General features: G+C 39.2%; 3 protein-coding genes, 1 long non-coding RNA gene and 1 other non-coding gene across 5 annotated transcripts in view; 4 read left to right on the top strand and 1 right to left on the bottom strand.

Annotated features, from left to right (window-relative positions):
- AFM (afamin) overlaps positions 1-14,905 on the top strand; it is a 22,544-nt gene extending 7,639 nt beyond the window's left edge. The window contains exons 8-15 of the mRNA XM_042982730.1: positions 2,491-2,705; positions 6,174-6,306; positions 8,992-9,089; positions 10,341-10,473; positions 11,251-11,474; positions 12,321-12,453; positions 13,619-13,680; positions 14,753-14,905. Coding sequence (XP_042838664.1) covers positions 2,491-2,705; positions 6,174-6,306; positions 8,992-9,089; positions 10,341-10,473; positions 11,251-11,474; positions 12,321-12,453; positions 13,619-13,645 — 963 coding nt within the window. The 3' untranslated portion in view covers positions 13,646-13,680; positions 14,753-14,905. The remainder of the gene's footprint in view (positions 1-2,490; positions 2,706-6,173; positions 6,307-8,991; positions 9,090-10,340; positions 10,474-11,250; positions 11,475-12,320; positions 12,454-13,618; positions 13,681-14,752) is intronic.
- An 8,527-nt stretch (positions 14,906-23,432) lies between these two features.
- Positions 23,433-75,326, top strand: LOC102966372 (alpha-fetoprotein-like). The gene is made up of 15 exons (XM_007086972.3): positions 23,433-23,517; positions 24,660-24,711; positions 24,852-24,993; positions 26,325-26,536; positions 36,507-36,639; positions 39,656-39,753; positions 41,234-41,363; positions 48,294-48,508; positions 50,073-50,205; positions 52,078-52,175; positions 54,350-54,488; positions 57,001-57,227; positions 65,157-65,289; positions 71,910-71,986; positions 74,910-75,326. The coding sequence occupies exons 1-14, from the start codon at positions 23,433-23,435 to the stop codon at positions 71,955-71,957; spliced, it is 1,845 nt and encodes a 614-aa protein (XP_007087034.2). The 3' UTR covers positions 71,958-71,986; positions 74,910-75,326.
- Positions 75,327-79,108: 3,782 nt separating this feature from the next.
- Positions 79,109-127,896, bottom strand: RASSF6 (Ras association domain family member 6). Its single transcript, XM_007086973.3, has 11 exons — positions 127,703-127,896; positions 116,674-116,772; positions 101,076-101,154; positions 96,775-96,914; positions 91,005-91,102; positions 89,496-89,680; positions 85,517-85,618; positions 85,119-85,170; positions 80,112-80,230; positions 79,903-80,000; positions 79,109-79,801 (listed from the first exon to the last, which is right to left on the bottom strand). Exons 1-11 carry the CDS (start codon positions 127,894-127,896, stop codon positions 79,726-79,728), a joined length of 1,242 nt encoding a protein of 413 aa, XP_007087035.2. The 3' UTR covers positions 79,109-79,725.
- Positions 90,015-101,597, top strand: LOC122237723. The gene is made up of 4 exons (XR_006216339.1): positions 90,015-90,203; positions 95,322-95,400; positions 96,267-96,339; positions 101,290-101,597. It is a non-coding gene; the product is annotated as an uncharacterized LOC122237723 (long non-coding RNA).
- An 8,395-nt stretch (positions 127,897-136,291) lies between the features above and the next one.
- Positions 136,292-136,394, top strand: LOC122238186. Its single transcript, XR_006217148.1, has one exon. It is a non-coding gene; the product is annotated as a U6 spliceosomal RNA (small nuclear RNA).
- The last annotated feature ends 7,785 nt before the right edge of the window (positions 136,395-144,179 follow it).

Below are 144,179 nucleotides of genomic sequence, written 5' to 3'. Positions count from 1 at the left end.
TACCACAACGAAATCAGAATGTTAATAAATTGTTAAGTAATAACAAAATAAATAAAACAAAAATGATATATCAACAAATAAGGTCAATTTTTTTTTTTTAGTACATGGGATTGATTGTTGTTAGATTACTCAGCAGATTCTATTTATATGGCTAAACATCTTTGACATAAACTTTTGGAATTTAGAATTTGTGAACATTCACTCAAGGTAGACTGAAGTGTTCTTTAATATTGTGACTCTTCTACTCTTAAATACAGAAAACAAACTAAGGGTTGATGTGGGGGGCCGGGGGGTGGGGAAGAGAGGAAAATGGATGATGGGCTTTGAGGAGGGCACTTGTTGGGATGAGCCCTGGGTGTTGTATGTAAGCAATGAACCACGGGAATCTACCCCAAAAAACCAGAGCACACTTTGCACACTGTATGTTAGCCAATTTGACAACAAATTATATATATTAAAAAAATACTTTTCAAAAAAATATTGCAACTCTTCTTTTAGAGATATTAGAAATTAAATAGTAAAACTCAGAGAATGGAAATACCATTGTATTTTTAAGAATGGCTTCCTCTGAGTTTCCTCCAGCTATTTAGGAGAAGTATTTTCAAATAAGTGGATATGTTAATTTGAAATAACTATTACACTATTCTTCAAAGTGATTTTCTAAAAGTCTGGATTTTTAGAATATATTTACTCGTAAACATATTGACTTAGTTTAAGTTGTTCAGTAAAAGTTTAAGTGCACATAAAAGTAACACAATTTTATTAAAAATAATCCTGCCTTCTTAGTTGAAATGAGACTTTTTCTCAGTGACTTTTAATTAGTTTTACTGTTTTAAACTCACAGTGAAACTGTATGTTAATTAATTAACTTGAATTTTAAAATATAAAGATATATACACTTTATTTCAAGCAGGGACAACAGATGTCCCAAAGAATTATTTTGCTCTTAATCAGACTCCAATTAAAAGCAATCTCACTCACTACTTAGTTTTGTATTGTTTGTTTATGGAAGTATGGGTTTTATAATATTAAATATTATATACTAAATTAGAGTATAATTTAAGAGTTTTCTGTGAAGTATGAAGCTGAAATGAAGAGATCATATTATGTCCTTAATATCCCTTTTTAAAATGCCTTCATGGAGAAATAAGAGGAATTAAATTGTAGTTTATTCAAAACAGAAGTGAATTCCAGACATTAAGAGATGTGCTGTCCAGAACTGTGATGGCTTTCAGTGAGATGTGTAGATGTTTGCAAAGATTGGCTTCCTGGTTCTGTATGGTTTGTTGGAGACATGGTACCAACAACCCCCATTCCATATTTCAATTCAACCCAGAGCTTCATCCCATTCCTCATCCTCAATGTTTGCCAGAAGAAGATCCTGGGCAGAAGGAGCAGCTTGAGTAAAGTCAGAGAGACCTGGAATAGCCTGGCATTTTATGGAACTCAGCCTAGTACATGTGAAGCTGGAACAGAGAGGAGGAAGAATGTGCAGGCTCACACTGGAGAGTCTGGAGAAGGGGTTAGGGACCAGATCAGTTTTAAAAAACTATCCAACTTGGCAGAGCTTGGGTGGCTCAACTCTTGATTTTGGCTTAGGTCATGATCCCAGGGTCTTGGGATTGAGCCCCATGCCTGGCTCTGTGCAAAGCATGGAACCTCCTTAAGATTCTGTCTCTCTTTCTTTTCCTCTGCCTCTCTTCCCTGCTTATGCACTCTCTTTCTCTCAAATTAAAAAATAAAAAGCGATTGTCCAACTAATGTGTAAATAAGAAAACTTCACCTTCTCTCTTATTCTCACAATTTCATGTAGGGGTCATAAATGGGATAAAGAGGAGAGACAGTAAGGTTTTCTGTTTTGTACACTATTTGATAATTTGAACAGTTTCCAATTAGTAATAACCATAGGAAAATGATAACAATGAGTAGGAAAGCTTCTTATGTTTGAGAAGTCTTTATCTGGTAGTTGCTACAGTAGTTCATTTACTTGCCATTTTTTCATTCACGTTTTAAATATTTATTGAGTTTCTACTTTGTGTTGGCAATATAGTTTCAGGCCACGAGGGAAGAAAGACATCTAGTATTATAGATATTATAGTCGCATGTCTTTGGTGGCCTTCATTGAAACACAGGTGAACTCTTATGGGAAAGAAACAACATTTAGAATTTAAAATGCCAATATATCACACGAATAAGAGTAAAGTATTTTAAAGATTAATATTTAACAATAAAATGTAAATGTATAACAGAGTTTATTTTCATAATTATCATTTAAAATCTTGAGAAATAAAACTTGCATTCATATGAAAGCTTCATGTGTGCTAAATGAATACAAAATTTAAGTAAATATTATTATCAAATTATCTGACGGAACAACTCCAGATGTCATGCTCATGGTTGGTTTTGCATGCAACCATTTCATTGTGAAGGAAAATCCGGCCCTCAAGAAATTAGTAAAATAAATTAATTTTTCACTCTTATTTTGTACAGAGCAAAGTTATGAGCCATATTTGCTTAAAACAAGATTCCATCTCCAGCAAAATCAAAGAGTGCTGTGAAAAGAAAATACCAGAGCGTGGCGAGTGCATAATTTCCTCAAATAAAGATGACAGACCAAAGGACTTATCTCTAAGAGAAGCAAAATTTACTGAAAGCGAAAATGTGTGTGAAGAACGAGATGCTAATCAAACGAGCTTCATGGCTGAGTAACATAAGTCTATACTGAAATTTATAAGGCAAACAGAAACTTATGATTTGACCTATTTCAGCTAATTTGGGTGGGAGGAATGAGAACCATTGAAATCATTGGGCATCACATAATTTTTAAAAATCCTGGCTACAGATTACAGTATTTTCACATGATTTTAAAAAGATGCAACTGTGTTATTACAGGGATGGCTAACATTTATTGAGTGCTTGATACGTGCCAGACAATGGGCTGACTACTTTATGTAGATTATCTATTTTAATTCTCGTAGCAGTCATGTAAAACCAATACGATTACCCCCATTTTTTTCAGACAAGTAAACTGAGGTACAGAGCAGTTAAATAACTTATTGAAGATTCATAGCTAAAAGCTGGCAGAGTAAGGATTTGACCTGAGGAGATCTGGTCTTAGAAGTTCCAGGCTGAACTGCCATGCTATACCTTTCCATAGCCGTCAAAGAGAAACTAGTGGACGTGGAACCAAAGGGACTAGATTTGAGTCCTGTTGAATCACTAGAACAAGTTAACTTCTTTGTGTTTTACAACATCATATATAAAATTCATGTAAGAATATTCATTCATTCATTTTAAGTTTATTGGTACTGAAATATAATTCAGGGACTATAGTACGTTAGACAGGACTTTTATCCTCGGTAAGCTTTCATCAATAGGGGATGTGATGGGGGAAGAGACAGACTTATAAATAAATGAGTGCAAGACATACTTTTATTTTCAGTAGCACTATGTAATATGTAATGTGGGCACAGAGGAGGAAGTGGTCGATTGTACCTAAGAAACCTGGGAAGGCTCAGTAGGGAGGAGGTACTTAAAGAAATTTTGGTAATCTAGACAGAAGGGGTAGATCATGGATAAAAGTATAAAACCACTTGGTGTATTTGTGGCTTTGTGTAGGGTATTTGTGGTGAGAGTCGAGGGTAGCGAGAAGTATATGGGGTCAGATCACACAGGCACGCTAAGTAACAAGATGCCACTAAAGGGCTTTCACTGAAGAATAAGGAAGGACAAAATCACTTTTGTTTTTTAGAAACTTCATCTGGAATGAATCCCAGTTTGGGGCTTAGGTGGTTGGGTAAGTAGTTTTCAGATTCAATGAGATGGGAAGTATGGGTTGAAGGTTTTGTGGGAAAGAGAATATGTTTGGATCTGACCGCACTGACTTTGAGCTATCTGTAGAGTAATTAATTAGGAAGGTCACAAGACAATTTTTTATGCATAGTTGACACACAACTTCTCATTAATTTCAAATGTACAGCATAGTGATTTGACAAGTTTATACGTTATGCTAGGTTCATCACCAAGTGTAGTTACCATCTGACCCCATATGTCACTGTTACAAGACCAGTGACTATATTCCCTATGCTGAGTCTTTTATTCCCATGACTTATTTATCCCATAACTGGAACTCTGCATCTCCCACTTCCCTTTACTTATCTTGCCCATCACCCCCCCCCCCCCAGCAGCCATCAGTTTGTCCTGTGTATTTATAGGTCTGATTCTGCTGTTTTTGTTTATTCACTTGTTTTTAGTTTTGCTTTATTTTTTTTCCACTCATACATGGAATCATACAGTATTTGTCTTTGCAGTCTGACTACTTTAGCATAATACCTTCCAGGCCCATCCATATTGTCTCAAATATCATGAGACAATTTTATATGTGAACCCAGAGCTCTGGAAGATACAGATTATGGAAAACATCAAATTTTAAGTGCTTCTCATCTACTAACCAATTTAATTTTCAGAACAACCCTTTATGGTTAGAACACTTTTACCATCCTCATCTTACAGGTAAGGAGACTGAAGCACAGAAGTGAAGTAACTTGCTCCCAAGTCACACAGGTATTACGGGGTGGAGACAGGACTCAAAGGCGAGCCGTCTGGCGCCAGACTCCTTTTCTTATAAGCACTGTGCTCTATTGCTTCTCATGAGTGTATTAACTCAAATTAAACTTAACAAAATGATAGAGGTAGTTTCACTTGTCCTGACACATGTGCTCACCAAGTGGAAGCAAGTTTTGCATCATCATCATCATCATCATCATCATCCAACATAGTGTTTGAGGAGAAATCACAGAGCAACAGTGAGCACGCTGAGCCAGAAACAGAGTTGTAAGGAGTAGTCTTTCTGGATGTAAACATTTGGCACAAGACCTCAATGGATCTGCCTCAAGGGTAGGCTTCTAGGAGTTTTTGTTTGCAGCATTTTGGTTGGGTGTTTTTTTAGGTGTGGTTTTATTCCTGGAGAAGGGTCCTGGCCTACATCAGATATTAAAAGGAAGGAGTCCTTGATTCTCTGAAGGTTAAACACTGTTGCTTTAGGATCTGGGAATATATTCCACAAATAAGGTTGAGAAGGTGGATGGAGAAGCAGGAGAGACTATGTCAGAAAGACCAAGATTAATCAAGGAAATCAAAGGCTGCAAAACAGAAAGAGATATAAGGAGTTGCCTGGAATTGAGAAACTTTTCTGAGGTGTTGCTCTCACAAAGCATAGAAAGCCATTTTAACTTACTTTGAATGAACAGATAAGATTTTTTTATGAAGAAGATTGTAAATAGCACAGCTGAGGTGCTTAAAGAAGGTACCCCTCTCCTGCAAAGAGAGTCAACTTGGTTTGGAAAAAGAATGAAGTAGGCATCCTATGAAATATAGGTTCAAATGTTGCACTTCCATTAATAGCAAGGCACTTACCCCATCTGAGACTTTTCCTCAGTTATAAAATAGTACTTATCTTGAGGACTTGGTGAAGTTAAACGAGAAAAGTGTTTCCAGCAGCTAGGAAGCGTTTCTTTATCTCTTATGCCCAGAGCTTGATCCAGTGCTAGCACCTACTAAGGGCTTAATAAGTGTTAGCCTCTTTCCTCTCGCTTTCCCATTTCTCCCCAAATCACACTGCCTATCCCCTCGGAGCCTCTCATTGGGGTCACGGAAACCATTGCCAATGACTTAGCGCTAGAGGGGTGTTTACTCCCATATTTGACAAGTGACAGGATGAAGTAATGGGCAAAGCTGTTTCCCAGTCTCTCACCGAGGCGGCCCTGGAGTGGGGAGCAAGCCATATTTCCACCATCTCAAGTTGGAGGTCTGAATGTATTTTCCAACAGAATTCTACCCCGCATGTATTTTCTAAAGTATTGGTGGCATGATACACTATTTCTGATGTTTTATGGATTAAATCATTTTATAATTAACTCTGAATAACTCTAATCCTTCTATTCTCTCAAGTGAAAACAGTTAGTGGAGAACATGCTACAGAAGAGAATTTTGCAAAATAGATCTCCCGTGGTCAAAATACCCTCTTAAATCACTGCCTGAGCAAACCTGAGGAAGAAGTTAGCATCTGAGAGCAGACTCAGTATTACAAGATCTGACTAGCTTAAAAGATGGCAGGATTTGGTATTTTGTTTTTTCTCTAAGTTCTAATGTTCAAATTATTTTACACATCACAGGTTTCTCTATGAATACTCAAGGAGACATCCGGAACTGTCTACACCAGAGCTTTTAAGAATCGCTGGCGTGTACGAGGATCTTCTGAAAGAGTGTTGTCACACAGAAAACCCTCCAGACTGTTACCGCCACGTGGTAGGTTCTACTGTTCTGGGCTCACAGAACTAAACAAAACAAAGCCAAACAACGAACACTTCAAAACTGAATCAAAGTTTTACTCTAGTTTAGGGGTAGAAATGTGCTTGACCAATCTGAGTCTACTTTAATTTTTTTTTTTAATGTTTATTTTTTTTTGAGAGACAGAGAGAAACAGAGCACAAGCAGGGGGAGGGGCAGAGAGAGGGAGACACAGAATCCAAAGCAGGCTCCAGGCTCTGAGCTGTCAGCAGAGAGCCTGTCGCAGGGCTTGAACTCATGAACTGTGAGATTATGACCTGAGTCGAAGTCAGACACTTAACCGACTGAGCCACCCAGGCGCCCCATCTGAGTCTACTTTAAATTCAGTGAAGGATGATCATTGGGAAGATTGACATCGTGTTAGGTTTCTGCACAACGCTTTGAACTACTAATTCTGGGTATTAATGCAAAAAAGATCTTCCCATTAAATATTTTACACTTATATCTTTATTTATGTATTCTCCATTTTATTAAGCCATATTGGATTTTTTTATGATTGTAAAAGTAATAAATGATTATTGACGATTATTAGGAAAATCCCCAAAGTTACAAAGACAAAATATAAAAACTGTGATACTGTCACTGAGAAATAGCTATAATTAGCATTTTCTTTCATCTTTTCTATGCAAACATGCATATATGTGTGTGCACATTTAAAAATAAGATTGGAGGGGCGCCTGGGTGGCTCAGTCGGTTAAGCTTCCGACTTCGGCTCAGGTCATGATCTCCCGGTCCGTGGGTTCGAGCCCCGCGTAGGGCTCTGTGCTGACCCTCAGAGCCTGGAGCCTGTTTGCGGATACTGTGTCTCCCTCTCTCTCTGCCCCTCCCCTGTTCACGCTCTGTCTCTCTCTGTCTTAAAAATAAACACACGCAAAAAAAAAAAAAAAAAAAAAAAAAAAAAAAAGATTGGAATAGTACTTTCTTAAGAAATGTTTGCATCTAGGGCACCTGGGTAGCTCAGTCGTTTGAGCGTCCAACTTCAGCTCAGGTCATGATCTTGGGGTTCATGAGTTCAAGCCCCACTTGGGGATCCCTGCTGTCAGCCTGTCAGCACAGACCCTACTTCGGATCCTCTGTCCTGCTCTCTCTGCCCCTCCCCCACTTGCGCTCTCCCCAAAAAATAAATACATTTTTTAAAAAAGAAAAATATTTGTGCCTATTTTTTAGTTACTATCACAGCAAATTTGTTAGGTCATTAAACGGACTTCAAAATATACTTTATTTTAAATGATGGAATTTCATCATAGTAATTTATTCAACTGTCCTCCTACCGTGTAGTGGACGTTTTAAACATTTGACTAGGTTTTAAATTTTGTAAGTGCCCCTGAAGTGAATATATCATTTCATTCATCTTTATTAATATTTATGACTCTTGTCTTAAGTTAGATTATCGGAAGGGAAATTATTAGGTCAAAGTGTATAGACTTAAAAAAAACGCATTTGATCCAAACGGTCAAGTTACTTTCTAGAAAGTTTTATCAGCATACAGTCCTACAACAGTGCTTGACAATACTCACTTCACCCCCTCCCCGCCAATCTCCCAAACCCTCATTGTCACCATCATTGCATATGGAAATTAACTTTGCTAGATTAAAAAAAAATAGTGACTGTGTTTTAAGCATTTATTTGATTTTTAAATGAAATTAAGTCTTTCCCATCTGATTTTAGCTATTGCAGTTATAAATTTCTTGTGAACAAGTTATTCGTGCCCATTATCCATTTTCCTGTTGAAATTAGTGTGTTTTAGTATCAATTCATAGTCATCCCTTATGTATTACAGAAACTAATTATTTGAAATTTCGAATTCATTTCTCATTCATTTGATATGTGCTGCTTTTTTGCCTTATTTAAAAAATTGCTTCCACCTGCCATAAAAGCCACCTTACACCCATTCATATTTGAGCCATGAAACAAGAAGGCTTGACTTCCAGTCTAGCTTTGTTCCTAATGAGAAAGTCTGTTCCTGACCTTTGAATGAATGAATCATAGTGCTAGAAAATTCTGGGTTTTTTTTCATATGGAGGCACAATTTGTCCCACAGCATCCATCCACTGGTGTGTAGTTTTCTGTCTGGCCACTCAGTAGATATCCAATTTTATGCTGCACGAGATAGAGTTTGTCAAATATTTGAAGACAATTGTTGGAGTTTTAAAGTTCCAATTCTAAATGATGAAAAGGAGGGTACAAAATAAAGATAAATGTGATGTAAAATGTTCTGTAGCCACACTCACTAGCTGGGTCATTCTAAGGCAAGTCATTTGACTTCATAAGAGGCTAATTTCCTTTATGTAAAAATGAGAGCTTGCTCTGGCCAGTTGAAAGTGATAATCAGTTACGCTCATTGTCAACATAAGATTTGAATTATACTTTGTAAACTGGGAAGCTCTAAAAAATGTACATGATGACGAAAAATTTGCAGATTTCAAATTTTAGCGTAAACCATATCTGTGTTTATAGCTGAGAAGATTTCAGTACTGACACACATGGATTAAAAAAAAACTCATCTCAATTTAGTGAGCAATGAGTGGTAATGATAGTTTGAAAATACTATGCAAATAAAAAAAGCTATTTGTCAAGTTGACATGAAGCTTGTGTTTACATTTTAGATAAAATGTTCCTGAATATGATTGTTCTTATTTTTAGGAACACAGATTCAACGAGACAACTGAGAAAAGCCTCAAGATAGTACAACGAGAATGTGAACGTTCCCAGAATTTGGGGAAAGAGGACTTGAAATACTAGTAAGTTGCTTGCTTGCAAGTAGGTTGGCACTTGTGACCAGGATAAAATAAAGAGTGCCACAAAATTTCAAAAATTCAACTCAGTCTTTCAGTTATAGCAAGTTCATAAACTGGGAAAGAATAAAAACACAAAAGTCAAGAATGCATATTGAGCTGTCATAGTAAGACTTTACCAAGAATGACGCTAGAAGTTAAAGAAATGCAGGATTCTATGGGGTGCCTGGGTGGCTCAGTCCATCAAGTGTCCAACTTTGGCTCAGGTCATGATCTCGCAGTTCACGGGTGTAAGTCCAGGGTTGGGCTCTGTGCTGACAGCTCAGAGCCTGGAGCCTGCTTGGGATTCTGTGTCTCCCTCTTTCTCTCTCTCTGTCTCTCCCCTGCTCACATTCTGTTTCTCTCTCTCTCTCTCTCAAAAATAAATAAATGTTACAAAAAATTTTTTAAAAAAATACAGGATTCTAGAAAATTGATCCTGTAATACTTTAGTTTTTGCTTGGTCTTGCTTTTCTCAATCCCAAAATAGAATCTCTGGATTCTGACCTATTTGGGAGGGCAGGAGAGACAGCGAACTTCAGATTGTTACAATTTCCCAGGCAAAGATGGTTTGCCCAGAATTTGAGGCCACCTTACCAAGTTTACAGAAATAATTCTGGTTTTGCTTAACATTTTAATATTTATTTTTTTAGAGTTCTTGTTAGTATTTGTGAGCAATACACAGTTTATTCTGGATTTTCTGAATTAATTACCAGACTAATATAGTGTGCATTTAAACCAAGCATCTTCAAATCAAAACAGTTTAAAACATACGATTTCACTGTCGCTTCAGTGAAGAGAAGTCAAACTCAGCCCATTAAAGATATTAGTTTCCTTCATCTCTGATTACCCTTTCCAACATATATCTATTAAATTCTCCCTTTAAAATGTTTACTAATCATGCAGATTTCAAGCAGTATTTTACACACTAGCCAAAGTATTTGCTTCCAGGGAGCTCCTATACCCACAGGTAAGACAGGATGGGCAAATCTGAGACTTTCTGAGAATACCATGAAATTATAAGGAAGCCAAAAATGCAGAGTGTGGGAAAAGAGGGAGTAAAGAGACAGTTACCTATCATTTTATGGGAGAGCTGTGGTTCACATTGCCCTTACATTGGTTGTCCCTAGACTTGAAGAGTTAGGGTTTCAAGTAGCTAGACAAGGGAAAATGGGTATTCGGTTTTGTTTAGAACCAATTAGACAACTGTTCTTTCAGCTACCTTATCAAACTCACAAAGATAGCCCCCCAGCTCTCCACTGAAGAACTGACCTTTCTTGGCAAGGAAATGGTGACAGCTTTGACCACCTGCTGCACACTGAGTGAAGAGTTTGCCTGCGTTGATAATTTGGTAAGCGTGGCACGTGTACCTAATTATTCCTAAAAAAGAAAAACAAAAGGAAGAAAAGAAATCTGCTGTACTAATTGATTTATAGCCATTAGGCTGTTATCTACCTTTCTTCATTGTTTCAACATTGTTAAGCAAGGAATGTCAAAGTTCTTTGGGGAGGCTCACTGCATCACAATCCTAAGAAGCAAGAGAATGTTTTAAATATTTTCTTGGGGTTCTCCAAATCATCTCTCTTACTTCTTCTTATTACTAATTTCTTATGTGTAATTTGTTAGGGCAAAAGGCAGGAATAATGACATTGTTTCAGAACAATATAAGCAGCTTTATAATTTTAAGTAAAGTTACAAATTCAGTCTTGCCCCACAGTGTCGGTAAGAGACTTGATGCTTCCTGCCCAATCACAACTTGGGTGTATCTCTTTAGGGTTGGGATGGAGACTACTCTGGGGAACATCCGAGGAAGAGAATAAATCTAAGGGCCACAGTGTTTGGCTGTCATTTTCAGTTGGCTGTTTTGCAGCTCTTTGTTCACAATTACAGATTTGTATATATGCTAACAAGAAATTAACCTATAGGCATTTGAATTACAATGGCTTGAAACTTTATCATAATGCGAGCTTCTACTTTGCTTCGTGTGTAGTGTTATGTTTATAAGTGCATGGGTTTTTCTGAGTACAGTTAATAATCATCTTAGGACAATCTAACAATTTATCTAACCATATTTCAAAACTATTTAAGTTTTAAAGTTATATTTGAATTTCATCATTCATTGGCACAGATGGATTTAGTTCTTGGAGAGTTATGTGGAATAAATGAAAATCGGAACATCAACCCTGATGTGGACCACTGTTGCAAAACCAACTTTGCCTTCAGAAGGTCCTGCTTTGAAGGCTTGGAAGCTGATAAAGCATATGTGCCTCCATCTACCTTTCAAGGTTTATTTACCTTTCACACAGACTTATGTCAGGCTCATAAGGAGGAGCTCCAGAGAAAGAAAGACAGGTATAAGCATTCTCTTCCATTCATCTTTTCTTCAGCCTGAAGGCACATAATGTATTAATGGGAAGGTGTACTATTAATGCATATATGATTTTGGTGTTATAATCCTATTCCTTGCCTCAAAATGTCCAATCTCTCCCATTCAGAAAAACACTGGAGCATATTTATTGCCATTGCTTATAAGTCAAAACCTAGCTAGTGTTTTCTTTTGCTAGACTTGGAGTGTCTAATACACTATGATTTGCAAAGGTGAGTTAGGGCAGCCAGCATAAAAGCTCATGGGCAAGTTCATAATGAACTGGACTTTCTGGAGGGAATGGCATAGATGTTTGCCTCGAGAATCTTGCTTAATGTTTGAGAAAAGGAGAGGCCCAAAAGGGACAAGAGTGTTAGTTTTGTTTTCTCGCACAATGTTATAAATGCTAAAGAATAAAGTTTTTTCGGGGAGGGGGAAGGAATTAGGTAGTGTCTCTATCAAGTTGAGTGGAAACAGCATTCAGCTACTGAGAAAGAGGGAATGGAGGTTGTTTTGAGAACGGATTTTCTAGAAAGATCAAAAGTAATCACGTAATCTACAATTCTGTGCATAATGAAGACCTAATATATGTTTAGATTTGACATCATTTTGTTTATAATTACATAACCTTCCAAAGAATGTTACCATGAAATCCATCCCATAAGTTGAGCGGGAACGTTTCAGAAAATCCCTTCAAAGTGGAATATCTTAACTTCTTATATTCATCCAAATCAAGACCCCCAAGACATGTGATACTGTGACAAGCATTTAGGAGAAGGAGAGCTTAAGAAAGAAATCTTTAATGAATTCTATTTGACATCTTTGGGTCACAGGTTTCTTGTCAATGTAGTGAAGCTAAAGCCTGAGCTTCCAGATGCGGAGCTGCGGTCATTGCTTACAGATTTCACTAATGTGGTGGTCAAGTGTTGCCAAGCAGAAGGGCCTGAAGCCTGCTTTAATGAAGAGGTAGTCCTATTTCTTTTCCATTGAAATTCAGCTGGTATTCGTGGTCAAATAAAATAAAATGGAACTCCCAATGGGACCTTGCTTCCTCTGTCTCTGAGGCCTGAGGGCACAGTTCCCGCGAGGCTAACATGCGGAGGTCTCTGTGGAAGGACTTTGGCACTGTCTCCTTGGTGACAACATGGTGTGAGAAAAGATGTCAGGAGAACCTGGGTTCTAATTCCAGTAGTCCTGGTCATGTAACTTAAACCAAACCGTAGTTCATCATCTATAAATGAGGATGGTAATAATTATCCTTGAATTTATACCATTGGCCCTTACTCTTCTGTTTTCCATCACGCATCAGCTAAACGAGACAAATAGCCAAACTGACTTGCAAAGGAAATCGTCATCAGCTCTGAAGGGAGGGGAGCAGTAAGGGTATTAGTATGTGAATTCTCTCAGGGGGTGACTGTCCCACCTTCCTGGGACCCCTTATCCCAGGGACCCCTCCACTGGCAATACATGTGTGTGAAGTGAGGAGCTGGGGGGTGAATGTAGTGAGGGGGAAGAGAGTAGAAGTGCTCCTTGCTCGTCCTCCCTCTAGTGACTGGAGTCTCTCACCAACTTGCTGTGTTCCAGGATTCTCAGGTACCTGTGAATACCAGCCCCAATGGATGGCTGCTTAGAAGTGTCTCTTCACAGATTTCCAACTTCCTTTCTCGCTATTTCTTTCTCGGCAATTCCCACTTCACCCTAGACTCACAATTCACGCGCGCACACACAACTGGCACCACTTGTGCCCTTCCTGCATCCTCACAGACACGGACTCACACGCAGCTTTCGACAGCCCTCTACTTTGTCCAAATGGGTGCTTAGTCTGTGGGAATGTTGTGTGTGTGCGCGGTTCAAATTGTTAGCTTAAAAAATACGTTTAACGTAATCAGAGGTTCTCAACAGCTGGCATTTACTTGAGTGAGTGTGTACATGGAGGCCATGGAAAGGGAGGGATGAATTCACTGGCAGTTCATAAAAGGCACTTGAAGAAACGGTGTTCATTGTCTCCCTGTATAGCATGGGACAGCTTTCGTTTTTCTTTTCAAAATTCAAGGAGACATGCTTCTCCAAATTTAAATAATAATGTCTTAAATTTTTCTATGTGTTTTTGTTTCTTTTTCCCACCTCTCAGGGCCCCAAAGTGGCAGCCAAATGCTAGGCTGCTTGAGAAATACAAAGTAAAACCCGCCAAAGGTAATACCTGCTTATTTCAGTCAAATGCCAAATGTATTTGTAGCCGGTTTGGTCCACCGGGGCTTCTCCCTTCTCATGCTTCAGTGTCTATTTCTGGTTCATCCCATGTGCCTTGGACCTCAAACCCCACCTTCATCCTCTAACGTCTCTCTGGGTGTGTTTGTGGTAGCACCTTCTCTCACTGTTCAAGCTTTCTGAGTAGCCTTTCTTTTTTCTCTTCCGCCTTTTTCCCACCGCAATCTGCTGTCTGGACCAGAACAGAGAGGTGATTGAAACTCTGAATATTGACAAGAGGAGGGGTTAGGATGGGCAGACAGGGCTCAGAGAGAGAGAGAGAGAGAGAGAGAGAGAGAGAAGGTGGGGGACGGGCAGAGAGATAGGCAGAGAGAGAGAGGATCCCAAGCAGGCTCCACACTGTCAGTGCAGGGCCTGACGTGGGGCTCAAACTCACAAACTGTGAGATCATGACCTGAGCTGAAATCAAGAGTCTGAGGCTTACCTGACTGAGCCACCCAGACGCCCCCTCAGTAAACCCGTTCTACGAGTCTTACTGCAACAGCATGTACATAGATGCAAAGCGATATATTTGTGATTTCACAAAGATATGTAAAGGATGCCCTCTCCTCCACAGTTTATGTAAGACTCATACACAAACTTCAGGAACAAAATGATGTTCAAGTGTCGGGGAAGAGAGACCTGGACCACCACCACAGAAAGTAGGTTTGGATTTACAAGAAGCACAACATAGTTACCACACACAGTTTATTTACTTATTTTAAAAAATTGTTAATGTTTGTTTATTTTTGCGAGACAGAGAGTCACAGCACGAGCAGGGTAGGGGCACAGAGAGAGGGAGACACAGACACCGAAGCAGGCCCCAGGCTCTGAGCTGTCAGCACAGAGCCCAACGCGGGGCTCGAACTCACAGACCGTGAGATCATGACCTGAGTCGAAGGTGGATGCTTAACTGCCTGAGCCACCCGGGTGCTCTACCGCGCACAGGACTTCCCATCGCCCAAGTTACACTATTTCACATTCTTGTGCCGCATAAGATGCTATTTTTTCTTCCCAGGTTGTGGGGAAAAGAGGAACACCGACTTGACCTGCTTCCTATCCGTCCTGTGGTGGATTTTACTTTCTGAGAAGAACACAGTGAAACGATTCTTCTGTAACCTTTACCTTAAATCGTGTTATTGTAGCAAGCAATAAACAACAAAATCATCAAGTTATTTCTCAAAGACTGATGTTATGTGTCAACTTGATAACAAAATTAAACAGTCAAGATTCACTCATTCCATCAGAATCTTTGGCTCAATGGTACATAGCTCCAAGGGACATGGGGCTCCAAGACAGCAATGGTGTGGACAGAATCCTCACAGATGCTGTTCTTGCTGCTACTGGGAGAGAAGTGGGGAGCTGAGGGCAGGAAGCATTGCTGTTGCTGTCGCCCATACTACCAGCTGGCACTGAATGTTTTCAGTGTAGCCAACATTGTCCTGAGTACTTTTCATGCATTATCTCATTTAATCCTAACAATTCTATGCAGGAGATATCATTTTAATTCCCACTTTACAAATAGGCAACTTGAGTCTCAGGGGGATAAACGAATCTGTTCAATGTCATACAACTGGTAACTGGCAGAACCAAGGTTTGAATCTGAGTCCTCCAATCCCAGAACTATATTTTGTACACAGTACCTCCTAGGTGTGGCCATGTTGAATGACAAAATCTGTTATTCGTAGAGAGGGAGGAGCACCCATGATCCTTGACAATGGCTCTTTTCTCCTGCTATTCCAAGCCATAATTGCTGTGAATGCTGGAGATGTAAATGCTTGTCAGTCATGTCTCAGGAGAGCGTGGTGGGAATAGAGAGGAGATGAAGGTTGGTCATGGGCTCAGGGCCTGACTGTTCTTTAAACTTTTAATGTTAGTGTTTCAGTGTCTGAAATTGAAGATGATGACCATTTAGTAGGTAATACATGAGAACAGTCACAGAATTTTTTTGGCATAGCGTTTGCAATGAAGTCTTGGGATTTTGATTTATTTCACCAACAAATAGTTATTAGTCTCCCACTGTGGATACAAATATGAGCCAATTAGAGATGGTTCCCCATGGCAGGGGAGACGGATAGTAAATAAGCAATCACATATGATGTCATAGGGATAGAAAAAGTCCTCTGCTGTGGGAGCACATTGCACAGGCACTCAATCTAAGTGAGAAGGGGTGGTCATCAAATGCCTTCTGCCATTAACTTGCTGTATGGCCTCAGATAAGTTCCCTACATTCCAAGACCTCCATTTCTTTGTGTCATGTGGGAGAATATTCTCCACATCACAAAGGCTTTAGAGAAATGTATTAAATTACTGTATAAAGTACCCAACACGATGGCCAGCAGATAATAGATGTTTATTTTGTAACGTTATTTTGTCCTTTTGCCATTTTCCAAACACTTCCATTTACTAATGAGGAGAGCGGGAAGAAAGTTTTACTCAGATAATGGATAATAAGTTTAGCAAACAGAAGCGAATCAGAGCACAGTTAGCTAATTCAATTTTGTACCTAACAGTGGATTCCGCTATGTGTCCAATACTGTGCTAAACACGGCAGATATGAAACCAGAGATCCAGGAGCTTGCTGTCATCACAAGACTCTATAATCACAGAGAGTATTGTCAAAGAACTCTCTACTGATACGCCAGAGAACACACTAGTAAAAAGCAGGTAAACAGTGTGATGTGAGGAAAGGAGGGAAAGGAAAGAGGATGGTTTCTTCAAAAGATATATTTTACCTAGAGAGGAGAGGATGTGGAATGAGGGCAACTCACACTTACTCTGTATTGTTCAGACAGAACTCACACCAGTGAATAGAACATACCAGCACTCAGCACATGAAGAATTTACTAGTATTAGGGATGTTGTTCCTCAGCGGGATAAGACTCACGATACAATAATTAGTGCCAAGGTTGCATGTGCATGAGCAACCCCCACCCAGGTTTCAGGTGGGATCCAGGGATCCAGTCCTGGTCTTTCTTTTTTTTTTTTTTTAATTTTTTTTTTAACGTTTATTTATTTTTGAGACAGAGAGAGACAGAGCATGAATGGGGGAGGGGCAGAGAGAGAGGGAGACACAGAATCAGAAGCAGGCTCCAGGCTCTGAGCCATCAGCCCAGAACCCGACGCGGGGCTCGAACTCACGGGCCGCGAGATCGTGACCTGAGCTGAAGTTGGACGCTTAACCGACTGAGCCACCCAGATGCCCCCCAGTCCTGGTCTTTCTAAGTTTTCTTCAAACTCTCTTTCTATGACTCAAATAAGAATTAGGTTTGTTATGGGGCACCTGGGTCGCTCAGTCTGTTGAGTACTAACTCTTGATTTTGGCTCAGGTCATGATCTCATGGTCATGAGGTTGAGCCCCACATTGGGCTCTGCACCTGGTGTGGAGCCTGCTTAAGATTCTCTCTCTCTTGGGATGCCAGGTTGGCTCAGTCAGTTAAGCGTCTGACTTCAGCTCAGGTCATGATCTCGCGATCCGTGAGTTCGAGTCCCCCCCGTCGGGCTCTGTGCTGACAGCTCAGAGCCTGGAGCCTGCTTCAGATTCTGTGTCTCCCTCTCTCTCTGCCCCTTCCCCACTCATGGCCTGTCTCTCTTTCTCTCAAAAAATAAATAAACATTAAAAAAATTTTAAAAAGGATTGTTATATCTTAAAAAAAAAAGAGATTCTTTCCCTCTCTCTCTCCCTCTCTCTCGCTCTCCCTTTATCTCTCCTCCACTTGCGTGCATGCACACCCTCTCTCTAAGAAAAAATAGAATTAGTTTTGTTGTGAAATAATATTTATTAAAAATCATCACTGTGTCTTATACTTGTATACCTTCCATTTTTTATCTGAAAAGTCAGTGTGAAGATCTCATTCTTTCAGAGAACAAATTCTGTGCTGTCTTTTGAGTATTATCACAAAACTCATCCCCTTGCCTTTGTTTAAATAATCCCCACTACTTGTTTTTCCTCTGGTCTGAAATTCCATCATTAGTCACTGACAAAGGACTTAGCATCTTTTTATGTTTTCAAGAATCTCTTGTTCTGAGAAGAAAGTTCCAATAGGATGTTAGTTTTCTCCAGTTTTTTAAAAGGAAGAATTAGTTTAGCACACATACAGGGTTTTGTTGTTGTGTTTTTTGTTTTTTTCATCAGCTCCAATCAGTTGATAGTTTCTCTCTTGTGGCATTGTGCAGTGAATAATCCTAAGGCTGAGCCAAGGTTCAAAGAGAAAGAGTGCAGTGATCAGTTAGTAACGTCTGCAGTGGGTGACAGTCTGTCAGCACTCATCCAAGGGATTTGTCACTCCTGAGTAACAGGTCCGTTTCTGATTGTTCCAGGAGGTTCAGAGTAAGATCTCAAGGGCACGGCTCTAAGAATGTACAACAGAAAAGATGCTGGGCATTAGAACTGTCTAGAGGACCCTGAAGAGTATTATAAAAACCTGCCAAGGATAATTTTTCCTTTGTTGACCCTAGTTTTCTGTCACACATCATCCATATTCTTTATCATTGGCCAATGTGTCCCAAACCTAAATAATAACAGAACTGTCATTATTTTTCAGGTAAATATATCTTTCTTACTTGTGGTATATTTTTTGCCTAGGAATCCAGAATTGAGAATATATGGGTAGTAGAATTAAGCAATGGACTGACAGTCTTAGATCTTATCTGGTCCAAATCCTCCATATATAAATGAGGAAACTAAGGACAGGAATTGTTAGGGTAGTAACCAGTGATCTCCCATTTACAAAACTTTTGGACTTTACATTTATCTTAGACTTTTTATTTAATCAGTAATTACCTATTTCTTCCTTTAGGTCCCCAAACTGGATGTTAGGTAAAGGGGACAATAGCTGAGGAATGTTGACATCTCAGTTTTCAATACTAGCTCTTGGGTGGTGTGGGCTCCAGAACCAGACAGACCTGAATTTCTACTTGTGAATCCATGAGTAAATTACATGATCCTGATTCTGTTGTTGCTACTGATCATTTTTTTAAATTAAGTTTTTAATTTTAATTCCAGTATAGTTAAGATACAATGTTATATTAGTTTCAGGTATACAGTATAGTGACTCAACAATTCTATACATTACTCTGTGCTCATCATGATAAGTGTACTCTTAATCTGCATCCACCTCCCTCTGGTAACTGTCTTTGTTCTCTAGAGTCTGTTTCTTGGTTTGTCTCGCTCTCTTTTTTTTCCCTTTGCTAGTTTTGTTTCTTAAATTCCACATGAGTGAAATCATATGGTATTTGTTTTTCTCTGATTCATTTTGCTTCTCATTATACTCTCTAGCTCCATCCATGTTGTAGGAAATGGCAAGATTTTATTCTTTTTTATGGCTGAGTGATATTCCATTACAAATATATATATATACATATACATGTATATATATATGTATATGTATATATATGTATATATACATATATATGTATATATGTATATGTAATACATATGTGTAATATATACACACACACACACACATATATATATATATACATATATATACACACACACATACCGTTTCTTCTTTATTCATTTATCTATTGATGGACACTTGGGCTGCTTCCATAATCTGGCTATTGTAAATGATGCTGCCATAAATATAAAGATGCATGTATCCCTTTGAATTCATGTTTTTGTATTTTTTGGCTAAATACCCAGTTGTGCCATTGCTGGATCCCAGGGTAGTTCTATTTTTACCTTTTTGAGGAACCTTCATACTGTTGTCCACAGTGGTTCCCCAGTTTGCATTCCCACCAACAGTCTATCAAAGTTTGTTTTTCTCCACATCCTCATCAACACCTATTGTTTCTTGTGTTTTTGATGTGAGCCATTCTGACAGGTGCAAGATAACATCTCATTGTAGTTTTGATTTGCATTTCCCTAATGATGAGTGATATTGAGTGTCTTTCCATGTGTCTGCTGGCCATCTGGATGGCTTCTTTGGAGAAATGTCTGTTTATGTCTTCTGCCCATTTTTTAATTGGACTATTTGTTTTTTGGTTGTTGAGTTGTATTGTTTCTTTATATATTTTGGATACTAACCCTTTATCAGATATGTCATTTGTACATGTCTTCTCCCCATCCAATAGGTTGCTTTTTAGTTTTGTTGATTGTTTTCTTCACTGTGCAGAAACTTTTAATTATGATGTAGTCCTAATAGTTTAGTTTTGCTTTTATTTCCCTCAGGAGACATTATCCAGAAAAATGTTGCTATGGCCTATGTCAGAGAAATTATTGCCTGTGTTTTCTTCCTGGATTTTTATGGTTTCATGTGTCATGTTTAGGTCTTTAACCCATTTTGAGTTTATTTTTGTGTATAGTGTAAGAAAGTGGTTTCATTCTTTTGGATGTAGCTGTCCAGTTTTCCCAGCACCATTTGTTGAAGAGACTGTCTTTTTCCCATTGCATATTCTTTCCTCCTTTGTAGAAGATTAATTGACCACATAATTGTGGGTTTATTCCTGGGTTTTCTATTCTGTTCCATTGATCTGGCTGTCTATATTTTTTAAATTTATTCATTTATTTTAAGAGAAAGAGAGAGAGAGAGAGAAAGTGGGGGAGGGGCAGAGAGAGAGGGAGAGAGAGAATACCAGGCAGGCCCTGCACTGTCAGTGCAGAGTCTGATATGGGGCTTGAACTCATGAACCATTAGATCATGACCTGAGCTGAAGTCAGATGCTCAACCAACTGAGCCACCTAACCATCCCAATCTGTGTCTTTTTTTTTGTGTGTGCCAGCACCATACTGTTTGGTTACTACACTTTTGTAATATAACTTGAAGTCCAGAAGTGTAATACTTCCAGTTTTGTTTTTCTTTTTCAAGATTGTCCGTTTGGGATTTTTTTTTTTTTTTTGTGGTGCCACACAGATTTTAGGATTGTTTGTTCTCGTTCCATGAAAAATGCTGTTTGACAGAGATTGCATTAAATGTATAGATTGCTTTGGGTAGTATAGACATTATAACAATATTTGCCCTTCCAATCAATCCATGGGCATGGAATGTCTTTCCGTTTCTTTGTATTGTCTTCAAGTTGTTTCATCAGTGTTTTATAGTTTTCAGAGTACAGGTCTTTTTCCTCTTTGATTAAGTTTACTCTAGGTATTTTATTATTTTTGGTGCCATTGTAAATGGGATCATTTTCTTAATTTCTCTTTCTGCTGCTTCATTATTAGTGTATGGAAATGCAGTAGATTTCTGTGCATTGATTTTGTGTCCTGTGACTACTGAATTCATTTTTTTCAGTTTTAGTAGTTTTTTGGTGGAGTCCTTAGGGTTTTCTATATTTAGTATCATGTCATCTACAAATAGTGAAAGTTTTACTTCTTCCTTACCAATTCGGATACCTTTTATTTCTTTTTGTTTTCTGATTACTGTGGCTAGGACTTCCAGTACTATACTGAATAATGATGGCGAGAATGGATATCCTTGTCCAGTTCCTGACCTTGGGGGAAAAGCTCTCAGTTTTTCCCCATTGAATATGGTGTTCACTGTGGGTGTCTCATAGATTTATTATGCTGAGGTATGTTCCCTGAAAACCTACTTTGTTGAGGGATTTTATTATGAATGGATGTTGTACTTTGTCAAATGCTTTGTCAAATGCTTTTTCTGCATCTATTGAAATGATCATATGGTTTTTGTCCTTTTTCTTATTGATGCGATGTATCACACTGATTGATTTGTGAATATTGAACCACCCTTGCATCCTGGGAAAAAATCCCACTTGATTGTGGTGTATGATTTTTTTTAATGTATTGTTGGATTTGGCTGGCTAGTATTTTGTTGAGGATTTTGTCATCTATATTCATTAGAGATATTGGCCTGTTGTTCTCTTTTTTAGTGACATCTTTATCTGGTTTTGGTATCAGGGTAATAATGCTGGCCTCATGGAATGAATTTGGAAGTTTACCTTTCTCTTCTATTTTTTTGAAGTAGTTTGAAGAGGGTAGGTATTAATTCTTCTTTGTGTTTATTTAGTTTTGAGACAGAGAGAAACAGAGCATGAGGGGGGGAGGGGCAGAGAGAATGGGAGACACAGGATACGAAGCAGGCTCCAGGCTCTGAGCTGTCGGCACAGAGCCTGATGCGGGGCTTGAACTCACGAACGGTGAGATCATGACCTGAGCCAAAGTCGGACGTCCAACCGACTTGGCCACCCAGGCGCCCCAAACCTTCTTTAAATGTTTGGTAGAATTTGCCTGTGAAGCCATCTGGCTCTGGACTTTTGTTTGTTGGGAGATTTTGGTTATTGATTCAACTTCGTTCCTGATAATTGGTCTGTTCAAATTTTCTATTTCTTCCTGCTTCCAACATGGCAGGGAAATCCAAGTCCTCTAAGTCTGTCTGTTTTCTGAAGTCCCAGGCTTCTGTAACAAACCAGATTTCTGGTGTCTCTTATTGAGGATACCATGGTTAGCATGCTGGAGTCAGTTCTTGCAAGGCTTCCAGATTTGTCTGCTCTGCCAGTAATCAGGGCTCCCAGGTATCTCTTAGTGAAGGATATTCCTGCAGTCTGCCAAGCCATGTCCTTGCAAAGCAGTCCAGACTCCTCCACCTGTAACCTTATAGACAGGCTGCATGATGTGTTCCTAGTCTTCTCCAGGACTCAAGGCTCCCAGGTGCTGCTTTTGGCTGGCTTCCCAGTCCCATGAGCAAACCCCAATTTGTCAGGGCAAATCTAAGTCCTCTGTGTCTGCCTCAGATATAAGCCTCAAGAGCAGCATACACTAGAAAGTGATTTCTGGTTGCCCGTCCTAGGTCATCAAAAAAATTCGTTCCTTCAATTGATGAAGAAAAGGCCCAATTTCATTGCCAACTCCCATTTCTCATAGTGCACCTTTAGCACAAGGATGCACTTCATCTGCACATTTGCATCCTGATGGCTTCATTGGTCCAGCAGCTCCACATAGTACTTGAGTTTCAAGATACCTTGAGTTTCGTGATGCTCTCAATCTCATACAGCCACTGGGCCAAGAGCCTGTCCATGTTGTTGTCTTGGTTCACTCTCACCAGTGCTGTCAGCAGCTTCATGGTCTTTAGACAGACTGCACAATGTGTTGCTGGCCTTCTCCAGAACTTGAGGCTCCCAGGTGCCACTTTTAGCTGGCTACCAAGTATGGTGGGCAGGCCCATATGATCCTCAGTCTTAATGTCTTCTTCAAGAAACAAGAAAAGTGTTATCTAAATACAGTCATATAAAGCACCAGATTCACAATAAGCACTCGGTAAATTAGGTCCCGTTTCCTTGGGTTTGCTTCCGAGGCCTATGTTTCCCACTCTCACCAGGGACTTGAAAATGTGCCCAGCACTGGAATCAGGGCTTTAGCCATTTATTTGAATCTGTTGTAGTTCATGTTTACTTTCCTCCTGCCACTTCAGAACTTTGTACATGTCAACAAGCATTTCCAGGAAATGAGATGTTTACCAAAGGCGCATATTGATTATTACAAGGCCTACATGGTATAATCTTGAAAAAACAAGTAGATTGACATGACTGATTTTAAAATCCAGTATTCATTAATGAATGCCATCTATTAACAATATTTCTTCATTGTCATGAGATTCTTAAATTTTATCAGGGTCGTCCTGGCCTGGAAAAAATATTCACCAGGAAAAGGTTAATTATTAATAGTAATTACTTGAAAAGAGTATAAAAGGATTCTTCATTTTTTTCAGGTGATAGAGCACCTCTTTAAAGGTTCATCTAAAATAATGAAGAATCTTAGATCCATATGTTTTCTTGTTTTCTTCAGCTACGTTCAATGCCAAACTCTACAGAGAAGTTTACTAGCTGCAGGTAGGGATCCTATTTACATTCTATATATCCCATGTGCCAGGAAGTAAAGGCATAGAAACTACTTAAATATGTATGGAAAGGTTTATCTTTCTCAGTGCTCATCATTGTCAATAGAGTCATTGGAAATGGCTAGAAATTAATTTGTGGAACGGATGCAGAAAGAGAACTAACATATTGAGGCAACACACACAGGAAGATCTCGTTTTAGTCTTACTTCCATCCTTGGTGATGGAATGATCCATTTCAAACTTGTATTTGAAATCGGATAAATGATTTTGGATAAAGTAATTGTATTTATAGTAGCAGGAATAATATTATGATCTGTCTTCTTCAGTACCTATTCTGTGGCAGGCACTGTGCTCGGTGCGTCACACATGTTTCCATTTAATCCTAACAAACATCCAATGCGGTAGAGTTTATTTACATTTTGTAGATGGAGAAGCAGCAACTTTGAGAGCTTAAGTAATTTTTCCAAGGCCACAGTCAGTATTAGAGCTAGAAGTTGAACTCAGAGTAACTGACTCCAGAACGTTTCTCTATATTAACAGGACAAGTAAATAACAATGATTTCTTTATTTAACAGGTAGCTGCTAAGCTCTTTAGGAGCTATTAGTATAAGCAGAAGGTATTGTTTTCAATAGAGAATGTGTGTGTGTGTGTGTGTGTGTGTGGTGAGTGGAGGTGATAAGAAAGATAAAGTTGATGAGTAAATCCAAAATGGGTGAGATAATGTCTTTGCCAAATGAATCCTGTCAAAGTGCTAATGTTTGTATGTTTGCTACCAATGTTAAACCTTAATTTTCTTAGCATTCCTTGGATGTTCTAGTAACTTCTAGTATAAAGAGTTAAATAACCAAATCACATTAATTAATTCAAGTGTGTCAACACAAGTACACGCAACTTAATGGGAGGCCAATGACAGATTTCGAGTACACAATATATTTGAACAGAAATAAGTTATTCACAGAATGCAGTTTAAACACGAGTGAATATAAATTCTGGTAACGTGTTTTAATTTTTGAGGGCAAATGGAATTGACCTGGAAATTTATAAGTGAAAAAAATATACATTTCAGAATTATACAGGGAGATTTCAATTTTGAAAATATCCTCTTAGGCAAATAAAATCTCATTTTTCTTCAGCCTTGAACCACACTAATAGCCAGAATTATCTGCAAGAGAACTTAAGAGACATGTGAGTTGTATTATTGATATGCTTTTGTCTGAAATTTGAAATCATACTTATTCTGGAGGGGGGAGGGGGCAGTGATCTCACAACGATGGGGGAAGAGTTTTGAATCTATCTTTAGCACTCTCACAAGTGTTATGTTTCAGTACTAGCATTATGGTTGCTCAGTTTCTTCAGAAATCAACTTATCAAGAAGTACAAACCATAGTTGAAGAGTTGGTAGATCGTGCAGAGAAGTGCAAGGTCCTCAAGCCACAGGAATCACCGTCCGAATGCTCTCACCAGTTGGTAGGTGAATCGCGTTCTGTCTTTCTCTCTTCCTTTTTTTTTTTAAACCGAAATTCCAGCCAGAAGGTGTTGTTATGAGGTGGGGTGCTGAACAATTAGGTAGGGGATTTTAAGGCAGCAATGTGTACGTGAATCACACTCAAAATGTAAATTTTATAGGTTTATAAACCTACAGTTTTTCATTTCATTGCTGGGAGGTCAGACTCAGAGAAAAAAGCACTCAAGCGACTATTATAACCTAAAATGCCAATTTGTTCATTTAAGTTGGTTGTTCTTCTGCCTCTGGAATACTATTGTCCAACATCCTTATACAAAGGTAACTGGGAAATCAAAGTACTAATTTAAAAAAGTTTCTAAGAGAATATGAAAAAGAAGAAAGAGGTGAATATTATTATAGGCTCCTTTTACCAGTTAGTAGGAAATCTTGGGGACTATTACTATCTCATAAAGTATGTCTGTCTTGTAATTAGTGAATTCTTGATAAACACTAACAACATATTTGTACAATCTACATATTTTATGGATCACTTACCTCATGCCAAACACTTTAAACTACAAGTCAGTGGTTTTCTTATTTCTTGGGAGGTTTTTATTTTTAAGTCCATCTTCTTGGAGTTAAAACTCACCTATCTTTTACTAGACTCTAAATAGACAGAAAAATTATCAGTCTTAGGAGAAACACACTTTAAATGAAATGCTTCTGCCAATGACTAGTCTCACTTACTTTATAGTGATTACTTCTTATTTCTACTTCAAAAGATGGCCTTTTTTTTTTTTGCCTTTTTCCCCTAAATCTAGAAATGTATGTCTTTTGAGGTTTACAGCATCCCACACATTTACTGCCACTCAAAGGTATTTGAAAACTAACTAAATTAGCACATTTTCATTTGAATATTTGACATTGAATACACACTGCCTCAGAGTTGCATTCTTAAAATAACTTCCCATGGAAACCAAACCAAAAACAATTAGGAAGCAAGGAAAGCAAATTACCATCTATTTCTTGGTGGATAGTTCTCATAAAAAAATACCTGAACTTCGTTAGGCTCTGTAATTTTGGCTTGTGTTTAATGCCTCTTAACAACTATATGAAAATGAAGCAATTACATAGGAAAGGAGAGAGTGATGAATTCCTTTGGGCCCATGTCAGCATGTGGGACTTTAGACTTCAAAATCTAAAAGCTTTTTCTCTAAAGAGCTATGTCCAGGGACTGTTAAATACAAGTTGTACACTCAGTGGTCTTTTCCTGAAATAATTCTTTAACTTTCCTGTGGTTAGGGATGTAGATCACACATTTTTCACCTTTAAATTATTATTATTCCTCCTACAGATGACTACCTTCCTAGAGCATGTTTGTAATAACCAAGGAATGGCTGACAAACAGGAGTTTTCTGACTGTTGCAATATAAATAACAAAGCAAGACTCAAGTGCTTCCTATTATACAAAAAAGATGACACAGAATATAGCGATGTATTCCAAATTCCAAATCTCGAGCAGATCTGCGAGGTAGACAAAGAGAATCAAGCATCAGTGAAGGAGAGGTAAGTCATTTCTCCTTGCCATACTCTCTGAAGAAGAGTGTTTTCCATTTTGAAGACAGATTTTTTTTTTAATATATGGGCTCTGAGAACACAATGCTTTATTACATGGAATTGAAGTAAAGGTTTGAGCTACAATATATATTTTTCTCCCTCAGAATGACAATTACAGTCTTAGTGAATATACAGGTCTGTGTATAGAGGCATTAAAAATGACTAGGATGAAAAAAAATGTTTAAATAAATTTTAAAAATGACTAGGACAATGTAAAGAACCCACCTCCTTATTGGTTCGATTAGTCAGACCAGTAGCAAATGATGTTACAAGGTATAGCAATCAGGCCAAGGATAATAAACAGAGAGTACTGGGGACAGAGAGCAGGTAATAGCTCTGGCAAGAGGCTGGCATTTGGGAGATTCATCAAGGGATAGCAGAGAGGGTACCTGATAGGCATGGAGAGAGCCTGTCATATGGAACCTAGGAATAAGTGACAATTGCAGATTAGACAGAGATGCTTTTCTATTCATAAAGTCTGATTCTATAATTCCCACCTGGAGTGAATAGCATTATAGCAAATGGGTAGGCAAGGTCATATTTTCTTCTTGTGAGCATAGAGGTCTATGTATGTGTGGTGTGAGCAAGTGACTGGGGTTTAGAGGCAGGTAACCAACGCCTAGAGAGAGAGAAATGACAAGAGAAACACAAAGCTTCAGTTCTCAAGGAATGAAGTTTTGGCCATCTTATCAAGATAGGTTCAGACAATGGGAATAAGGCAAAGGTCTGATTGTTGATTCTAGACTGCAAGGAGCATAGTGGTGATTTTATTTCAGATTTTAGACATAAAATTTTAGACCACAGATAAACGAGCAGACAGGATGATTTGATGCTGAATAATACAAACTCCTTTAATTCACCCATATAAGGGCAGAATTGCCCCCCAGAGATTACGAGCCTTCAAAAGGAAATTAATTGGCCCCAGCTACTTAGGTAGAAAGGACTAAGGTTGGGCAGGTTACAACTCATCTGACTTCAGGGGAAACCAAACGGGAACCAAAATAGGACCCAGCTACCTATTTACTGTAGTTCCTCCACTCTAAGGCGAAGTCTAAAATCAGGTTTGAGTTGAACATTCAGAGATTACGAAGTCTGACCAATACTCAGGCAGTGAATCTAGTCTCTTCTTGAGAATTTACAATGAAATCAATGTTAAGGAGTTATGTTATATGTTAATCTTTTTTTTTTTGCAAGTTTTTATTCAATTCTAGTTAACATGCAATGTAATATTGGTTTCAGGAGTAGTATTTAGTGATTCATCATTTACATATAACATCCAGAGTTCATCACAAAAAATGCCTTCTTAATATCCATCACCCATTTAGCCCATTCCCCTGCCCCCCTCCCCTCTAGCAACCCTCAGTTTGTTCTGTATATTTAAGAGTCTCTTATGTTTGTTTTCCTCTCCTTTCCCCCACCTACCCCTTGTTCATGTGTTTTCTTTCTTGAATTCCACATATGAGTGAAATCATATGGTATTTGTCTTTCTCTGACTGACTTATTTTGCTTAGCATAATAAACTCTAGCTCTATCCACATTGTTGCAAAAGGCAAGATTTCATTTTTTATGGCTGAGTAATCTTTATATATATATATATATATATATATATATATATACCACATCTTCTTTATCCATTCACCAGTTGATGGACATTTGGGCTCTTTTTATAGTTTAGCTATTGTTGATAATGTTATTTTAAACATCAGGGTACATGTGGTCCTTTTAATCACTATTTTGTATATGTTGAGTAAATACCTAGTAGGGCAATTGCTGGATTGTAGGGTAGTTCGAGTTTTAACTTTTTGAGTGACATCCATACTGTTTTCCAGAGTGGCTGTACCAATTTGCAGTCCCACCAACAGTGTAAGAAGTTCCCCTTTCCCTGCATCCTCCCAACATCTGTTGTTTCCTGTGTTGTTAATTTTAGCCATTCTCACAGGTTTGAGGTGGTATCTCTCATGGTTTGGATTTGTATTTCCCTGAAGATGAGCGATGTTGAGCATCTTTTTCAGGTGTCCGTTAGCCATCTGTATGTATTCTTTGGAAAAATGTCTATTCATGTTCTGCTCATTTTTTAATTGGATTATTTGTTTTTTGGGTATTGAGTTTGATAAGTTCTTTACAAATTTTGGATACTAACCAATTTATCAGATATGTCATTTGAAAATATCTTCTCCTATTCCTATTCCTATTCCGGCTGCCTTTTAGTTTTGTTGTTTCTTTTGCTATGCAGAAGCTTTTTATCTTAAGGAGATCTCAATAGTTTATTCTTGCTTTTGTTCCCTTTCCTCCAGAGATATTTGCTTCCATGTGTTTTTTATTTCTTTGATTTCCTGGTTAACTCATTCATTCTTCAGTAGTAGGTTCTTTAACCTCCATTATTTGTGGTCTTTCCAAATTTTTCTTGTGGTTGACTTCAAGTTTCATAGCATTGTGGTCTGAAAATATGCATGGTATGACCTCAGTCTTTTAGTTGTTATTGAAGCCTGATTTGTGACCCAGTATGTGATCTATTCAGGAGAATGTTCCATGTGCACTTGAACAGAATGTGTATTCTGGGGCACCAGGGTGGCTCAGTCAGTCCAGTGTTTGAGTCTTGATTTCGGCTCTGGTCATGATCTCACAGTTGTGCACATCAGTGCAGAATCTGCTTTGGATTCTCTCTCTGCCTTTTGTTTTGCCCTCCCACCCTCACTCATGTGTTGCACTCTCTCTCTCTCTCTCTCAAAACAAATAAATAAACTTAAAAAAGGAGAAAAGAATGTGTATCCTGTTGCTTTAGGATGAAATATTCTGAATGTATCTATTATATCTATCTGGTCCACTGTGTCATTCAAAGCCATTGTTTCTTTGTTGATTTTCTGCTTAGATGATCTGTCGTTGTTGTAAATGGGGTACTAAAGACCCCTACTATTATTGTATTATTATCAATGAGTTTCTTCATGTTTGTTATTAACTGATTTATATATTTGGTGTTATCAAGTTGGGGACATAAATATTTACACTTTTTAGATCTTCTTGTTGGATAGACCCCTTAATTATGTTATAGTGCCCTTCTTTACCTCTTGCTGTAGTCTTTGGTTTGAAATCCAGTTTGTTTGGGGGCACCTAGGTGGCTTGGTTTAAGCACCCAACTCTTGATTTTGGCTCAGGTCATGATTTTACAGCGATGAGATTGAGCCCCGTGTCAGGCTCTGTGCTGAGTTTGGCACCTGCTTAGGGTCCTCTCTCCCTCTCTCTCTGCCCCTCCCCCCTCTCAAAGCAAGCAAACTTGAAAAATATTTTAAAAAATAAAATCTAGTTTGCCTGATATAGCTACGGCTACTCTAGCTTTCTTTTGACATCCATTAGCATAATAAATGGTTCTCCATACCCTCGTTTTCAATATGCAAGTGTCTTTAGGTCTAAAATGAGTGTTTTATAGGCAACATACAGATGGGTATTATTATTTTTATCCATTCTAATAACCTACGTTTTATGATTGGAACATTTAGTTCATTTACATTCAGAGTGATTATTGATAGATATTAATTTAGTGCCATTGTATTATCTGTAAAGCCAGTGTTTCTGGAGATTTTCTCGGTTTCTTTCTAGTCTTTTGGTCTTTCTTTCCTACTCAGAGTCCCCTTTAATATTTTTTGCAGGGCTGGTGTAGTGGTCACAAACTCCTTTAGTTTTTGTTTGTCTGGGAAACTCTTTATCTCTCCTTCCATTCTGAATGACAGCCTTGTTGGATAAAATATTCTTGGCTACATTTTTTTCCCATTGAATGTATCATGCCACTCCCTTTTGGTCTGCCAAGTTTCTGTGGAGAGATCTGATGCAAACCTTATTTGTCTTGCCTTGTAGGCTAAGAATTTGTTTTTCCCTTGCTGCTTTCAGGATTCCTATCTCTGCATTTTGCAAGTTTCACTATGATATGCCTTGGTGTTGGACAGCTTTTGTTGATTTTGATGGGAGTTCTCTCCTGGATTTGGATGTCTGTTTCCTTCCCCAGATTAAGGAAGTTTTCAGCTATAATTTCCTCAAACAAACCTTCTGCCCACTTCCCCCTCTCTTCTTCTGGGACTCCTGTGACAAGAATGTTATTATACTTTATGGAGTCACTAAGTTCCCTAAGTCTACTTTCATGATCTAATGTTTTTCTTTCCTTCTTCTTTTCAGCTTCATTATTTTCCATAATCTTATCTTCTATATTATTAATTAGTAATATAATCAGTAGTCTGATTCTTCCATCCTTGTTGTCAATACATTCAGTAGGTTTTTCATCTCAGTTATGGCATTTTTTTTATTTCAGCCTGAGTAGTTTTTAGGTGTTTTTTTTTTAATTTTTTTTTAACGTTTATTTATTTTTGAGACAGAGAGAGATAGAGCATGAATGGGGGAGAGTCGAGAGGGAGGGAGACAGAGAATCTGAAACAGGCTCCAGGCTCTGAGCTGTCAGCACAGAGCCCGACGTGGGGCTCGAACCCACGAACTGCGAGATCGTGACCTAAGCTGAAGTCAGACGCTCAGCCGACTGAGCCACCCAGGCGCCCCAGTGTTTTTTTCTTTTTTTTTTTAATCTCTGCAGTAAGGGACTCCATAATGTCTTCTATGCTTTTCTCAAGCCCAGCTAGTATCCTTATGAGTGTTGTTTTAAATTCTGATTCAGGAATATTACTTATATCTGTTTTGATTAGATTCCTGGCCGTGACCTCTTCCTGTTCTTTCTTTTGGGATGAATTTCTCTGTCTTGGCATTTTGCTAGACTCTGTCTTCTGTGTGTTAGGAAATACCATTGCACTTCCTGCTCCTGAGGGTAATGGCTATATTAAGACGAGGTCATACACTGTATAGGCCTTGGTACTTTAGGAAGATTTTTTTGGCGTATGCCTGTGCACTTTGCTGTTATGTTTTGGCTGCTCTTTCCCTCAGATCAGTTCTCTGCAGTGTTTCTCCTTGCCTGCAATGGGAAGCGTTTGAACCTTGTCCAGTGTGTGGTGAGTTTTAACTAGGTGTGTTTTGGTGTGCTTGTCATAAACGGCTGGATTCTATTTTCCCTAGAGCTGAAGTTTGTAGCACTCTATGATCAATAGACTTGGTGCATGTGGGAGGTTTGTGCTAGTCTTCTGGGGGAGAGTCTTGTTGCACTGGTTCTCAGGCACTCCTGTCCTAGTAAAGATGCACCTACAAGGCTCAGTGGGGTGGGGCTTGGGGTAAGTGGCTCCAGCCTCCACTGGGGGCGCTGTGCTGCTTATGGAAATCCATCTGTGCTGATGGGCTGGGGGGAAAAATGGCATCAGCTAGTTCTCTCATCCTGGACTGGGGAGTTTGCACCTGCTGCTGTTTGGGAAGCCCTCAAGAGAGGAGCGAAAAATCTCTGTTGTGTTTCAGGCTTCCGTCAGATCCTTGCATTCACCCTGTCTGCGTCTGAGCCAACTGCCTGCCTTGTGGCATAGTACTCTTGTGTTTTATCTCGGGCACGGACCTGGGTTTCAAAATTCCAAATTTTAGGGACCAGGCATGACACAGACCCATGCTAATCCTCTGGGGGAGGGTCTTGTGCTGTGGCTGGTGTCAATTTGTCCCAAAAGGGCAGTTTCATGAACACACAGGGGCTCGGAGTTTATGGTGAAGCAATGCCAAAAGCTGACTTCCATGTTAGCTGCCCTCAGCAGGTGTCTCTGCTGCTGATTAATGGGGCTCCTCGATGGTGCCCACCATGTCTTTTGTCCCCTGAGAGGCAGTGCCACCTCTCCCAAATGCACTCCAAGAAAGGGAACTCTCTCTCCCAGTGTGGCCCAGAGGATCCTCAGAGCACCCTGTCCACTCCAGTGCCTCTGCCCTCCTCCACAGGAACACTGCAAAGCTTATCAGCCTCTACCCGGTGATGACCCAGACTTCTAAAACTTCAGACATTGAACTCCACTGCTTGCAAAAACTGTGATGATCAGCCTCTCTCTTTTTCCCAGTCAATGGTTTTGGGGAAGTGTTTTTCTTGTGCAATCCCATGCATGCTGCTTTCTCTCTTTCTCTCTCTGCTCTCCATGATCAGGGTTCCTTCCCTTCCACAGCACCCACAACTCTTTTGTCCCCCAAATCAACTCTCCATAGCTTCTACCTTCCACAATGTGGCCATTTCTCTCTCTTTAGATGTGTAGTTTGTTCTCTTAGTTCTCAGATCGATTTCCTGGGTGTTCAGAATGATATGATATTTATCTAGCTGTGCTTGAGGGACAAGGCAAGCATAGGGTCCCCCCCACCCCACTACTCTGTCATCTTAACTCTCTTCCTATGATAATCTTTACTTATGTGCAGACAACTATGAATATTCGGGGGAAAAATAATTTTCTAACTACTTTTCTCCTAATTATAAGGTAATAACTTTACTTAATTCTCAACCAAGGAAACAGTAACATATATATCAAAGCTGGAGTGAAAAGTCAGCTCTTTCAGACTTTTCAAAAGGTACATATAATATACAGATACACAAAACCATAGTTACTGTAACTTTGGAAAATTTCAATAACAGTTTTAATTATTGTAAGCTTCCATTGTATGTCTGACTATAGAACCCAACTTCCAATCAAGCATGACCCCATGTTATCTTACAATAGGGACATTCCATTGTGTAAATGGCTGTAATTATTAGAAACCTTTTCCTTATACTAAATTAAACTTTGCCTTTGGAGATTTGAAATTAGGTTGGCTCATATTGAATATCTTCCAAGGGAACTAAGTTACTGTAGCACAGTAATGAACTCTTAATTTAGCATGCACAGTAGAGAGCAGAGGTATTGAATGGCTTTGGTGAAATTTCATTTTGATCAAGAATTTTGCCTTATGTTGGGAGGTCCGGTATATGTTGATAATATCAGTTCTGCTCTTGTGTTTCTACAAGTTGGGCCTGAGAAACTCTGCTGATAGAAATCTATTGACTAAACTTCCAAGGGCTTGAGAGCCCCTTGGTGAAAATGAAGAGGATTTGTTTGTTTGTTTGTTTGTTTTCTGTTTTTGTTTTTGTTTTGCCGAGCACACACCTACTTTTCTAAGTCTTGCTAATGAATCATGTTCGGTTCTATTATTTGGCCTTTTTCTCCCCCTCCATGGTTTGTAGATGATTTTTTTCCGTTATAGGTTTTTAAAGAGCAAAAGGATAGGCTAAATTTAGTGTGGTAGCAAATAAGCAAACAATCTCTAATTTTCAGCAGCTCAATATAACTTTTTTTTTTCTTCACTCATGCTATCTGTCCAATGTAGATTGGTAGGAGGCCTGATTATCACAATCACTTAGATACCTAGGTTGAGAAAGACCCAACACTTGCTTCTTTGATTCCTATGTCAAGGGAAGGGGCTGATAGTAAATCATGCACTGTTTCTTAAGCTTGTTTAGAAGAAATACTCATCATTTCTACTCAGACATCACTAACCAGCAAGTCACATTGTCATACCTCACTTCAGAGGGGTTGGGTATGTACAGTCCTACCACTTGCCTGAAAGGAGGGGAACTGGAAATATTTAGTAAACAACTCTAATGGCCACCATCTTGGTCCTCCACCAACAAGAAAAGATTTTGTACTTTTAACCAAAAGCAAATGTTACCACAAGATTGCTAAACACATCCGTTGTAAATAAGGTCTCTGTTTGGTTAGTGCTTCAGGTCTCCTGCAAAATCTCTCATCTTTCATTATGGTGCCATTATTCTCAATCTGGCCTTAAACTTCAGAAAGCAGCAAGAAATACTCTTCTAATGCAGTCCCATGTGGATATAGTCCCTGACTCCAGAAACTCTAGCCACTTTCTTGGGTGTGATTTTGTTTTCTAGACCCGGTAACACGTGAGGATTTCTCTTCAAATATTTTAAGCATTTCCTTGGCCATTTGTCATGAAATATAATTGTTTTTTTCAATCATTTCAGGGAAGGCAACAATACCAACTTGTTGTTTGACTTCAATGGCTGCAGCAGCTGTGTCCTTAGCTGGTATCCCAAAAGAAACTGGAGTTAGAGAAGTTGCAGGAATAAAGATTTATGTGTTATCCAAGGAACTGGGGGCAGGAGGAAATTAAAACATGAACCAAGTCCCTGTTCTATCTATCATCTCCTCCATTATCCTTTTAATGTTAAAAACCTGGTTTTTTGGTGTCACCATTTTTCTGGTGACATATGCCTACTTTATAGACATTACATCTTAAACTTTTATTAAGTTTTATAAAGTCAGGATGGACTAAGCTATTCTGTGGTCACAAGTAAATCCTATGTTTAGAAATAAATCCTAAAATCCTAAATATTGACTTAATAAAGATTTATTTCTTGTTCATATCACAGTCTAAATCGGGTAGTTCTCTTTGGTGACTCTTGAAGAGTCTGGCTCCTGGCTGAATCCTGAGCATGATTTTTTTCAGGCCTGGCAATTACAGTTGACATTCCTCATGGGGTAAAGCTGTCATTCCCATTCCAGATTGGGGCAAAACACATTTCAGTCACTGAAGGAGTCGCAGTCAAGGACTCAGTCCCTTCCTCCCTCCAAACTGGCCATACTTTTGTGCCTAGCTTCATTCCTAGCCCAGGTGCCTCTATTGAGACTTTCTAATAGGGAGGGGGGGAGATGAAGGGAGAAACTTGGAGAGAATTTTGTGCATGTTAGCTCAGCATTCAGAGTTTTCCAACTCTCAGACCTTTCCCTTCCCCATCCCCCCTGACCCAGTGTCCTTAAAACCACAGGGGCCTTTTGTTTGGGACTCCTTCAGGAGTAAGCCATCCTCACATCTGTGATGATCTACCTGATCCTTGACTGGTGCAGGTCCATGGGGTGGGGGTAGAGGGGTTGGGAATGGACAAGGGGACAGGGTGGGGAGTCAGCACTTTCTCTGGTTTAACCTCTTGCTCATACTATCCTCGTAAGTGATTAAAATCTTAAGTGTTACTTTCAATTTGTTTTAATTGGCTGCTCTGACACTTTGAAGCTCATCTCTCTCTAACTTGGCTCAGTCCCTGACAATTCGTCTCCAAGCGGTAACTCAAGAATGCAAGACATTTCCATCTCTGTATTATCTGGAGCGTGTGTTTCCACGGTTACTGTGAGACAGAAAAGGAGAAAACAGGGAACTGTGCTAAGACATTAACAGCCACACCTCAAAGCGGTGTAGAGCACACTCATTCATATTTCATCATCCAGGACTCAGTTACATGTTCCCAACCTAACTGCAAGGGAGGCTGAAGTAAGACTCTCCCTGTACAAACAGGAAAAGAAATGAATTTGTGTGAGCCTCGAGACGGTTTTTGCCTGTAATGTCCTCTTGTCGAGTATATTTGCATGCGTGTCTGTGGGGTATTTGGAACAAACTTTGCACATATAGGAGATATAATTATAAGTGAAAGGCAGACCTGAAGCCCAAGCTCTATGAGTAGGAAGAATGAATAAACCTGAGAGGGAAATAAAAACTGGGGACTTAGTAACAAACCCAAATATTGAGGGGCACATCTTGGAGGGCAGTGACATTAACTTAGAAAGAACTTCCGGATGATCTTGAGAGACTCCTCTACCCCCACCACTAGCTCCTAAATGTAATCCTCCTGCACCAGCTATACAATTGTGCATTTACAATTCAGTTTGGACTATTGAACTTTCTACCTTCCACTCCTTATATAAAAGCGACAGGTTTTCATTATTTTTTTCTTTCCCCACCAGCCTGGTAGTTACAGTTGGCCACTTCAAGGGCATTCAGGGAATGTCTGACTAACTTCACAGGGATCTGTCCATAGTGATGTGTGTGAACGTGTGATGCATTTATGTATACTGCTGCCTCATCTCTTTCACCACGAAATTCTAGAAGTTTCAGGTTAACAAAACAAAATGAATCCTAAGTTTTTAAGAGACAGTGTTGGCACATGTCCTTGAATTCTAAATTTCACAACTCCGCGTTTGCCACATTACAGGTACATTTATGAAACATCTAGAAAGCATCCATTCTTGTATGGACCTACTATTCTGACCATGTCTGCTTGCTATGAAACAGCTGTTCGGTCATGTTGCCAAGAAGAAAACAAAACTGAGTGCTTCCAGATAAAGGTAAAATATTTGTCAATTGTTATTTAGAGCCTTGTTATGCAAAGGGTGGACTGTGAACTGGCATCATACCTACCTCCTGGCAGCTTGTTGGAAATGCAGAGCCTGAAGCTCTTCTCCAAACCTACTAAATAAGATTTCATTTTAACAAGATACGTAGGCAATTCGTATTGTCAATAAAATCTGAAAGCATAATTTAGCATAGACAGTACTTCATTACAAATATTTAATATTCTAGTTACTATTATTGCATAACAAAGCACCCCAACATTTATTGACTCAAGACAACAACAATCATTTTATTCTCTCTCATGATTTCTGGGGCTCAGTTCGGGAAGGGCTCATCTGGGCTATTCTGACTCATCTTTCTTGTGGTTGTAGTCAGACAGTGGCTAGATCTAGGACTCTGGGGGACTGAAGCACCTGGGGGTTAGCTCAACACCTTTTTCTTTTCATATAATCTCAGGGCCTCTCCATGTGGTCTCTCTGCCCTGGCTAGCTCGGGATTCCTCACAGCATGGTAGCCTCAGGGCAGCTGGACTGCTTACAAATGGCCCAAATCTTCAAGAATGAGTATTCTAGTGGATAAAGCAGAAGTTGTATGGCCTTTTATGACCTAGCCTCAGAAATAACTTCCGTCATAGTCTATTGGTTGAAACACCTCGCCGGTTTGAAAGGGACAGTATATATACTGTACCTCTTGAGGAGCAGATTGTCAAAGACTCATTGTAAGAGGAACACAGACGGAAGATATTGCTGCAGCCATCTTTGGAAAATACAATCTTACCGCTCTTAATTTTAACCATGTGGCCTTTTCTCCTTCATTGACTAGTTCTATGATAAAAGTACTTTGTATGCATGATCATTACAGGTTCTAAATCTCAACATAAAATAACCATCTTTACTAGAAAAGGCACTACATGGATTTTTCCAAAGGTTGTGTTTAAATGAGTAGTAGTTTGATAATCATTTGATGAATTCCTCAAGACTAAATGCAGTGCTACTTTGTTCTGTTTTCTTTGGTTTTCTCAGTGCAAATTTATCTCGTATTCCTCAAACCCCTATTTCTCTACTCCTCTACACCTATTTTTCCTATGGAGCTCCTCATCATTTATCTTGTGTGAGAAATTAAATAATGTATCTAAAGAGTTCTGGCATATGTTAAGTACTCAATAATTATAGCTATTATCATTAAAGCTATTTATATGTATATTTCTTACTTCCTTTACTATTTGTCCCCTAGTGACGCCTTCAGAAGCCAATTCTGAATTTTTAAGCAGGGCAGTCTTTTTTTTTCTTTTGGTTTTATATTAATTAAAGACAACAAAAATAAAAGATCGTGCAGTCTTATGTCTCATTACTTTGCATTTCTGAAGAATGAACTTTTTGTGGAGTTTAGTTTTTTTTTTTTTTTAAGTAACATGCTTCCTCTTCTAAGTTACAAAGTTTTTTTAAAATTTTTTAAATGTTTTATTTATTTTTGAATGAGAGAGACAGAGTGCGACCAGGGGAGGGACAGAGAGGGAGGGAGACACAGAATCTGAAGCAGGCTCCAGGCTCTGAGCTGTCAGCACAGAGCCCGACGCAAGGCTCAAACTCACAAACCGTGAGATCATGACCTGAACCAAAGTCGGATGCTTAACCGACTGAGCCACCCAGGTGCCCATAGTTACAAAGTTTTCTTAATCTTAACCTTTCTCACTGGAGAATTTTCCTTAATGTAAAATATGCCCCTATAAGTTAGCTAAGAGTTCTTCCCTTCTCTCCCCCACTTTATGATCTTTACGATATTGCTGCTTCCAGGGTGTCTGTTCCCAGTAGTTCTCGCTGCTTCCTCAGAGAAAATTCCATAAGCAAGTGCATAAAAATTGTGTCTATGATCAAAGAATGTGGTTTATGAGTTAAGTCTTCAGAGACTCTCTCATGAAGAAGTGTATGGGCTTGTTTGTATTAGATTTTAAATGAGTATAATACAACAAAATGACTAAAGTAATAATTATATGTGTAAGTATTATAAAAATATAATTAGCTACATTTAATCATAATTATTAAATTAAATTATAATTGTTTTGCCAGTTTTGTGGTTTGAATATTGCCTTTGTATGTATTTTCTAACTTGTTCTTAAAAATAGCACTGTAAGGTGCAGTTACCCAAAGTAAAAACAATCTATAGTCATTATAATTTCTTAAGTGAAAATATAGAACTGTCCAGAAATTTTAAAATATTACTAATATGCCCAGCATATAGAGATACCAATTTGGTGTATATCCTTTTATTCATTTTTCCACTCACAGATTTTATTTTGTGCATTGTTGTGATCACACTGAATATATAGCTTTGATTTGAGATTTAAAAATGCCAAGTTTTTATTAAGAGTAAACATTTTGCCAAAATTAATATGCCATTATTTACCTTACCATCACTCTGCTGTTGAGACAGTTTGTCTCTAAATTTTTGCTCTCATAACAAAACATGCATGTTCTCATTTTTGCATAATTATGTTTTTATTTATTTAGACGAATTTTTTTGCGATAGTTTCCAAAGTAAAAATCCTAGGTTGAAAATGGCAAACATACTTGAGGGGCGGGGCGGGGGGGGGGGGGACTCCATTAATATATATTGCAAAACTGGAGAGCATATATTTTAGATTTGCAATAGGAGACATGTGCCAGATGACAGAGCTAGTAACTTGAATAAAAATAAAACACAACTGTAAGACATTGTCGCAATTTATTCTAGTGCTGTCTGGACTTCTGCGTGCTCACTTTCTTGTCTTCTTTATATTCTAAAGGTTTGAGCTTCTAGACCAAGTGATCTCTGGGAAGTGAGATGCTATTTTATGAAATCAACCAACCAACCACGTTGTGCTTTTGGATTTGGTATCTTTTAAAGAAAACAATAAGGACTTTCTAATTTTGAGATACACAACTTTTACTTTTCTTTCTTATTTACTAATGACAAGATTAACTTTTTCTATTACTACCACATGTCTTTGATCCGTTGTTTTTCTGATTACAGTTAGAACCTATCAGGAAATACGTGAGAGAAATATCTTTGAGGCATCACCATTTATGTGAAATTGGGATTAAATTCGACCACAAAGTATCAAAAGCAGTGTAAGTTACTGATTGAGATATGTGAACTTTGTTGCTGTTGGATCACCCCATTTGATCAAACTCATTTGAAAAATCAATTTTCTTTCTTTCTTTCTTTCTTTCTTTCTTTCTTTCTTTCTTTCTTTCTTCTTTCTTGTTTATTTGAGAGAGAGAGAGAGAATGAGCAGGGGAGAGGCAGAGAGAGAAGGAGACCAGAATCTGAAGCAGGCTCCAGGCTCTGGGCTATCAGCACAGAGCCCGAAGTGGGCTCGAACTCATGAACTGTGAGATCATGACCTGAGCTGAAATTGGACGCTTAACCAACTGAGCCACCCGGGCACCCCATTCTGGTCAAAAAAATCATTTTTATTTCATTTAATAATGTCTTTCAGTACAAACCTGGTTCCTTTCTCCATACGGATGCTACCTGCCTGTTCAATAGGGTACATAAAGCTGGACTGGAAACCACACTATTCCTCATCTAAACCCACTATCTCCTGCCTCAATTTCTTCCATCTGCTCAGATCCCTAAGCCTCTGCCTTAGTGCGCAAAAGATTCTGTAGGTTCAGGTGCAGGCACTTAATTGTTCTGCATGATAAAGGCTGGAAGATAAAATGTATTCTTGTCTCTGTGAAGATAAGAAGGATTTTGGCTCCAGTGTCTTGCAGTACAGAAAAATCTAGGGGCTCCTGGGTGGCTCAGTCAGTTAAGTGCTGACTTGGGCTCAGGTCATGATCTCGCAGTTCGTGATTTCAAGCCCCTGTATCGGGCTCTGTGCTGACAGCTCAGAGCCTGGAGCCTGCTTCAGATTCTGTTCTCCCTCTCTCTGCCCCTACCCCACTCGCACTCTGTCTCTCTGTCTCTCAAAAATAAATAAACTTTAAAAAATTGAAAAAAAAAAGAATAGAAAAATCTAGTGACGTTTTCAGGGTAGGGATGGAAAGTGTGGGAGAATTTGATGTTACTCTGTGTGCCTCTTTCTTGGCCCAGATGTATCCTTCCTTTTATCACCTTCTTCCCCAATTTGGGACAGACCTGAGCTGCATGGAAGCTTAGTTCTCCTTATAAGGAAGGCCCGTTTTCCCTATTGCCAGGGAAATTTCAGGGATGCTGCTCAGTTGTTCACAAGGACAGGCAAGGGAGACCCAAGACTCTTATAATTATTTTCTTTGTGATGAAGGATTTTACTTAGAAAGTTGGGTCAGAGAAATTTCCAAATTACCCATCTAAGCAACTCAGCTTCTTTAAGCGATAATTTAAATGTTGAAAATGACTATATTTTGCATGATCATGAACCGAATGGTGTTTGTTTTGTGATTGACATCTTTGCGTGGCTCTGAGTGCTATCATTGAAGAAACAGAAAGCATTTAAAACATAGTCTCTTCATCCCACATTTGCAAATGTGTTTCTATTATTTTGGTTACTCAATGAACTAGAACTAATTTTAGAAAGCATTGAACTCAAAATACGGTTTAAAATGCACTTCTTTTTCTTTTCAGGGAATTGGTTCTGCTGACTAAGAAACAACCGAAAGCTAACTTTTCTGAAATTGCCAAACTGGCAGGGGATGTTAAAAATCTGCATCAGACCTGTTGTGAAGGAGATGTGGTAGCCTGTGTACTTGGCAGGGTAAGAGCCTCCCCTTTCTTAAAACTCACTCAGACTTTAAAAAACTTGGGCGCTTGGGTGGCTCCGTCGTCAGGTGTCTGACTTTGGCTCAGGTCATGATCTCATGGTTCACGAGTTCGAGCCCCGCTTCCTGTCAGCTCCTAGCCTGCTTCAGGTAGAACACGAGCCCCACTTCTGGTGAGCCCCGCTTCTCTCTTTCTCTCCCCACCTTTCTGCCCCTCGTGAGATTCTCTGCCTCTCTCTCTCAAAAATAAATATACAAAAAAAAAAAAAAATTAAAAACAAACAAACAAAAAAGAAACTCTACTCCGCATATTTAGAAGGAGTCCTGGCTTTTCAGGACAGGCTAAGAGAGTGTTATTTGTATGATTAGGTGAACTTGGGGAAAAAGTAAGAGAAATTGGAGGACTGACAGAATCAATCATAATTAAAATAAAACAAAACAAAATCTCTAATATCCTTTACACAGAAACAACACCTGCCCCAAACCAGTAACTCCAGAACTAGTCCATTTGTAGTTCTACACCATGTCAGGAATGCCAGAACAGTCTTGAATGATTTCATAGCATTGGCTAGTGTTCACAAACAATGTAAAATAACTGTGGACTGCTCTAGCATTCCTGTCTTTGTCCAGACTTTCATGTACGAAGTTCAAAGTTACTGGCTTGACAAAGATATTGTTTATGTGTTAAAAGATTTTCATTCCAGTTTAGAGATGGTTTTGTTTTTAATTAAGATGGATTCTGAACATTAGTAAGTGTTCTTTCGTCTTCTGGGGATGATCATTTGATTTTCATTTAATTTATTCGTTGAATCATATTAACAGATTTCTTAATTTTTTTTATTTTTTTATTTTTTTTAAATTTTTTTTTTAACGTTTATTTTTGAGACAGAGAGAGACAGAGCATGAACGGGGGAGGGGCAGAGAGAGAGGGAGACACAGAATCGGAAACAGGCTCCAGGCTCTGAGCCATCAGCCCAGAGCCTGACGCGGGGCTCGAACTCACGGACCGCGAGATCGTGACCTGAGCCGAAGTCGGACGCTTAACCGACTGAGCCACCCAGGTGCCCCTGGATTTCTTAATTTTTAACTATCTTTAGATTGCTTAAGTCAATCTCCTTTTACTGTATTTCTGGATTTTATATGGACATAATTTCCAATTTTTTGCATTTGTGTTTACATGTGAGATTGATCTAGAACTTCCGGGTTTTGGTATTCAGTCACGCTAACTTCCAAAAATTGCATTGTTTTTCCTTTTGAAGTCTCTGAAATAATATAATAGTATTGGGTCTTACCTGTTTTGTGAAGGTTTGAAAGAACTTGTCCATGAGACTGAAGCAGAGACTGAGACAAGAAATTGGTGTGACAGCTTTTCCATTTCTTTTGCTATAGATTTCTTTTAGCATTTTTCAGTCGATCCTCATTGTTTATTAATTCTGTACTTGTGAATTACTTATTTGCCAGAATTTATTTGTAACCCCCAAATTAATACTCAGAGCACTTGTGTGGTCATCCACAGACCGGGGCATGCTCAGAACAGCGGAGCATTTGAGTTGCCTGATGCACAGGGTCCCAGCTGGGAGGGAATACGACCAGGCTCACCTTCTTGTTTTAGCTCTCATACTGTAAATAAGCTTCCTTCCTACAGTCTAGTGCCACATTTCCCACATTTTGTGGGTTTTTTTGTGGGCGATTTAGCTATTTGAAGTGGCCCCCAAGCCTAGTGCTGAAGTGCTATCTGGTGTTCTTAAACGCAAAAAGTCATGATGTGCTTCTGGAGAAGACAATGTGTTAGATGTATTCGTTCAACATTAATAAGTCAACAATATATATTAAATAAGGTCTTTTTATTTAAATAAATTTTTTAAGTTTATTTATTTTGAGGGGAGGAGGGGCAGAGAGAGAGGGAGACAGAGAATCCCAAGCAGGCTCTGTGCTATCATCACAGAGTCTGATGTGGGGCTCAAATTCATGAACCGTGAGAGCATAACCTGAGCTGAAGTCTGGCACTTAACCAACTGAGCCACTCAGGTGCCCTATAATGTGTCTTTAAATAGAAACACACACAAAACAAAGTTACGTCTTGATTTGTTGACAATGAAAATGTGACCAGGGGCTTACAGGAACCTGATCCTATATTCCCTTAAGGCTCATTATTCAGTATTCACAAATTCAGTGAATTTTGGACTGTTGTGACTAATGAGAATCAACTGTACCTTTTTGTGGTCAGGTTTTATAATATACATTTTTAAAAATGTTTATTTATTTTTGAGAAAGAGAGAGACAGAGTGTGAGCAGGAGAGAGCAGAGAGAGGGTACATAGAATCTGAAACAGTTCCAGGCTCTGAGCTGTTAGCACCCAGCCCATTGTGGGACTCAAACTCACAAACTGTGAGGTCATGGCCTGAGCCGAAGTCAGACACTTAACCAACAGAGACACCCAGGCACCCTATAATATACATTTTTTTTAAAAAAGTTTCCTTTGTCAGCATTTTCTTATTTACCTATTAAGTTCCACATAATATTATTATTTGATAATTAAAAACATCAAATATGCAATTATACTTCCTTTTCTCCATGTATTTTGTGTTTTCTCCTTTATTTAATTAGCTTTGCAAACCTCCTGTTTCATGTATCAGTGTTCTCTAAGAGAAAGTTCTCAAACTTATTTATTATTTCTACTGCGTTTATGCTTTTAATTTTATTCTCTCAGGTTCGCTTAGGTGTTTTATCTCAGTTGTTGGGTTGACTTCTTAGATTTTTTTGTACTTACTCTTTTTTAATAATTTTGTTAACAAGAATTATTTCAGTTGTACTATCATTTCTTTGATACACTCTATTCCACTAGAGGAAGGAAGGAAGGAAGGAAGGAAGGAAGGAAGGAAAGAAAGAGGGAGGGAGGGAGGGAAGGAAGGAAGGAAGGAAGGAAAGAGGGAGGGAAGGAAGGAAGGAAGGAAGGAAGGAAGGAAGGAAAGAGGGAGGGAGGGAAGGAAGGAAGGAAGGAAAGAGGGAGGGAGGGAGGGAAGGAAGGAAGGAAGGAAAGAGGAAGGAAAGAGGGAAGGAGAGAGGGAAGGAAGGAGGGAGGGAGGGAGGAAGGAAATAAGGAAGGAAGGAAGGAAGGAAGGAAGGAAGGAAGGAAGGAAAGAGGGAGGGAGAGAGGGAAGGAAGGAGGGAGGGAGGGAGGGAAGGAAGGAAGGGAGGGAGGAAGCGAAGTAAGGAAGGAAGGAAGGAAGGAAGGAAGGAAGGAAAGAGGGAGGGAAGGAAGGAAGGGAGGGAGGGAAAGAAGGAAGAAGGGAGGGAAGGAAGGAAGGGAGGGAGGGAAGGAAGGATGGAAGGAAGGAAGAACTTTAGCTCTCTTTCTCTCCCTTTCTTTCCCTCCCTTCCTCCCCCATCTCCCTTTTCTTTCTTTCTTTCTTTCTTTCTTTCTTTCTTTCTTTCTTTCTTTCTTTCTTCTTTCTCTTTCATTCTTTCTTTCTCCGTTGAAAACATTTCAATTCCAGGGTAGTTAACATATAGTGTTATACTAGTTTCAGGTATGCAAAATCGTGAGTCAACAATTCTGTGCATTACTCAGCACTCACCATGAAAAGGATACCCTTTCTACTGTTTATTTTTTGTCTCGATCTAATTGTCTTTTAATAGAGTATTTCTCCCAATGCTTTCAGGAATGTTGTATGGATTGTACACATTTATATTGTATGTCCTAGAAAGCTTTTTTGTTTTTATCAATGTTTATTATATCATCCCATGATGCTTCACAACACCACACCAACATAAAAAGCAAATAATCTTTATACTAGATGTTTTAATACTAAGTGATATGAGTTAGTAGGGCTTATCAGTCTATTATAATACACAGTCCATGTAATTCAATTTTACATTGTAAAGTTCTTTCTCTTTCTTTGACTTCAAGGCACTATTAGACCGACATTCTGGGACTGTGTAATAATTGCTATAGCACAAACTTTTAAAAAATGATTTCTGTGTGCCAGGCATTAATTGTAAGCATTTCATTGTTACTTAATGAACACTTTTTTTTTTTTTAGTGCTTAATCTGTTCCAGGCTCTTTTCTTTGTTCCTAACAATTACTAGTCTGTTTACTTCCCACAACCATAAGACGTTAAGTACTATTTTAACCCCACTTTATAGATGAGGAAATTGAGACATGGAGAGGCAAAGTAGCTTGCCTAAGTCACACAGTTAGGAAGTAGCAAGGTCAAGATTAGAACTCAGGAAGTCTGACTTTAGAGCTAAAGCTGTCAACCACGGCAACTGGTTTATTTTTCCAGTCAAATAAGTTCTCAGAAGCATTTATTATTTCTGCATAGGTGTGTTTAGAAGGTAAGAAATGGTGGGAGAGGTTTTTCATCTACCTGGAATGCCTGTTTTCTTACAGTTCCTCTCATCAATTTTCTTCCCCTCTTCTACTACGCTTTAAAAATTGTTCTTGGCCTTTTCCTTTCTTATTTTACACATATGGTCCAAGATGGTTGGCCATCTTTCATTCTCCTTTTCCATGACCTAGATGAGTTGCTGAGCCATGAACTACATTTTCTGCCTGTCTCACAACTTGGTGAGGGCAACCTGACTGAGTTCTGCCTTCTGCCTTCTGAGTTCAGAAGTGATTTATGCCATTTCTAGGCCTGGCCCATAATAATCTCCTGGCCCAAGCACCCCAATCCAAAGGCAATGTTAGAAACCACAAGGGCAAGATGACACAGCCTCTGTCAGCCTGGAACTACTCCTACCCCCAACGACTGCCTGGAGGCAATATGCCTGTCTTCTCACAAGGCATTCTTTCTTTATTAAGAAAGGAACAAACCTACTTCTAGTAAGTCACTGAAAGCCTGCTGGTCACCTAACTAATGCACAGAATCTCCCCTAACAGTCTCAGTGTGACCCTGTTGATGTAGCTTCAACTTACTACTTTCATATTTAGGCCTTTTGCTCATTTTTCTTCTTTTTTCCTGAGTCCTTAATCTAAAGTCCTAACTGCTTAGAGGAAATCTCCATGTAGATGCCTAATAGATGCCTTAAAACATCTTAACTCTTTGGTGTCCCTTTTTGGCTATTCTCTTAAAATCTGTTAATTTCTCTTGAATATTAACTTCAGTAAATAGTGCTAACCTCAGTGTCCTACACCCTTCTAGATTCTTCGTCCTCACCTCACCCCCTGCCTCCAATCTAATTATCGTTTATGAAAATCTTGTCAATTCTATGCGTCAGCTCTTACGTCTGCCCAATCATTCATTTGGTTCAAGCTCCATAATTTCCTTTTTTCTTTCTTTTTCCCTTATTTTTCTCCGTTCCAAGTTTTTATTTAAATTCCAGTTAGTTAACATCCAGTGTCATATTAATTTCAGGTGTAGAATTTACATACAACACCCAGTGCATTCCTTAATCCCCATCACCCATTTAACACACCTTCCTGCCCACCTCCCCTCCATTAACTTGTTCTCTATAGTTAAGAGTTTATTTCCTCGTTTCCCTCTCTTTTTTCTCCCCTATGTTTTTCTGTTTTGTTTCTTAAATTCCACATATGAGTGAAATTATATGGCATTTGTCTTTCTCGGATCGACTTACTTCGCTTAGCTTAATATGCTCTAGCTCCATCCATGTCTTTACAAATGGCAAGATTTCATTCTTTTTCTTTTGAATTATTTATTTTGGACACAGAGAGAGAGCCGTGGGGGAGGGGCAGAGAGAGAGGGAGAGAGATCTGAAGCAGGCTCTGCACTGACAGCAGAGAGTCAGACATGGGGCTTGAACCCACAAACCGCAGGATCTTGACCTGAGCCAAAGTTAGGCACTTAACCAACTGAGCCACCCAGGCTCCTCAAGAGTTCATTCTTTTTTATGGCTGAATAATATTCCATTGTATACTTATACCATGCCATCTTTATTCATCTATTGATGGACAGTTGGGCTGCTTCCAGATCTTGGCTATTGTAAATAATGCTGCTATAAACATCAGGGATAACGTATCCCTTTGAATCAGTATTTTTGTATCCTTTGGGCAAATACCTAGTAGTGCAACTGCTGGGTCATAGGGTTGTTCTATTTTTAACTTTCTGAGGAACTTCCATACTGTTCTCCATCATTTCTCAACTACATTTTCTCAAAATCCGATATATCCGATATATCATTTCCCCAAATATGTCATATTCTCTCACTTCCAAGATTTTTATATATAAAGATGAATAACTTTCGAGTGTTCTTCCTTTTCATTGGTTTCCAACTAAGTTTATTTGTCCATCAAGATTCAAATTGTTTAAGATCTTCACTCTGACTCCATCCAGTCTGGATTGCCAATCTTTTTTCTTCCAAAGCATCACATATGCACTTCTCTTACAACTTCTATTATTCTGCATTACAATTGTTGTTTAATTATTTGACTCTCGAATTAGATTGTTTCTTAAGTGTAGAGAGATTAGCTTATTCATACACACACGCACATAATATTTGCGTGTAAATTTGTAAAATTTAATATTTGTAAATATCATTCACACATAATATTTGTAAGTAAATATGTTAAATATGTAAACATAATAGTAATATGATAATATATATGGTAAATGACAGAGACAAAATGTTTTCCGAACTGGAATCCTAAAACAATAACCACAATAGCAGGACAATAAAACTCCTCTCTTCATTTGTATTTTGTGGGGCTAACCATGGACACTATCATTGTGTCTGTCTCCCTTTAAGTGCAAGAGATGTTGAAAGAGCCTGTGACACTTGAGGAAGATCAAACAGAGCAGCTCTCCTTATTAGAACAAGTCACTATAAATGACCTTTTCGGTCTCTCAATTTGCCAAGAGTAAAGGAGTGCCAAGTTTTTCTCTGGTTTTCTAGCAAGAACAACAAAAATAAATAAGTTCAGAATGAAGTCATCAAAAATAACTACCCTTTTCATGTTTTATAGAGCCAGCTTATGAACGATACCTGTTCTAAACAGTCGACCTTATCCAGCAAAATCACTCCCTGCTGTGCACTGTCCGTGCCATTCCGAGGGGAATGCATTATCAACTCAGAAAATGATGACAAACCTGATCTTTCATCTCGGCCACTCAGCAGGTTTACAGAAGACCGATTTGTATGCAAGCAATTCATCGACAAGCAAGATGATCTCCTGCCAGAGTAATACATATATACATATGTACATATGTATATATATATATATATGTACATATATATGTACATATATATATGTACAATATATATGTACATATATGTACATATATATGTATATTGTAAAATCTTACTAGTGGAATACTATACTTATGCATTTTGGGGGGAAAGGTTGTAAACCTGAATGATGACGGAGGCTGGCCCATGACGTAAATGAGTGGCTGCATGGGAACGGTGATCCAGAGGAGATGCTTTGTGGAGTCTAAAAGGTGGCAGTTATTTGCACAGCTCCAGCCACCTGTTAGCATGTGGGAACACAGGCTTTGGGCTGTTGGGTCCACTGCATTTTGAAAGAAGCTGGAAGTCGCTTGATTTTTTAAATACTGATGACTAATACAGGCATTTTTAAGAACACAATGAGGGTTAAGTGTTTGCAAGTTTTGCTCTAAGGGACTCATCTCTAAGGGCTTCAGATTGGTATACCTGGTCAGTTCTTCTATTCTAATTAATTTAATACCTATTACCAAAGCCATGGTGGGGCATTTAAAGATTAGAGACATGGGCTATTAACATCTCCGGTGTCCGTTCAGAAATGCATACTAATTTGTGCAAGACAAACTGATTTCAATATGTCATATTAAAACAATATTGCTGTGTGATTGAAGTATTTCCAAAGTCACTTTGTGAAGCATTATTTGAAGCAACTAAACTCCAACAAAGCATAAGAATTTGAATTTTCTTCAAAGTTCTTTGTAGAATGACTTTAGCTATATTTCCAAAATTACATTTGATACGGCTTATAAAAGTAAATGTCACTGCCTGAAACTACTCATTCCTAAACTTGCATTTGGTACTGGAAAAGTCGATAGGCTCACCTTCCTAGTGGAAATCACATTAAACTATGAATTGGGAGACCAGAGTTCCAAGTCTAGTTTTGTCATGCATAAGCTTTGGAATGTAGGTCAAGCCACTTAATTTCCTCAGGCTCTAGTGTTCCAGCTATAAACTGAGGTGGCTGGATAAGATAAGTTTGCCTCCTGTGGTTCTGTGATTCCTTTGTAAATATCCTAGAGTCCAAATTTCTCTTTCTTGTAACACAGAAGAATGTGTAGATTATGCTTGGACTACTCAGGTTTGAATGTTTATCTGGACAAGAGGGGAAGATGGTGATTTAATACCTAGCTGGCACTTTCTTTCAAAAAAAATTCTAATACTTATAAAATCTAGCCTCAAAGATGCCTGAGAAAAATGTACTCTCATTCAAACACTTGAAATTAATTTCTCATAAAAGTTCCTGTGCCAGGAACCCATCAGCCAATCAGATTGTTTTAGTTTCAGATTCTGAATCTGACACCCACTCCTGTGTGACTTTGGAAAAATCACATAATTTTACTGACTTGGTTTCCTTCTCTCAAAATGAAGTCAGTAAAACCTCCCTGCCATCCTCTCAAGGTTTCCAAATGCCTAAAATCAATTACAATATTGAATAAATTTTATAATCATAATTGGCTTTTGAGAGAAAACTCATGACTTCTAAATTTTACTGTTTACTATCTGTTTCATATGGATATAGGTTTCTTTATGAATATTCAAGAAGACATTCAGAATTGGCAGTTTCTGTGATTTTAAGAGTGTATACAGTATATCAAAATTTATTGGGAAAATGCTGTAAATTAGAAAATCCTCTGGAATGCTATAGCCATGGGGTAAATTCCTTTTTATTTTTTAACTTGTTACTCACAAGTGATTACAAACATGAGAATAATTCCAGCGCTGTTAATAGTGTCCTATTTTGTAAAATGATCGTGCATATGCTTGTGAATTGCGAGCACTGAACAAGGAATGTGATTCTCCTCTAAACCAAAGGCCACATCGTCATACTGTAGCAGTTCTCTATATGAATCCCTGTCTTGTACATTCTGTGCTTCACGAAACCTTCTCTGTGCAATCTCCTCTTTTAGTGAGTGTCTCCTGGGCATAGTAGCTAGCAGCATGAAAGCACAGTGTATTAGGGTATGGGAAGGTTGACAGTTTCCAACAAGCAGTCCCGGAAACCATCCTTATTTCAGGCCAGATGATGTTGTTTACAGGCAGTAGCTCCGTTATGCATTTGACATGAAAAAAGCAGGTGACCTTACAAATCTGACCAGGTGATCACTTATCCACGGATTACCAGGAACCAAGTGACTCTGGCTTTTGTTATCTAAGCAGTGGCTTACATGTTTACAGAGGGTGGGGTGCTGGTGGAGGCTTGAAGGCATCCCTTGTCCTGTCTGGGCCCAAGCAGGTACATCTATCATCTTTCTGTTTCTAGAGGGAAGGATCGATGAAGGTAATTTAGTCCCCTGTAGGTGAGCACCCTTTTGTAGCCAGTAGACCTCCACAATAATCACTATGATAATAGCATAAGCATGAACGTTAATAACAGGAGCGTGGGTGTTTAGAGTTTACAAAGCGACTTTACCACCAGCGTCCTATTTGATCCTGACACCAGTCCAGTAACATAGGTAATGCCAGAATTATTAACTGTATTCTGGATGACGGTATTGAGTTTTAGAAGGTTTAAAAGACTTGCTCAATATCACACAGGCAGTAAAGGACAAGGCTAAGGGTTAAGTCCAGGTAAATAGTTTGCAAATCTGGTAATATTTTCACTGTAACAAACACTGCTTATTAGGATCAGGTGCACTGGGTCTGATTGGTTAAGATGATAACCAGTCCTCCTACTGAAGAGCTAAGGTTAGAAGGTCGCTTGTATTTTCCCACTGGAATTTTATGTGCATGGCTGAAGAACTCTTTGAACTTGCGGTTACTTCTGAGAATTCCATTTGATTCATTTCAATGTGTATTTGTGGAGTGCTGTACTATATTGAAGGCTGGTAGATGTTTTTATTAAACCATGACTTCTTAATATGTATCTCTATTTCTTAAAAAATTTTTAATGTTTATTTATTTATTTTTGAGAGAGAGAGAAAGAGAGACAGAGTGTGAGCAGGGAGGGGCAGGGAGAGAGGGAGACAACAGAATCTGAAGCAGGCTTCAGGCTCTGAGCTGTCAGCACAGAGACCGATGCAGGGCTCAAACTCATAACTGTGAGATCATGACCTGAGCCGAAGTCAGATGCTTAACCGACTGAGCCACCCAGGTGCCCTGTATCTGTATTTCTATTCCTATATCTATATCTCTTTATCTGTGCTGTTTATGTAAAAAGGCTGTCTTATTAAATATAACCAACACACTCTGACCAATCAAACTTAGCTCTATAAACTACCTTTAGGAATCTCTTTTTGGCTTGATGAATGATTGCCTTATTCTTATAAAATACTCCATTTAAACCCACAAATGAGTTTATACACCAGAAACTAAACATCAATCTCGTACCACTTCTTTTCTCCGCAAAGTACATGGACATTCCTGCTTTACCAAAACATGTTTTTCAAGATTTGCAAACTCACTAAGTAAATAAAGCCCTGGATTTAGGAAAACAGTTACATTAAACTGTTACAGAAGACGGTTTTGCAATCTTACCTCAAGATATATTGTTACAGTGATAAACATTGATTATCTTTATTTTCCAGAAAGAGATGTTCCAAAGAGTGGTTGGTGAAAGCCATGAGCGTATAAAAAATTACTGTGATTTACGTGAGAAATTAGGAGATGCTAACTTCCATGACAGGTATGCTTCCAAGATATTGTCCAGGTTTATATGTTTGTTGGTGAGTTTTTGCTAACTCCTGATGCTGAGAGCTGCTATGAGTCTATATCGAACCTTAAAATGTCAGAGGCCAAGGAAAATGTGAGTTCAAAATTAACCTATCTTTGTCTTAATAATACAGATATCTACGCAGACTTATGTGCCTTTACCTGGCTCTCCAGGCCAGTTTCCAGAATTCTGGTCAACGCCCACAGGTTAGGGAACCAAGCAGGCCTTGACTCCCGTCCTGCAGTCTCTTCAGGGTCCTCTCCCTCACACCCCTCCCTCATATCCCTCACACCCCTCCCTCATATCTCTCCCTCACACATTTAGTTTGGGGGGCTTTGCCTGCAGGGTTTTTTGAATGTTTATTTTTGAGAGAGAGACAGACAGAGTGCAAGCGGGGGAGGGGCAGAGAGAGAGAGGGAAACACAGAATCCAAAGCAGGCTCTAGGCTCCAAGCTATGAGCACAGAGCCCAATGCTGGGCTCGAACCCACAAACTGTGCGATCATGACCTGAGCTGAAGTCCGACGCTTAACTGACTGTGCCACCCAGGCACCCCTGCCTGCAGTTTTAAGTCAAAGCTACAACAATCTAACCTAGGGTCCCTTTGTCAGTTTCAAGTCAGTTCCTATAGCAAATTTAGTATTTTCAGCACCCAGGGTAGAGATACCATAGCTATTTGCCAGTGAGAATACATAAACCTCTTGTGTGCAGAGACTGGTGGAACCCACTGTATTTAAAAGATTGGTATACCCAAAAACAAAAACCAATTTTTAGTAATCTTTAGGATCTTACTGTAATAGTCTATTTAGAAGCAGAGTGTTGGGGAAAAAATCAGTTTGATATAGTGTCCAATAATATTGAGCTTAAAATAGATGTCCAGAATCATAGATCCAGAAAAACGTATTCTTTCCGAGAGAATATTTGGCTTATTACTTCTATGTTATGTTTGGTTGCAAATATCTGGTTTAAGGATTAGATGTTTGGTTCTCAAACTTTACAATACATCAAAATTACCTGGAGGACTTGTTAAAATACAACCCCATCCCCAGAGTTTCTGATTCAGTAAGTCTGGGATGGGGCCTGAGAATGTGCATTTCTAGTAAGTTCCCAGGGCTGCTGATACTGCTGGGCTAGGAGTCCCACTCTGAGAACCACTGGATTAGGTTGCTTGTTTCATTGGATGTTACAACTAAATTCTTTCCCTGACTCCATTTCAATATAAAATGCAATGATCGAGTCTGATTTTTTGTTGTCTTCACATCTGGGTCTGTAAGAGTCTTCTTCCTTAAAAAATCTTTCTCATGTCCCTCTGTTCCCACCACTTTCCTAGTTCAGGGTATCAGCGTCTCTCAACTGAATTTCCGGAAGAGTCTTCAAACTGCTTCTTCCTTCACATTGCTTCTTGCTCACCTCCATTCATTCTTTATATGGCAACTATAATTACCCTAAAAATAATGCAGTTCTGATTCTGTAACTGAGCTTTCTTTCTTGTTCTGTTTCTGATTCCCAATTTCCTGCCCCCCCCAAAACAAAACAAAACAAAACAGAACAAAACAAAACCCACAAAACCAAACCAAAATCACATTCAGTGGCTCCCCTCCCACTTGCACTCCCTTTCACCTGGTTCATTTTTGTTGTTTTTAGATCTCAGCTCACGTGTCGTTTCCTCCAGGAGGCCTACCTGACCTGCCTGGGATGGGACTGCTTGCCATTCCATGTGTATCTACAGCACTGTGTACTCCCCTCACTACCTCAAGGGTACCTGTTATCTTGCCCAGTACGGTGTGAGCCCCATGAGAGTAGGCACTATTTGCTGATCATTGTTGTAGGCCCCTGTTCCTACACATTGTAGACAACCAATGCAATCTTTAATGACTGTGTGTACAATTATTTCAGAAGCTGTCATCCAAATTAGCTGTCATAGTATCTTTGGTGGATCAGGGTAGAGCAAAGTGTGAGGTGAGAAGAGAATTCCAGGTATATTGATGAAGTTATTGGGCCATTGGAATAAAGATTAAAAAGAATTAAACCCAGTTTAATGCTTTGTTCAGCCTAAACCACAGCTTGTCAAATATTAAGGAAAACTCTAGAATTCTTCATCATAGGCACATAGTCGTTGCCAGGAGTAAGAGGAAATTATTCTTTCAGGCTCATAATCCTTTATACTAAGAAAGTCCCACAACTATCTGCTCAAGAGTTGGTTACGTTCACGAAGAACATGGCAGCTGCTGCCACCAAATGTTGCCCACTGAGAGATGAGCAGCGATTTGTCTGCATGGAGGACTCGGTAAGCACATCTGTGACTTCATGTTTGCCTGTTCTTAAAGTCCTAATCCCCAACCTCCAGCAATCCATCTCATATTTGTGGACACATTCATGAACTGTCAATGGAGCATAATACTTCTGTCCTCAGGAGAAATTCTTTTAGGCCAACTAATGCCAATTGTCTTGATTAGCAGCAGGGGTAAGACTGTCACTTCCCTAATGGTGGCAATATCAGATTTAACACGTCTTTGTCTGGATCATACCCTAGGGTCTAATTCTTGGATTTTCAAGTCAACAAAAATGACTTTGCCAACAACTTCAAAGATAATGCTGATTTTAAACTAACTCGAATGTATAGGAAAACAACAACAGCAACAAACTAGTCTTCTTCCCATGTTTCTCCTTTAATCTTACATAACTATCACACTCACAACATCTCTGACACCAAGTGTTTTCCCCCACGACAAGCAATTCTGTGTGACACCAGCTGATTATCCTACAATTTGTCTCATTCTGACACCATCTGTCTGGAGATAGTGTCAGATCCCACAGGTTAAGGGCTCAGTCCTATAAGACTGCTCCCATCCCACTTCAGATAACAATTACAAGTCCAATTGTAATTCTGTGTGATTCTGTGTGATTCTGACTGGTGAGCTATAAATCTGAGGTTCCCATGACTCCCTCCTCAGGTTTGATTAATTTGTTAGAGCAGCTCACAGAACTCAGAGAAATACTTACTTAAGTTTACAAGATAAGTAAAATGTATGATAGAGGATACAGGTGAACTTCCAAATGAAGAGATGCATAGGACTGGAAGAGATACATAGGGTCTGGGAGCATCCTGAGTGCAGAAGCTTCTGTCCCTGTGGAGTTGGGGTGTGTCACCCTCTTAGTATGTGGATGGGTTCACCCACCTGGGAGCTCTTCAACACCCATACTGCTGGGATTTTATAAAAACTTCCTTATGTATACATGATCAATTATTAACTCCATTTTCAGGCCCTCTCTCCTCTCCGGAAAATGGATGGGGGGGACTTAAAATTCCAAGCTTCTAATCACTACTTTGTCTTTCTGGGGACCAGTGCCCATCCACGAGCCCACACAGAGTTGCCTCATTAGGACAAAAGATGCTCCCAGTGCTCTTATCACTTAGGAATTTACAAGGGTTTCGGAAGACGGTTGGCAGGATCTAGGGTCAAAGATCAAATATTTATATTTTCTATTATCTCACATCAAACTCACAAGTGTTAAATTTATTAGACAGAATACCAGTGTGTTCATTTACAATGAGAAGTGTCTTTCCAATGACAGCAATAATTGGGCCTAACAACTAGACTGCACTTTTTCCTGGATCAGAATACTTGTGACGATGAAGTAGGATATGACTAGTGCAAATGGAATCAGAAGAAGGGAAAGAATAGTCTTAAGGGATATTTCTTCCAGGCTATAGTGAAGAATGATAAATTATGTCTTCCTCACAATGGAGAACATCCCTCTAGGGACCTGTACGCTCACATCTCCAAGATGTAGGCTCCAGGTCTCTCTCGAGTGGTATTATTTTAACACTACTAAATTCTTGTGTGGTGACAGCTTTCTCTGCCCTATGTTCTTGATAGAACAATTCTTTCATGCTAAATTGGTCTTTCTTCTGATAAAATATAATTTTTTTGATTGCAGATTTAAAACATTATTATCTAGCCTTGTCTCCCTTTTATTTTATTATAATTTTTTGTTATCTAGTCCCTGCCTTTCTTGGGGAAGGACTTTCAGTTAGACTTCTAGATTCCTAAAGCCCTATTTTTAGGTGATCTCTTTGGTTGCATTTAAAATGGATAAACTCATACATGAAATGTTGATGCTTATTGGCCTCAATAACTTCATCCCCAAATACCTAAATGATAGGGATTTGGGGGTAGTCGTACTTGGAAAGGCACATGGGCAGGCTTGCAGAGAGCATCAGGATAACAATCAGACACCACAGAAGCAAGGCAAGGTGACAGCTTTAGAAGAGGACCAGAAAATGAAGGAGATAATTGAAATAGGATCCAAGGATTTCTCTCATCATTCATTCATTCGGCAAATATTCATAGAGCATCTATCATATGCCAAGTTCTGTGGCAGTTACAGATGTCCACTTACAAAAAAACAGAAACAAATTGGATTTGAGCTTCAGTCATATAACTGAGTCAAATTAGCAGTGCTGTTGACTTGAGGCTTGATTTTAATTTAAAAGAACATAAGAAACTCCAACCTTAAGTCAACCCTGGTCTATAAACTGGACTGGAGAGGAACCTGGAAGTGGAGTCCAAGTGAGCTCAACTTGAGGATGAGAAGAGGGAGGACAAGTCTGGGAACCAGGCTGCACTTGACCCTCCTGATTTTTCCTAAACAGTGAAATCCAGGATGAACTAGCAGAAACCAGAATCTGAGAATACTTATTAGCCCTATTTTCTATGGAGTAAAAAAAAAAAAAAAACAAAAACAAAAAATGACCACAACCTTATGGCTTTTATTTTAATTCTCTTCTGGGAAAGGCAAAACTAATTCTTGGAGCTTTATGCAGAAGACACGAAGCAGAGCCTATCAATGCTGGTGTGGGTCACTGCTGTGAGGACTCCTATGCCTTCAGGAAGCCATGCTTTGATGATCTGCAGGTAGATAGAACTTACATTTCTCCACCTTTATCCTGTGACCAAGTCATCAGCCTTAAAGAGGACTTGTGCAAAGCTCGGGAGGAGCAATTCCAAACTGAGAAGCAAAAGTAAGAATCTTTGTTTAGTTTGTTCTCTAATTTGTTCTGCCAGCAGGGGAGCAGGTACGGAGAATGGTAAACTGGGCTCAGATATAAACATTGTATAATGAATGGATCAGCTAAATGTTACGTTGGAGGTCCAGTAGAATTGAGAATGTTGGCATATTTTGCAACTATGGCTATCGTGGTTGCTACCCCAATCAGATCGGTTAAGGAGATTGAGTCTATTGGTCAGAAAATATTGACAGAGAAGTATATTAAAGTATTTTTCCTAAAATGCAAAATTTGGAACATTTGTGCGTGGGTGCATGCATGTATGTGTGTGTGACATATACATATATAATGCATATGAAAACATTTATAAATTAGATAATTTTATGAATGTAAGTTATTACTTTGCAAAGTGCTATTCTGATTTGGCTGCTGTTACCAATACTGAAGTCTACTGGTCAGAAATGCTGCCAGTAGAATACAACGTCTTTACGTTTGAACAGGGTTTCCCAATGTGTATTCTAATGTAAAAGGGTTTCTGGATGAAGTCAGCAATGGGGTCTGTGGGTTGACTGCATGAGTCTGTTGATCTGGGGCGAGCCTCAACCATTCTCAGCTGGGCTTGCTCAGAAGACTCTATGGTCAGCTGCTAAGTCAGCTGGGAGCTGGCTGGCCTGGGCCACATGGTCTTCTGTCCTCCAGCAGGCTTCTTCACATGGCAGCTGGGAGAAAGTGGCTGTGTGGAGGCCTCATGAGGCCCAGGTTTGGAAGCATGCAATGCCAATGCTTCTGTAAAGTAGGTCATGGGGGCAGCCCAGATTAAAGTGGTATGGAAATAGACTTCATTTCTTGATAGGAAGGGTTGGGAAGTCACATCATAAAGGACATGAATACAGAGAAAGATGGACAATTGGTCCATTTTTGTAATCTATCAGCCACCTGTGGATCATTAATATAGCTGTTGAAACTATAGAAAATGACAAATGTCAAGATAATGGTGGAAAAAGAGGCGGTTAACTGGGTCTGAAGTCATCAGAAATGAGGGGGATGACAAGACTTTCTATATGCGGCAGAAATAAGTAAAGATAAGGGGTGTCAGAGTTTGATAACTTGTACTTCAAAGGAGCTGTGGTTTTCAAATGAGAATGAAGGAGTTATATTGAAAGCAGTAAAAAAGAACTAGATACAAAGGTAAGTGGATTTCAAGCAAAAACAGTCTCATCTTGCAAGGTCTTGGGGGAAGTTATGTGCTCTGGGTAGCCTCCTGTTTTCGTTTAGAGCAAGACAGAGAAGTTCAGAAGAGAAGCTGTGGATATGGGAATGTTTTCTTTTTTTTTAATGTTTATTTTTGAGAGGGGGGAGGGGGAGAGAGAGGGGCAGAGAGAGAGAATCTGAAACAGGCTCCAGGCTCTGAGCTGTCAGCACAGAGCCAATGCGGGGCTCGAACCCATGAACCGTAAGATCATGACCTGAGCCAAAGTCGAACGCTTAATGGACTGAGCCACCCAGGTGCCCTGGGAACGTTTTCTTGAGAAAGCCTCATGTTACAGAGGAGACAGAGGACCAAAAGAGCAGGGGATGGGTCAGATTAAGGGCATAGAAACATCAGCATGATGACAGATGATCTGGGAGGCTTAGATTTCTGGTTGTTGACTGAGGCTGAGGTGACAGAGGTATCATGGGCTGGGCTTTTGAAGTAGCACACACAGCACAGAAAACTTTAGGGCAGCTGATTTGCTCTTTGCCACTGACAGCACAGGTGATTAAGATCTCACAGGTGGTTGGCATTTTCTCCAATTCTCCCCACTCCTGCGTGGACGGATCGAACGGAACTCATTGTCAGGTCTTAGTAAAGAGACTACTTGCTTGCTGCTGAAGACAAAGAATTATCTTTCTTAGTGGCATTGATCATCCATCTCTTCGCTCCCATTCAGCTCCTGAGCTTAGAGCCAAGATATTCTCATGGTCCAGGCATTCTCCCTCAGCAGGAATTCTGCTGCTGGTGAATGTGATGTTAGAGGCCCCATTTGGAGTTGCCAAAAGTGACTGTTCTAGAAAAAGCCAAAGGGTGAAATTCTAATATCCCTGAATCAGCAGGATGCATTGAAAGCACTCCTACCCCTGACGGCGGGGCGGTTCCCTCCTAATGCCCCTGATCATGTCCTCAGGAGAAAACATGCAAGCCCTCCTCCTCATTGTTCCTTCTCCCCCAACTTCATTAGAAATGATAGCTTACTGTATTTCTAGTTAATTTATTTACTCAAAGACATGCATTTGCAGGGTCTAAATACTATTGGTCCAACAATATCATCTTGCCAAGTGAGGCAAAGTTTTTGTTGCTTCTGGAACGAATACATACTCATGGGCAGCAAGCACAGGTTGTTGCTTGGTCTGTTTTATCACAGTACTTGCAATTCCTACGCCAGCTGACCCTTGGAATCCTTTCTTCAGTTCTCCAAGGTGAGCCAATCACAAACTAGCCTTTAAAACCTCCCAGTCAACACCCAAAGACTGTTGAGACATTTAGTTAGCCATTCTTTCTTTAGTTCAGGCTTGATGTGAGAATGTAGAAGAACGAGGTCTCTTTTACTTCTAGCGTGCAAATTTTCTTCCTCTTGAGGAAGTCTCTGAGTATAGATAGGCACTACTCTATGTATGGCATCTCATCAAATTCTTACACACAAATTTATGAGGGAGATAACATTATATGCCATTTTAATTGTAAGGAAACCGAGGCTCAGAAGGCAAGAAGACTTAGTATGAGACTATGCAACAGGTAAATAGTTGTTGAGCTGCAATTTTCACCCAAGCTATCTGGCTGTAACTACCAACATATAGCTCTTAGTGTGCCAGAATCAAGGGGTTATAATATTAGTTATAATTTTTTAAACATTGAGTTATTCTATAAAGGCTAGATAATAAAAAGTATAAAATATTAGGAATCGTCCCTGTCCTGGCGAAATCACTGTGTTCTCTGTATGGAGAAAACAATAGCATACAGATAGTTAATGTAGAGATTTCTGGAATATTCTGGGAGGATCCACATTGGGAGTCAAGGGTCAAGCTGGAAAAAAACCTTCTTACTTCCTGGGATAGCGGCAAGGGCTCTGTATGGCTGGCTATCACAGCATAAATTTGCAAAAACACAAAAGGAAAACCAAGCAAAGGAGTTTCTGGAGAGGAAAGAAAAATTCAGCAGGATAGAAGAGAAGGTAGGAGTTGAGATCATGTAATAAGACAGAGACAATAAAAAGGAAATAGAAGTTCGAAGTAAAAGAATTTAATTGAGTTAAAAATACTGAGTGGCAATGAGAAGATTTAAGAGAGTATATAAAGATTTAAGATAGTATATAAAGACTAGACTATGCTTTAAATGAAGTGGTGGGTAAATTTCATGAAAAGAAAAGATTAATATCATAGAAATGAAAAACTGAAAACAAGTTGATGGTACTGAGAATCAAAACTAGGATTTAAGATTTAAAAAGGTAAGTTAAAAATTTTAAGCTAAAAACATAAAGAATTAAGGGAGCTTTTTAAAAATTTTTATTATAATTTTTTTTAAGGGAACTGTTTTTACATAACAGCAGTAGGGTTGGTAGGTAGAAAGATCAGAGTGGGAGAGGAAGGAAGTGGTCAGGAGGGGTAAATCAACTCCAAGCAGGTCACAAGTATGTGGCAGTCTGGGGGGGAGGGAGTCAAGCTTTTAAGTGGCACAGAATCCCCCATTTTAGAAGCAGCAGCCTTTATATCTGGGGTTTTAAGGAGAGATATCATGACATCCTAATACCCCTGCTATGAATCTCATTCCCAGACTTTTTGTCTTCTCATAATGGGATCCTTTTCTTCCCCTTGCTGGTTCTAGGACGATTGGAGTGTTTCTCCTGGTTGAAAGAAGCAGTTGCTCTCTGGTGTTCTGGAAACATAGCAGTCTTGCCCGTTTTCCCCCTACTGGTCCCTCTGGGGAAGTGCCTTTGGAAACCAGCCCACCCAGCAGGAGAAAGAGGAAAGCCTGGTGACTCAGGCATAAGTGAAGGAAGGGAGAGAAACTTTTGGGGGTGAGACTAGAGAGTTTGGGAGGGGCCAAGCCATGAACACACTTGGATCCCACAGCTTGTGAGACAAGAGGAGGGTATAGACAAGGGAGCTTTCCTGCCTCTCCCGTTAGGTTTCTCTATTACTGTGGGATCTACAGCTCAAATCCTCAGGGGAATTGTAAAGATGCTCATTAATTATTTGCTGAATGAATAAGTGAATAAATAGGAGGAGAGCTGTGACAATGTACTATTTATTGTGGGAGTCAGGGAGGACGGGAACCATGGTTGGAAGCAACCGTTAATTTGAAATGGAAGCAAGTTGTGCTATGATTATTATAATTGTTCATCGTTCTTATTATCTTTGACATTATTTATTGCCTTAAGTGCACCAGTTACTGTACTCAGCTCTTTAATACGTTATTTTTGGTCCTTGCAAATACCTTGCAATGTAGGTGTTCAAATTTACTTTTTATAAAGGTCAGAGAGGTTAAGAATCTCGCTTACCATCACACTAACTAGTTGAACCAAAGTAAGTTTGACTTCAAAGTCTGTGCCCTCTATAGGATATTAGAAGGAAAGAGAAGTCCAGATTTTGCATGAACCAGGGGTAAACCTCGTCCCCTTCCTATACCAGCTTCTGGCCTTTTGGTGCTGAATCCCCTAAGCCAGACTACAGAAGCCCCAAATGAGTGTTTGGAAATAGGGTCATTCTCACAGTATAAGTATCCATGACAGCTAGTGTTTATTGCCTGGGACTTAAGTAACCCTATGCTTTCATGGATAGGTCAGTGAATTTCATCATCATGGGTAATATTGGTTCTATAGGAAAGTATATTTTAAGACAAAACCCACCAAATTCCAATGGGAAATAGCCTGTATTTCTCCACCTTTACTAATTAATTTCTTAAAAACCGATACTGATTATTCGAAGGTAGGGTAAACTTCTTTGATTATTTATCTAACCATACAGACTTAAATTATATAGAGGCACTTAGAAACGAATACAGCATTTTCTTTCAAGTGGGATCAAGTTTAGGTCTAATTAGAAGAGTAAATATGTACAGAACAGCTGGGTAGAAAAAATGCTGATACTATTCTATTTCTTTTTAAAATATTGGTTTATGTTATTATTGAAGTAATGCACAATCATTGCAGAAAACTTAGAAAGTACACAAGAGAGAAGGAAAAATCATAACGATTTTATTCCAACACTGCAGATCTACCCATTATAAATATATGTGTAGTATAAGAATACATGTCACATATGTATGCAAGTGCACACTCCCGCAATTGCCCTTTGTGGTTCTAATATTTAATAATACAAGTTTTGCACAGCCTTGCGACTACCTGCTTCCACAAATTTCAGTCCCAGCAATTATCCCTAGAGTCCTCTGGGGAGAGCTTATGAAACTCCCTCCCCCTCCCCCTTGGAGCATTCTCCAAGCATGCTCTCCCTGGCACCACTCCTGGGCCACTGGGAACAGTCATGCCCTCCAGGGGCTGCTGTCGCCTGCTCAGCTGCAGACTGGATCCCTTGAAATGACAAAGCTACTTTATGTTTTGTTGTAAGAAGAAAGACAGCCCTTTCCCCTGACTCCCAGGATTATGCCCTTTCAGCAGGTACCAGGGCGGGGCTGCTCCTGTGTGTCTTCATGGTTTGCAGAACTTTAACGAAAGTTCTCTTACGGTGCTTTTTCAAAGAGTTACCCTGATCCCATGTGACTCAGAAATGAGTCCAATGAAGGCTTGGTTCGGGAACCACAGAATCATTGCTTCTTCCACTGACCAAGCCTTTCTTCCGGGACGGGAAGGGTATGAGCCTGACTTCTTGTGTCGGGATGAGTTCTCCCACGTGGTTCCCAATCCTCATGCCTTCTGGGAGGGAGGCTCACTTCCCTGGTTTGCTGTATATGCCCAGAACTATAACACTCCCAGGGAATGTTTCTAATGCAAAATGGAGAGGCCATAGAACCTTATTAAAAAGCTAACAGACAGTATTACAGATGGGATAACATCGATAAGTTATCGCACCTTGCCTGGATCATAGTAAACATCAGCATACTCAGAAGATGTTGGCCGTTGCCATTATTTTAAATATTTCTGGGGGGAGGTGGCGGGGCTGTGAGAGTTGGAGGAGTGGGAGAGGGTGAGGCTGAAACGGCTAGTTCAAAGAGGCATGTCCCCTGGGCTGCCATGTTAAGCTGGATACCTTATTTTATTGTTTAATGGGATCAGCATGCTGTGGGCAACAGGGCACGGCTGTTTTTGTAGGTCCTGAGGGCACTGCTTGATTGGGCTAGGCTTGAGAGCTGCGGATGGCCAAGTTTGCTTTACCCACGTCCCCCACTTTGCTCCCGGTGCCTGCCTTCCCTGCGAGTGACCATGCTCACTGCCGCACAGTGCCTGAGCTGTGACACTTACATGTGGGGGACTTCGCTGTTGGTCACTGCTGGGCAGCAAAAGGTGGTGGCATCTCAGTCCAGGAGTCGAATGACTCAGCAAGTTGCTTGGGCCAGCGGCCCACATTGAGGTAGCTGGGAGAAGAGGAGGGCGTGTCTGGGGCCCAGAGTGAAACTAACCACAGTGCGCACCTCCTCCCTCGTTGCCTGGTCTGTCTTCTCCCTCTTCTCCAGCTGACGCAACTGGACACAAACTGTGGCTGCCACATGGGGCAGCCCACCTCAGGCAAACAGGGGTTTGGAGTATCGCATTGCACTTCTATATTAGCCTCCATTTACCTGTCTGTGGGTAAAGCCTAAAATCTTTACTATCTGGAATTATTTACTGGACCTCTGGTTTAAATTGTCATAGAAGTAGCTACTTAGAGCTTTGAGATATTTTCTTTTATACCCATCCAAGGCACAAATAAGGCCACTAGGTAGTATACATGTGAACTTGAAAATGAAGAATAAGGAAAGGTTTTTGGTGAAACAGTAGAAGACGGATTAATGTATATTTTCCCTACCCTTCATGCCTTATTTTCCTTGTGGTTAAATCTGTCTTGGTCTAAAACATTAAAAAAAAAAAAAAAAAAGAGAGAGAGAGAGAGAGAGAGAAAGATAACACTGGAAGATTTAGAATACTATTTCATCAAGTAGAGAGACAGAAACCAGGTTACACTTTTGAATATTCATAGTGGCTAGAAACTACAGTTTGGGGGAAACTCTTTTGTGAAGGAAATCAGAGATGACTGTCAAGCCATTATAGTTTCATATTAGTTTATTGGTTTATCATTAATAACATATGAAGGACCCTCAACTTCGAGGTGTGCTATACTTGTAACATTTATTTGGAAGTTAGTTGTTCAGAATAAATGTTCATTACAAAATGCGATAGGAAAAAGCATTTAATTTTAAGATATAATCTATTTATCATCCAATGCAATGAAAAGAGAAAACAAACATGTTTACCCTAGTAATAGTCATGTAAAATAATTAAATTTAATGTATCAATTATGTTAAAGAGATGTACTGGAAGAAAAATATGTTGGGTAAAACACAGAGATGGAGACGGGCAGTGTGAAAAGTACGAATACACCATGGCATTTTCAGGGCTTTTAAATATTTTTAAAATGTATTTATTGTCGGCAGAGAGCACGTGGATGCATGTGTGTGGGGAACGGGCAGAGAGAGAAGGAGAAAGAGAGTCCTAAGCAGGCTCAGAGCTGTCAGTGTAGAGCCCGACGTGGGGCTCAATCTTGATCTCGCGTGAGATCACGACCTGAGCGGAAATCAAGAATCCGATGCTTAACCAACTGAGCCACTCAGACGCCCCAGGCCTTTTATAAACTTGAGAGTGGGAGTGACAAAGAGGCGTGGGTGGTGTTCAGCTCTAAGTTAGCAAGGCAGGTGTGCAGGCTGGCCATCTAGAACTCAGGCAGCACTTGCATTTTTGCCACTGATCTCTGATTCAGGCTCCTGAGCAATCTTGTGAAGCAGAAACCACGGGCAACGGAGATGCAGTTCCAATCAATTATTGCAGATTTCGCTCACCTGGTGGAGAAGTGCTGCCAAGCAGAGGAAAGTGAAATGTGCTTCAGAGGAGAGGTATCCCTGTTTCCTTGTCTATTCTCTTAGGATTTATTGAAGTTCTAAACAAAGTACTCTCTCCATTCCAAACGTGAACGGATTGGGAGAAAAGCACAGTGTAGACGGATTGGTGTAATTGACTACATTTGGGTTCAGGGTATGTTACTATTTATGCTTATTTGAGGAAACCATTAGAATTGAATACCAGAGTCGTGGCACCAGATGGAGGTGGATTGGGGGTGGGAGAGAGAAACATGAACTGAAGACTTTGGTAATTGTAGAGAAACGGTGTCCTTAAAAATAGAGTGAAATTTTAAAGAAATGACAGTTTGAAGACCTTATGGGCAAACTGTAGTTTTGTTCCAGATATTTCTGGGGGGCACAATAGGGAATAGTTGCCAAATGTAATTGGGGCTTAACTAAGGAATCAGGGACTAGGGTTTCATTTTCTTAGTGGCCAGAAGATCATTGGAATAGGGGTGAAGACTACATAGAGGAAAGAGAAATGACCAGAAAAGAGTGCTCGTGCTTACTCACCAAACTGACTACTACATTAGTTTCTGTAACTAATCTAATTTTGTATGGTTACCAAGTAAATGATTTTTCCTAAGATGGTAAAGTTATAGGACTTAAACTGCTAAGAATATCTTGGTAGGCTGTGGCCCAGAAAATTCATGTCAATTCATGGAAGGGACCTAGGACAAACTGCTCTCCCAGGGACGTGATTCAAGGAGCAGAAACTCAGATATTGTAGTATCTGAGTAAAGGAATGCAAGTGTGTAGTTAAAAAATAATAATAATAAAGCAGTCTTTATAGTGAAAACAGGCTGTGGATGGTTCAGATGGGAGATATGGCTAGCAATGGCCGAGGGAAATGTTTTCACAGGTAACAATTTTCCTGAATGCCTTGATTACCTTCAGTGGCTCTTTTCTACCTATTCAGCTAAACTGTACATGTGTTTATGTTAAAAGTCACATATCTATAGTCTAGCCAAGGGCAGGCAAACTACAGCTCTCAGGCTAATGGGCTCCACTTCCTGTTTATGTAAATAAGGTTGTATTGACACACAGCCCTGCCCGTTTATTTACATATTGTCTATGGCTGCTTTCTGTCTGTAACAGCTGAATTAAGTAATTGCAGGATTGAGTGGCTGTGACAGAGACTGCATGAACTGCAAAGCCCTCAAATATTGACTATCAGGCTGTTCACAGAAAAACTTCACTGACTCCCAGATTAGCTGATACAAAAAATGAAAGTAATCACCTATGCTAGAATCTATTTATTTTAGGTTTTTTTTTGACGTTTTATTGTTGAAAGACAGAAAGAGAGCTCGAGCAGGGGAGAGGCAGACACAGAATCTGAGACAGGCTCCAGGCTCTGAGCTGTCAGCACAGAGACTGATGCGGGGCTTGAACCCATGAACCGTGAGATCACGACCTGAACCACAGTCGGACGCTTAATTGACTAAGCCACCCAGGCACCCTTCTATTTATTTATTTTAAAGCCTTTTTACTTTTTGTAAAGCATTCAGAAAACATGTTTCCATCTAAGCGACAACTCCATAACCACACAGATCAACACTTTGAAGAAGGGCCTAGTCTGGGAACTCCCAAGGGAATTTTCTTGAGGCATTCTTCCTCCTGAGTAAGAATACTACTTGCTCAAACTGTTTAACCAATGGCCTGCTAGGAAGATTTCTGTGCTCTTTCCCCCACATTTTTTGCCTAACAGTTATCTTCAACTTAGTGGTTGAAAAGCCCAATATCTTCCCCTTTCCCCCTTCCTCCTCTACTTTCTTTTAGGATTTCTCTCCCCCAAATTAAAGGAGAAAACAGAAGCTATCTGAAGAATATATCATGTTAATTATAATTTGCCAGAATTACTTCTTCAGATAAAAATGTTTATTATCTGTAATTATGCATTATCTCTAAAGTTTGGTCAAGTTGATCCTTGTATGATTATTCTAAGGCTGTGAGTCTGAAACTTTAGTGTGCATTAGAATCACTTACAGAGCTTACTCAAACAAAATCAGTGTTTTCCACCCCAGGGTGTCTGATTTAGTAGTTCTGGGATGGGGTCTGATAATTTGCATTTCTAACAAGTTCTAGGTGCTGCTGGTGCTGCTGGTTTGGGGACCACTTTAAGGATCACTTTAGTAAGGTGCAAGTAGATAATCATAAACTGTTCCCCCATTCCCTCCCCATGTTTCTGAATTGTCTAATTCTCAGTGAGAAGTTGGAACCAAGGACAGTAACAGAAATAATGAAACAATTGGAAAATAACATATTTATAAAAGGAAGTGAAAGGATCTGTGGATATTAGATATGAAGATAAGACTGGAATATTTACAAAATAACCTTATAGTATATAAACAGGCTTAGCAAAAAATGTGGGAATGGATGATAAAACTACTTTAGAATCTTATCCTCAAGAATTTGTGCAAATCTCCATGCTTCTGTGTTTGTGAAAGGAGTCTAGGTTTGACAATAGGGCAGAGGAATAATGCCTAGAGACTCCAGGAGCCTCCATGGAACCATGACCCCAGAAGCTCAGAGGCTCAGCCAGTTGGCAGTCTGTGGCTGTTCCAAGTTAGCTATAAAAGACTAACCACTTTAGGGACCTACGGGCATTTTCTTTGTTTTCTTTTCTGATATTATAGTAGTCAATTATGTAAACATGTCCTGCCTGCTAAAAGAGAGGGTGAGCAGGTTTGAAGACTGCCTTTCTAGCTCTGGCTGTTGGGAGGACAAAGCATTTTTAGATAAGATGGAGGACATAGTTTGAGAAGGAAGCCAAATTCTAAGGAGAAAAAGGGTGAACCAACAATGTTGGAATGTTGACAAGAGAAAAACGAATATATAAGAGGAAAAAAAAAAAAAAAGAAACTCAGCTATAGAGGGTGAATTTGGATTGTCCAAAGAACAGGCATCTCTCACATTTCATGAAATAATAACACAAATTGTAGACCTCAGCAGGTTCAAGGAGAAAACCCTACTCACAGATACTCTCTGCCAGGTCAACGGGGAATGATAATTATAGCCTGAGATATTTCTCTGTCAACCAGCAGAGTATAATATAGAAGAAAGCAAACATGAATTAGCAGAAATGTGGGCAGGTTGGAACAATGCTTTGAAAATAATACATGCAATTTCACAATGAAAAAAAGCGAAGGTCTACTTTTAGATGTGACTCAACACAAGTTCATGGGAAAAGATCTGCTGGGTAAGTAGTCTGTACCCAACAACTTGATGGGTCTACTGTCAGAGCCACTGTAGTCTTGGATGCATTTCCAAAGAAAAAACAAGGACCAGGTTAAGCAAGGTGATAATTCCAACGTAGGTGGATCAATGTGGGTGAACTACCAATGCAGGTGGTCACAGGTTACTATGTTCAGTTTCTTATAATACATTACACAAGCTTTGAAAATAATATAAGCAATACATGAACACAACAAGAGCTCAAACAGAACACCAGGGTACATTTCCCCTTCCCAATTTTGAGTTCTTTCTTCTAGTTTTCCTAGTGATTCCCATCATCACCTTAATAGTTTCCTAAAATATTCAAAATATTCACGTCACATAATGAATATGGTGTGCTTCTGCTGACTTCAAGAACCCTATCCAGAGACTCTTTCTTAATTTATTTAAAAGTATTTTTAGTTCTTTTATTGCTTCTATTTCTTGGCCCTTCAGTTCCAGTCAGCATCTAGTGATTCTCCCAAACATAAGTAACATGTCTAAACTTCCTTTGACTTCCTGCCAGGTTTACTCTTTAAAGCTATACCATTGTTCTACAGTGTCTGGGTTTATGTATCTGCTTATTAAATACAAAGTTTATATGCTTTGTTCAGAAGTTAATGCTAAAAACTGGAAATGATTCAATAGTATATTTAATTGTGTGTTTACTTTGAATATTACTTATATCAGTACCATGAATGGATTGACCAACCGAATGATTTACCCTGTTAAAAGGTGTAGAAATTAAATGAACACTCTTCTCTTACCACTACCAGCTGCAGAAAATCATGCCACTTTTATTTAGTTTCACATATTTGGACTATGATTTTCTTGTATATCCTTCTGTATTTAAGAGTTTCTAATTTCCTTTCTTTTTCTCTGTTGGCAAATAAAGCACGCACTTTCATCAGATTACTAGACTGTTTTAAGTTCTTAATAAGACAGTTTTTTAATAGAATATTCTGTCATCTTAAAAGAATATTTTAAAAAGCCCTCTGAGCTAATCTTTCAATCAGATGTAGTTATTTCTGGACTTATCCATGGCTATTCACATAGGGTTTCATTTTAGTGTAATCCTGGGTAAATTGGACTATTTCTAAATACAATTTTTTTTGTTTTTTTCTTGGACTAGTTTACGTTTTGTTGGGCTACATTTTTAACATATGTACATATGTATGTATGTATTATTTCAAAATAATATATAAACTTTCTGGGTCCTTGTATTTTATTATTTTTTTAAGTTTATTTATTTATTTTGAGAGAGACAGACAGAGAGAGAGAGAGAGAGAGAGAGAGAGAGAGAAAGCCTGAGGAAGGGCAGAGAGAGAGAATCCCAAGCAGGCTCTGTGTTGTCAGTGCAGAGCCCAACACAGGGCTTGATCCCACAAAACATGAGATCATGACCTGAGCTGAAATCAAGAGTCGGAAGCTTAACCGATTGAGTCACCCAGGGGCCATTGGGTTCTTGTATTTTAAAATATTATTTTGTCCATATATTTGCACAATATTTTTGCTGATATGTCAATGGAGGTTCTTTAGGTGTAAACAATAGGATCAAATTCTGGCTAAGTAATATTAGTTTATTGAAAGAATAGTGGCAGCTACAGTTTGAAAAACAAGCTGAGCAGTAGACCAAAACCAAAAGCAACTCAGAAATTAGTGACTTTCTGGTATTTTACTGCTATGACATATCATCATTTCATTATTCTTCGCCCCTATTTTTGCACTTTGATATTTTGGTCAATGTCATACTGATGGCCTTTTTCTTCCCCCTTAGCAGTTCATCAATATCTCTTACATTGATTTTTTTTTTTTCTTTTTAGCATCGACAAGGCTTTCTTCTTTTTTAAAAGCATTTTTACCATTATTTCACTGGGGTCTTGGAAGAGATGAGAGAAAACACATTTTAAGAGGATATTAGCTGATTGTTATGTCCAGAGAGTATCTAGAATGAAAAAAAAGGATTGAAATGCATGTCACAAGGATATGGAGAAATTGACTGGTAATGGTTATCCCAAAGTCTTAGGATGGGTGACCTGTTAGCAGTCTACCAACATGTCCAGGATTATAGGACATTAAAGTGACTAATTTGATGTCAGTGTAAGGAAAATGTTTCCTCTTTTTCTCTGTTCTCTGCATTCCATCACCTCATGGAACAGGAGTCCATGCTTTCTATTTCTAAATCTTGCTTGTGCTTTGCCGCAAGATGTTGAGTTATCCCTTATTTCATGTAGGACATTTCTCATTATTACAGTAGTTTTTCAGATTCCTTTCTTCGACCTTACCTTACCTTTACCAGAAACATTTTCCCCCCACCTCTGCATCTGTCATCATTACAAGTGAGAAATTTACCAAGGAACTATGGAATAAATAGGAATAAATAAAGTCAGGAAGGACGGATATGGAGAAATGGGACTTACCCACTAATATTAGGTTCAGAGCAAATGGATAAGATTAAATATGAGGGTCTTGAGGTTGAGCTTATGGGAAAATGTCCCATGAAGATTGATTTAAAATGTCATGGGTTCCCAGAGAAACAAAGATTCCTTAAACTGCAGAGCTATTTTGAAAACCAAACTTAAATAGATTCCAGTCTCTAGATAATTTAGATGTGGTACTGTTTGAGGGTAGGAAGAAAAGCTAAATTAATAGACTTTTAAGCATGTCCCACAGGGTGCTAGGAGTTCTGGGGAGTTCAGGTCACCTATCCACTAGGGCGCGCGGGCTTGTGTGTGTGTGTGTGTGTGTGTGTGTGTGTATGCACGTGCACACGCACACACACTCGCTCATGCACTAATCTTAGCAATGGAATTCTAGGGCCCTATTCCCACTTCACTAAAGATCACTTAACTTTTACCTATCTCTCTGGGCTTCCAAGAATGACTTTCATTTGAATAAAGAGCATACAGGTAAAAATTGGGGAAAACTGCTGGACTTAGAATAGAGGTCAATACCAGTGTATACGAAGATGGTAAGGACACGGATCGAAGTTCGTGGTTTTGATCCTCTTGAATTCTTGTACCTAATTGTATAATGATTTAGCATGGGATTAGCCTAGAGCAGTTTTAAAATGCATTGAGAAACTGATGTTGATTGTTTTTACCCTGCGCCAAAAGAGTCCCATAGTTTTGTGAGGAAAAAGCAAAGTTTTTTTTTTTTAAATCCAAATCTGGGGTCCTCAGAGTGAGAGAGGTATTGCAGTTAAGTAAGAGCTTAAGCTAAGGGACTAGGCTGTGAGAAATTCTAAGATCTTGAGCAGTGAGCACTTAAGAGCCCCTCAACAGGCATATACAGGTAAGTCTTAAAGATTTTTCTGTTTGGGGATCATAAATGTTCGGGTGTCTTCTTTTGTTCTGTTTTTCTCTTTCTTTACCGATGTACTTATTTGCTTTCTTTTCTAGGGGTCCAAACTGATTGAAAAGTGCCAGTCTCTCTTGGGACACAAATGACCCCAGAAAATGTCAGTGCGGAATCTTTGGTGAGATCTGCTTTTTATTTTTCATGAGTAATCAAACCCATGTCTGAGATTCAAAATAAGATTCAACAAAATCATTTCTTAGCTACTCACAATGCTACTCAAGAACACTAGCGCGGCTACACTAAATCTCTCCTTTTCTACTCAGAGAAACCTACTTATCGTAACTCTGATACAACCAGCTTACACTCTTCCTTTCTCCCCTAAGCTTTCGGCTTCTCAGAAGCAGCACCAGAAATATGAAATCAAGGGGCCTTTCAAAGCCTCAGGTAGACGCGATGGGCTGCCACACTGAGCTGGAAACTGGCTGCTGGGTTTCCAGAGTGAAAAAGACCCACCTGCAGTTTGGAAGTTTCTGTCTATATCACTGCTGAAAATGATTATTGATGAACTGAATGGAATGTGCTTTATAATAAGTTAACTTTAGAATTGCTTTGGCTTTTTTTTTTTCTTTTTGGGAAAGTGTGGAACCGGGAGGGTACTTGGAACTGCTTATAACATTCATTGAATAGATTTTAGTGGGTCTAGTGTATGAGGCGCTATCCTAGGAGCTTGTGATACATCGGTGACCATGAAAAACTAAACAAAATCCCTATCTTCCTCATGTTTACCTTCTGGGGGAGGTTGGTGAAAACATATCTTTCCTTCTTTTTGTCTCTCTCTCTCTTTCACCATCAGTTAGACTTGAACTAACTAGGACTTTGCCTTGTGCCTATGGCATTGAACACATGATGAAATCAAGAAAATATTTAACGTTCTGTTTGCCAAGAGCCTTTGAGTTACTTGCAAAGCTACAAAAGGTCATAACTGAGGTGGGGAATAGGTTCTGTTGGCCGTACATTGTCTCCTACGTGCCAGATAAGTCTGCTTTTGCAACAGCCGGTGTCCTAAAGACACATCATTACACGTAACTTCTTGCTTATTATTGTCACTGGCTACAGTAATAATAACTAGCATGGTGCCAGATACTAAATTTTTACCTGTAAAAACTCATTTAGTCCTCATCATAATCTAATGAGGAAGGTACTATTAGTAACCTTCCCATTCTACGGACCAAGATGATGAGCACAGAGAGGTTAAGTATCTTGCCCAAGTATTCACAGATGGTTTGGAACCAGGTTTCAAATCTAGACCATCCATCTCCAGAAACTGGGCTCTTAATCAGTGCATTCATGCTTTTTTGTCATGTCAAGGAACATCATTATCTAAAAACTCAATAGCAGAGTAATCTCCCTGAAGCACTGATTGCAAACAGTGGTAGTTTTCTCTGCACCATGTTGAGAAGAGAATGGCTAATTCCTTCTGTGAACAGCGAACCAAATAACTCGCTCCGTCTCCATTGATTCTGCCACTAACGCCTCAGCCTTGGAAGAATCCCTCAGAGGTTCATTCAATTTCTCATTCTTTTTTCTCTCTTTCTTTCTCTCATCTCTTTAATATATATTTGTTAATTCCTTTTTCTATGTGTGCTCATTTCTTTCTTTAAACTTTGAAATTGAGTTCTGACCCCCTTGGCGCATTTTTCTCATCCTTCCACCTTTTATCTTTACCCTATGTATGTGATGCTGACATTGGAATGCAGGGGCCCTAATGTTTATTAACTTGAGCTTTCGGTGATGATTTGTGTAGTAGTCTTTTCCCCAGCAATCCTAGGATCAATGACATAATGAACTTATCATTTGGACTTATGTTTATTTTTCCAGATTTTTTTGTGTTTAATAAAAAATAAGCAGTAATAGTGTAGTGCTTACTAAATAAGTGAGTTATTCTGATTAGAGAAAAAAATTCACATTATATTGCATCTCACCTTGATTTTAAATAGTTTTACCTCACTCCAGTGATTTCAACATGTTCATATACGTTAGCAAATTAGATGTGAAAAAACGTTTGCAAGTTCCTATTGTGTTTAATACACTTCTAGGTGCTATAGAGAAGAATATGAATTTACTAAGACCAGATAACTAATGCATTTATACAAGAGACAAACACATAAGGAATTACAACAAAGGGCAGATTTCAAATTTCCAGTGTCACAAGAGCAGAGCTGATAATGTGATTCACAAGAGTCTGAGTTCACAAATTGTCACAGAGACCAGGAAAAGTCATGGAAGAAGTGACCCTGCCCAACGACTAGAAATTAGGCAGGGTTTGAACAGATAGAGAAGTGGTGGGATGTGAGGTGTTTTGGGGAATGGTGAGTGATTCAGTTTGGTCTGTTGTAAGACAAAAATTAAGTAGTTGTGGTCAGTGTGATCCAGTGGAAGATAGGGATATAAGGGTGGGTGGGGACATACTGTAGTTTAATTTTAACAACAGTTAAGGTTTATCACATTTTTAATGTGTAAGGTGCCAGCCTTGACATGTATTATTCCTATAACTCCCACAACCATCCAGTGAAGTCGGTACTACTATCCCATTTTACAGATGAGGACAAATAAGAATGCCAGACAGAGTGTAGTTTAGGGTGAAGCCATAGATTATGGGGGTTGAGAGTGTGGATTCCAGAGTGTGGTTCAAATCCTACCCAGTTTTTCTAAAGACCTTAGCAAATCTCCTAACCTTTCCATGGCCTTCCTCATCTATAAAATTGGGTTGAAAGGGTAGCTTCTTTGTGGGACTATAATAAACACTAAATCAGCTAATATAGGTAAAGCTTAAAACAGTACTTGACAAATGGTAAGTGCTATTAATTTGAATGATGTGAAATTGCCAGTTTGGTAGGTTAAATATTGACCATTTCAAAGGGCTCAATCAATCTAATAGGTGTTAACTATTGTTATTTAGAAGACAAATGAAAAAGAAAAGAAAAAAGAGAAAGAAAAAAAAGAAGAAAAAGAAAAAAGAAAAGAAGAAAAAAGGACAAATGGATGCCATTGAAGGGTTTTGTTCTAATGCATCCTATTCCTTTCTTTCCTTTCCCGTGTAGATATAGCAACATGACAGTTACACCTGCCATCTTGTCCACCTCATAGGCTGCCTTGAAAATGGACTTCTTCCCTGTTCAGTTCCTGAAACCAATGTGAACGGCCCTAAGCAAAATTCCATAGCAACACTGCCTAACTGAACATTTCATATAGCCAAGAGATAGTAAAATATACCACCAAATCAGAAAAAACCATACAGAAAAGATTCTATATTTCTTTAGCTACTGGGTCCGATTTGTGAAAAGGATGCATATATACAGGAGCTTTTAGAAAAACATTTCATATAACTCATTTGCACATTCTTTTATTCACTGATTCACTAATTCATTAAGTCTTTTATTCAATTGATTTTTATTAAGCACATCCTATATACAAAACACAGCATTAAATTCAGCCAAGTATACAAAGATGAATGTAACAGGTCCTCTACCATTAATAAGTATAACATTACTGGGGTTGAATTTGAACTAATATGTAACTGGTAGTAAAAAACCTGAGCCACCTGAAGCAAGGATAAAGAGTTTTATGACAAAAGTTTATACTCTTGTATTATGCAAAGATGCCTCCGAACAGATTTTTCTCTCTGAAATTGTATTGCCATGTAACAAATTATCCTAAAATTTGGCATACTACAACAGCCATTTATTTTCTCATACATTTTCCAAAGATCAGGAATCCAGGAGTGGGTTAGCTGGGTTTTCTGGCTCAGGGTGTCTCAGGAGGCTGTAGTCAAACTGTTAGGGCTGTGTCATCTGAAGGCTTGACTGGGACCAGCCCATGGCCCACTCATCTGGCTGTGGACAGGAGGCCTCAATTGTTGCTGGCTCTGGCAAAGGTCTCTGTTCCCATGATGCAAATCTTTCTCTGGGGCTGCTCTCGCCGTGGTAGTCGGCTTCCCCCAGAGCCAGTGACCCAGGAGAATGAGCGAGAAGGACGCCACAGCGTTATATGACCTAGTTGCCCAAATCACACAGTGTCACTTCTGCTGTCCTCTGCTCATCAGGATTGAGTCACTAGGTCCAGTCCATTTGCAAGGTGGGAAGGATTAGGCCCCACCTCTTGAGAGGAGGAATATCAAAGACTTTATGAATATATTTTAAAACTACCACAGAAGCGAAGTTAATGTCTTATTAAATAATTTTATTTTTCTGCATCTGGTAGGACTCAGCTTGCATGTACTTGCTACTTCTTGTTGGTAACTTTCTAATCATAACTTATCTATGCCCTAATTCAAAAAGTAACACGTGTTTATTATAGGCTATTTAATAAGCATAGAAAAATAAGAAATGATTCACCCATAATTCTACAATTCAGATATAACCACATCTAATGTGTTTTTGGTTAGTGTACACGCACACAAACATATTTTATGGATAACAGATATTTTGAATATTTGTATGTATATTCTTATTTAGATATCGGATATGTAAGAAGAATTTCTTCCATAATTACAATTTATTTGGAAACAATTCTAATAGCTGCATAATATTCTGTGGGTAAATGTTTTTTTCCTTATGTTTTTTTCCATAATTTTGAAAATTTAGGCTATTTAATTATTTTTATCACAATAGCAATATAATAAGTATCTTTGCACAATGGCTTTGTATGACTGATTATTTCAATATAGGATCCTCTAAGCTGAATTATAGGATGAACTTACTGCTGAACTGCTTTCAAGAAAAGTTATATCCACTTGTATTTCCACCAGTAGTCTCAGTGGCCATCTGATTGTAATTTGCTGAGTATTTAATCTCATTTCTTAATCTTTGCCAATAGACCAAAAAGTGCATTTTGCTTTTCTTAACTTTGTGTTTTGATAACATCCGAGTTATTTTGTTGACTCTGTGCTCCAAATCCATCCCTAGCTGTTGGTTCTTTGAAAATGGATACGGACCCTTTAGAATTATTTTATTGACTCTCTCCTCCAAATTTGTTCTTAGCTCTTGGTTCTGTGAAAATGGATATGGACCCTTTAAGTGTGTTTCCTTTGCATTGTGCATGATGTCCTGCTTCGTCGGTAGAGGGCGCTGAAGAAGCATTGTAGCAGGAAATTTGGTCTTTCCAGATTCCCAGGGCTGACTGACAAGGCTTTGGGGAAGCCCACTTTTTTCCTCCACTGCTTTGCCCAGAGTGCTTTCTCCAGGGCAGTTTGCCTGTAGGGTGCAGCTTTCTTTACCGTTTGTTCCCCCAACTCCTCCATCTTTCGATTGGGTTTGTGGTGGCACAGCCTGGAGCTAACCCTAACCTGAACACAAATCACTGCTTTCCACACCACCCCCTGGGTTCAGTGCCTGCTCACAGAGAGGGCCCCCGGGGGTGGCCATCTAGTAAGCTACCTGACCAGCCTCTGTCCCACACAGCTTCAAAGATACTGCAGCCCAACTGATGCACAGAGTTGTACTGGGTTCCTGCAAAAGAGGCCCCTATAGCTCCCAATCCTGGCACACACACTTCTACTTTACAGTTATTCTCCTATCATCACAGCTTAATTAAAAAAAAAAAAAAAAAAAAGTCCATTTATTTATTTTGAGAGAGAAAGAGACGTGGGGGCGGGGCAGAGAATTCCAGGCAGGCTCAGCACTGATGGCGGGGCTCGATCTCACATACCATGAGATCATGACCTGAGCCAAAATCAAGAGCCAGACGATTAACCCACTGAGCGACCCAGACGCCCCACAGCTTAATTCTTTATATTAAACTTCTCCTGCTTAAATTACTGTGTTTCTGTCTCCTTGCTGGATACAGTTGATCACCATTAAGATACAAGTCTCCTCTCACAACACATCTAGTAGCTCTTTGTATTTCTTCTGTGATTTTACTTTTCATGTCTTTTTTCTTTTTTTCTATCCATGTCTTGGAATTTTTCTTACATATCCTGTAGACTTTCAATATATTAATGATTAATCTTTTGTCATTTAGGAAAGGCACTTGACACTATTTTAAATTTTTATAAGTATACTGAATTTTAACAATTTCATTTGCCCTACTTTAGCAAGATGAGATTTTTCTGAATTTTAACAATTTCTTTTGCCCTACTTTAGGAAGATGAGATATTTTTCTTTTTTTTTTTAAGTTTATTTATTTATTTTGAGAGAGACAGGGTATGTGAGCAGGAGAGGGACAGAGAGAGAGGGAGAGAGAGAGAGGATCCCAAGCAGGCTCTGTGCTACCAGCACAGAGCCTGACGCAGGGTCTGAACTCATGAACCGTGAGATCATGACCTGAGCTGAAACCAAGAGTCAGATGCCCAATCTACTGAGCCACCCAGGCACCCTGAGAACATAATTTCTTATTAACCGATAGCTGGAAAGATAATGATGCAAGCCTCTGTTTTCCTCAATAAAAGATTTCCTAGGACTCAAAGGTCACAGCACACTTTTACCTTCATTGAGTTTAGGTTTCGGTTTTGGTGACACTAGGAAGTAATAGCTTTGTCTAAAAATGTTTCATATTTTAATTTTGATAGTCTTCGAACTTGGGCTTGTTACATACAACTTTTTCCCTTAGTACGTGTAATGTAATCAAACCAGGTAACACAATGCCTATGAGAAATGTGAAGGAAAGTGGTTTAGGGAATGGACCAATGTTGCATAAAATTCCATTTTAACATAGAGTTCACAAATAAAATCATAGGTGATACTTGTGGCATTACCAGTTTTTTGTCCCCCCTTTCTTCAAGTCAGTTTTAGCAGACTTTTAAGTATCTTGGGAGTTGTGGGATGAGTTGTCTTGGAGAAAAAGAGCAGAGCTCCAGATTCCCTGCCTATTTTTTGCTACAACAGTTGCGTTATCCTTTGTTTTCATCTGGCAACAAATGGTTATTGTGGATCAACAATGTCCTAACCCATTAAACGTATTAAGTCTCTGTGGTATACTTGTTTGGAAAAATAATGAAAACCAGTTTAACTGACTTTTTAAAAATGCTTAAGAACTCAGGGCACCTGGGTGGCTCAGTCAGTTAAGTGTCCGACTCTTGATTTTGGCTCAGATCATGATCTCAGGGTCATGAGCTGGGAGGCCCACACCAGGCTTTGTGCTGACTGTGGAGTCTGCTTGAGATTCTCTCCCTCTTCCTCTGCCCCTCCCCCCTACTTTCTCTCTCTCTCTCTAAAAAAAAAAAAAAAAAAAATGCTTAAAAATACTTTTTGAAAGTCATGAGAAGAACAGAAAAAAAAAAAAAAGAAGAGTTCGGATTGAGGAAATTGCAATTTGGATTTCTTAACAGAAATCCAATCATCTTTTCTGTCCCAAAGGACAGATAGTTTTGATGTTACAAATAGCCAAAAGCCACCAACCATATAGAGACAGCCCTGGGTTTCATGAAGAAGCTAGAGTGCACGGAGCTGAGAAACACCATCACTCACTATCAGACTCCTTTGTAGGGTAAGAGTGTGCTTCCTTTTTATTTCAAGAGCTGGCAGCTTTTACTTCTGAATCAGTTGTGAGAATCCGTTGATGATTTTTTAATTCTCTTGACAGTTCAAGCTGAAAGAAGTTTACCCTACATGATATCTGAAGACATCATTTAGATTCAAGTTCATGGAGTGGTTTACTATAAGAAAGTATTTTGGATACACAGTATCCAAGCTTGTTTCAGTTCCTGAAACAAATTCCAGCTCCTTTCAGTGCAACTGTGAAGCCTAGGTAAACTCATCACTTCAAAGGGAGACAAGCTTTTTCAACATTCAATTTTCCACAGATTCAAGTTCACAGACATTTGTATGAATGCAAGTATGGAATTTGTGCATTCATCAAATAGTAATATCCCTCTAATTTTGCTAAAGTGTTTCAGAGTTTCAGCAATTACAGCCTGGTCTGCTAAACGGTTGTCTCAGTTTTTACTACCCGTTTACTTTGGAGACATTTCATTATAATAGCCTTTTCTGTACTGAATCTGAAAAGGAGAAGGAGAAAAAGGGTATTAAAAATTGAACACAATTTGTGCGCTGAACCTCTTATAGGAATAGGCACCCAGCATACATACTCCCAACTTACTTTGTTATTGTTCTTTGAATCTCTCTTTTCTCTTCTTCATTTAATCTTTGAAGGATGGATTCCAGGAGAGGGAAATGAAAGTTAATGTACTGAGCCACCTGAAAAGGGAAACAAAACAAAACAAAACAAAACAAAAAAGAATGCAGATTCTGTGAGAGGTGCTGAGTCAGGAGGAAGCAAAGAGAGATTCAGGGTGACAGTATCCATACATCACTGCTAATTTCTTTTTCATCTTTATCCATGAGGAAAATGCGAGCATTCTCTTTGGAAGGTCCCTGCACGAGCCTATGCAGTAGCGGGACATCTGTCTTCTTTAGCCGCCTCCGCTCTACAAATGAAAACAGGAATCAACTATAGTTAGCAGTCCATCCTAGAGAAAAAGAAGAAAGACAAGTTGTCCACTCATTTTCTTTCTTTAGCTCACGTGGCGAGAAGACCTAAGAAGAACATACAACAGGAGGCACTCATTCAAAGGAGTAAATTAAAAGTAAAACCTTTAAAAGAACCCAAAGAGAACTTCTTTCTCTTGCTAGATCTTAAGGTTTGATTTATATCTCAGATAATTCAATCTTGCCTTTAGCTTGGATGTTCAGACAAATCTCCAGTGCCATTTATGCTCTTACCAAGCGACACACCTAAAAATTCTTCATCATTTGTCATTCATTCATTCATTCAACAAATATTTATTAATTCTTTCCTAGTTCAGTTAATGTATTTCCATCTTTCCAGTTGTTTAGGTCCAAAACTTTATAACTATCCTCAATTATCCCTTTGTTTCTCATCTCAATCAAATCCTTGGATCTTCCTTAAAAACCTGTTGAGAATGTCTTTCACATCACAGGTCAGTGTTTTTATTATTTCATTCATCTGTGGGCTTCATCCATGCCATGATAATGAGATGAGAAAGGAAACAACTTCCAATTTGGTATATTCCAAGAATTTCAAATTTCCAAAAGTTATAAATACTCCCACTCACAAAAGTACTTCCAACTTTCTGTCAAAATAATTTCACATCTGTCATTTCATTTTTATCAGAATGAAGCACAAACAGAACACTGTGTCCTTACATTCGTCTCCTTTCCTCCTTTCTCAAATATTTTTTGAGTTCCTACTATGTGTCAGGCATTGTTCTCTGTGCTGGGCACCTTCTAAAACAAAGCAGAGTAAAATCCACTTACGAAACTTACGTTCTAGTGGAGGACACAGACAATAAGGAGGATAAACCAATAAAACATATCATGTATTAGTGATAAGTACTCAGAAGAAAAATAAAGCAAGGAGAGGGATAGAAAGTATGGGTCTGTGTAAATAGGTGTGTACAGGGGACAAGTATGCAATTATTGGTAGGGTGGCTGAGAAAGGCTTCACTGAAGATGTAACATTTGAAAACAACCAGAAGCAGATGTGGTATGGAACCATGGAGCTCTCGGGGAGGTGTGTTCCAAACACAGTAAGTAAATAAGTAGAGCATCCTACAGGTCAGTGCATGCCTAATGATATCAAAGAGCAGCAAGGGACCAGGGAAGCTAACATAAAGATGAGGAAAGGAATATTAAATGTTGAAGTGAACACATACTGGGACCAGCATAAAGACTCTGGCTTTATTGCGGGAAGGGAGACCCCTGGAGGATGAGAAGTGATATGACATTGTCTGACTTCTATTGTTAAAGAACAATCTGTCTGGGTGGGGGAGAGGGGAAAATGGTTGATGGGCATTGAGGCACTTGTTGGGATGAGCACTGGGTGTTGTATTTAAGCCAATTTGACAATAAATTATAAGGAAAAAAAAAGAGCAATCTGTCTGCTATGTTGAAAGAGACTGAAAAGGGAAACGGGTAGACCAGTTAGTCCTTTCTACGCTGTCATCTAGGAAATCAATTATGTCAGGCACTTAAAAGTTTCAAGAATCAGAACTGTGCTCATCCCCTGGGTGGGACTTACCCCAGGAAAAAGTCAGTAATATTGTCCGTTCTTGTTTCCACAGAGTCAGAGTTCATTGTTTTAATTCCTCTGCATTTCTGAGGCAAGGCTACAGCCCCGGTAATTTAGCTCATCTTAATAACATACTAGAATCCTCTTCTGACCTCTACATGTGGTATAACTGCCTCCTCTGTTTGTTGCGTTCTTAATATTCCAGAGCAAGGTTTCTTGCTTCATGAATTTGCTTCTAGGATAATTATTAAGAAATACATATTCCCAGATTGTTCCTAGATCTGGAGGGGTTTGGGAATCTGTATTTTAAATGAACTTCTCAGGTAATCCCGAAGTGCACTAGAATTTGAAAAACACTGTTATAGATCCTGGGCTTAGTAGATACAAGGTGTTAAAATGCACCTGCCTTTATTTTCCAGATTAATACCTAAACAGGTGCTATAGGTTCCATTTTTTTCTCTGTTCCTGATCCCTAAAAGGTGCTACTTAGGGTTATCTTCTGTTCTGGATTTTGTGTGCAAGCATTTTTGACACAAAAAACAAAATAAAACATGATTTTCACAGATAAAGTTTTAAAGAACTACAGTTCTGTGGTGAAAATAAACATTTTTTTTCTAATTATAAAAAATAATTCATGCTATCAGGGAGAGAAACGAGGGGGATATATGTACAAATTTTCAGTTATTGTATAAATAAGTTTTGAGGATTTAATCTCCAGCTTGGTGACCAGAGTTAATAGTATGGTATTGTACATTTGATAGTTGCTGAGAGTAGATCGTAAGCATTCTCACACATACCCAAAAAGCCTTAATTATGTGATGTGAGGATATGTTAATTATCTTGATCTTGGTAATCATCCCATAATGTATATGTGTATCAGATCATCACATTGTACTTTCAATATAGCAATTATATTTGTCAATTATTCCCAATTATTCCTCAATAAAGTTTAAAAAAATTGTTTTGATGTTTTATTTTTGAGAGAGAGAGACCAGACAGAGAGCAAGTGGGGAGGGGGTTGAGAGAGGGAGACACATAATCCGAAGCAGGCTCCAACGTGTCAGAGGGAGTGCAACGTGGGGCTCAAACTCAAAAACCACTAGATCAAGACCTGAGCAGGAGTCGGAGGGACACTTAACTGACTGAGCCACCTGGGTGCCCCTTCCCCAGTAAAGTCTTAAAAAACCACATATGCTACTGGAATTGAAACTATGGGGAAAAGCAAAAGGCAGAAAGTAAAAGTCACCTGGAATCCCAGAACCCTGAGACAATCAGCCTTACCCTCTGTGTGGCCAACCCTTTGTATATCTCTTTATGCACACACACAAACACACAATACGTACAGGTGGTCATGTCATACTTGCTATTTTTATCGCAGACATATTTTTAAAAAATGATTTACTTGTTGTTTTTGTTTTTCCTTCTGTGCTCCTCCTCCTTCCATCCTCTTTCCTGCATTGTCCTGACCCCCTAACGGGGTAAGTGGTGTCAGTGACTTCATATTTATCATTTCATACCTTTCTTCCTGATCATATGATCATATATACCCCTATATTTAAATAGGGGTTTGTAATTCCTCTAGAAAAATGGGATCATATGATATACATTTTTAGTCATGTTGCATTTTTCATGAAATATATATTATGGAATCCCCTCCATTTAACTGGTATAATCTGACACATTCCATTTAATGGCTGCATAACCACTTATTCAATCATTCTTCTGTGATAGGTGACTTTGTCTTTAATTTTTTGTCATTATAAATAGCCTTGCACATAAATCTATAGGTACTGGTCCTTTTAGTTTTGTGGAATAGATTCTCAGCAGTGGCATTGACAGGTTAAAGGGTACTTATACTGTAAATTTTAATAATATTGTTAGAATGAGTTCCAAAAAAGTAAAGACAGCCATATTTTCACCAAAACTGCATGAAAATACCCTTTTACCCTTCACCACACCACACATAGGTAGAATCCTTCAAAAACATTTTGCCAATCCGATAAATATGAGATAATATTGCATTGTGGGTTCTATTTTCATTGTCTTTTTGTTGTCACTTTGCTAGAACTATTTGATATTATACGTATTAAATTTTTATCTGATATTTTTCATAATTTGCTGTTTCTATCTTTTACATTTTTATAAGTCTGTCTCTGCTTTTTATTTATTTAAATTTTTTAAACATTTTATTTATTTTTGAGAGAGAGACAGAGTGTGAGTGGGGGAGGGTCAGAGGAGAGAGGGAGACACAGAATCTGAAGCAGACTCCAGGCTCTGAGCTGTCAGCACAGAGCTTGACGTGGGGCTCGAACCCATGAGCTGTGAGATCATGACCAGAGCTGAAGTCGGACGCTTAACCAACAGAGCCACCCAGGCGCCCTTGTCTCTGCTTTTTATTTTATACCTTTTAGTTTTTTCCTAAACAATTAGAATATGAATATATACACACACCCTTAGAATTTTTAAACTTTATATTATATTTCTTACATTTAAGCTTTAAATTAATAAGGACTTTAATTTTGTATATGTTTGAAGATCCGACTTCCATTTTCTTACAGTTGTCCTGGTATCAAAATGTATTATTTTATTCTGTTCAATTTCCAGCTCAAACATTCTGACACTTAAACTCTAACTGGAGATATTTCTACAATTTAATATATAATTTTTTTCAACTTAAGAGTTTTCAAAAAGATCATTTCACTATTGCCTTAGATTTTTCTCTAATCTCTCTTCCATCCTGTTCCCAGCACCCCACATATAGCCTCTTCCCAATGCCAACCTTTTACTCCCTACCACCAACTTCTGCATATTTTTCTCTACTGAGGAAGAGAGAACGCTCCTACAGTGTGTCAGACACTGTGTAAGAAAGAGGTAATAACAAGATCAGAGATAAATGGTATGCATTGATGACTGCAGTAAGAGCTAGAAGGAGAAGGGAAAGCCAAAAAGAAAGAGGTCCAGAAGTCAAGGAATTCAGTGTGTAACAATTCTTTGGAACTCTCCATAGACTCTCCCAGGCACTGACTGCCATTCAGGTAATTTGATGTCTGGCCAAAAAGCAAACTCTTTTGTATTATAAACTCTTCTAGGATATCTTATTCATAGGTTATCTACCTCTGAAACTGTGCAATCTGAATAACCTTCTAAAATACCCTCCCCACTTTTCTTCTTCTTCCCTTCCTTCCCTTTCTTCCACAGAAAGAGGGTTAGCTGCTCTTGGGCCTCCCCTGTGGGCAGAAAACTATAACATACTGGAATCATGTAAAAAGAGGGATCACGCTTACCTCCTGTTGCAAAAATAATGTAAAGTGCAAAATCCTGGGCACTATTTTCAATCTGTCAATGGAAAAAAAAATAAGCAGACATGAATTCTTTCATATTTGATTGACTGGTCATTGGCAGATGTTTTCTGAGCCAGCCAGGCCCCAAATCTGTATATTTTTCCTCACTTTTGTTATATACTTTTAGACAAGAATCCTTTTCTGCTCCCTGTTGAGAGAATAATATAATCTCTCAAGGCCCAATTATGAAAAGGTGTTATTCGTGAGAAAGAATTCTTCGGAAACGAACCATTTAATTTATATGTACATGTTCATAGGTCTTTTTCAGAAGAGTACATTTATGTACCTATAGTTAACTTATATACAAGACAGTTATAGCTCAGTTTAGTGATAAAGATTACCTTAAATTTTTGGAGAAGTTGCTCAATTACTTCTTCAGTTCTCATATTACTGTTTATTCTGACTTTAGTTTCTGATCCAAAGGCTGGAGTGAAAATTGATGTCTAGAAACAACAACAAAAAAATATTGCCATGGAAATTCTTAAACTTACATCAAACTAACAAGAATCAATATGGTGAAACTGGCCTCCTTCTCCTTCTCCTTCTCCTACTTCTTTTTTGAGGAGCCCAATATTATATTATATTATATTATATTATATTATATTATATTATATTATTTTATATTATATTTTAATACTTTATTGTCAAGTTAGCTAACACACAGTGTACACAGTGTAGTCTTGGCCACCCCTCACCCCCATCAACCCTCAGTTTGTTCTCTGTATTTAAGAATCTTTTTGGTTTGCCTCCCTCTCTGTAACTTACTTTTCCTTCCCTTCCCTTTATGGTCATCTAAGTTTCTCAAATTGAGAGTGAAACATATGATATCTGTCTTTTTCTGACTGACTTATTTCACTTAGCATAATATCCTCCAGTTCATTCTTTTTGATTGATGAGTAGTATTCCATTGTGTGTTTGTGTGTGTGTGTGTGTGTGTGTGTACAACATCTTTATCCATTCATCAGTTAATGGAAGAAGTTTGGGCTCTTTCCATAATTTGTCTGTTGTTGAAAGCATTGCTATGAACATTGGGGTACATGTGCCCCTGTGAATCAGCACTCCTGTATCCTTTGGGTGAATTCCTAGTAGTGCTATTGTTGGGTTGTAAGGTAGTTCTATTTTTAATTTTTTGAGGAACCTTCGCACTGTTTTCCAGAGCAGCTGCACCAGGTTGCATTGCCACCAACAGTGCAAGACGGTTCCCATTTCTCCACATCCTCACTAGCATCTGTTGTTTCCTGAGTTGTTAATTTTAGTCACTCTGACCAGTGTGAGGGGGTATCTCAATGTGGTTTTGATTTGTATTCCCCCAATGATGAGTGATATTGAGCATCTGGTGAAACTGGCCTTCTTATGGGCAAAGAAAGAAAAATCACAAATTACCAATTTAAAAGTTTTGTTTTCTCGTGTTTGCTTTCTTTGTTGTTGGATACTATGCATCCTTTTAAGCAACTTTACATTGTTTCTAGAATTAAGTTAGGTAAGACATCATTTGAGGATGTTCAAAACATTTTCACTAATCATACCATTCTTCAATGTGGTTCAAATATTTAAAATAAATTAACTATAACTAAGAACAAATAAAACGTAATATTAATAGTGTTCCAAGACTCTAGAAGAGGGGGGTGGTGGGTTCAGCAGACATGGAGATGGGTGGGTTCTGGGTGGCTCAATGGAATGTTAGATAGATGAGCCTTATATTGGGAAACCAGTAAATAAATGTCAAAATAAACACTAAAGTGCATATATGCACAGCACTTGTGTGAGTAGAAATATGGATATGGAAATAATTTTTCAAAGTAGATATATGGAGGCCGTCTGGAATAAACTCTTGCTAAGTATAAGAAAATTCAATGTTTGTGGACATTGTGAGGCATTGATGAATCGCTCTGTGACACATAAGACCAGTGCTTATGAGTTCTGTGGAGCCCTGGAGAGCCATACGTTCATCTGGCACTAAGGCAAGGATATGTTACATATGTGGCTTGATGTTGTCTATAAGAAGAATCTTTACGGAGTTTGGCAACGGCACTAGATTAGGATTTAGGAGAACTGGATCAGAGTGTCTTCTAACTCCAACTTTGTCAACTCACTTCACATTGAGGCCTAAAGAGGCCTCAAGGATTTCATTTGTAAAATAAGAGAGTGGGACTAGATGACCCCAAGAGCCCATCTAAAGTACCAACATACAATGAATTTGGAATCATGTTTTTCAGAGTTTTAGATTAGTTTTGTTGGCCAAAACACAAAATGAAATAAAATCATCTATCCTTATTGCACGGATAGAAATATACCACAGGTCAAGTCAATAGTCATAACTTATATACAAATATCATAATCTAACCCTCTAAAATGAGTGTTATTTGTGTCCTAACAATATTGGTGTTCTCGTGGGGTATCATGATATAAAAACACATCTAATGACTCTATCAACTTAAACTCCTAGATGCCTCTCACTGCCCATCCATGGATAGAATGTTTTTTGGGTTTTTTTTTCCTGCTAGTTATTACAATGCAGCGACTGGCATCTGTATGAAATATGTGTAGTTCCAGCTTGATCTCTTTTAACGAATGACAATAAAGCTAATGTAAATTGAGTTCTTCCTTTGTGCCGGACGCTGTGCTAAGTGCTTAGCTCCCCTTATTCCATTTAGTCCCATCAACAACCTTGTAAAGTAGGAATGATAAAGGCTAAGAGATGGAGGTAGTTTTAAACTTTGCTCAGCAAGAATTTGAAATCAGGTTGTCAAGCTCCAGCACCCAAGCATTTAGCCACTACACCGTGCTGCCCACTTAGTGCCAATTTCATTCTTAGTACAGGGGTCCCATCTGGAAGCCGCTCATTTGGAACAATGTGGCTTTCACAGCCTTCTTTAACACAAATCACCCCACAAGATGATGACACGGCGTGATTCTGAGAAATAGAAACCAGGACAATTGGTCATTGCACATCTATGGGGGATTGTCAAAATTACTTTATGGCGAAGGGTAAATGCTTGAGCCAGGAAGATATCTAATTTGAACAAAGAATTCACGAAGGAGGTTTCTCCCCACCAGTCTCCAAAGGCACACTGTGGATATGCTCCCAAGGGTAGAGGAAGGAATAAGGTAGAAAGCCCTACAGGAAAAAAGCTTACGATGAATGAGTTAACATTTCGTATGAAAGGGCTTAGAATGGTACCTGGCACAGAGCAAGTGCTCTTTAAGTATTTATTAAATGAATGGATGAATAATTGCTGAAGTACCAGACAATGAAAAATTTGAGTTAAAAAAAAAAAAAAGACGACACATTGCCTACCTTCGGCAAAGTGAAATGTCTTACAAAAACTGTGGAAAAGAAACACATAAATTTAACACATTAAGTGAAAAATCAGAATAAAAATTATGTCAGAATAAAAATTATAAACAACTAATCCTTGCATAAAAATCCTTGCATAAAAAAATATGTGTATATGTACAAGACCTGGAAGGAGATGTTGACAAAATGAGAAGTTTGATTTATTGGAAGAATAGGTCTATGGAGTTTTTTCCCCTCTATTTAAATGTTAATGTTCAAATGTACTTTGAAGCAATCTCCATCGTAGCATTTATATTATTCTAATGTCATTTGTCGATTACTGATTTCTTTGCCCAACACCTGAGCTCCATGCTGGCAGAGGCATCATCGGAATCATCTTCAGATCCCCAGTGTTTAGTACAGACCCTGCCACTTAGATAGGGCTCACTCATCACGGTGGTTAATAACGGTTCTGGAGTCAGACAAAGCTGGATTCAAGTTCCGATCTGCTACTTAAAAGTAATGTGACCTAAGACAAATTACTTAACCGCTGTGAACCTCAGTTAACTCACGTAAGGTAGGGAAAATAATGGTACCTGTTTCAAAGAATTGTTTTAGTGATTGATGAGATAATCCATCAAAATCCAATTTAAAACAGTTTAAAACCTAACACATAGAGAGTACCCAATAAATATTAAATACACTACCACTATTTTATTAGTACTATTTTTAATTGTAAGTTGAATTGAGTGGTGTTGTTAAAATAGACATCATTTTCGGGGGGCGCCTGGGTGGCTCAGTCGGTTAAGCGTCCGACTTCGGCTCAGGTCATAATCTCGCGGTCCGTGAGTTAGAGCCCCGCGTCGGGCTCTGTGCTGACAGCTCGGAACCTGGAGCCTGTTTCAGATTCTGTGTCTCCCTCTCTCTGACCCTCCCCTGTTCATGCTCTGTCTCTCCCTGTCTCAAAAATAAATAAAACGTTAAAAAAAAATAAAAAAAAATAGACATCATTTTCAAATGACATTAGAGGAATCAAAACTCACTTCATGGTTATAGTAGTGCCCATTAATAGAGGCCCTATGCTTCTGTCTGTCTTTTCTGTCCATCATTGGAGGCTTCATCCTTTTTCTCACCAGGGTTGCTTCACTCATGGTTCGATAGAGCAATGGGGATTCTGGCTCTTCATCTGCATAAGCCTTCAGAGTGCTACTGGGATAAGATAAATAATCTAGGAAGAATAAAGATTATAAGGCCATATCATTTAGCTGCCTACCTCTTTGGGTGAATTTGTATATGTATTCAATAAGTAAATATGCAGCTAAGCAGTGAACTATAATGCATCAAACAGTGGGAAATAGTATTCCATTTAACCTTGGGATTTTAAAGAAGTTTCTATTGTAATTAGAGTACCAACCCATAGGCATGGGAGATTTCATTTTCTTCTAGCATTGGTGCTTTTGCAACTAGGTTTTTGTGGTATCTCTGGTGCCAAGACACCATAGAATTCCCTTAGAATTTAGAATTAGAAATCAGAATTCCCTTGGGTTTAGATGAGTGTTTTCAAAGGGCTAACTGGAAGGACCCTAATATAAAAGATGCCAAGAGCCATCACACAAAAATAAGGGAATCCTGGAAGGAGTATCATGGTTGTTATTGAATATGGGTTGCTACAGAGACAACAGAGAAGACTGACTTGAGAAACGTTTGGAAAAAATAACTCAACATCGGAAGTTGTTGGTACATTCATGAAGGTAATGTCGGCAGGGTACTATTTTCAGTCTGAAGTCAGCTTGGTAATACGGCCACCCCAGAAACATGAACTCTGCTCCCAACCCCAGTCATCAGCTCCTCCTTGTATCTCTACATATTATATGAAAACCAAATCTATGTAAGATATATGACATCATACCGGACACTTATCAGAGTCTCAGTAAATGACAGCTAGTAATATTACAACTATCACATCATCATTATGACTACTGATGTCACATGCCATAGGAGCTGCCATTTACCATTGGTTTGTCATGTTTGATATGAATTCATTTGATGTTCAAGTTGATTTCTCTTTTTCAAATAAATGCTTGAAACAACTATTAAATATATTGACTCCAGTATATTTGCCTCTTTCTGGGAAGTGTTGTCACGCAAATATCCATTAACTAAGACATTCAGCTTCTAAAAAGATGTAGAATTTAATGTGAGGGGCTTGGTCTGATATAAAAAGCTGCTGAGTATAATAAATGATCCCAACTTTGGGGAAAATATTAAAGAATTTTATGTATACAAGTTTATTCAAACCATTAGCTTTCCCTAACCTAGTAAATCTAAGTGACTTGATGTAATTTTAAAAATCATCGTATTTTTATGTAGTAAAGTTCTTAAACATCACATGAGCACTGTAGTGACTTAAATTAGTATGATCCTAAGAGATTTTTTTTAACATAAGAGTTTTATTAAATAGTGGTGTGTAAACTGTTAAATTTCAGAGAAACGTTTAGGATTCGTGATTTACATAAAAAATGTCTCTCCATTAATAAAAGTTTGATACTGACCTTCTTGGGAATCTGTTCCTTTAGATGCTGGAATCTGGGTTCTGTCCAGCTCACTGATACGGTAAAGATCATCAAATTCCCCCCAGCGTGTCATTCCCCTGAAAAGTAATAAATCTTGTAAATGGCATCAATTCTATTCATAATAAGCCTTATGATGATTTTCAGATTTAGAGTATTAATATGATACTGAGGGACTATGGTAGGCATATCCTAAATTATAACAATTTTATGATATTATTAAAATTATATTTATACCGGGATGGTCAGTGGGTATTTTAAATAATTCCTGTACTGATTTTGAGCAAATCTGATATAATAATTGAGTAAACCCTGAAATACAAGGTTATATAGATTCTCTAAAATGTGTGTATGCAAATGGAATTAGTGGAAACCAACATAATCCATCATTACACAGATACCTTACAATGCTCTTAGGAGAGTTTAGATATAAAACTGTTCATTCTGCCAACATACTTTGAGTTCCTATTGTATTCAAAGCATTTTTGGGTAGAGTGGCTCTCAATAAGATGCGGTGCCTACCTTTAAGGCTCTTTACCACTAAGAATGCAATTTACAAAGGAGGAAAGTGTATGGGACGCTTCTTTTCTAAAACATGATTTATATATAGGACACTAGCAATTTTCAATGCATTCTAATAATTACAATACATAAAACTGGGCAGCTACTTATTTTTACCAGCTGGACCAACAGTCACTTTTACTTCATTTATCTGGTCTTAGCCACGTCACTTCTCTGTGTCCTTATCTATAAGATGGGGATGATAACAGTGTGAGGTTGCTGAGAAGATTAAGTGGGTTAATTTGTGTAAAATTCTTGAAATAGTGCCCAATACAGAGTAAGCACTCAGTATGTGTTCAAAGTTATCATTTTCATCGTCTTCTTCATCAGAGTCACCTGTATCCATTTCATGATGGGTGAAGAATCATTAGGGATCCAAGATATTCTTGGGTTTCTCTAGGTTAATGGATACTGTTATTGCTGGGATTGGTCTTATTCTTACTAAAAATCTCTTCCATAATGTCTGTTTTCCTTATGACCAAAGACTGTAAGTGGTGGCATATGCTCTATCCAAATGTGACATTTGTAACATTGCTTCTATCCGAATGTCACTGGTGGCAACAATAACAAAAAATGCTTATTCAGACTAGTGGTGGTGAATATGACAAACACGAGTATTTTCTCCTTGATCTTTGAATTCTTTTCGTGTCTTTTTACAACTTTTATGTCATTTGAGTCTCATAATAGTCTTATAATGTAAACAAGGTAATCTTAACATATTTGTTAGTTAATTTTTCAGTAAGCTCTACTATCCAGAACATAGCCAGTTAAAACACACGTAAGAAAAGTCCAAGAACTACAGGTAATAATAACTAACCCAAGGGAAACCTCTTCAGGTCCTGACTCAGATTCAAGTTATTCTTACGGTAGATAAAATTGCTCATCTTCCCCAATCGCTAGGAACTTAATTATCAAGAGGAAGCAGATGCTGTTATCACAGAAAGAGTGGTAGTCATGGGAAAAGCCCAATATCAATAAAAAGCAGAAACTAAAACGGCAAGGCAGCCTGATGCTATTTCATACGGGGGAAGATGAGAAAGCCCAAGAGTGCCTGGCCAGTGGTATTCTATAGATCTTTGGTAATCTTGGTAGACTGGACACTTGTCCTCACTTTCTTACAGTTTAGTGGCATCACACAAATACAGGGGACAAACATGGCTCCATATATGAGTGTCTGGCCCTTTCCCCTCTCTACCCATCTTAGCAGAAAACACAAATTTTGAGCTCTGGATTGTGTAATTTGAAGAGTCACCCACGCGCAACTGTGCACATGGCTACGCTTGAGGGCAGTTAACCCGGAGTCGTTCAAAGAAAACTAGGTGGAACTTTATGCAACATCAAATAGTTTAACTTGCTCAAGCACAAGACTGTTAGCATTGCCCTGACCATGCTTCAGGATGTATACGTTGGTAAATTTAAACTGTGGGCAAGTTTTCAAATGAGTTGCAAAATAAAAAAGGAGGTAGTAATTTGATAGACAAATGGGATGTGGTTATTTTTCTACCTGCGCTGGGAGAAAAAAAAAAAAAACCTACACTATAAATGTTATTCAAATGTACACCTGTCCAGTTTCTGCTCTTTATGTCATTCTGTCATGATTTGTACAAAATGTGCGAAAGCTGATTTTAGAAAGATTAAAAACAGCAATGAAAACTAGTGCAAGTAAACATAACCTCAATAAGGCTTGGTGGTTTTGTTTTGTTTTGTTTTAGGTTTTGAAAAAATTTCAAAACAAAATACTTGGACCAGATATGAGAGATCAAAGTACTTCCCACAGAATTGTTTCCATAAAGGATCATAAGGGGTCACAGTTCAAACAGACTGATTTATATTTAAGCTTCTACCACTCCCCTTAAGCTAACTCAGTGTGACTCATTTCCAAGATAATTAAAACAAATTAGCATGACAAACTGATGATTCTCTCAATGGGTGAACAGAAAGACAAGATCACAGCCCTTCCTGCAGCTGAGTACACAACTTCCACGCCCGTCCTTTATTCTACACACACCCACTGAAGATACCACATGAGTGACCATGTGAGACCAAAGGTAGAAGTTCTGCACACAGGGGCTCCTGGGTGGCTCAGATGATTGAGCATCTGACTCTTGGTTTTTGGCTCGGGTCTTGATCTCACTGTTTATGAGTTCAAGTCCCCAGTCAGGCTCTGCACTCTGCGGAGCCTGCCTGGGACTGACTCTCTCTCTCTCTCTCTCTCTCTCTCTCTCTCAAAATAAATAAGTAAAACTTAAAAAAAAAATTAAAAAGTTCTGCACACAGAAACCCAGTATGAGAAAGGAGAGTTGAGGAGGGTTACAGAGTGAGGGAATAGTTCCTTTTCTTTTATTTTTTTAATGTTTATTTATTTTGAGAGAGAGCATGTGCATGTGCACACATGGGAGGGGCAGAGAGAGAAAGAGAGAGAGAGAATCCCGGGCAGGCTCCACACTGTCAGTGCGGAGCCTGATGCAGGGCTCAATCTCACCATACTTGGGATCATACCTGAAGCCAAAATCAAGAGCTGGATACTTAAGCTACTAGGCCACCCAGGTGCCCCTAGTCCCTTTCTTTATATGATTTCATTCAAGGCTCAGAATTTAAATGAATGCTACCCTTAAGGATGGCAACCAGAGTGAAGGTGTCTAGGACCAGACTGAAACAAAGACAGGACCTTAGGTGGTTTTGCACCCCACTAGGGAACAGAGGCCAAGGAACAGCCATTCCAAATTATATGCACCTTCCCGCTGAGTGTTCAGCTGCTTCCCACGGAGGATTCTTGGCTAAGGAATCGTGACTGAATCTAGTCTTGCTTTTGAGTGTGAGAGCAGTAGGATCTCTTTCTGATAATTCTCAACCTCCAGAAAGATCTGATACACCACAAGTGTGCCCTTCACTTCATATGTTCTCCTGGTAAGTTTCATTACTGTGGTAAAGGGCAAGCAAAGTTTTCTAGGGAATTCTTTCTCAACTTTAAACTAAGGGAGGTAATTCCTCTTTGGTTCACAGCAATGTGCTGATAAACAATGAAAACCACAGTTGGTGTCCATGGAAGGCACATCGTGAAAATATTAACTTTTAATCTGCCACAGTATATGGACGGGCATCAATATCACTTTGTCTACCTGGTCTCTTGAAACTTTTCCCCACAGTGAGGATTTTTAGGAACAAGTGTTTTGAATTTTAATTTGAAAAAATTAAAAATATCTTGGGGGTAGCTATTTTTTTTTAAAAAGACAATGTGATAATACAAGTACCTTACTGTATCTCCTTGACATCTTCCCTTAATGTGCCATACTTATTAAGTTTTCATGACTCAAATAATTAAATTGCATCAAAAGCAGCCGGCTGCTCAGAGAACTTTGCAATGAGTTTTTCGGCAATATGACTAATGATAGCTAATTTTGCCAAATTCATTTCTTGTGCAGTTATCTAAAAGCAGAGCCCAGGGGTAATTTCTCCTTTTAAAGGATGCTCCTAGTCACTTAGAATCATCAGCCCCATCGGTCACCTAGGACCTGAAGGGGAGGGTTGCAGGGCTTCATTAGGCTGCCCAAGTCTGTGGTCCCCCTTCCGCTCTTCCACAAATACTGGACCCTTCGCCCATGGGCAACCCTTAGCCTGGATGGGAGACTAGTCAGAAGTGGTAGACAGAGGCAGTTTTCACAACAGAGCAGAGGTGATGTAACTACCAGGATCATGGGGACTTTATTCAATTTTGTATTTCGACTCTCTTCATTCCAGGCACACTGCTACACACCCCAATAACAGACGAATAAGGCATGCTCCGTACCCTGAAAAAGCTCACAGGCCAGAGCACGAGGTGGGTGCATAAAAACACAATTAACGGCGTGTTTTGAAAAATTGCCAGTGCACCTAGGAGAGACTGTAGGGTCAGAAAAAGGCTTTCTGGAGAATGTGTTACCTGACCAGAGTCTCCTAGGACTGAGAGAGGGGAGTCAGGCAAACGATGTTGAAATGCAAGTAGACTTTCCAGGAGTCAGGAAAGTAAGAGACTGCATGGCATGTGTAGGGAATTAGGAAATGTTCAGAACTGCTGGATCATGTTTGAGAACATTGGCAAGGTGCAAATCATAGCGGGGCGTCCAGAGAAAAAGTGGGGCTTCCCTCAAGGCGATCCTTGGTTTTCCTTGCTTATAGCCCAAGATCAGATTGAGGAAAAGGTCCTGGCAGCTCTCTTTCCATCCCCTCTTCCTAGAACCCCAGCCCATCCAGTTATAGATGGCAGGATGGGAGAGAAGGCTCGGTCCTCCCACAGACGCACAACAGGGGGGAGGAGTCAGAAAGTTAAGGATTAAAAAGGAGGGAAAGTGGGGAGGAAGGAAGAAAAAAAGAAAAAAAATTACATGCACGAGTCCTTCTCAGAGTATTTATTTTTATAAAAATTGCAAAGGATAATGAAAAAAATCAGCCCAACTTAATGTATTCAAGGTACAGTTGCATAAACCCACACAGAGAACGGTTTCACATTGTTACTGAGCTCCAACTGCATTTTGTTGTGCCCTGTTGAACAAGATCAGGACAGTCAGGTGGAGCATAATTAAATCTCCTTTCTAGAAAGCAGGAAGAGCCCTCTGTTCCAAGGAAAAGAGAAATTTAAATTTTACCTCCCCTTTTGGTGACAAGGCCAGGCTAACAGGCTAATGAAATTTGTCTTTTCTAACGAAGGAATGCAATCTTCCAGGAGAGAAACAACACAGCAGAGAGATACACCTGAGGTCCAGCCCAGTCCTGCTACATGGTAATTAGACATTTTGCACAAATTACTGAAACCCTTAGAGCTCTGGGTTCTGAACACCTACTTCACAGAATTGCTGGGGATTAAATGAGATGGTGTTAGAAGCTTTAGAGCTCCCATCTTTAAGAGTGCACACAATAAATGTAAGTCAATATGAGGATGATCTTCTAAGGAGTTAAAATGTGAAAGATAGGGGTGCCTGGGCGGCTCAGTCGGTTAAGCGTCTGACTTCAGCTTAGGTCATGATCTCGCTGTTTGTGAGTTTGAGCTCCGTGTCGGGCTCTGTGCTGACAGCTCAGAGCCTGGAGCCTGCTTCGGATTGTGTGCCTCCCTTTCTCTCTGCGCATCCCCCCCCCCCCACCTGTTCGTACTCTGTCTCTCTCTTTCTCTCTCTCAAAAATAAATAAACATTAAAAAAAAAAGTGAAAGATAGCTTACCTTTTGGGAAAGACATCTGGTGATTTCAACCTAGTATAAGAAGGGATTTGTTTCTCATCTTGTATTTTTAGCTGTATAGGCCGTTTTACTCCCCAGAAAATGTCCAACATTCCTTCAACAATTAGTTTGCCATCTTCTGTCTGCAAAAGAAACCAATCATCTCAAACATTGTTTTTGTGTTATTTATAGAAGGTTAATCTTTTAACTGAAAATGGAGAGATCAAGTCTATAAGACATTTTAATAGATAAAAAGAAATTCCCCGATAGGGTTGTTTGGCTTTTCAATTTATCCTCAAAATAATTCAATTTTGGAAACATTCTTTTATTTTTGAAAACAGCTCTAACCAGTAAAGTAAGTCATAATGGTAATGATATGCCCACCAGAGGGCAGAGCATGTTAAAATGCTTTCTGAACTCCAGGACTCTTCAATGAGGTAGAAGTTTAATTCTAGTCAACGTAAAATTAAAGCAGAATTGAAAACTATACTAAACTAGAAATCAGAAGAATAGCTCTTCAGAGATTTAGTGGCTATTTGCTCATTTCTGAACAGGAAATTTTTAACTCACGAAATTATTATGCAGAATGAGTTATAAATGTATGAAAAACAGTGTAAAATGTATAACAGAAATAACATATTGGAAAAAATCAATAGCATTTGACTAATTTTTAAGTTGGAAATGTAACAAAAGAAGGAAATTCCATGCAAACACGGACTGTGAACACTTACTTATTCTGTGGGTGTAAATATTAATGCCAAAGCATAGTCGCATAGAATATATTTTCTAATCTATTTTTCATTTGTATATGTAAAAGTCTTTCTGCTATTAAAGTAATGCTATCATTACAGAAATGATAACATAAAAAATGGTTTCAAAAAATACAGAAACCAAGAAAAATCACATTCCAACCATCCAATAATTACTATAACATCCAATAACTACTGTTCTTAGGAAAAATCAATTATCAGAAAATGTAAAGGACTTGTTATTTGAGAGTGTAATGAACACTCCAGACTCTGGAACCGGATAGACCTGTGTTTGAACCTGGGCTCTGTCACTTCCTCACTGGGTGACCTTAGACAAGATGCTGAACACAGTTAAGCCTGCTGCTTCTGAAGAATGGACATCATTACAGTCCCTAACTCATAGGACCTGATATTTAATAAGTGCTTCATAAATGTTGTTGCTTATTATTTCTTGGGCTGATAAACTAACTTCAGAGTCACTCCTGAAACAAAGTTATGCCCTTTCTCCCGCTTTTGAGTTCACATTTCAGATTACTGAGAGGTCAGGATACCCATCAGTTGTTTTGAACAACCAAACATAATTTGGTCTTTGAAATGGCAGCACATGATGCGGGTCCTACTTTTAGTTACCGATGTATAGCATCCCTTCTTTGTTTAATTATACTTCAACTGATCCCCTACATCAAAAACTCACAGAATAACTGCTCTTCTGAGATGATCGCATTCTTGCTTTCAAGAAGAAACACTCCAACTGTTATCAGACAACGTTAGGTTTTCTCATGTAAGGAATATCAGAATATTTCTTTTTGAGACAGAGAGGAAGAGTGCACGTGAGCCCACGAGCAGGGGAGGGGCAGAGGGAAAGAGAGAATCTTAAGCAGGCTCCATGCACAGCGCCCAGACCGATGTGGGGCTTGATCTCACAACTGTGAGATCATGCCCTGAGCTGAAATCAAGAGTCAGATGCTCAACCGACTGAGCCACCCAGGTGTCCCAGGAATACAAGAATATTTTTTTTAATTTCACAAAGCATCTCTTTATAGATGAACTAAATATGTCACCAAAGGCTTGTTTACACTAATTTAATCTCATTGTCTAAATCCTTAGGCTTCTTCTCTTCTAGATCTATACCAGTATCCTTGGCAGTCTCTAAGATCCTTATATGCCATCTCTAAACTAATAGCTTCCAACTTTATATTTCTAGCCCAAACCTTCCCCCTAAACTCCAATCGTCTGACTGCCTTCCTGACATCAAACTTAAGATGCTCCTAATTAACTCTTGATCTTTCTCCCATGAATATTTTCCTCTCCAAGTCATTCTGTTCCCATCTGGGTAAATAGCAGCCTTATCCTTCCAGTTGCTCAGGCCAGGAATTTTAGAGCCACGTTTAATCTTTCTTTTGTACTCAACATCCGACGCAACAGCAAATCCTATGAGCTCCACCTTGAAAATATATCCCTAACGTGACTACTGTACTCACTATATCCACTACCATGGTTCTGGTCCATGCCATTTCATTGTTTGCCTGGATTACTGCAGGAGTTTTCTTTCTCATTCTTCTCTTGGCCTTTCATATATTCCCCATGGCTGGAGAGATTCTTGTAAAGTGAATCCTTTCAGATAATGTCACTGTTCTGCCCAAAACTCCCCAGTGGCTTTCCATCTCATTCCAAGTACACGCTCCGGTCTTCACAATGATCTAAAGACCCAGACGCTCTGGTGCTTTCCTCCGCAGTTATCTCTCTAGCTGCATCGTCTACTAATTCCCCATTCCCACAAGCTTTCTGCTCCACTGGCTTCCCTGCTGTACTTCAACGACACTAGTTCAGCTCCGGCCCCTTGTTGGGGCTGCTGTCTCTGCCCGAATGTGCGTCCCAGAGGCTTCTGCAAGGTTTGCTTCTTCACATCTTTCAGAGTCTCAGGTCAAATGCTCCTCTTCCCCTTCCCCACTTAGATCCCTGAGCTCTCTTCCCTGCTTTGCTGTTGTCCCTGGCCCTTATTACCATTTGATATACTACATATTTCGTTTCTTGTCGGTGTGCTCTAGTGTAAGAAGCATCGAGGCAGGATATTATGTCCCATTTCTTCATTGCTTTATCTGCAGCTTTTACAACAGTGTCTGGCACATGGTAGGCAATCAATATTTGCTTAATTAACCAGAGATTAAGAAAGCTACATGTCGTCCTCCATATTGCCCCCTTTAACAGTGTCTATTAATGAAATTCAGTCAGAATGCTTTGAGAATTCTGGACTCTCACTTCATTGACCAGTGAGTAAAGTTGGAAAGGTTAAGCAATCTGACAGTCTCACTGTGGACTTTACTTCACTTAATTAAAAAAAAAATTAAATGACTTTTGTATGGTAAATTGAACACTGATTTGCAGAATTGGGAAGAACGTGCCTCACATTATATGTTCATAACATCAAAATTCGAACATTTTCCTCAAGGAAACAAACTTCTTCACATCGTGAACTTTGTAGAAACTTGAACTAAAATATAAATAGTCATTTTTTTAAAGTTTGGATTTTTTCTTAAATTATCTTTACAATGATATAGATTAGAGATCTAAGATATAGGATGATATTGAAATAATTTAAAATTAGGCCCATTTCTTTGTAAAGAGATTAGTTATTTCCTTTTTCTATTACATATGGGAAGGTAACTGAAATATTCAATCAAACTAACTCATTTAACTTCACTAGTAAAGGCCAGAGTGGCTAGTAAGTTTCTCTGTGTTCAACTGCAATTTTAAGCCAAACCACAGTGGCCTAAACTCAATGTTGTACCATCAAATGTGAAGATTTTAATAGGAGGTACAAAATTCCAATGTTCCTTACGGCCAGGAAGATACCGTAACGATGTGAAGCGAGTCCCATTAGAATGCAAGGCTAAGTGGAGAGATCTGTGGAGAACGAAGCATTCAAAGAAGGAGAAGAAAAGGAAGAAAGGAAAAGTCTAAGGCCAGTTTGCACTCCTAAAAATACTTTCTAGATTCAGGACTTTTCTGAAGTGTTTCTTTCACATTTTAAAATTTGTTATTATACCACAGTACACAGTCATTGGAATCTGATTCATCTTAACAACCAAATCAAACTATGTTACAGCCTGCGTCATATTGATTCGAGCATTTCCCAATTGGTATGGACTGAAGATACTCTCTCCATTACAAATGATGTCACCACGGGATAACACCACCTTCTCTATCTGTTCTGGCACATTTGCAAGAAAGTATTATAATAGCTTTCTAGTGGAACTGCTGTTCAAAATCTATTCATACACTGTTTTAAAACTAGAAAGTAAACAGGTCATTAAAATGATTTTTAAATGCTTTTCCTGTCCCCAAAGCTGCTTAAAAGTCACATGTCCCAGGCCTGGGATTTGGTGATAGAGTCTAAATACGAAAGTCATGATCCAGTCAAAGATTCACCTGTTTTTCCAGACCACTTATGCTGCTAGATTATAGACTCCAACCCATCCTGATTCCTTTATATAACCTCTATGGAATTTCTTTCTGTGAATTAAACCGTATTTTGCATTAGTTTCATGGGCTTACCTGTCCACATAAAATATGCAGGTTTTTCTGGTTCTCGTAAAAAATGTTATAGGTCTTCAATAAAGAGTTGAGTTGTTCCCTAAAAAAAGTTACATTTGGTTATACTCATGCCCTTGGACAGTAAAAGGCAATAATATTCATTCAGCTCGCAAAGGTATGAGATAGAAATGGCTCAATGGAATCCTTACTGTTCTGTGGTTTTACCTTAATGCAGGTCATTGAAAATGGAAGTCTTCCTGGGACATCGACAAATGCTGGAGGGGCTAATTCACAAATAAATCACCAAAGGAGGGAAAATGAGGGGAAAGTGGTGAGAAGACTGTTGGTTGACAGGAGACAGCCATAAAATAGAGATTTGGTTTCACATTTCTTTTTGGTTTTGCAACATTTAAGCAGCCTACATTAAGCACGTAGTATGTGCCTGACATTGTGTTTCCCACCAGCGGTATGGTCACAGTTCAGGAATGGTCACTGCTCCCGAGTTACTTTTCCTGTGAGGCAGCTGGGCTCGTGGGAATACTGGTTCCTGACACTCTTCTCTCCTCTCCCCTGCCACCACAGCCTACGATCCTTACCCTACCTAACCTACTGGTCCAAGCCATCCTCTCATCCCTGGATTACTGCAACAGTCTCCTAAAAGCCTCCCTGATTCTGTAGTCTGTTGTAACAGTAGGTATCATTTTGGTGCAAATATGATCATCTCTCCTTGGCTCAAAACGCTCCACTATCTTTTAAAAAATGTTTTTAAGATTATTTATTTATTTTGAGAGACAGTGAGAGCTGGGGATGGGCAGAGAGAGAGAGAGAGAGAGAGAGAGAATCCCAAGCAGGCTCCTCACTGTCAGCACAGAGCCTGATGTGGGACTTGAACTCACAAACTGTGAGATCATGACCTGAGTTGAAATCAAGAGCTGGACGCTCAACCGACTGAGTCACCCAGGTGCCCCTCTCCAATTATCTTTTCATTATTCAGAGTAAAAGCCAATAAATAGCCTTCTGATGACCTAAAAGGCCAGATGTGATTTGGTCTTCTGTTTCCCTTTGATCCATTTCTGACTATTCTTTCCTTCACTCACTACACTATCTAGCCCCTGGACTCTAATGTTCCTTGAATATGTCAGACACATTCTCACCTCAGGACCTTTGCACTTGCTCATCCCCCTGTCTTGAATGAGCTCCCCTACCCTACCCCCACTGTCACACTGTTAGCACATTTTCTTTAATGTTTTACTCAGAAGTCCTTTTTACAAGGAGTCCTTCCTGACCACTTGATCTAAAGGTCTGCCTTCTCCCAACATTCCTATCCTGCTTTCTTATCTCTGCTCCTTAGTCACCATCTAACCTTACACGTATTTTACTTATTTGTCTTATATTCGGTCTCTCTCACCGGACCGCAGCTCCATGAGAATAGGTGTGCTTGTATATTTTGCTTGCACTACGTTCCATGTGCCTGGAAGAGTGTTTGGCACATAGTAAGAACCCTATGAACACTGGTTGAAATGATCATAGAAATTCTTATTCCTAAAAATGGAAACATGCCAAATAAAGGGGGAAAAACATCTTTACATAAATAGTTTTATGGGGGATGGGGTGGGAAACCTCATTAAATTTCCAAATATATCATTTGTTAAAATTCCTTCAATCTTCAATATCTGTTTCCCTCCCATAAGAATATTGGCTCCATGAGGGCAGCAATTTTGGTCTATTTTATTCATTACTGTCTTCCCAGTGCTAGAACAGAGACTTGATCAGAGTAGGCTCTTATTCAATAAAGATTTATTAAATGCTGAACGACAGAATTCATGTATATTGATTTTTATGCTTGATATCATGTAGACATACTCTTTCCATCTGACTTTGCAATTTTATTTTATTAAAAAAATTTTTTTTAATGCTTATTTATTTTGAGAGAGAGTGTGAGCAGGGGAGGGGCAGACAGAGAGGGAGACACAGAATCCGAATCAGGCTCCAGGCTCTGACAGCCCCCAACGGGGGGGCTCGAACTCACGAACAAGGAGATCATGACCTGAGCCAAAGTTGGACACTCAACCAACTGAGCCGCCTAGGCGCCCCTCACTTTGTAACTTTAATACACAGATTTTCAAGGTTCAATACACTTCAGTTGCCACATTAAAAAAAAAAAAAAAGTTCTACAGAATTCCTCCACGCTATGGTTCCATTTCCAACTGAGTTACTTTAGAATTTCAATGTTAATGAATATTTCTGTTCTAAATATCATTGCACACACAAGGGATTCGTTCCCTTGGAGTCATTACTGTGGGATATCTCCTAAAAATTATTGTACTGGTGAGGAGCATGAACACTTTTTATAGCTCTCATTATTGAGTGCTAGGGCAGCATGTAGAAATTTCTGGTTCACTTGAGATGCAATTCCTGATATGCTGAGCTGTGAGGGTTGTTATTAAGGCAAATGAATTTTTATATAATCTTATTCCCTCAGCTTCTGTTTCTGATAAAATTGCATAATAGGATATGGTACAAATATCCTTCAAAGTATTTACCTAAGAATCATGTATAATTAGAAAGATATTCTCAGGGAACAAGCCACTTGGAAAATGTTTCTGTACCTGAGCAGAACCTGACTAAATCTTCCTCTACAGAAATAAGTCTCCAGATGACCCAGAGAGTCAGCAAACTGTGGTCCTAGCTTGTCTGTTTTTATAAATAAAGTTTTATTATAATGTAGTCACGCTGATTTGCTTGCTTCTTGTCTGTGGCTGCATTCCTGCTATAAATGCAGAGTTGAATAGTTGTGACAGAAACCATATGACCCACAAAGCCTAAAATATTTATTATCTGGCCCTTTACAGAGAGGGTCAGCCAACCTCCACCCCTCCCCAACTATAACATAGGCTGTTGCTGAACACCACAGAAGTCATCCATATTTTTCTTACCATAGGCAGGATCATTCTGACCGAATATTAATGAGACTTTGAAGGATTCTGGGATAAAGTGAAGAATTAGACAAAAAAAACAAACAAACACAAAACCTCACAAGTTATGTAAACAACTATAGCAAAAGTGAATACATTGCAAATATTAAAGCACCATTACATTTGATTTGTATATCCCTTCCCAGAGGAACTTTTGAAGATGATTTTTTTGCTCATCTGATGGAACAGTGGGTCTAATAGAACGCTGGTAGTAATGAAACCCAGCCTGCAACATTGTGATCTTATGCGTTGGCACTGAAGGCACAAGGGCTTAAGAAGTTATTGTCAAGTCGATCACCTGTATCTGCAGACTGATTCAAACTGTGTCTTCCAACAGTGAACGGTCATTCTCTCATACAGTCATATAGTCACCGTGTGAGCTCCATCGAGGGCTTTCATTCATATTCTGAGGATGGGTGAGAGTTTCAAGGATAGATGCTTCCTACAGTGAACTTCGGAAGGGAGGGATTAAACATGAAGCGTGTGAGGAGCTTACCAGGCAAAAATACCTTTCACAAGGACATGTAGCTATTTCCATAGTTTTTGTGGAGGAAGCTCAGAGTGCCGGGATTCTAAGGGTAGAACATGTAAATGGGGAGTGGTGAGAATTGAATAGCTGAAGAAGCAGGCAGGAACCTCGTGAGCCATTTTAAGAAGTTTAACATTCGCCCTGCCAGCAGGGGGCAGCTACGGAAGGTTCTAGGCAAAAGAAAGACATGATGATAAGGGCCACTAGGGAACTTACAGAAGCCAGATTTCAGGACAAGATGGAAACAGAAAGATGTTTGGGACTATTGGCAAACAGTACTGGGGTAGAGGTGCATGAGCAAGGCTGTGTTCTATGGAAATGGGGTCAAGTGTCCCGCATGTACAGAAGGGTCTGAAGTCTAGATGGGACCTATACATGATTTAGGACATCTAATCACTAAAGCGCTATCTAGGCAGTCCCTAGTCAGGAAAGGGGACAGGGATTTAATACACTCTGTGCCTTGTCAATGGTAATTATAATAGACTTTTCTGGGTCCATTTACATGTCACATATGGACCTTCCTTCCCCCATCAAAAAAGGAAACAGGCATCTGTGTACCTTTTCCTCTCAGCTGCCAAAAAAGCTCCCCACCCAGCCTAGATCAGACCACTTAACAACTATTCAGCTGCCCTAACAAAGCTATAAAATGGGTGACAAGAAATAGATTCCACATGTAATCTTCTCAGTTTACAATTCTGTGATATTTAGAAGTCACAGAGATACCCAAGAAACAAACATCGAATAGCCTATACAGTTTATGTTTGATACCTAAAACAATGACTTTCTGAGAGCTTGGTTTTTTGGAACATGAAATACCGCATCATAATATATAACAAGGTGTGTGTGTGTTGTTTTTTTTTTTTTAATTTTTTTTAACGTTTATTTATTTTTTTGAGACAGAGAGAGACAGAGCATGAATGGGGGAGGGTCAGAGAGAGGGAGACGCAGAATCTGAAACAGGCTCCAGGCTCTGAGCTGTCAGCACAGAGCCCGACGCGGGGCTCGAACTCCCGGACCGTGAGATCATGACCTGAGCCGAAGTCAGACGCTTAACCGACTGAGCCATCCAGGCGCCCCAAGGTGTGTGTTTTTTTTAAACCACACAGTAAATAATATGGATTAGTGTTTTTACAAAACTGAGGAATGGCAAACTTCCGTATAAACTGGACTTCCAACCTACATGAAGACATAGGATCATAAGCTTCCCAAGACGGAAGCTGGCACCGTGTGCTGGCTGGGCAGAAATCACATCTTGATAGTTGCTGGTGGACACCCAGAATTATTCACTGCAGCTCGTGAAGAGTGTCAGGCAGGAGAGACTTGATACAGGGGTGACAGGTGCAGGGAACAATGCATAGGAGGGCCCCAGGCTCCTGTTCCTTTAAGGCTCCCAGGTTGGTTTTATGAGCAATAGTGGATCCAGAACTCACTGTAAAATGCTTAGGTGAACTTTGTACTTTGTGGCCCAAACTGCAGCTGCTCAGCAGATGGGAATTACCCACATAGTGACATCTGCCATGAATAATGGACTTTGCAAGAAATGAGCTCCTCAATCTTATCATGCTACTGAGCTGGCCGGAAGAAACCATTTTTATTTGATCTTATAAAAGTGTAATATTCATGGACGTGGGACAGCATGATGGATGGAACGGAGTTACGCCCTGCATCCATAGACAGAATGGATGTCAAATATTAGTGGCAATAGAATTCTCTCTCTAGTTTCAGTAATGATTTGCAATGTAATTAAGTGGATATTCGATCCCTTTCCTGGCAACCAAAAACCCTGGCCCCCTCTTTGCTAAGTGATTCTGACTATTTGGACCCGATAAAGGCAAATGAGAAACACTGTTGTACAGTGTAACCCAACACAAACTTCAGAGGCTACACATGACACAAACTAAACCAGAGAAAAATACAACCCAACTCAGCCACCAAAGGCATATTTGGCCACGGCTGAGCTTCCTGACTTTGTGTTACTTCTGCCTCCTGGAGACTTGTTGAAAAGTGTCCAGGCTCCAAATCCGGCCGACCCTGAACTGCATTGTGACAGCAGTATTAGAAACAACATCCTGCTGTGCATATTTCCATGTTTAAGGACAGGAGCCTAAATCATTTGAAAGAATATCTTCAAAGAGTTGAAAAATTTAGGCAGAATAAAAATGCTAACTTGCTGCCTTAAACATTTAGTTTTCCCCATAACACACATGGATTTTGTTCATAATGTTAAATTCTAGCAATGAGATCAACAATTTCATGTTAGGTTACAAAACTGAATTTAAAACTTAATATGTTTTTAATAAAATAGTTATGAATTAAGCATGGAAAGGTAACAAATTGACCATTTTTCTGGGAAAAAAAGATTGTGACTTATTTTATGGGTCATAGTTCTGTATAGTTTCCAAACTTCATATAATAAGTGCATAATGCATTTATAATGTTGTCATAATTTTACTTCTAACAAAAATATAAAATAGGGGCACCTGGGTGACTCAGTTTGTTAAGCGTCCAACTTCGGCTCAGGTTATGATCTCAGGGGTTGTGAGTTCGAGCCCCGTGTCGGGCTCTGTGCTGACAGCTCAGAGCTTGGATCCTGCTTCAGATTCTGTTTCCCTCTCTCTCTCTGCCCCTCCCCCTGCTTGTACTCTGTCTCTCTCTCAAAAAATAAATAAACATTAAAAAAATTTTATATATATATATACATATATATATATGTATATGTGTATATATATATATATTATAATATAAGCTCCTGTATGTTTTTGGAAAGGTGGAACCAGGAAATAGGAGGACAACAGAAAAGAATAAATGGAGACTTATCATTAAGCCCTATGCCAAGACAACCCATCATTCCATGTTACTGATATCTGCATGATGTCTGCAAGCAGAAGCAGAATTCTCTTAACCCGCTTTATCCTTCATTACTGTCAACTTGAATCCTGGAATTCAAATCGCAAACTTCTGCAACTGTTCTATAAGCGGCTACAGCTCTGGGTCTTTTTTTGCCTTTAGCCTCAGCTCCTGGCTCAATGAAGAAAGAAGACTACCTTTCCACCTTTGCATAGAGACCTTCCTCAGCTGGCAAAGTAGGTTATTCACATTTCCATTGCAAATGAAGGGATTGGATTCCACAGTTTGAAAAGAGAGAAGTTGGGAAGAGGAAGGAGGGCTGTTTTGATTTGACTGCAGGAAAAATGCAAACCCTAAGTGATCAGGGACCTCTGAATTTGTCTGCCTCTCCCGGCTTCCTTTGAGGAGGCTGCTCTTTTTGAAAAGGAAGGGCTCCTAACATTTTTAGTAATTCTGCTAAAATATCAGTAATTGTTGCTGGCGGTCAGGATGATGGTGCCCCTGACTTGTTTGCTTTGTTCTCCCAAACAGTTCTATCCTTAGACCTAACTCCCTCTTCAGAGCTGACAACCCACAATAAAAAGGGCTTGGGAGTTTCATGAGCTCCACTAGTAATCTAATCAATACGATAGTACAGCCAGACCTGCCTCTCCTCCACCACACTCCCCCTCACTGCTTTTGGCCATATTGTGACTTTTGTATTTTCTGGGCATTCATCTTTTCTTGATAACGCCTGTAAAAAATGGCCCTGGAGCCATTAGTGGATAGACGCGTCAGTTTCTCTCGGGTCCTCAACCCCTAGAACTCAGCTAAGGGCAAAAGGGTTAAAGATTAAGGAGTAATTTCATGGTATTAAAAAGAAACTGGAAGTGATGGCTAGTTGGTAGATAACAAAACAAAGAAAAATGCCCAAAGTGTTTTCTTGAGGATGAAAACTCTACCCTTGAAGACAGGGGCTTTAGCTACTCAGAACAATGCCACTGGGCATTGATAAGACATAAAAGAGGGGATAAGAAGGGAGAGGCAAAGGACTGTGCCATTTGTTCAAATACCGGTGCTTCTGAAGGAAACAGGAATGTGCTCCAGATCTGATAGCGGATTTTTGAGAGAATCCTTTCATAAGAGTAAATCTCAGTATTTGATATATTAACACACTGGCGTGTTTTCCAACAGCCTCAGACGAGTGAAGATACTTATCTATTCCCTTTTCCTCTATGGTTTGGCTTCCAAAGATTTTTATGAAAAAGATTTTAAAAAAATTCACAACCTACTATATTCTAGTTGGCAGCTGCGAGGAGCTGCCTCCGTGTCAGACCTTGTTCTCTGCTGTCACTTGCAGCAGCTGAACCCTTATGGGCAGCCCGAGCAGTTTGTGGACAGGGAGGAAAGAATGAGGGAAGTCTGTGTGCTGTCTTCTTTGGCCGGAAACACAGAGAAATATGGCCTCTGGTTCACAGCCCTAACACTACTCACAGATCAGGACTGATGCTTCTATTTCTATTCCAAACCGAAGTAAGGACTTGAAACCACCTCCACTTTGATGAAACAGTCTGTTTTCTTGCTCTGGCTGAGTGTTTTGTCTTTTAAAAAAATGTTTATTATTTATTTTCAGAGACAGAGCGAAGAGGAGGGGCAGAGAGAGAGAATCTCAAGCAGGCTCTGCACTGTCAGCACAGAGCCTGACGTTGGGCTCAATCCCACGAACCTCGAGATCATGACTTGAGCCAAAAATCAAGAGTCAGATGCTCCTCCGACTGAGCTACCCAGATGCCCCTTGCTGTAGCTGAGTGTTTGGAGAGAACAGGTACTGATTTATGTATAGTGGTAGCGCTTTGAACCAGAGACCATATTTACCTGTTTCCTTGCTTTCTCAGTCCCTGAGCCTGCCACATTCCTCAGTTCTGTCCCCCTTTCCATCTCAAAGCCAGCAATGACCATGGAGTCATTCTCACCAGCCCCACTCTGACACAGACTCCCCTCACAGAGCCTCCTTCCTGTCTCATCTCTAAAGACCCTGGGGATCACATTGGGCCCATCTGAATAATCTCTCTATTTTAGGGTCAGCAGATTGGCAGCCTTAATTCCCTTTTGCCATGCAACTGTAAAATATTCACAGGTTCAGGGGAGTAGAATGTAGCCATCTCTGGGAGGCCATTAATATGCCTGTCACAGGATTTAAGAGTGGCTCCTCTCATATCATCTGAACACATAGGAGGCATCTTGTTAGAAATTAAAATCTGTATTTTAACCAAGATACCCAGGAAATCTGCATATATATTAAACTCAAGAGGAGCGCTGATGTAATCAGTTTGCCCTTAGATATGAAACAGTATTTAAGGGTAGCACATGTCAAAACACTGAGCTCCTAATTTAGTTCTTTGAAGTTTAGTTCCCATAGGAATGCATCATCAGCAAGAATTTGAGGGATTACTATATAATAGATGATGTAATAGATGCTAGCGATACGGCAAAGTATACAGTGAATGAGACCCCCTGCACTGATGGGACTTACATTCTGAGGGGGAGGAAGACAGAGGAAAACAAAAGAGCAAAATACACTAATTTTGGGGGCATCTGGGTGGCTTAGTTGGTTGAGCGTCCAACTCTGGCTCAGGTTGTGATCTCACGGTCTGTGAGTTTGAGCCCTGCTTCGCGCTCTGTGCCGACAGCTCAGAGCCTGGAGCCTGTTTCGGATTCTGTGTCTCCCTCTCTCTCTCTGACCCTCCCCCACTCATGCTCTGTCTCTCTCTGTCTCAAAAAAATAAATAAATGTTAAAAAAAATTTTTTTTAAAGAAATACACTAATTTTACATAGGGATAAATGCTCTGAGAACAATAAAACAGGGTCATGTGACGGAGTGCACAGTGGAGGACATGTCAGCAAGGGTGATCAGGAGGCCCGCCATATTAAGCTGAAATCTCAATAATGGGAAAGAGCCAACCATGTGAAGAGTCAAGGAGACTGTCCCAAGCAAGAGATGCAATGCCCTGTATACAAGACTAAGCTTGGCATGTTTGAAGGAGAGAAAGAAGGGAAGAGTGGTTTCAGATGAGGTTCTAAAGGTCCTCCAGGCCAGATCTCTAGGGACAGGGAATGGAAGCAGGAAGCTGCTGCAGTTGTCCAGGCAAGAAATAATGGTGGCTTGGACTAGGTGGTGAGAATTGTTTGGATTCTGGAGGTGGAGCCAATTAGATTTGCTGTGGGGCTGGGTATAGAGATGAGGGAATGGCACAGTTGGGTTGGTATGTAGCTTATATTGGGGTCTTACTCCCCATGAGTTAAACTTTCATTTCGTTTTTTTTTTTTTTTTTTTCTAATCCAAGTCTTATACATTTTTGTAAGCCAGTTGAAAAGTAAACACAAGTGTGCCACACAACTCTGGTCATTACTGGAGCACACACAGGCTGGCTGTACAATAACACCCTTCATGTATGAACAGCTGGAGGCTTGTGTGCTTGTTGAGGATGACGACCTTGGCTCCACAGTCTGATGCCCCTTGTTCCCTAGGGATGAGGAAATGATCTATCTACTCTGTTAATTCATTAACAGCCTCTTGGACCATTAGGATTGTTAACAGAGTGCCTGAAACACAGCAGGTGGCCAGTGATCCTCGGGGCCAAGCACATGAGCATGAGCTGAAGACAGGAGCTCTCCTGACACACAGGCTCTTACCTCGCTCTTCTATGACGCTGCCATGACTTTGACCACTGATTCTCCTTACGTTTAAAACAATACAGGGGCACCTGGGTGGCTCAGTCGGTTAAGCGTCCAGCTTTGGCCCAGGTCATGATCTCGTGGTTCATGAGTTCGAGCCCCGCATTGGTCTCTGTGCTGACAGCTCAGAGCCTGGAGCCTGTTTCAGATTCTGTGTCTCCTTCTCTGTCTGCCCCTCACCTGCTCACACTCTGTGTCTGTCTGTCTGTCTCTCTCTCTCTCTCAAAAATAAAGAAAACATTTTAAAAAATTAAATAAAAATTTATATTAAGGGACCTCCTTGTTTTTCCTCTGGGCGTCCTCCATATACTCCACACTCTATACAGAGCATAGAGAACATAACATAGCATTTGCTGTGCTTAACATCTTTAAACGTCTTCCCATTGCTCTTGGGATAAAAACTACAAATCTTTATCACAGCAGGGGAGGTCCTGCTACGTCTCTTTAGCCTACTTTGAAGAGATGCATTTCCCTGTGTCTTGTACCTCACCCACACTGGGTCCCCTTCACTTGCTGGAACCCTGAGCTCTCTCTGGCCATAAGGACTTCAGGCAGACTCCCTATGTCAGGAATGCTCTCCTGCTCACTTCCTTAAACTCCTTAGCTTCCTCCTTGGTCAGATATCGGGAGCCCCACCCCACCACCCCCGCCACTGTTTAGGCTAGTTCCTTATTCTCTAAAGGATCCCTTTCCTTCTGAACATCTGCGTCAGTTTGTTATCGATCAGGCCTTTAGACCTGTAGTTCTCAAAGTGTGATTCCCAGACCAGTAACATGGGCACCACCCAGGAACTTCGACATGGGAATGCTCACGCCAACCCAGACCCACTGAGTCACAAGCTGGGAGTGGGTCCCTCAATCTTTAGTGTAGCAAGCCCTCCAGATCATTCTAGTGAAGGCTCAAATCGGAGATCCGTAGCTCCAAGCAGCTCTTGTCTTTTTTTGCTCAAAATTCCATACCTCAGTTTCTAGCACAACTTCTGGCTTGTGGTATGTTCCCAATAATTATTTGTTGAGGGAATAAAATATAGAAAATTAAACTCTGACCTATTTTTAGAGGGGGAAAAAAAACCTTTTACCAGTGCCACCACTTAACATATTCAGAAATTCAAGTAAATTCCATAAGTTAATATATTTCTAGTCTTTGAATTTTGATTTTATCAGATGCCTATTGAAATATTTTCAGTGTATCTTAGACAGATGGATGATCTGACCAAAGTGATAAAATAGGTAAATGTGGAATAAGTAAATTGGGTTGGGAATAACAGTCACATTAATATGCTTCGTGATGGTCAATGCTCATTGAAAAATATCTGATCTAAGGAAAGCTTTAAAAAATGAACTTTTTGGGGCGCCTGGGTGGCTTGGTCGGTTAAGCATCCAACTTCGGCTCAGGTCATGATCTCACAGTCCGTGAGTTCGAGCCCGCGTGGGGCTCTGTGCTGACAGCTCAGAGCCTGGAGCCTGTTTCGGATTCTGTGTCTCCCTCTCTCTCTGCCCCTCCCCTGTTCATGCTCTGCCTCTCTCTGTCTCAAAAATAAATAAACGTTAAAAAAAATTTAAAAAAATGAACTTTTTTCACATATCTGGGGGACATTATTCACCTTTTTTTTTTGACATAGTAACTAATGTCATTAGTATATCCAATTTTTCATTATGAACATTTCTGTTATTTTCATTAGGTTATCAAACCTCATAGTGGAAATGTTAAAATAAATTTTAAAAAATGATCTCCATGTAGAAAAAATTTCTCATTTTTAAAGGAGATGGTCCCAACCATGTCTTGAACTTTTTGTCCCTGACTTATTTTATTTAAAAAAAATGTTTATTTATTTTTGAGAGAGAGAGAGAGCATGAGCAGGGGAGGGGAGAGAGAGAGGGAGACACAGAATCCGAAGCAGGCTTCAGGCTCTGAGCTGTCAGCACAGAGCCCCACGTGGGGCTCAAACTCAGATACTGTGATATCATGACCTGAGCCGAAGTTGGACGCTCAATCGACTGAGCCACCCAGACGCCCCCCTGACCTATTTTAAAATCCTGGTTCCTTAAAACAAATGTCAGGGAGGGCTCTCTTATCCTTTATTAAAGACAAGAGTTAAGAGTTAAGTGGCTGACCTTGGCTCAGGTCATAATCTCATAGTTTGTGAGTTTGAGCCCCGCATTGGGCTCTGTGTTGACGGCTCAGAGCCTGGAGCCTGCTTCGGATTCTGTGTCTCCCTCTCTCTCTGCCCCTCACCCACTTGCTCTCTCTCGCTCTCAAAAATAATAAGTAAACGTTAAAAAGTTAAAAAAAGACAAGAGTCCAGTGGCCTTCAGGAGAGGGGTGTCCTCTTTATAAACCCACCTGCAGGGCACGCTGAGGCACGCAGTGTTTGATCCAGTTTCCTTGATTAGAGAAGACCCTGGCCATGGAAACTGGGCAAACATTGCCCTCTAGCTCTACTGGCCAGGTAGAAGCTGCCTGTGGAACATTGGCTCTTTGTGCTGAATTTGTGCTCAGAGGTGCAGGTGGCTGGTTCCTTTGTTTCAGCAAAGGGTGCCCGGCCAACATGCTTGGAAAGAGACACCGTGTAGAATAATGCACTTTCTGCTAAAATTTATTACATCATGCTCATTAAAATTATTTACTAAGGACAGGAATGCACACATGGCTTGTGGGCTGTGGGTAGCGCTGCAGCCCACAGGAGTGTGCATTGGGCTCCCTGAGGAGGAGACAAAGACAAAGGAATCCAGAGAATCAAATCTGATCTGCATTCTAAAACCGGATTTGAACTTTTTTCAAGTACTCTGGTTGGCATTTACTCACCTCTCAAGTGCCCTGATTTCAGCTTAGCACCTGAAAGTACTTTGAAAGCAACCATATATATATATTTTTTGAAACTCTGCTCACTTAGAATATTTACCATGTGAAGCAGCGGACCAGTGATGACCCCAGGCAATGAAAACGGCAGCTGGAAACTTAGTCATCGGAGCGTGAAGCTGACTTATGCCAACGCCATTTACCCAGGGAAGCTTCTAAACTCAGAGAATCCTCATTCAGCAGTAAGACCTAAATGTTCCATTGCTGCTATGCTATTAATGTCACAACCTCTTATTTTATCGATCAAATGTAGCTCTCATGCAATGTGCTGAGGCCAAAATCTCCATTGAGTCGATTCTATTTCCCTATTCGTTTCCATTATTTTCACATGTTTTTGTGCAGGAAAATAAAAATCCCTAATAAGTTTGTAATTTCTGCCTTGTTCGCTGGAACAAAGCCTAGCGCAGAGCGGGAGCGGAATGATTACTCATCCAGTGACTAAATGAATGGAGGTGTCTGTCAGATTTGTGACATGTTGGATATCCTGGGTGGTCGGTGGTATTAATTTCTGACAAGTGTTTTGTACAGATTTCCCCGGGCTCTGGGATTTTGTTTATTTCAGGAGGTCAGAAGTTCTCGAACTTTAATCCTTTCCTCCTCTGAGCAGTGGTTCTTACACTTCAGTATGCATCAGAACTATCTGATTAACTGTCAAGGGGAGCCCGGGAGCCTGCATTGTCAACAACTGTCTGATTGGGAGGTGGGCGGCCTGTGGACCACATTTTGAGAAGTGCTATCTTCAAGTCTGGCGTTTGTGTAAATGTAATAAAATTTGACTGGAGTTCCAGCTGATATGTAGACACCAGGGCCTGAAAGGGGTGCTGGGCTACAAAATATAAACTGTCAGTCCTCAATTTGGCCAATTTAAAATATGACATAAAATAAGGGTCTTCAGAATTGCAGACCTTTCCTTGGAAATATTCCCCCCCACCCCCACCCAAAAAAAAGTGGTTTCATTCTCTTCCATCAAAATATCTTAGAATCTGATTTTTTTTTTAATTTTTTTTTCAACGTTTTTTATTTATTTTTGGGACAGAGAGAGACAGAGCGTGAACAGGGGAGGGGCAGAGAGAGAGGGAGACACAGAATCGGAAACAGGCTCCAGGCTCCGAGCCATCAGCCCAGAGCCTGACGCAGGGCTCGAACTCACGGACCGCGAGATCGTGACCTGGCTGAAGTCGGACGCTTAACCGACTGCGCCACCCAGGCGCCCCTGATTTTTTTTTTTTAACCTCCACTACTGATACCTTGGCCCAAGGCACCATCATCCCTCCCCTGAACTTTCAGCTCCTTGATAATTTCTCTGCTTCCAATCTTATGCCCTCTTCGGCCACACTGATCCAGTCACCCAAGTGCTCAATATCCTTCAATGGCTTCCCATCGGTGGGAAAGATGAAGTCTCACAACGGCCTATGAGATCCTGCGTGCTCTGGCCCATGACGTCAGGAGCCTTCGCTTCTGCTGTTCCTCCCACTTCGTTTACCCCAGCCTGGCTTCCTCCATCCATATAGGCATGCACCTGCCTCAGAGCTTGGTCTTGGCTGTCCCCTTTGCTCCCAGCCAGATACCTACACAACTGGCTTGCTCATCTCCTCCAGGCTTTTCCTCTAATGCTACCTTCTCACCGAGGTTTCCCTGGACATCATATATGAAATCATAACCCCCAGCTGTCCACCTCCAGCACTCATTATTCCCTTTCCCGCTTTATTTTATTCTTCCTACCTTTCAGTGTCTCATAATATATATATTGTTACTCATTTATCTTACACAGCAACTGTATCCCCCTTTGAGGAGGCCACCCCACAAGGCTAAAGGTTTTGTTTGAGCCATTGCTGAATGCTCAGGGTCCAGAATACCTGTCTTTGGGAAGCAGTTAATACATACTTGAGGAATGAATAGATGAATCCACCGTCTTTTACTTCACACCTTCTTCCCACCTCTTATATTTCATGTTTATCCTCCGTTCTGACTTTAATTCCATTGTTGACCATGTTTGTTCTCTCTGCTTTCCTGTGGCCCCATCCAGCATCAATTTATACCCACCACCTCCTATCATTTGTTTGGCTTTGTTTCTCTTCCCAGTGAGACATGGGTCATGTTTCAGGGCCAATTGTGCGTGTGCGTGTGTGTGTGTGTGTGTGTGTGTTTTTTCCCCGTCTTTTTTTCTCATCTGCTTTTGCTCCAACTCAGCCAGTTCAGTGCTCAGCTTTACTCTTAGAGTTTTCAAATTCCTGCTCAGTTATTCCCAAACCAATATAAGATGCTATTTGCTGTGTATAAGAAAACCACTGTGGATGTTCTATATATTGCATAACCTAACATCAAGAGGGACACAGTGAAAATGAAGTGTGTCCTAAGGAGTAAGGGAGGGAGAGAAGAGGATGGGAAGGCCTGTTTTGAGCCCCTGGACCAATTCTTTGGATATCCAATTTATGAGGAGACTTAGATCCGTTAGTTAAGGCTGCTCCTGAGAATTCTGCCAACTATAGTGAAATTAGACCACTATTTATAAAATATGAGTGATTGTTCCATGAAAGGTTATGGGTTAGCAGTCTTTAGGACTAGTACTCACTGTCTGCACTGTTGATTCATATTGATTTTGTGGTTCATTCATCATGCTTAGAATGACAAAGTCCTGGGGCTTAATCCACCAATGACTGCTGAGTAGGATAACACATACAGGCATATAATTACCTGGTAATGAATGTCCTCTCATTGATGAAGATCCAGGAAGAGCACTGGTGAGCCATCATATTCAACTTTTCTCCTTTTTTGAGATCATCTGAGGATACCCTAAGACGTGAGGATAACATTAATGGTATACTCCTGTGATGCATTCATAAATTAGTTTCTGACTTAAATTGAAATGTTTTGCTTTGTCCCCGGCGAGTAAAAGTATTTGGGACAAGTTTTTAAGTAGTGTTTCTTCTACGGGCATGAGGGTTGGGAAGGGAAGGAAAGAGAAAGATTTTTTTTTTTTTTTTTTTTTTTTTTTTTACCATGTGCCACAGATCTTATACTCTGTCTGTGAGCCACTTTCCAGATGTTATCTTACTCAATCCTCAGACCGTCCCAGCAGGGTGTGGATGTTATTACCTCTATTTCCAACACTTGGTAAGTAGTGGGACACATAATTTGAAACAAAGTCTGAATCTTGAAGGCCTCTAATTTTTTTTCTTTTCACCAACATTGTTTTTGCATTTTGGAAAGGTTATACAAATTCCAATCTTTGATTTTCTATTAGTTGGCCCATTCCAAGATTCTTTTCAAAGATATATTTTTTTTTCTAAGAGAATTACTATTGAGGATAAGTGAGATGCCCTCCAAAATTTCAATTGTTAGAAAGTAGGTTCAGTTCAGCGTTTTAACTATAACACATTTTGAGTGAATTTCTAAATGGCATCCTGTAAACCACCTTTTCATGACTTTTCACAAAGTGACTTGCTTGACAGCAAGTAATAATGTCTTGTTTTCTCTGCTCTTGCCCCTACTTGACCTTTATAAGTTTTAAGATGTTTAGGTGTTTTCCTGTTTTTGTTATCCATATGTGCTTCCAAGAAAAATCCATTTTATCTCTCATGATATAGTTCTCATTTGAAATTGAAAATTATATTCTTCATGTTCTTAGGGAAAATAGTAAAGGAAGAAGAACGTATAATTTAATTTTAACAATCTCTGAATAAAGATGATAAAGAGGGCATATGAAGAAATACTAGATGGGCCAGAAGTATATAACTTCACTTCCAGTCTTCCCCTTGGTAATCAACTTGAGAGACTGACAACTATGGAATGGAGAGATAGGGAGAGAGAAAGGCCAACAGGATAGAGAGATATTTCTAAGAAAGCACAATACAAACCGCAATGTTGGCCCGTGTTAAATGCAAATGATTTGCAAATTTGTAAGTGAAACCCCGGGTCAAAATTGTGCTGATGATCACTTTACAGTTGATGGCTGTATTAGCTATGCTCCTGGTAATGAATGTATCCGGTATGGTTAAATTTGGCATAACTCCTGTCAGGAATTCTACTTCTGAATTTTTAGTATTTGATTTGGAACGCACTCTAAGGATTTTTTTCATTTTTCGATTTATCCACAGTTCTGGTACTACCAGGTTTTAGTGATTCAAAAGTTATGTTCCTGCTCGCTCTATAAATGCACAGGTGTGCTTGGGGTGTTTGAAACTGCTGTTTTTTTTTGTTCAGATCTTACTTTTATTGAGAAGTATAAAAAAGAAAAAAAAAAGAAGCTGCATGAGGAACTTTGACTGTCTGGAATAATAGTTTCTGAAGCCTTGCTGGTTTTACAGTTTCTAGTAAAATTTCCAGAAATTTATGAAAAAAAATTTAGATGTCTTGCTCTTATTACATTTTCAAGGAAATTTCCAGAAACTTGTGGAAAAAAATTTTCAGTTTTAAAGTTCTGCTTACTTGACAGCTCAGTGTTATTCTCTTTAAGAAGATACTAAAGTCCCAAAGGCTTCTATAATCCCCCTGCCCCACCAAAAGCATTTTATAATCATTGAAATTATTTTGGCAACATGGGAAGACAAGATAGTTAAAGTAGAAAAGAAATCCTGGATCAATGTTTGGAGATGTGCAGAAAAGAGGAAAATGTACCAAGTAAACTAAAAAACTACAGAATCAGTGGTCCAAGGCAAGGAAGGATTGGCCAGTTTGGTAAGTCTGTTTTTGGAGTATTTCTAGAATGAGTTCTCTCCTATATGGTTCTGCGCAAGGGAATACATTTCTTCTATTACAGCCACTCAACCCAAATTGACTGAACTGTGCCCCAGTCCTGCAAACACAATTTTAAGTTTCCAGGCATCTAAAATCAAGCTCTGACTCGCAAGTGTTGATTAAGTGTGATGTAACATCCTTCAAGTTTCCTTCAGGCTTTGGAAACCGTGGTCAGATGTGAATAACATCCTCCTTTATGTCTTCATCTAAATGGCATTCGGGTGTGACCAGAGATTTTAAATATAATGTTTTCCAGTCATCCATTTTGCAGAAATTACATATTTAATTACTATTGCTTCAAGCCTATAGAATCATAGGGGATATAGCCAGGATAAAAGGCTAGGCTAGAGAGAAAAGTTCAATTTTTATTAAAAAAAAAAAAAAAAAAAGAGGGGTAGGGACTTCCTCCTTTTACTTCCAAATTAGCTTAATTTGGTTGGAGTAAGGTGTTTGGAAGGTATTTCATATCATCTTTCTCCAGGATAATAGCAATCCTCCCACCCACTGCCCAAAACAAAGAAAAAAGAAAAAAAGAAAAGAAAAGAAAAGAAGAAAAAAAAAAGGAAAGCTATGTTCACAAATTCCCTGATGCATTATAGCACATTATTTGAAAATATATAATCTATTTGAAAGCTGTGAGCACATCTCACTGGGAACATTGTAATAGTCTCTAAGCTGAACGCCTGACTAATTCCCCTTTATGTTTTTACTATCTGGACCATCACATCATCTTCTTGTTCACAAACTTTCCTGGGATTTCATTCTTAGCAAATACAGTCCAGGTCTCCTAACCTGACATTCAGGTTTTCTGCAATTCCACCAAACCATCTACTCTTCTAAACTTAAAATTGAAGATTTTCTCAAATACCAGGCCTACTGGTCCAATGGCTCTCAAGCCATTGAGTCTCTTGTCACCAGTTAGTTACCTCACACGAGAGGGCCCTCATCACCACAGGTTGATGTTCAGATTTTTGCTTCTTCCTAGTCTCTGCTCAAGTGGGACTTATCAAGTCTCTCCATAGTCTCTTATCTGCACTGCTCTGATGCCATTTTCTGCTTTTCACCTTGTATCATTGCTCTTGATTTATACCTTTTTTACTCCTATCTTCTTGCTGAAAGAACAGTGTTCCTCTAGTTGGGGATGTCATCTTCTTTGACAGCTCATCATTGGAAGGGGGTCTCTTGGAGGACTTGTGATGGAAGGGACAGAAGCTTAGCCATCAGGCAAATCAACTCTGTAAGTCAGAAGTTACATGGGTATTTTAGGCTGCCTTGCGAGAAAGATACAGCACGTTCCAGGAGCCCAACAGATCCCAGTTACTCATTCATAGGATTTGGTCTGGGCTGTTTTGTTATATAGCCCTTGCTCTTGCTTCTAAAACCTGAGTTTTGCCTCTAGATGCTATCATTTGAATCACCCACAAAAAAGGTTATTGTTGCTCCCTACTGAGAATCCCCTAGTGGTAACCTCATCGTCCAAACACTGTCTTCTCCTAGATATCTATTATTTACCATTTATTCTTTTAATTTACCCCTCCCTGCACCTCTCCTCCCATGTTCCAATGGCCTATGTCTTGACAAATGGTTCATTTTCTCTCTGAGCAGCATTTGACAAGGTTGATTGTTTCCTGCTTTTGAACTCCCCGCCCCCTTTTTTTTTCTTGAGGCTTTTGAGACAAAGCAGCAACCACAACAACCTTGCCTTGTTTCTTTGCTATTTCACGGGACTCCACATTTTAGTCTCCTGTCCAGACTCCTCTGCACAATCACAGAATGCTGGTTAGTTCTACTAACCTATCCTCTCCCGTGTCCTCTTCTCTGTCTACACTTTCTTCCAGATAATCGAATCCATCTCTAACCCAACTTCCCTTCTGAGCTCCAGACCCATGTCACTACCTACTTAATCTGTGCTTGGAAGTCTAGAAGATATCTCCATACAAATGGCCCAGACAGGACCATGGACTTTCTTCAGTCTCCAGAATTCCCTCCCTGACAATTCTTTCCCATCTACCCAATTTGGCACCATAACTAAGACTCAGTTTTATCTTTTCCTCTTTCATTAGAACGAGATTCTAATTCAAAAGTAAATCCTACTAATTGTACCTCCAACATATCTATCACCTGAACTCAAAAGCTTCTATTTCCAATGCTACCACCCTGAGTCAAGCCATCATCATCATCACCACCTTAACTCCTGAATTTCTGCATCAGCCTCATGGCTAGTTTCCCAGCATCCACCAGTGACTAGTCTTCCATTCTCCACACAGAAGCTAGGATGATAATTTTATTTATTGTATTTATTTCTTATTTATTTTTATTTTATTTATTCTTTTTAAAGACTGAAATAAATCTCATCATCTGATGATTAAAAACTTGCAATGACTTCCAAGAATGAGATAGAATAAAATATAGCTTCCTTATGATTACGCACAGCATCCCATCAATCTCTTCAGTATTCATTCCCTTCATTACTTTCCTCATTGATTACCTTTTGTCTACATTGGCCTTTTTGCTGATTTTCCATCACTCCCTAAGCTCATTCCCGTCTTGGGGATTTATACTTGCTACTCCTCCTACTTAGAACACCCTGCTCTTAGACTTCCACATCTGTTTTCCATCATGCTGATCGTGGGCCAAGTTTATCTCTTCATTCAGAGGCTTTCCCTAAGCAATTCTCAGTCAGCCACTACCACATGATTTCCATTTAGGTATGTAACAGTAATTGAAAGGATCTTATTTATTTACTTATCTGTCTTCCCCAACCACAACATGAACTTCTTTGGATCAGGGCTTTTTGTATTTATCTGTATACACCCAGCTCTTAGAATTTTGCCTGGAACATGCAAGGAATTCAATTCATATTTGCTGAGTGACTGACTAAATGTAGAATTGCAGATATGGCCTGATTAATTGGTATTTGTAAATCTTTCTTGACCTCATAGTTAACATGATAGCTTTGCTGAGATTAGAAGTTGGGTATATATTGAACTGAAGAATCACCAGTGGAAGTTTCTTACAATCACAAAGTGACATTGACAGTGATGGGCTGAAAATCACTGCAGGAACTTCCTGGTTGGCTTCCTATTTGTATTTATACGAAAATAGCTAAGGTGTCATTAAAGATACCAAACAATTGCTGTGGAATTATATTGTCAAACTGGTGAGCTATGCTAAAGCCAATCAGAAGATTTCAGGTGTGATTAAAGGATTTCAAAAGCACTTACATTATTCTCTGACCTTAGGAAGGAAGACAATTAAATGGAATTTATGGGGGAAAAAAACAGGATAAAATTTTTTGTTCATTGGCAATATATGCTAATTAAATAGGAATCATATTGGCCATATCTGAATCTAAAAATTGGCTCAACAAAATATACAAACAGTCTAGATACCCGAAAGGTAAAAGTCTCATTTTATTATTAATTGCCAAGGTGAGAAATAGATCTGTGAATTCAAACAGTTTCCCCTCTCCAATCCCATTAACTATGACTCATAGCAATTTAAAACCTGGTAGGACATTTGTGAATATCTCCTAAATTATAGAGACTGGGTAGATTTAAGGATCTGAGCTACTTATCTCAAAAATCTTAAGAGCAAGATAAGAGAGGTCATGATTAGCAGAGATGAGGATTTATGAAAAAAGGAAAAATGATAATTCTAGAAGCTTAGAGGTCTCATGTTGGACATTCACAATTTGCTTGGTAAGGCATAATAAACTATGCCTTGAGGAGGAAGGTAGTTGTTACAAATCTATGTACTTTACTGGGAGAGTGAATCACACAAGCTATCTGGTCCTCGGGCCAGAGTTTATTGACTTTGTGTATGAAATAAGATTATTATTGAATAAGTTTGGTTACTTATTTTTTCATTTTGTCCAGATAGGATGGAGCTCACGAGACAGGAAATTAGGTCAGCAATCAAGTCCTGGAGAAATAAACAGTCCTGGAAATACTAGATGGGTCTAAGATCAGATGGGCCTAGGTGGCTCGACAGGGAAGGGCAGAGACTGAGAAAGCAAAGCAAAGCAGACAAGCAAGGTCTAAGCAAGCAGACAAGATCAGGAGCCTGAGAAGGCAGGATCAGACAGCACCAGCTCACAGGCCACAGTGAGACCTGGGAGCATCAGAGAGCACCTGTGCTTTGCCTCCACCTGCTCTGTATCCTGCCTGTATCCTGCCTGTACCCCGCCAAGACGTGTGCTTGCCTGGATTGGCCAGGTACCAGAAGGAGGCCAGAGGATGGGAGGTGAATCCCAGCCCCAATGAACTCAAATGGGCCAGTCACTTAAAGTACCTTCCTGTGGCCTATCGTGGATTAAATGGCCACTTATTTAACAAGTGGAAAATTTGATTCACTCCTTTGTATAGTAAACAAATGTTTCAGGAGTTCCCTCTCTGGGCTTGCCCCTGTGCTAGGCACAGGAAGCGTAGCCTACATCTGTGTCCGTAGCCCCTTATTCCTGGGATCACTGGTGCATGAGGTGCCGAACAGTCAGAATTTTACAATGAACTAAAAGAATATAGGTGCTAACTTCCCAACATTCCCCAGCCAAAGGATATTTTTCCTGCCTCTGAAATTACACAGCAAAATATCTGCAGCTTTCTAATTACTTACTGCTTTCTCTAACTAAATTTTACTTTAGTTAATTTGACTATTCCTTTAGAACAAGATTATGGATTATTCGTTTTTGTACCTTCTAGAGTGAGTGTATATATGCAAGTATGTAGGTAAAAACATATATAAAAGAATGAATATATGCAATATATAGGGAGACATATTAAAATATTAACTATAAAGCTGTAAGCTATGAAATCATGAATGATAATTATTTTCTTTTTGATTTCATATGTTCTTTCTAAATCATATACAAGGAACATGTCTCACATAACACACACCATACAAGTTACTAAGAAAAACAAAGAATGGAAAGTAACACATTGGAATAGCAAATGTGTATTTAAATTATGAAGTAAGATTATATGCAGGGCAGTAAACATGAAGGTTTTTTTTTTTTTTTTTTAATCATTGTTTTGGCCGGAAAAAGCAATGGAAAGTTACAAATATGTATTCAGTTCCAAAATAAAGTTTTTTCTCTAAACTCTGACCAGGAACCTTAAAGTTCAGAAGAACAGATCTATATACAATTATATGACTTCAAGGAAATGAGAAAAAAAATCTATAATTCTATCCATTATCCAGTTCTTAGTAAAACAGTACAAGAATCCAGAGAAGTGTGGTTTCTGGGAAATATCCGGCTCTATCTTTCTAAAGAATTTGCCTCATTTGCAAAGATGGCAAAAGTGAGAAGCTGGCATATAAAAACTATCACTTTATTAAGTGATATTTATTACAGTTAAGAAATGCTTGTTTTGAGATGCATAACAATGTATCATAATGCTTGAATATAAGACGGGACTCAACAGGGTATGGATAAAAAACACCCAGGCTTCTATGTGAATATACCATTCCTGTCAGTCCCAGTGGAATCTCATTTGAAATGCCAACCTTTAATATTCTATTCCATATTGACAGGACATTAATGCACTGGCTTGACTGTCCCCAGAGCTCCCTCAAGGCACAGGAACTGTAACAGAAGCACATGGGTTTTCAGCCACTTCAGGACTCAAGGCATCTTGCCACCACTCAGTCTGGAAGGCAGCTGCTCAGTCTGCCAAAGGCATGTTCTGGAACTGCTGCTGTGGTACCACTCAAGGATTCTCTGCTTCATCTAGTTTCCAAGAGAAAATTCTAAGCTTGACTTCACAGGGACGGTGAATCATTGTTCTTGTTCTTATTTGTATGTTGGCTGCAGAGTGAGCACTTTCTACTCTTGAACCCCGTTTACTGGGCTCTGGGATGGTGACGGGGAAGTGGTCCTTTAGGTGATTAAGATTACACTGTCATCACTTAAAAGGGAGACATCGTCACGTTCCACTACTGAAAGCAGTGACATTAGTCTGCAATTTGAAATGATGTTATGAAGTGATATAATCACCGTATCTGATAGCTTTGAAAGACACAGATGAATTTCTGCAACAAAACCCAACCTTCTCTAACACTAGACCTTAGGGCAAAGAGAGAATATTCAGAAGTTCTTTCTCAGAGGTTGTATCTTTGATTGACCTATATTTGAAAAAAAAATTTTTTTAATCTAAACTTTAAAAAAATCATAATTCCAGTTAGCTAACATACAGTGTAATATTAGTTTCTGGTGTACAATATAGTGATTCACCACTTCTATACATCACCCAGGGCTCATCATGACAAGTGCTCTCCTTCATCCCTACCACCGATTCCCCCATCCCACCACCCCCCACCCCTCCAGTCACCAGCAGTTTGTCCTCTGTAGTTAAGAGTCTGTTTCTTGGTTTCTCCCTCTATTTTTTTTCCTTTGCTCATTTGTTTTGTTTCTTAAATTCCACATATGACTGAAATCACATGGTATTTGTCTTTCTCTGATGGACTTATTTTATTTAGCATTATACCCTCTAGTTCCATCCATGTCATTGCAAATGGCAAGATAAAAATGTAAACATTTATCTTATTTATTTATTTTTAATGTTTTTTAATGTTTATTTTTTTTGAGAAAGAGAGAGAGAGGAAGAGAGAGAGAGATCAAGCTGAGGAGGGGCAGAGAGAGAGAAAGAATCCCAAGCAAGCTCCACACAGTCAGCATGGAGCCCAACATGGGGCTCGATCCCATGAATCATGAAATCATGACCTACATCGAAACCAAGAGTCAGACGCTTAACCGAATGAACCACCCAGGCATCCCCCAAATCTAAACTTTTATAGGAATCTCCTGTATCTCTATAAATCCTAAATTCCCTACCTTCAATGAATCTGTACAAGTAAATTGACTATTAGGACTAGATTTCCATTTCAGTGAAAAGTATAGGGTGCTTCTTATTTTAGGAAAAGTGAAAACAAGTATCAAATATGAAACTTTGAATTACATGCTAAAAAATATTACATATGTGTTACACTATCTTCCATATAATTGGGAAAGTTCATTTTTTCTTAGTCATTGCTGGTTATTTCTCTCTCTCTCGATGGACCAATACATTTAATAGTATATCTTAAAATGTTATTCATATTGGAGATAGTAGAGGAACATATGTACACTAAAATAGAGTTTAACTAGGAAGACTTAATCTAGTTATGTGGTTAGATAAATTAATCTCATATTAATCTCAAGTACAGTTAAGAAGATTTATCTCAGTTGGGGTTACTGTTTGTTTAAACATACAACATTACAAAATGTTAAATCAAATAATTTGGTTTAAGAAGTTCCAACCATATATATTTGGCATAAAGTTATATTCTAAATAGGTTAGAATATTTTATAAGCTTTTAGCTATAAACACTAACACAATTAAGACCCAGAGGCCAATAACATAGTAAAGCTCAGTTTGGTTGGCTTTAGAATTCTAGCAAATATCCAATTATAAGTACATTGGAGAATCTCAAATCTGCAGTTTGAAACAAGAATCCATCAAAACAATGATGATATTAAGCTGGGATCAACTGCAAACCATTTAAATGTATATTAATGTAATGAAAATATAAAATGTCATCAATGAAAATATGTTGCTAGTTGCAACTTCTAAGTTTGTTCCCTTCTTGAAATTACCAACATTAATATAAAACTAACAGCAACATTAACAAAAGTGCCCTTTAAATAAAATTTCATAAAGGTCACTTCCCTGTAATTTAAGTTCAGAGGTGAAGACCAACAAACACAGGTATTGTTCTTGTATGCTTCTCGTCCATAAACACAAACGAAAGTCTATATCACTTCAATACAAACAATCCAATATGGGTGCTACCATGGTCTATTTTATCAAAGTCATTCAAGGGTTATCTGTCTTATAAAACTAAATGTCACAGGTTGCACAATCTGGGGTTGTGTGTAAGTCTCCTACTACAAAATTATATTTTCTGTTTAGAAATAACAGTTAAAATGAATGTGACTTTTCCAAAGCAAAAGTGATTGAGTAGCAGATAATTTTGAATTTGCCACTATGTACACTATTTGAAAAGGAGCAAGAAGCCAGATGATTTCATTGCTGTTCACAGAGGTAGTTCTTTGCCCACTGGCCATCCGCTCATGTGTCCGAGACCCATTCTCTGGAAACCAGTTAATCTTTACCACCTCCACACTGTCTGGTCTCCCCGGCTTAGCTCACCCTCCCTGATCTGGCCCTTTTGGCAGAACTGCTAATTTCTTAATCCTAACTGGAGGTACCACTTGTAGGATGCTTGCTAAGTGTTTAATTCCCATCAAAGCCCCATTGGCATATCCCGTTATGGGGCTTGTTTTACAGATGACAAACTGAGGCTTGGCTAGCTTAAGTACTTGCTACAGGACAAACTAATAAGTGGCAAAGCCAGGATTTGAACTTATGGCTCTCCTGCTTCAGAACTTGTATCCTTAACTCATGGGCTCCCATTTAATTATGCTTATTCATTCATTCATTGTTTGGTGAACTCTTAAATTATAGCAGAAATCGTTTTCAATTTTTGGAGGGATATGTCTCTGTAGCTCTGTAGTTTCTGAGCGGAAAGTTTAGCGGAACCCTCACTTAAAAGGACCTTTCAAGTCCGCTGATTCAAGAGAAAGGGGGATGTGAGGGTTAAGTGCAATTCCAGATAAAGCGCTCTTTGAGCTATTTCCCTTGAGGAAAGGGAGAAGGGCTTCAGTGGCCACACTTCAGTTCGTGCCTTTCCCTCCTCCCCACATGCTTACCTGCGTCAGGAAAGGGTATTCTGAAAACGATCAAAAAGGAAAAGCAATGTCTGAGTTTCAACTGGTCTGATGCATGCCTACATTCAACTTGGCTGCCCGTGGATGCCGCTTTCTAATAACGTGTCCTCAACCTGACCTGGGGCGGGGGGTGGATTAGAGGGGTTCTTTTCCCCAGGCCCATATGTCACCTGTTATTCACACCAGGAGAAGGCTTTTTGCCAGGAGAAGGCTTTTTACCTGAGTTGTTGAGCTGAACTTGCTCCGGAGAGTTTGTTCCCCTGCTCAGTCACAGATTCACCAATTCCGAGCGTCCTTTGGAAAGGCAGGGCTCCCTCACCTGTCCTGGAGGTCGGAGCCAAGTGTGGAGGAGGGGCGACCCGACGCCCCGTGCTGCTCAGCTCTGCACCTGGCAGTGCCCTCCGCAGGATCATCGAGCCCCAGGAGCTGTTAATTATTACCCCTTTTCGCCAGAGCAGGGACGTGTAAGAAACCTGAGCCACTCCCTTTACCTCAGTGCATGTTGGGAGTGTTTACTTTCTTTCTTAGGGGCAGCTGATAGGAACACTCCTTTGCTCCCTGACACACATCGTGAGAAGTGAATTGACATTACCCACTGAATTGGACTGACTCTAACCTCGACTCTGTGCCCAGATTACAGGTGAAGGGTCCCTAAGAAATGACACTACCTGGGAAGGAATGTCATTATTCACACGTCCTTCTTTTAAAAATGTTCGCTTTGAATTAGAAATGTCTCAGTTTTCTTTTCCTTGTTCTATTGCCAGCTCCTTCCCTGCCGGCACCTTTTCACCCAGACTAGTGGTTCTCACACCTCAGGGCACACCAGAACCACTTCTGTAACTCGCCGAACCCGCACGCCTTGCGCCTCCGCACCGGTGAGCTTCTGATCTAGTAGGTCTGGATAGACCGCAGGCACTGATACTTTTTTTTTTTTTTAAGTTCCAAAGAAGAATCTTGTAAGTATCAACGTTCAAAAACTGTTGTAATGAAGTACAAAAGAGGAATTAAAGAGTTATTTAGTCATTAGGCTACTGACTGGAATTTGGGGACTTTGCTTTTCCTCAGTGCCTCCAATTTCAAAATGGGCACCAAAGACTTAGAGACCCTCCAATGACAGATACCGTGGAAATGCAAAGTGCTTTTATTTACACACACACACACACACACACACATGCACACACATACACACACTTTTTAGTATCATTGTTCATTTATGTTTCCCATGTAAAGCAACTATTGATAATTTTTAAAAAAAGTTATTTTACAAGTGTAAACCTTAGAGTCCTCAAAAGAATTTCAATATAATTCAACAATGAGTTCAGTAGGCACATGTGACCTCTGGTGTCCTTTGAATTCAAATGTCAAAGTCATAGACCATTTTTCTAGATTTACAGGTTACCTGTTTGATCAATGGAGTGTTTTAAGGATTCTGTATGTTCAAAAGGTCAGACAGTTTATCTGTTTAACTTGTGTGTGAAGGTCAGGAATGATGAGTTTTATCACGTTGGGGGGTTATTTTAATAAACTGAACAGAATCAAGCAAGGGGCTTATTAGATCACAGTCAAAGCTTCTATTGCCTCGTATATGAGGTCAGTGTAAGTTGGGATTATTTGTGGGTGTTAACTTGATTAGTTGGCCCCATAATCCCCTGCTGTATGGACTGACCTTTGAATGATGGCTAACGGGCCCCACAGTGTCTCTAGCCTCCAGACTCCAGAACTTCTTTGTCTAAGTTTATGCTTCACCTTCACTGCCTGCACTCTTATGGGGATCATTTGCTTATTATCAATATCAGGGCACCTTTGTTTTGCATTTTTTATCACAAGCATCCTTGAAGCCTTTATTCTGACTTCTGGTTTCCAACTAGTTACCTTTAGTTAGAGGCTCAGTGACTCATTTTATTTTCGAGTACTTACCCTTCCATAAATATATACATTTTTTTTGTGTTGTAATATAAAACATATATAGTTACACATGTGCAATGTGGAAAGTTGCAAATCACAGACATATAGAAGAAAAAGTCACCCACGATCCCAACACTCAAATATATAAACAATTTGGTGTATGTCTTCATTGATGTAGTTTCTCTACAGGTATTTACCAAAATGCAATTAACTTTGGCTTGATGTTTTATAACCTGATTCTATCACATAAAACATATTATGAACTATCTACCATATGTCAGTCGGTTGTTTTTTTCCTGCAATGTGATTTTAACTAGCTGCACTATATTACACCATATAAGGTATTATTTAATCAGTTCTTTATTGTGAGAAATTTATATTACTGTAAACAAGACTGCAGTAAATGTTTATATATAGCAGCACACAACCGTGATCATGCCTTTTAGATACATTTCCAAAAATGAAACTGCCAACTCAGAGGGAATTGTGTATTTTTAAAGAATTTCTTTCCAAAAAATGTCAACTTTATACCCCTAGGATAACTCCTAGATTCTTCTCATTTTTTTATTTACCAATCAAGTCCTATTTTAAATATGTACATTATTGATTTTCTGTAAGATTAAATTCCTTCTATAGATTTACCCTGTATTTTTGCTTATTTTACTTATTGTATTCTTTGCTCATCTTTTCCATATTGATTTATTAGGCACATCAACTCTTCTTCGTATATGCTATGAATATATTTCACAAGTATTACTTGCTTTTTAATTTTGTTTATTGTAGATGTTTTTACATTCAAAAGTTTGAAAATTTCAGTATTCAATCTATTAATATTTTTCCTTATCAGTTACATCTGTTAAAAAGCTTTCCTGTCCTTGAAGTATATAAGTATGCATATTTATTTTCTTCTAGCTTATTTATTTAGATATGATTCATATATTAAATTTAACATTCAACACATCTAGACTTTGTGATGTAAAACTGTGCTTTTTATTTATTTTTTTTATTTTTTGGTTTCAGGAGTAGATTTTAGTGATTCATCATTTACATATAACACCCAGTTCTCATCCCAACAAGTGCCCTCCTTAATACCCATCACCCATTTAGCCCATCCCTACCTCCCCTCCAGCAACCCTCAGTTTGTTCTCTATATTTAAGAGTCTCTCATGGTTTGCCTTCCTCTCTGTTTTTATCTTATTTTATTTTTTCCTTCCTTTCCCACATTTTCATCTGTTTTGTTTCCTAAATTCCACATGAGTGAAATCATATGGTATTTGTCTTTCTCTGACTGACTTATTTCACTTAGCATAATACACATTGTTGCAAATGGCAAGATTTTATTCCTTTTTATCACCGGGTAATATTCCATTGTATATATATACCATGAATATATATGCCATATCTTTATCCATTCATCAATTGATGAGCATTTGGGCTCTTTCCATAATTTGGCTATTGTTGACAGTGCTGTTATACACATTGGGGTACATGTGCCCCTTCAAATCAGCATTTTTTGTGTCCTTTGGATAAAAACCTAGTAGTACAGTTGCTGGGTCATAGGTTAGTTCTATTTTTAACTTCTTGAGGAGCCTCCATATTGTTTTCTAGAGTGGCTGCACCAGTTTGCATTGCCACCAACAGTGCAGGAGGAGTCCCCTTTCTCCATATCCTCGCCAACATCTGCTGTTGCCTGAGTTGTTAATGTTAGCCATTCTGACAGATGCAAGGTGCTATCTCATTGTGGTTTTGATTTGTATTTCCCTAGTGATGAGTGATGTAGAGTATATTTTCATGTGTCTGCTTGCCATCTGGATGTCTTCTTTGGAAAAGTGTCTGTTCATGTCTTTTGCCAATTTCCTCACTGGATTATTTGTTTTTTTGGGTGTTGAGTTTGATAAGTTCTTTATGGATTTTGGATACTAACCCTTTACTTACATGTCATTTGCAAATATCTTCTCCCATTGCCGTTTAGTTTTGCTGATTGTTTCCTTCACTGTGCAGAAGATTTTTATCTTCATGAGGTCCCAATAGTTTATTTTTGCTTTTGTTTCCCTGGCCTCCAGAGACATGTCTAGTAAGAAGTTGCTGTGGTCAAGGTCAAAGAGGTTGTTCTCTTCTCTAGGATTTTGATGGTTTCCTGTCTCACATGTAGGTCTTTATTCCATTTTGAATTTATTTTTGTGTATGGTGTAAGAAAGTGGTCCAGTTTCATTCTTCTGTATGTCACTGTCCAGTTTTCCCAACACTATTTTTTGAAGAGACTGCCTTTTTTTCCATTGGACATTCTTTCCTATCTTGTCAAAGATTAGTTGGCCATACATTTTTGGGTCCATTTCTTGGTTTTCTGTTCCATTGATCTATATTTCTGAAAAGCCGTGATATTTAAATCTAACAATTTTTCTAAACTAGTAGTTTATTAACCAAGTAACATTTATTAAATAATATAGATTACAAACTCCACAAGGCAAGGACTATGTCTTATTCTCCCTTGTATCCCCAAAATATAGCACAGTGACTGTCAGGCTCATGGTTGCTCAGGCCAAATGTTTAATAGTCACTTTTGACTCCTTTCTTTCCCTTCATCCACTCCCAATAAATCAGCAAGTCCTGATGTTATATCTTAGTCTCTGTATCTTCACTACCCCCTAAATTAGGCCAGGATCACTTCTTCCTCAAACACTGCAATGTCCTCCTAATTGGCCGTTGCCTTCACTCTTATCTCACTATGTCCATTCTCCACCCTCAACCAGCAACATCTTCTACAGACAAAAATCAGATCACAATACTACCTCTGATTTCCTTTGCTGAAAACCTTTCTGCTGGTTGACCCCCACATCCAGGATAAAATCTAAATCTGAACTCCTTTCCATGGCCTCAGAGGCCCCTGTGACCAAATTCTTCCCTATTTCTTTTACTTGATTGATTCTGTTTCCCTGGTCCTGACTCTATAGTTGCTGCTCTGGCTTGATTTTTGTTCCTGAAACAGACCAGGCCTCATTTCCTTTGCTCTCATCATTGTCTCTGTCAGAAAGCTCAGCTCTCAACACAGCTGGTTTCATTTTTCTGGTTTTTCTTATATGTTACCACCTCAGAGAGACCATCCATGGCCATCATATCCTAATAAGGCCTCCAATATTTCTCTAACACAGTCCCCTATTTTATTGTCCTAATGGCAATTATCACCATCCGAATTCATTTTACTGTTTTATTACTGAGCGTGTATTTATTGTTTTGGGTGATTTGTTTATTTTATGTCTCCTCTCATTAAAACTTTAGCTCTAAGAAAACGGGAACTTTGACCTCTGGGTTCATGGCTCTGTCTTCTGTGCCTAAAACAATGCTAGGCCCATGTCAGAAGTTTAAGAAACACTGGTAGAGGAACAAATAATAGTGGCTTAATAAATACATGTTGAGTATATAAATACAAATCTACTTTTTTCCCAACTTGAAATGATACTTTTAGCAAGTATTAAGGTATATATATATTTTTAACACGAGTCTAGAATTTACGTTTCGTTTCATTCATCTATGTAGCTATACTGGCATTAGTTTCTTATTATTCTAACTTCATGGTACAGCTTAATGTCTGGAAGTACAATTTGATCATCATTTTTTTTTCTCAAATGTTCTCGATTAGTCTAGCCTTATAATACCATAAATAGCTGCTCACTATAGCATAATAATGATTTAGTTTATATTTTGTGATTTCACCATTAACCATTGTTGCTGGCAATTTCTCCTAGGCCAGCAGGTTCATCCATGTTATCAATTGACTTCAGGTCTAGGGGAGAAAGTCTCCTAAGAGGAGATAGTTTTCTTCGTTAATACCTTCTTTTAGGGTACTCAACTGAGTGCTAGATTGACTACAGGAATAGCTCTGCTTTGTTCATGCCTCCCTATATTCTTTGGAGGGATGTTTCTAAACTGGTTCTGGGTTTGGACATGTGACTTGCTTTGGTCAACGGGTCAGTACCAAGTGATATAAGCAGAAAGTTGAAAATCAGCTGGGCCATGGGAGTTACTCTGTTGATTAAGCTTTGGTGGGCTCTTCAAGTCAGAACCACCATATGAACAAGGCTGGGCTAGCCTGTGGGATGAGGAGAGACCCTTGGCCCAGTTGCTCCATTACCATAGCTGACAGCCTAAAGGCAGAGCCACTAAGCTAATCTGCAGCTGACTAAAGACCCAGAAATGAGTGCAGCTGAGAACAGCAGAAACACCGTCCAGCTGAGCCCAGCCCACATTGCCAACCCATAGAACTATGAGCTAATTCAATGGTGGTTGTGCTAAGCCACTAAGTTTTGAGGTGGTTTTTTTTTTAGAGTACAATCTAATGAATACATCTGGTGTGTTTTGTCATATACACAAATACAAACATGCATGCATGCCAATATATCATTAATTGAAAGTCGGAAGAAATACTTAGATTACGTTGTGTTTCTACTACAATTCTGTTGCAGGAATACAATGACCCATAGCAATAGAACAGAAAAGGAGGAAAAAAAAAGAGATGTGGGTTATCATTAGGTTAGGTCATTTCCACAGACCACTATATCACTCCTGAAAAATATTTAGAGATGATTGTAACTTGAGGAAAATACACGAAGAACAAGAAATTACCTGATTCTAATACTGTGCGACCCAATTGCTGTGGGTCATTCTTATCAGTTTGTTTCGTGGCCTCACACCTCATTTTGTATCTGAAGCTGTACTTGAGGCCTATGCTAGGCACTAAGTGAAATAAAAAAGGAAGCAGCACAACTCTAAACGTTGAAGGGACTCCCAACGTTTGGTTTGGCAAACCAAGCTGGATTGCCTTATTAAGGAAGCCAGCCATTCATAATGAGGCAACATGGTAAATTACTTTTCCAATATGTAATGCTTAAAATAAATACATTTTACAATTGGGAATTTTTACGTTCAAAATCTTAGTAAATTACAACAATGATAATATTAATTCTCTGGGAAAAATCCTGACGTTTGTCTTGAACTTGAGGAGTAAACCATCATTTCCTATTTAGATTAAGGAACATGTAATTTATTTCCTATGAAAACAAAGGCTTTCGAACTTTGACTTAAAAAAATAAAAATTTTTCTTTGTTGAGAAAGATAAGATAAGGGAGGAGAAATTCCCTTTTAAAATTCTTCCCAAAGTTTAATTAAGGCCATGCTATTTTTGACGATTGGGTCATTTAAAAACTTTTACATAGTTGATGAATTAAAACAATTTTTTTAATATTTATTCATTTTTGAGAGACAGAGAGAGACAGAGCATGAGTGGGGGAGGGGAAGAGAGAGAGGAAGACACAGAATTCGAAACAGGCTCCAGGCTCTGAGCTGCCAGCACAGAACCTGACATGGGGCTCAAACTTATGAACCGTGAGATCATGACCTGAGTTGAAGTCAGATGCTTAACTGGCTGAGCCACTGGGCGCCCCATAGTTGATGAATTTTTAGAAAGGCTCACCCTCTGTTGTTGCATTGCAGGCTGAACAGTAACTTTTGAATCAGGCTATGATTCGTCTTCATGATGGGGATAAATGCCACACAACTGCGTTCACAACTTGAACGGTGAAAAATAATATTGAGAATGATCCAAATAATTTCTATTTATTTTTTATTTAAAAAAATTTTTTTAACGTTTATTTATTTTTGAGACAGAGAGAGACAGAGCATGAACAGGGGAGGGGCAGAGAGAGAGGGAGACACAGAATCTGAAACGGGCTCCAGGCTCTGAGCTGTCAGCACAGAGCCCGACATGGGGCTCGAACTCACGGACCGTGAGATCATGACCTGAGCTGAAGTCGTATGCTTAACCAACTGAGCCACCCAGGTGCCCCAATAATTTCTATTTCTAAGCACTTTTCCTCTTTAAGAGAAAGTTTCTCACTTTCAATAGACACTGTTTTTCAACAGTGTAATGGCCAGTGGAGAGAATTCAAATTACCCAGTCATTGAAAAACTGCTGTGTGCCAGGCAGATGCAGAGATGGCCACATAGAGATGCACAAGACAGTCTCTGCCCTCAAGAAGCCACAATCGTCAACATGGACATGGACCTCATTCAGTCTTCTCTGCCACAGGAGAGAAGCGATTTCAAAACACACATACTTTCAAAATTCAGTAACAGAAAGAAACCTAAGGCATGATGGTGTTTTGATAGATTTTAAGAGGTGGGAGCCTCAACATTTTTGTTTAACAGATAAATGTACTCTTTATTTTTTTATTTTTATTTTTGTAAGGTTTTTATTTATTCTTGGGAGAGAGAGAGAGACAGAGACAGAGGCAGAGGGTGAGTGGGGGAGGGGCAGAGAAAGAGGGAGCCACGGAATGCAAAGCAGGCTCCAGGCTCTGAGCTATCAGCACAGCACTTGAACCCACAAACCATGAGATCATGACCTGAGCGGAAGTTGAATGCTTAACCGACTGAGCCACCCAGATGCCCCATAAATGGACTCTTTAAAGGAATGGAGAGTCCTTTTCAAATGGAATAAGCAGTCATCATTCTCCCACTCCAAATGTTACTGCCTTTTAATATTGGTAATTGTGTATAAGCATAAAGACATCCAATAGAATGTGACAGTGATTGCTTTTTTCCTAAATATGGCAGTTAGTCAATTTGATTTGTATATCATTCTGTTTCTTCATTCCTTCTCCCCCCAGAGTATGCACACACACTTCACACTCTTCCAGTTTTGGAAAAAGATGAATAAAATAACTGCAATAGTAATAATAATAATAACACCATATAAGCAGTTAAGGTCAATGTTCTTACATCTCCGTATAAGCAGTGGAATGATACTGAAAGTCAAGTCACAGCCTGGACATTCTTTAATGGTGTATTGTAATAGTGACCATATTTCGAAAGAAAAACCATAACATTTGGTCTGCTTTCTGGGCAGAATCCATGAATTTAGGAATCTGCTAGGATTGGAACGATACAGAGAAGATTAGCATGGCCCCTGTGCAAGGATGACACACAAAATCATGAAGCATTCCATATTAAAAAAAAAAAAAAAGGAATTTGCTAGGAAATCAGGGACATATGAATGTTAAATAAGTAACACAGTTCTCATTTATTCAGACTGTGAGTGATGTGTTCTTGACCCCTGTCTGTATTATTGCTAAGGGACCACACTTTGGGTAGCTCCCATCATCTCGCATATATCAAAACCACCCTGTTGCTTATAACACACACTTGACACAGCAGTCACATGTAGAAGTAACTAAGTGTGTGTATGTTTTTGTTTTTTTTTTTTTCTCTTTTAGTTTTTCATTTAAAAGTTCTCATACTCTGGGGCACCTGGGTGGCTCAGTCAGTTAAGCGCCCGACTCTTGATTTCAGTTCAGGTTGTGATCTCACAGTTCGTGAGATAGAACCCCACATTGGGCTCCATGCTGACAGCACGGAACCTGCTTGGGATTCTCTCTCTCTCTCTCTCTCTCTCTCTCTCAAAATAAATTAACTGATTTTTAAAAAGTTCTCAAACTCTCACAACTGTTTTTCTATCCCCTGATAACTCTAGCTACATATGGTCATATATCTTAGGCATAGGTGCTTGTATAGTTTCAGAAAACAGGACGTGGTTGAGCTTATGTTGGCTACACCCACTGTAAGTAGCTCCTGGAACATATCCTGTTTGCATCCTTCCCGGGACAAATTCCTGTGACATCAAGTAATTCACAACTTACTGGTGGAGCAAGGTTAAACACTTTAGTAATGTAATTATGTATCTTCTGGGTAGTGTCTGTTTATTACTTAGAATAAAAAGGAGGGGCTATTAAAATACTCCTCTTTCTAACTATATATGCGTATGATGCCAGTTTTTGTCAATATCGTAGCAGGTCAAATGCAGAAACAGATAGGAGAATTAAATGCAGACACATAAAATTAAAATTTAATGACTGAAAATTGAAAGACTGAAAAAAAAAGACTTATTTCTATTAAGTTAGATAGAAAAGAGATTTGCCAACTACAAAACAGTGACATTTTCTTCAGTACATTTTTTGTTTGTTTGGGAAAATATAGCCATTTTTGATAACATAGAATTGACATGTAGTGAATTTATATTTTTAAATAAATTAACAGGTAAATTGATTTTTTTTCTCAGTTTTAATTTCTAACACAGTAAACATCTATAAATATAATCTACGTAAGCCAAATTCTTTGGGGTTGTCAATAATGTGGAAAAATGTAAAGAGATTTCAAGTAACTAAAAAAGTTGAGAATTGTTGGTTGGGAACAAAGAGATGCGTGGGACCTAGAATAGTACATTTGGGGAGTAATCAGCATTTAGCTGGTGATTGAAATATGAATGTGGAGGAAATTGGCCAGAAAAAGTTTATAAAGGGAACAGAAATGACTCACAAGAAAATGATGAGCTTTAGTTTCTTAACCTGTCCTAGTGTCCCTCACCTACAAAATGTGAATAGTGTTCTTTGCATTGTTGTAAATGGGTCAATGTTTGTAAAGCACTTGTTATGAAGAAGGTACATGATATTTACTTTCTATTTGTCTATCTTTTAATTAATTAATTAATTAATTAATTATGTTTGAGAGAGGGAGAATGCACAAGCACATGAGCAGGGGAGGGGCAGAGAGAGAGGGAGGGAGAGAGCATCCTAAGCAGGCTCTGCTCATGTCAACCCAATGCAGGGTTTGATTTCATGTGAGATCATGACCTGAGCCAAAATCAAGAGTCGGGCACTTCACCGACTGAGCCACCAGGCGCCCCTGAATCTTTTATCTTTCTTAATTTGAATATAGAATTAGTTTCTTAGACATTTCCAATTGACCAGTCAAGTACTCCTAGTTTCCTTTACGCAGGAGCAAGTGTAGATGGGAAGCAAGCGGGGAGAGAAAGCTTGAGACAATGAAGGGAAAGGTAAGTGTAGCTTGTCATCTGCCCTTACTGTTTTCATATGGTTCAAGCAGCCCCTGCCTTTGAGATGACTGACTTTATTACTTCTTTTAAATTGGGTTCAAATGTTCTAGCTATTTTTTCAGTGTGGCAGAAAGAACAGAAAGACATTGGTATCAGATGTGATTTGAATTCTGCTTGTGCTCCGTACTGGTTGTGTGACCATGAGAAGTTACTCCACTTTTTGGAGCCCTAGTTTCCTACTCTGTACAATGAGAAGCTTGACAGAGACCTTGGGAGTCCTACTGTACAAGGCCATGCAGGTGAAGTGCTATGTACCTTACATGTAATCGTTGCTTAGTAAGTGAAAACCATATTGCTGTTTGCTGAGACCCAAGCAGGAAAGGGCAAAGATCTCTAAAGCAAGAAACCGATACTTCCAAGACTGAAGTGCAGCATTAGAACTGAGAGATGGAACTAAAGGGAAAATGAAAGTAGATTGTGAATACTGAACAACAATTTTAGAAAAAAAAATTCATAGTTTGAAGGTTTTATTTTTCCACTGTGATTCAAACATCCGTTTTAATCCTTTCCAAAAGGAGAGACATGCGTACAAATCTGTATCATCTGTACCTATATCACATGTATCTATCTGTCCATCTATTCACCAAAGCGAGTACATGGACTGGCAGCCACTGAAATTCAGGGTGCGTTGGGCAGAGGGTAGGAAGAGTGGTTTCTATAGATGGATGGACAGACAACTATGACAGAAGAGAGGTGGAGAAGTCCCCGCAAATTCAAAAGCTGAAAGCATCTGCAATGTTATTCATACCAACACCCACATTTTGCAACTGTGGTTGTGCTGTGGTCTACTGGGCTCCATTTCCATGGAATCTCTATGTAGGTTATTCATTAAAGGCCAATTTATTTTCCTACAGTGCCATGAAAATGTTGGAGGTCGCACAGCACAGATAGAGACGGTTCAGGCTTTGGAGCCAGGAAGAAGTTGGTTTGACTCTTAGCCCTGTGAATTTGGGCAAATTAATTAATGCAACCTGTAGTACTGAGTGCCTACCATGTCCCTGGCATTGTACTAATTTCTTATGACATGATAATGAGCAAAGGCATCTATAATCCCCACTCTTATGGACCTCACAGTATCAAGTGGGAGACAGACATTCTTTAAAAATGACACTAATGAATATATTATTATACTCTGAGATAAATTCTAAACTGCATTATAAGTCACAGGGTGGAGGAAATGGCATCCAATCAGAAGGAGCAGCCTATGCAAAAGATCTTTGGCGGAAAAGAGCAGGGAAAATTAAAAGACTGAAAAAAATTCAGGGTAGCTGGAGTGAAGACAGCCCGAGGGGGGAATCAGAAGCTCCAGCTTCATTGTCTGTAAACTGAGGATAATAACACATAAGGTTATCTTATGGGTTAGTGACAGCATGTGAGATGCCCAACCAATGGTGGCTATTCATTAAATTGTGGCTACAATTACAATTACGTAATTGTTGCAGAGATGAAGAGTTTTTTTTCAGTTGTGTAACATTTGATCAACTTCTCTAACATTTCAGTTGTGCTCACCCTTTACGACCAACCTGGCAGACACACTCATCCCGGTGCCTGCAATGCCCAGAAGACTTACAGTTTGGGGAGAAGTGTAGTATTTTCTTTTGGTCTTGGACTATGTAGATGCCTGTCAATGAGAGAAGGAATGTCGGGTGACCATTGTTGAAAGGAAGGAAGGAAGAGGTCAAAGAAACCCAATGCTATAAATCTTTTTTTTTCTCCCTAGACTGTCTTGAAATGTGACATTCCATTCCCCTAATCTGTCATTTTTCTATCCCACAGGCAAAGGTCCCAACCCCCAATGTGTACCTGTAAGCAAAGATCTGAACAAGGAAGCTACTGCAGAAAAAGCTCTTTTAGCGGTATTAGAGAATTAAATTGAATTGCAGAATTAGGTAGCCTTGAGGATGCAGTATTATTTAGTTGTTTATTTGTTTGTTTGTTTGTTACATTTTCTACAATGAATTTTTGTAAGTCCTTTTTTAAAAGTTTATTTCTTTTTGAGAGAGAGAGAAAGAGAGAGAGAGAAGAGAGGATCTCAAGCAGCCTCCATGCTGTCAACGCTCAAACCCACAAACAGTGAGATCACGACCTGAGCTAAAATCAAGAATCAGATGCTTAACCCACTGAGCCACCCAGGTTCCCGTAAGTTTTTATTTAAATTCCAGTGAGTTAACATACAGTGTAATATTAGTTTCAAGTGTACAATGTAGTGATTCTACACTTCCATGCAACACCCGGGGCTCATCACAAGTGCCCTCCTTAATCCTCATCACCTGCTTAACACCCTCCCCCCACCCCACATCCCCTCTGGTAACCATCAGTTTGTATTCTGTAATTAAGAGTCTCTTTCCTGATTGGCCTCTCTCTCTCTTTTTTTCCCCCTATGGTCATTTTTTTGTTTGTTTCTTAAATTCCACATACAGGTGAAATCATATGGTATTTGTCTTTTTCTGACTGACTTATTTTGTTTAGCGGAATACTCGCTCGCTCCATCCACGTGATTGCAAATGGCAAGATTTTATTCTTTTGATGGTTGAGTAATATTCCATTCTATAAATATCCCACATCTTCTTTATCCATTCGTCAAAGGACACTTGAGCTGTTTCCATAATTTGGCTATGGTTGGTAATGCTGCTGTGAACACTGAGGTGCATGTATACCTTTGAATGAGTATTTTTGTGTTCTTTGGGCAAATGCCTAGTAGCTCAATTGCTGGATCATCGAGGAGAAATGGATAAATTCCTAGAAACAAGTAAGCCACTGAAACTGAAACAGGAAGAAATAGAAAACTTGAACAGACTGATAACCAGCAAAGAAATTGAACCAGTAAAAACAACACAAAACGAAAACTCTCAGCCAACAAAAGTCCAGGACCAGATGGCTTCACAGGTAAATTCTACCAAACATTTAAAGAAGAGTTAGTACCTATTCTTCTCAAACTATTCCAAAGAACAGAAAAGGAAGGAAAACTTCCAAATTCATCCTATGAGGCCAGTATTACCCTGATACCAAAACCATAAAAAGACCCCACTAAAAAAGAGAACTACAAGCCAATATCTGTGATGAACATGGATGCAGATAGTCTCAGTAAAATACTAGCAAACCTAATCCAACAATACATTAAAGAAAATCATTCACCACGATCAAGGGGGATTTATTCCTGGGTTGCAAAAGGTTCAATATTCACAAATCAATCAATGTGATAAACCACATTAATGAAATAAAGGATAAGAAGCATGTGATCGTTTCAATAGATGCAGAAAAAGCATTTAACAAAGCACAACATTCATTCATGATGAAAACCCTCAATAGAGTAGTTTTAGAGGGGCTACACCTCAACAAAAGAAAGACTTTAAATGGAAAATCCACAGCTAATATCAGCTTCAATGGAGGGAAGCTGAGAACTTTTCCTCTACAGTCAGAAACAAGAGAGTGATATCAACTCACACCACTGTTATTTAATATAGTACAATCCTCAGCAATCAGACAACAAAAGGAAATAAAAGGCATCCAAATCAGCAAGGAAGAAGTCAAACTCTCACAATTTGCAGATACCATGAGACTCTACATAGAAAACCTGAAAGACGTCACTCAGAAATTGCTACAGGTTCAGGCCCCCAGGAAGAGAGCACTTGCAGTCCAGGAATGGTAGCACTAACAGCCTAGATCCAAATTCCTCTCCATTCCTGACGTCTCTGCAATCTTAGCCTCCCCATCCCTAGAAACGGAATACTGATGAAAATAGTAATAGGTGTTTCACAAAGTTGTTGTCAGGATAAAATGAGTAAACACAGTGAATGTGCAAAGCCTTTAGGAAAGCTTTTGGCACAGAATAACTTTTCCCCCCAGTTTTATTGAGATATAGGTCACATGGAATGCTGTATATGCTTAAGGTGCACAACATAATGTTTACATACATTACATATGTATCACTTACATATATTGCGAAATAACTACCATATATATTTAGTCAGCATCCATCATCTCTTATAGAAAACAATAAAAAGAGAAAGCAAAAAAGAAAAGAAAATATTTTTTCTTGAGATAAGAACTCTTAGGATTTACTCTCTTGTTTTCAGATAGATAGATAGATCTATATCTCCCGAAGCAGTGTTAGCTATGGTCATCATGTTGTACGTTTATATCCCTAGTACCTATTTATTTTATAACTGGAGGTTATACCACCTTCCTTCTATTCCTCCAAACTCCCCCTCTGCCTCACCTCTAGTAACTGCTAATCTTATCCCAATTTCTGTGACTTTGGTTTTGTTTGTTTGTTTTTAGATTCTACATAGAAGTGAGATCACCTAGTATGTGTCTTTCTCTCTCTTTTTTCATTTAGCTTAACGCCCTCAGATTCCATCCACGTTATCGCAAATGGCAGAATCTCCTTGTTTGTATATATACTGCAACTTGTTTATGCGATCATCCATCTATGAGCTTGAGTTGTTTCCATATCTTGGCTATGGTAAATAATGTTAGCGATTAATTTAACGCCCAAAGTAGTTGTCAGTTTTTGCGCCTCCCCCTTCCAACATATACACACGTGTACTCGTATACACATAAATATAAAGATAAATACACACATGAGGTTTTGATAATCTTGATGTCAAGCTGTGTATAATCTTCTTAGGGTGCTGTATAAAATTAAAAGAGCTTTGGCGTTAATGAGTGTTCAATACTGCAGCTATCAAAGGCAGTGGGCAAGAGGAAGAATGTTTTAATCCCCACAGCATCTTTCTAGGGACTAGTGTTGCTTCATCATAGCCAGTGCATGAGGTAGCAAGGAGGGGGGAAGATTACTGTTTGAGTAGCTCTTCTTCCGCTTCCTAATTTCATGTGTCAACATCAAACACGTCAATCCTACTGGCTGCCCCATCCCCTGGCATCAGCCCCAGCAAAATTAAGGCCTGGGAAAAATCGAAAGAAGATAGAAGGCAGGGAAGGGAGTTAAGAAGCTTGTTTCACTTGCAGGCAGTTAAGCATCTTGCATCCAGACCAGCGTCCTGCGACCAGGACTCAGGATGTGTTTCTGGGCTTCAGTTGCACAAGAAGGGACTAACACATCAGCACCTCCTTTCCAAATTCCACATCAGCTGTCATCCGAAGCAGTGGGCTGGCTTTTTTAGCCTCAGGCTCCTGTGGGTACAGATCCCTGGAACCTGAAACTTAGGGGCTCACATTTCCATTGCAGTTTTATAGCCAGAGGGTTCCCTGGTTCCTGTCCATCTCTCACTTTGAGTCTGGTTTTGTTGCCATTATTTTCTACAGCTGGGGAACTTGAAGCCACAGGAACCCATGATGTTGAACTCCTGATGTTGAAACTGCAGTTCCGGGCCACAAATCACCAGTTTCCCCTTTTACACATGTTACTATAGTTGACCCTTGAACAGGACAGGTTTGACATATGTGGGCCCAATTAGAGGCGGGGTTTTTTCAATAAATACAGTCCAGTACTATAAACATTTTTTTTCTGCCTTATGATTTTCTCAATGACATTTTCTTTCCTCCAGCTTATTGTAAGAATACAGGATATAATACATGTAGCTTACAAAATGTGTTAACTGACTGTTCATGTTATTGGTATGGCTTCTGGTCAACAGTGGGCTATTGGTAGTTAAGTTCTGGGGGAGTCAAAAGTGATACAAGGATTTTCAAACATGCAGGAGTTGGTGTCTCTAACCCCCACTTTGTTCAAGGGTCAACTGTATCTGACCTATTTATGGCCTGTTGCATTGCAAATTTGAACATATTTTCTTTGCTGTCACCAAAGAGTCACAATATTCCTGACTGTCTTTGCTCTAATCATTTGACTGAACCCAGAAACCGCTGTAAGAGGAGATGTGGACA

The sequence above is a fragment of the Panthera tigris genome, chromosome B1, assembly GCF_018350195.1.
Source record: "Panthera tigris isolate Pti1 chromosome B1, P.tigris_Pti1_mat1.1, whole genome shotgun sequence".
Lineage (NCBI taxonomy): Eukaryota > Metazoa > Chordata > Mammalia > Carnivora > Felidae > Panthera > Panthera tigris.
The sequence above is the reverse complement of the archived record's forward strand: the minus strand, read 5'-3'. Positions and strand labels throughout refer to the sequence as shown.

What these genes read in the sequence shown, in the direction of transcription:
- LOC102966372 (XM_007086972.3), top strand. Translation starts at nt 23,433, where the DNA reads ATGAAGAATCTTAGATCCATATGTTTTCTTGTTTTCTTCAGCTACGTT. An exon ending in CCGAATGCTCTCACCAGTTG is followed by an intron (nt 24,994 to 26,324) that starts GTAGGTGAATCG and finishes TTCCTCCTACAG; the next exon opens with ATGACTACCTTCCTAGAGCA. An exon ending in TTCCAAACTGAGAAGCAAAA is followed by an intron (nt 57,228 to 65,156) that starts GTAAGAATCTTT and finishes TCTCTGATTCAG; the next exon opens with GCTCCTGAGCAATCTTGTGA.
- RASSF6 (XM_007086973.3), bottom strand. Translation starts at nt 127,896, where the DNA reads ATGATCCTGCGGAGGGCACTGCCAGGTGCAGAGCTGAGCAGCACGGGG. An exon ending in AGTTCAGCTCAACAACTCAG is followed by an intron (nt 116,773 to 127,702) that starts GTAAAAAGCCTT and finishes CTCACGTCTTAG; the next exon opens with GGTATCCTCAGATGATCTCA. An exon ending in GAGAGGACATTCATTACCAG is followed by an intron (nt 101,155 to 116,673) that starts GTAATTATATGC and finishes AACTTTTTTTAG; the next exon opens with GGAACAACTCAACTCTTTAT.